The 113103-nt window shown below is 31.9% G+C and overlaps 7 protein-coding genes and 2 long non-coding RNA genes across 14 annotated transcripts; 4 read left to right on the top strand and 5 right to left on the bottom strand.

Annotated features, from left to right (window-relative positions):
• Positions 1-1077: 1077 nt before the first annotated feature.
• On the top strand, positions 1078-5963 carry Dis3 (exosome complex exonuclease RRP44-like protein Dis3). The gene is made up of 14 exons (XM_011065639.2): positions 1078-1321; positions 1482-1655; positions 1755-1912; positions 2109-2296; positions 2386-2612; positions 2957-3238; positions 3312-3596; positions 3703-3940; positions 4007-4265; positions 4378-4621; positions 4829-5049; positions 5122-5290; positions 5379-5657; positions 5742-5963. The coding sequence occupies exons 1-14, from the start codon at positions 1268-1270 to the stop codon at positions 5889-5891; spliced, it is 2928 nt and encodes a 975-aa protein (XP_011063941.1). The 5' UTR covers positions 1078-1267; the 3' UTR covers positions 5892-5963.
• wda (will decrease acetylation) lies at positions 5952-15952 on the bottom strand. Its single transcript, XM_011065640.2, has 10 exons — positions 15715-15952; positions 15466-15620; positions 11024-11363; positions 9532-9767; positions 9271-9453; positions 9019-9174; positions 7679-7826; positions 7431-7599; positions 7160-7343; positions 5952-7091 (listed from the first exon to the last, which is right to left on the bottom strand). The coding sequence occupies exons 1-10, from the start codon at positions 15787-15789 to the stop codon at positions 6968-6970; spliced, it is 1770 nt and encodes a 589-aa protein (XP_011063942.1). The 5' UTR covers positions 15790-15952; the 3' UTR covers positions 5952-6967.
• Positions 15953-17659: 1707 nt separating this feature from the next.
• LOC105151757 (traB domain-containing protein) lies at positions 17660-23742 on the top strand. Of its 4 annotated transcripts, none has more exons than XM_011065643.2 (9): positions 17660-17830; positions 17903-18001; positions 18213-18551; positions 19113-19297; positions 19428-19542; positions 19620-19756; positions 20210-20622; positions 20855-21008; positions 21110-21249. In XM_011065643.2, the coding sequence occupies exons 3-9, from the start codon at positions 18221-18223 to the stop codon at positions 21140-21142; spliced, it is 1368 nt and encodes a 455-aa protein (XP_011063945.1). In that variant the 5' UTR covers positions 17660-17830; positions 17903-18001; positions 18213-18220; the 3' UTR covers positions 21143-21249. The 4 variants fall into 4 exon arrangements, with proteins under 4 accessions (XP_011063945.1, XP_011063948.1, XP_011063946.1 ...); XM_011065646.2 differs by lacking the exon at positions 21110-21249 and adding an exon at positions 21986-23742 and having other exon boundaries at positions 17661-17830; XM_011065644.2 differs by having other exon boundaries at positions 17661-17830; positions 17903-17991.
• Positions 21161-23742, top strand: LOC105151756 (histone-lysine N-methyltransferase SETMAR). Its single transcript, XM_087407721.1, has one exon. It carries the CDS (start codon positions 21161-21163, stop codon positions 21923-21925), a length of 765 nt encoding a protein of 254 aa, XP_087263847.1. The 3' UTR covers positions 21926-23742.
• Positions 23743-24722: 980 nt separating this feature from the next.
• Positions 24723-27146, bottom strand: Cchl (Cytochrome c heme lyase). Its single transcript, XM_011065648.2, has 4 exons — positions 26985-27146; positions 26305-26534; positions 25549-25907; positions 24723-25193 (listed from the first exon to the last, which is right to left on the bottom strand). The coding sequence occupies exons 2-4, from the start codon at positions 26524-26526 to the stop codon at positions 24956-24958; spliced, it is 819 nt and encodes a 272-aa protein (XP_011063950.1). The 5' UTR covers positions 26527-26534; positions 26985-27146; the 3' UTR covers positions 24723-24955.
• An 11344-nt stretch (positions 27147-38490) lies between these two features.
• Positions 38491-40445, top strand: LOC147909147 (uncharacterized). Its single transcript, XR_015545681.1, has 3 exons — positions 38491-38612; positions 39249-39674; positions 40120-40445. It is a non-coding gene; the product is annotated as an uncharacterized LOC147909147 (long non-coding RNA).
• Positions 40446-46213: 5768 nt separating this feature from the next.
• LOC105154414 (uncharacterized) lies at positions 46214-51511 on the bottom strand. Its single transcript, XM_011069922.2, has 4 exons — positions 51334-51511; positions 50167-50353; positions 48534-49997; positions 46214-47919 (listed from the first exon to the last, which is right to left on the bottom strand). The coding sequence occupies exons 1-4, from the start codon at positions 51368-51370 to the stop codon at positions 47607-47609; spliced, it is 2001 nt and encodes a 666-aa protein (XP_011068224.1). The 5' UTR covers positions 51371-51511; the 3' UTR covers positions 46214-47606.
• Positions 51512-57618: 6107 nt separating this feature from the next.
• Positions 57619-58676, bottom strand: LOC147909148 (uncharacterized). The gene is made up of 2 exons (XR_015545713.1): positions 58035-58676; positions 57619-57945 (listed from the first exon to the last, which is right to left on the bottom strand). It is a non-coding gene; the product is annotated as an uncharacterized LOC147909148 (long non-coding RNA).
• A 7997-nt stretch (positions 58677-66673) lies between these two features.
• LOC105154416 (nuclear RNA export factor 1) lies at positions 66674-70445 on the bottom strand. 3 transcript variants are annotated; one of them, XR_015545663.1, is made up of 3 exons: positions 70346-70445; positions 67737-70244; positions 66674-66932 (listed from the first exon to the last, which is right to left on the bottom strand). XR_015545663.1 is itself a non-coding variant. In XM_011069924.2 (2 exons), the coding sequence occupies exon 2, from the start codon at positions 70057-70059 to the stop codon at positions 68473-68475; it is 1587 nt and encodes a 528-aa protein (XP_011068226.1). In that variant the 5' UTR covers positions 70060-70244; positions 70346-70445; the 3' UTR covers positions 66674-68472. The 3 variants fall into 3 exon arrangements, 1 of the variants encoding a protein (XP_011068226.1); XR_015545662.1 differs by having other exon boundaries at positions 66674-67086; XM_011069924.2 differs by having other exon boundaries at positions 66674-70244.
• Between the last annotated feature and the right edge of the window lie 42658 nt (positions 70446-113103).

The raw sequence follows: 113103 nt of genomic DNA on the forward strand, positions 1-113103 counted from the left end.
ATAATTATAAACAATTTTTTGTTTAAAAAATCTAAACTTCGAATAAAAATTCCGAAACAATTCTGTAAGCTTAATTGGACATCTCAAAATGGACATGTTTTGTCTCGGAGATACTGAAATAGGGATAAACCATTCGCCTAAAAGTATACACTAGTTCAATCATAGAAAATAGACCTATATTCGAAAACATAAAAATACAATTAGAACGAACTGCGGGCCTTCTCTGATGAAAATTTTTCTCATAATTTTTACGAATTAGAACATTTTTCAGAAATACTCATCAGAAATATTCGAAAAATTTACATCTCTCAGAATTTTTCATGCAAGTAAATTCTGAAATATTCTAAAATTTCTTTTCATACAATTTAAAAAAAATATTTTTAAATTTTTTAGATTTTATAATTATATTTTATTAGAAATTATATTTATAACTATAAAAAAATCTTAGAAATTTTACGATATTTCATAATTATGAAAAATTCTGAGAAAAGATGTAGATTTTCTGAGAAGTGTTCCAATTCGTAATAAAAAAATGTGAGAAAGTTATAAAATTATATATAATAGAAATTCTGAAAAGTTATATAGAAATTCTGAAAAATTATATAAAAAATTCTGAGAAAAATTATCACTAGGATTATTCTTAAAAAATATTGCATACGAAAATACTAAAAAAAATCAATCATATGTGTAACGTATATTATTAGGAATTGAGAAAGTTACTTATAATTTTTATTATAGAAATTTTGAGTACAATAAGTTTGGATATATTATTTTTTATACTGATATTTTATCATTTGGTCAAATTTTGTATTACTTTTTATATTTATTTTCTTTAATAAACACATACAAGGTAACTTAAAAAGTAATTTATGAATAACTTTCCAACTTTGCGTATACTACGGTATTTTTAAACGATTCTATATTTTTTTAAGAATACAATCTCTGGACTGCTGAACCATAGTGAATATCAGTCAATTCAGCATCAATTAATCATCTAGTGCCATCTAATTATTTAAATTCAAAGCACGCCAAACGCATTTATCGATGGAGTGACACCTTTCGGCCGTCAAAAGTACTTGATGATCTTCATCGTCACATGCTGATGCTTCCTAAATCCTAACCTGTTATCAGTTTATAACTTGAGTAATCAGCTTTTTTTGTAACTTGAATCTCATCTCAATAGTTTTGAGAAGAATTAATTATCAAGAAACTATTAAAGAGAGAAATTCGTACTGTGTTAACAGCGTTTAAATGAACGTGTGTAGATATGTTAACAACAAAGGTTTTTTTCAGAAAAACAAAGGGAGGAAATATATTTAAAGTATGTAGAGATGTTGATCCTTTTGAAAATGTTTTAAGAAATTTTCTGAGTATATTTTAATTCTAAATATAATTAAATTTGCTCAGAATTATAAACTCATATATATCATATTTTATTCGAAAACTTTATTAATAAATGGATAATTTTTCATTTGTATCAGACTGTCAGAGAACACTATCTCAGAGATGATATTTACTGTGGCTCTAAAACATGTATGAAGTGCAAAGCGAGGCCTCGGGATATGGTATTGGATATGGAAGACGCTGGTGCTAAGTCTTCCTTAATTCCAAGTCCATATTTTCTTGTACTTGATACAAATATAATTCTGGATCAAGTAAGTAGTTGTAGCAAATACATCATAATATGGCATCATGTTAGGCATCATTTTATATGAATTTTTTATCAGATTGTCTAATTTGATTTCTAATTATAGATAGACATATTGGAGGAAAATGTTATTACTAATGTGATCATCTTGCAAACAGTATTGGAAGAGATTCGGCATAAAAGTGCGACTGTATATAAAAAATTAAAGCATATTATAGGGAATGCAACAAGAAATTTTTTTTTATTCATCAATGAACATCATCGGTATATATATATGTACAATAATTTACACAGAGGAGGAAGATTATGTATTTGATTATATTTTGCTTTTAAAATTTTGTTTACAACATATTTTTAATATATTAAATTTGGATATATAAATCTAAATTTATTTTAGTAGATATGTTTAGATTTTATGCTGTATTATATAATAATTATTTTATAAAGTGTTACATTTCAGGGAAACTTATATTGAAAGAGAACCGGGTGAGAAGACAAACGATCGCAATGACAGAGCAATACGAGTTGCAGTTAAATGGTACAATACCCATTTGAATTCCGATGATAACAACATAAATGTTGTTTTGTTAACAGACGATATGGAAAATAAAACGCGTGCAGCTGAAGAGGGACTATTTGTTGTATCGAGTAAGATATATTTGATTTTATTCTATTAAATTATATTATTTTGATACAAATGTGATATTTAGAATTATGCACATACATCTTTTTCATAGTGGAAGATTATATCGCGTCGTTGGAAAATGCAAGTTTTCTGTTGGATAAATTATCTAAACGTTCTTACTCTTCGGATATTCATGGCCCAGAATTATTTCCTTGCCATCTGTCACCCACGGAAGTGCACAACGGTATATCGTCTGGAAAATTGTTGCAAGGAACATTTTTGGCATCAAGAGAAAATTTTCTCGAAGGAAATGTGAATGTTGAAGGCAGAGAAAAACATGTAAGATACATAATTGCGAATATTTAAAGCATCAATATTGTCGACCTTAAAAAGAAAATTATTGAATGTCTATTTAGAAAGTGATAATGAATAATCAAACCGCCCAAGACACACATCATAATTATTTTTAAATCTTTTAAAAGCACTATTTTGAGTTCACATAAATATAAAACTAAAACTTCAAAATTTTATTTTTGTTATATTAAGACTTTTGAAACTTTCTCATATATTAAGCATTATAATCAATTTTTCATTGATTATAATGCTGCTGAAATTTGACAATGTATATATAACAATTGTTTACAAGTATCATTCTTTCTATTGTTTTATTTTTATTGTCTTAGATATTTGTGCAAGGACGAGCTCATCTCAACAGAGCAGTCGATGGTGATATAGTTGCAGTTGAAATGCTGCCAGATGATAAGTGGTCATCACCTAGTGAAATTGTTTTGGAAGATGAAGAAAGTACAGATGCTGGCGACGACGCAGAAGATGAAGAGAAAGCACTCCGCAAGCAGAGTTCGTCAAAAATGCAAGAGAAAATACCAACGGGCAAAATTGTCGGTATTATCAGGAGAAAATGGAGACAATATTGTGGAATACTGCAGCCAAGTGCAATTAAAACGGTAAAAATCTTTTATGTTATGACATTATAATAATCTTTTTATCTGTTCTGTATTATTTTTATCTGTTGTATAGAATGTAAGGCACTTGTTTGTGCCGGCTGAGAGAAAAATTCCAAAAATAAGAATTGAGACTAGACAGGCCGAAATATTGAGTAAGCAGAGAATTATTGTCGCACTAGATTCATGGCCACGAAATTCGAGATATCCGCTTGGTCACTTTGTACGAGCACTTGGTAATATAGGGGATAAAGAGACGGAGAATGAAGTATTACTTTTGGAGCACGATGTTCCACACAGCCGTTTCTCTGATGCTGTTCTTAGCTTTCTTCCAAAGCTGCCATGGATCATTACGGAAACAGTAATTCGTTATTAATTAGTTATCTCGATTATTACATAAAAGATAATTCATAATACGAGTATAAATAATTAGATAAATGTAACTCAGTAATATATAATTTTTGTAGGATGTTGCGCAAAGGGAAGATCTTCGATATTTAGACATCTGTTCTGTGGATCCACCAGGCTGTACTGACATTGACGATGCGTTACATTGTAGAAGTTTATCAAACGGTAATTTCGATGTTGGTGTGCATATCGCAGATGTATCTCACTTTATAAGGCCTGGGACTGCACTGGACAAAGAAGCAGCATTACGTGCTACTACTGTATACCTTGTCGATAAACGAATCGACATGGTTCCAGGTGAGATAGCAGCACTTCATTTTAAATATAGGTAGTCATAACATAAATTATGTTTTTTTATTTTAGAATTACTTAGCTCGAATCTCTGTTCTTTGCGGGGTAAGGAAGAACGATTTGCATTTTCCTGTATATGGGAAATTGACTCTGACGCAAATATAATTAATATGAGATTTTGCAAATCTATAATTTGCTCGCGTCAAGCAATGACATATGAAGAAGCTCAATTGAAAATTGACGATGCTACTCAGCAAGATGCTATCGCGAAGTCATTGAGAGGATTAAATCAGTTGGCAAAGAAATTAAAAAAGAAACGTTTAGAAAATGGGTATGATTGTTCATAATTCAGATATATCTATTAAATTATTCCAAGTTATATCGGTTTATTTTTCACAATAAATTTTTTATGTTAAATTTAATGTAAAATAATTTATTTGCAGTGCTTTAACTTTAGCATCACCGGAGATACGTTTCCAAGTAGATAGCGAAACGCACGATCCCATTGATGTAGAAGCAAAAAAGTTGCGAGACACTAATTCTATGGTAGAGGAATTTATGCTGCTTGCAAACATTAGTGTTGCTGAAAAAATATTAGCAGAATTTCCAGAATGCGCTATGTTGAGAAGACACCCTGAACCACCACAAAGTAATTTTGAACCGTTGATTAAAGCTGCTAAAAATCAGGTATTACCATTTAGTATAGAACTTTATATAATTCCAAAGTTTAGTTAGATAGTTAATATCTAAAAATTTAAAAACTAGAAAGTAATGATTTCTTTCGATTTTTATTTTGAAGATTAAATCTAATATATTACCACACACAGTGTTATCAGTTATATTATAAATAGTGTTATAAAATATATATATATATTTTTTAAATTAATTTTAAAGGGTTTTATTATTAATACAAGTACCGGTAAGGAATTTGCCCGATCATTGGAAGAAACACACAAGGAATCAAATCCCTATTTCAACACAATGTTAAAAATATTAGCTACGCGATGTATGTTGCAAGCGGTATATTTTATCAGTGGAATGCATCAGCCGGAAGAATTTAAGCATTATGGATTGGCGTGTTCAATTTACACGCATTTTACATCTCCTATTCGAAGGCAAGTAATTTGAAAACCATTAAGGAACATAATTATTAAATTAATTCATGGTTTTTTAAATGTATCTTACAGATATGCAGATATAATTGTGCATCGACTGTTAGCTGTATGTATAGGTGCTGATGCAACTTATCCAGAGTTATTGGATAAGAAAAAAAATCACTCGTTATGCCATAATCTGAATTATCGGAATCGAATGGCACAATATGCTGGCCGAGCATCAGTTGCACTTCATACACATGTTAGTTCGATTTATTAGTTTCTTTAACAGTCTTTCTATCCTTAGATATGAAATGTTATTTTTAACAAAATTGTTTTCTGTTTCATAGATATTCTTCCGTAACAAGATTCAGGATGAGGAAGGATATATTCTTTTTGTACGCAAAAATGCTTTGCAAGTGCTTATACCGAAATATGGTTTGGAAGGCACTTTATATCTAAATAATTCTGCTTCACCGTCTGTCACGTTCGTATATAATTCAGAGGATCAATCCCAAACTTGCGGGGATGTTGTATTTCGAGCATTTGATCCTGTTGTTATACAAATGAGTTTGGACAGTTCTAATGTACAACATGAAAAATTATTTTTTAAACTCGTAAAACCAGAGGTAAGGAGAGAGAGGCATGTGTGCGAGAACAAACAGAACATTCATACATTTTTAACGGTCTAATAATTTTTTATGTGATTACAGATTCCAAATTTTAGCGTTCCTCCATTAAATACAATTGACACCGAAGAAAATTCTACTAAGAAACCGTTGAAACGGAATTTAGAAATTAAGGAAGAGTCATCTAATGTTCGTAATAAGAAAGTCGGAAAGAAAAAGAAGAAAAAGAATTAAAAAGAGTATATTTTTCAAATGTAAAATGTAATGCGAATTATATAATAATATACGCATTGATTTTTATAAAAATTTTGTATTCTTTTGCTACTTTTTAACATTATTCACAACTTATAAAAAGTCTTTATAACAAGACAAAAAATTCTCATAAGCCATTCTTAGACAATATTCCCACAGGAAACTTATATTACATAATTACACAGACATAAAAAAATGCCTGATAATTTCTCTCATTGAATTATTACTAATTTATATTTCCTTTTTTATTCAATTAAATATACTTAAAAGGATGATGTTAAAAGAGATTTTTGCCCACAAAGTAAAAGTAAGTAAAAAAAATTTAATTTTTAAAAAGCATTTTTTTTAAAGATTTCGACTTTCTGAATACGATATTAATAAAAAGTTCGAGATCGATAGGGAACATCCTGAAATTTGGGCATGAATTTTCAGGGTGAATTTCAGGGTGTTCCCCATCAATCCTGAACGTTTTATTAACGTTATCCTATTCAAGCCGAAATCTATAAAAAAAATTTTTATAAAAAAGCTATTTCTTTTACTTACATTTTTGTGGACAAAAATCGGCCTCTTTTTAACGTTTTCCTTTTTCATTACATTATGAAAAATTTAATGGTAAGCAGCAGATTTAATCTCGTGCAATATAAACAGCATTTGAAACGAAAAATGAATGATTAAAATAAAAATAATTAAAATAAAAAAAAATATCGTTCATTAGACTTAATTAACATAAATAAACTATTAACACGCCTTTAATAATAAAAACATTAAAAATGAAAAATAAAATATAATCAATGAGTATAGTAAGATTCAATTGTATGTGTACACATTGTATTGTATACACATTGAAAAGGTGATGCATTTCTTATAAATATTGTAAAAACTTATCACATGGATGATACCATCAAATCTTAGATCATATAATATATAAAATCAATTTAACTTTAATTGAAGGCAGCTTCAAGTTTGCTGAAAAAATATTACTGTATCAGGTAAAAAAAAGAATTTAATTTAAAAGTACGTTTTCAATTCGACTAGCACGATAATAAATACTAAAAAAATTACTTAGTACCGATACAAATTAACGAATTACTTTTTTTGTAATAATTCAATGAGAGAATGCTTGAGCAATACGTTGAATAAATTTGTGGCGTTTCTGATTGCAACATAGTACTTGACGATCCTCTGAAAAGAGTAAACAATATGTAATGTAAACAAATCTAAGTTTAAGAACAGAAGATTTAAGCATATACCCATTCAATGTTTTGATGAAATCTTGAGTGGGCCATAATCGTACGATTCCGTCTAAGCTTGCACTAGCGATATATTGGTTATCTAAACTCCAATCTACATTCATGATTGTATCTTTATGACCTTTCAGTTCAGTCAGTAAACCATTAGTTGCTAAATCCCATATATATATGGACTTATCGTCACCTGAATAACAGTTTTAAAGTTAAGCTTTAAAGAATAATTCATTAGATGTAATTTTGATAATTTATCTTATATCTTTTTCATAATTACCTGCAGCAGCCAGATATTTGCCATCTGGACTAAAAGCTAAAGTGTAAATAGTCGATTGCGCTCCAACATATACTCGCAATAGATTTCCATCATCTTTTGACCATAATCTTACAGTTTTATCAGCGGAACCAGTCGCTAAGTATCTTGCGTTTGGATGAAATTTTATACACTGAAATAGAAGATGAAATTAAATCATATCACCATACTATCCTAAAATAAACATAAATTGTAATGGTTAAAAGACATACATTGACATCTAAAAAATGACCTGCAAATATTCTCAAGGGAAATGTTCTATCCAATGACCATAATTTTGCAGTTCTGTCATGTGAGCCTGTACCGATATATAAATTGAACACACTGGTATCCATGCACCATATAGGATAATTATGACCACTACAATGAAAAAAAGCATTATTAGAATATATAGGGTGGTCCATTTAAATCGAACATCTTGAATACTTCGCTTATTTTTGATGATATAAAAAATATTTCAAATGAAAATAAAACGGTTTTGAGAGGGACATATTTTTCACGTTATTATTTTTTCTAGGGGTGGAGGCTCCAAAAAGAGATATGAAGAATCTCCATCTTTTTAAACGGAATTGTTTGATTTTTTTTACATAATATGATTCCTCTAATTATTCTGCATATAAAAGTATTAAGATAGAGATATCAAAAACTAATAGTTTACGTTTATTTCACACATTTTGACATAAAATATAAAATATCTCATTAATTATTAATTTTTTGACAACTGTACTCTAATACTTTTGCACAGAATAATAAGATGAATCAATTGGTGTGGAGAAAACACAATTGCTATTTAAAAAAATACGCATGCACATTGTAAATTGCATAATTTTTTTAACATCAACTGTGTATTTTCTGCACGTCAATTGATTCATCTTATTATTCTGTACATAAAAGTATTAGGGTATAATTGCCAAAAAATTTATAATTCACAAGATATTTTATATTCCATGTCAAAATGTATCAGAATAAAGTGTGAAATATCGAAACTAAATATCATAAACTATTGATTTTTTAAATATCTCTAGCTTAATATTTTTATATGCACAATAATTAGAAGAATATCATTATCTAAAAAAAAATCACATAATTCCATTTAAAAAAATAGAGATGGTCTTTATATCTTTTTGACACCTCTATCTAGAAAAAAAACAACGTGACCAAAACACATCTCCCTTCAAACCGTTCCACTTTCATTTAAAACATTTTTTTATATCATTAAAAATAAGTGAAATATTCAAGATGATTGATTTAAATGGACCATTCTATATACAATATTTTATTTGTACAATATTTTGTACAATTTCTTTCTTCTATTCAATCTTATTTTAGAAAAAGTTATGAATCTGCAGATAAAAATATTCAATAAAATCAACATAGGGATCTTAATTTAAAAAAGATTTACTTTAAAACATACACAAGTTTGTCTTTATTTGATTCTGTTAAAAATTTATTGTATGAAATAGACTGCGAATATTTTTAATACTTAATTTTTCATGAATCTTTAGTCTGCAGGGGAGAGAAAAGGATTTGCTGAAAAAATAGCATTGCTTACCTATATATTGCTGTACATGAGTAATTATTGAGTTTCCATGCTCTCATATCTTTGTCGCTCGATACAGAAAGAAGAATATCTACTTCTGGAATAAATCTTAAATCGTGTACTACATCCGTATGTCCTCTTAATATTATGGCCCCTGCTTCGCTTCTTCTGTTACGTTAATTTTACCGTTATGTTAATTTTATCGTAAAATTATGTAATTGTTTAATAAGATATTACTCAAATTAAGGGAAAAATGTAACTCACACTGTGCTTTCTTGCTCGTTGAATTTATAAAATGGTGATATATCACAGGTAGACGAAACACACGTTTGCTTATCATTTTTCTTAACCAAGACTGTATCGCCTATAGCCCACAAACGAATTTCAGCTGTACTAAAACCTACAGCTAACTTATCCATTTTAGGTGCAATAAGACCGCAACTTGCACTGCAATAATGTATGAAGATATAAAATATAAGTAATGGCAAAAGAATCATATAGAATAAATAATGATCTGTTACTTGCTTTTCTATAGCATTTTTCACTGTAAATAATCTTAATGCCTGATGAGAATTATGTTGTATCAATCGTATAGCTTCCTGTAATTCCCTCATTTCACGATCTACACCAGTACCAGATGGTTGTTCCACGTGACCATTAATACTAGTTTCATATCTTTGACTTTTCTCTTCAGGCACTTCTCCATCCATTTGATGAAGGCTGCTTGTTTTTCTAATTATTGTGATGTGTGTATTTATAATCTATACAATAATAAAAAATTAAAGTTTATCACTAAAAATAACTAGTTCTGAATTTAATAACAGAATGATTCAAATAACAAACAATAAAAGCAGTAGGATTGCGAGCCGAGCTAGATATTTAATAATAAATTAACACAAATAATAGATACAATTCAAACAGACGTTTTAATCTTTATCAGATCATTCTCAATGTTAAATAATTTACAAAATTTCAACGATGCCGATCATAAAATTAAACAATGTAGATAATAAAAAAAATATATTGTAATCAATCCATATTTATCATTTTTTGAAATAAATGGAGGTAGTTGTCTATCATGTAATTCGAGTTGCGCATCGTAAATGGTTAAAATTTAAAATATGGTAAACTCAAGTGAATGCTTGTAATAGATGTTACACAGATCACTAAACATGAAATAATTAGTGATAAAAATTAAAAAGATCAGAAAGAAAAGAAAACTCATTATCCAGTCTTTAAAAATACCAGAAAAATGTTTGTGATCCCTTTTACATAGTTAAGTCAAATTATTTTTTGAAAAATAGGAAATATTTTTTTATATCTAGTTCGGCTTATAACCCTATTGTTTTTATTGTTTAACTAATTTTATTTTTTATTAAACAAAATAAAAAAGCAGCTCTTTAACATTTTGAGTATCACATGAATTATCGTAATCAATCTCTTGACACACTATCATTTTGTGCTATTTATAATAAGTGTAAATAGGTATACGTCTTAGGAGTGAATGTTTTTCAAAATATTTGTGAAACTTGACCCGTGTACATATATATAGTAAGATATACGCGGCAGCATGAAGATAATAAAATATCATTCCTGCATCGCAAATATAAATGTAAACATATATTTATCGTCATCATAAATGTGTAAAAAATGTTTTTATAATATAATTTTAAATAAAGTTTTCACATTAAAATACATTTTCCAATAAATTATGTTTTCTTATAAATATAAATAAAAATCTTCGACTAATAGACTCTTTCCGGAATTCATAAACTATATAAAATTAATGAAAAATATTCTTGATTTATGTACAAATGGTAGGAAACGTGTACGTATTAAAATTGGTACACAGAGTCCTGGAGAGACCTACCGTATATCTAATTAAAATATGTAAGCAGTTAAAATTAATTAAAATTATCTTTTTTAATTGATATGATTAAGGTGAAAAGATTAATCTTCTGCAGAATGTAGTTGTTTAATAAATAAGGATATACTTAAAAACAATTAATTATATTACCTGCATTAATATTATGTGTCCATATTTGGTAAGATATTGTCTCAGGCAAATATGTGCCGACTCGGACAGATCTACTTTATATTTTCTAGTTCTAAACGCATTTACCAAAGGTCTCAGCTCAATGTCTTGCACCGAAAATACACTAGATAATTCCTCTAAGAAGTCTTTCTCTGTATCACTCATAAACTCATTCTGATGAGTTTTTAGGAATTGGATTGCAGCTTGGCGATTACCAGCATGTAACATCTCTAAATAAAGATGACAAAATATCGGATACAAAAGTCCTTGCAATTCTATTCGTAATTTTTCGTTGAGTACGACGCTCATCCATTTCTTCAATCTAAAAGCAGGATTAAAACTTTAAACATCTTCTTGCAATTCTCAAAATTAAATTGTTATATTATATACCAAAAAAATGCTATTCTCACATTAATCAACATTGGCCTATTAGAAATCTCAAATTTAAATTATATAGAACTCTATTTAAAATTCTATTTTAAAAACTAAAATTCAATTTTAAAAACTAAAGTTCAAACTAAAATTTTATAGCAAATTTAATTGGACACACTAACGTGCACACGCTTATGTGTATTAAAGTTATTATAGTGATTTAATTTAAATGTAAAAGTAAAATGGAAATATCTCACATGATAAAATGACCAATACATATTTTACTTAAAGAGCACAATAAAGTGTATTAACAATTACGTAATTTAATGAATGATTTATATTAAACATACATTTTTAAGTCGATTTGTATAACGACTCTAAATGGAACATAAGGATCCTAATAGAAGATTTTTCTACAACAATTTTCAAATAATATTATGTTATTTGAAAAAATTTTATATTTCACAATTTTATTTTTCACAGTTTATTCACGTAGACTAATTTTTAATCACGTAGACTCACAATTTTATTTTTCACAGTTTATTTACGTAGACTAATTATTAGTCTATGTTTATGCTAAGTTTATGCTAAATTCAAGTATTGCAATTTTTTATACAATTAAAAATTAAAAAATTTTTTACTAATAACAAAAAAACTTGAATGAGTTCCAAGAATTCATATGTTCCTTTAAGCACATTCTACAGTCAGAAGCTAGAAATTGACCAATCATAGTCAAATGCGAAAAGAATAATCGACTATGATTGGCAATTTCTAGCTTCCGATTTCTAATTTATCATTAATGACTTAAGCTGTGGTCAAAGTCTTGCAAATGATTTGAAGAGTTTGATGGACCAATTAGAAGAAAGAATTTTACAAATTGACTAATTAAAAATTGCTTCAAAGCGTTTGCAGCATCGCATTGATCGTACTCTTATTGTAAAATAATTAGTCCGGATATATAAAAATGTTTTAAACCTTAAGCCATAGGAAATTGATTAGTTACAATCAAATGGAAGGAGAATAATTGACTATGATTTGTCCATTTCTTATGGCTAAGCTAATACTGTGTTTACAATAAATTTTTCACGCCTATTAATTGGTTATAAAATAGATTCGAGAACCTCTATATCTGTGTGTGTGTGTGTGTATGTGGCCCACAGCCAATCAACAAGCTTGAAAGGCCTGTCATATGATACATGAAATATTAGTTTTAACGTCATAAAAAATATATTCCTGTTAGGAAACTGAGCTTCATAAATGAGCCTCATATAATCGTCGGTTAACTTAATTAATGGTTACATGGAGCTCATTTAGGCCCAGTTCCAGCCGAGATTGTTTCTTATTTCAATTTGTTTCTCATTTCTTTCCAATTCTAGAATTAGAAAGAGACAATGAATAAGTTGAACCTCGGTTAAGAGTTAACCATAAGTTGTGAAACTAAATAAGCCCCATGTTAACTTAATCGAGGTTGGTAAAAGAGACTCTTAAACCCAATTCATGGTTAACTCTTAACCGAGAGTCAATTTGTTTTCCATCTCTCCATTCTCCAATTCTAGAATTGAAAAGAGACATTTGATGAAAAGAGAGAATTGAATAAGTTGAACCTCGGTTAACCATGAGTAGTGAAACTGGGTCTTAAAGATTAATGTACAACCGATCACAGAAAAGTTGCAACTTTTTTTTGGTTGCAGAATGCAGCCTTACTCTCCGATTCATTCTTATTTATGAATCTAACCATTTACGCTCAACCGCTCTACTCTACGAGCAAGATTTAGTTTCTAAATTCATTGAAAAAAAATCTTTTTGTGACCGGCTGTACATATATTAGAGTGCAGTATGTCCAATTCAGTTCGCTATTAATTATTCTGATAACAGCCTTCCCTAACAAAAACAAGTCATTAAATAAATAAACAAATTATAAAAATAGAAGACTGTTATAACGAATTCAGTCACTTGCTCGATGTTCATTTTTAGTGTTAAAATAAGTCACGTAATCAAAATTGATAAATATCAAGCATCAGCATGCAAATGTATCTACTAATGTATTAAATTAATGCTTAATAAAAATTTACTAAAAGTGACTATACATGAAATCAACAAAATTAAATGTAGAAAATGTAAAAAACAAATGTGGTTATAAATTCAAAATTATGAAAAGAAGAGCAACCACAGCACAAGTTATAGTTTGTGATATTTAATTATTATTGCATCAAAAATTGATTATTACAATAAAAACATTAAACGTTTCGGCCACAATCTGGCCATCTTCAGTAAATTAATAATATTCTTAAGACGCAGAGTTACATCAAGTTGGAATAAAATTCAACAGTCGTGTGTTATAATTGTAAAAAACGTGTATACATCTATGCGACGCTGCTTCGTATAATAATGTTAGAACGTCAGAAATCATATCATGAAAAGTGTAGAACGATAATTTCCAGATTCTAATTTAAAATAATTTATTCTATCATTAATATTTTTTAAACGGAGTATAAAACAATAGAATCGTTATAAATAGCGGTAAAATATATGATATGACTAATAACAACACCTAATGTCACGACAAATTTATATAAATAGCGGTAAAAGATATGATATGACCAATAACAACACATAATGTCACGACAAATTTCTATCTGTGCAATTATACTTGAGATTCGTTATATTTTTTGCTGTAAAACAGATAACGATTCTATTGTTTTATACTCCGTTTAAAAGATATTAATGATAGAATAAATTATTTTAAATTAGAATCTGGAAATTATCGTTCTACACTTTTCATGATATGACTTCTGACGTTCCAACATTATTATACGAAGCAGCGTCGCATAGATGTATATACGTTTTTTTACAATTATAACACATTGACGATTGAATTTTATTCCAACTTGATGTAACTCTGCGTCTTAAGAATATTAATTTACTGAAGATGGCCAGATTGTGGCCGAAACGTTTAATGTTTTTATTGTAATAATCAATTTTTGATGCAATAATAATTAAATATCACAAACTATAACTTGTGCTGTGGTTCCTTATGCTCTTCTTTTCATAATTTTAAATGTAGAAACATAAGTATTTTTAAATGATTAATAATAACAATAATGTCATGTTCTGTAATAGAATATACATGCATTATTTCAAGTTAATTGTATTATGCCACTGCATTTAAGGAGGTTGTATGACAAATGCAATATGTTAAGAATTATTTGAAAAAATTACAAACTATTCTAAATTACATTTAATAATAATACAAAAAAATAGAGACAGTTGATCAATCTGGATCAAAAATTATTTAAATAAGTTATTTAAATAAGAAATATTTTTTTAAATTTGTACTCTAATATATGAAAATTTATTATAAAATAATGATAAAAATCTCAATTTTTTAAATATAAATGCTTTATGAATTCAACAATATTTATGTAAAGTTACCTTGAGATGCAGACATTAATTGTTCAGTAAATAAATAAAATTTATTATTTGTTGTAAATGGTGTCACTAATGGTGAATCTCAATGAAACTTTGCATAAGTCATGTTTAGTACTTAATATATTTATATAAAAAAATTTAGATTTTTCTTATTATTTTAACAATTTTTGTTTATAACAATAAAACTAATAACAAATAAAATAAATAATCTATAAAAATGTGTTGCTCAATAAAACCAGAATGTTTGAGTACACAACTTTCACATGTATGTAGTTTGTTTAAAGCGTAAATATTAATATATGTGTTTTATGCCTTTACAATCTCCTTAAATAAAGCAGTCTTTAATGTATACTAATCCAGTATAATTGACCGAATTCACCATTAAATAAACATAATGCATCTAATTTTTAGCTGTTTCCTGAGAATTCAGAGTCGCATGAAAGCTACATCAAACACACACTATATTCTGAATAAAAAATTCAATATAAAATATTAGAATCTAAAATTAGTAAGATTGAACGCATTGCGTGATCAGGCAACAAATGCCTTATCTCGCTAGAACAAACGGAATAGTAATCACATCGTATGGTTCGAACACGAATTCAAGTCCTATAAAACCGTACCGTTGATATGCCTGATCTGCCGCAGCGATGTCAATGGTGATGGCACTGAAAACGATCGAGTTGTCCTGCGAGGTGCCGCACTCCGCGGTCGCGTTCAACGTCGTCTGATCGCTATTCTGACAGAACAACTGATCACCCTTGCGATAATCGTGGGTCTGGAAAAACATGCAACAGCGGTGAAGGAGGTTATGGTGTACACATCGATGGCAAACCACGCGCGGCGTGAAACTCCGATGAGAGACACCGCACCTGATAATGACGCCGTTTTAGGTAAGACTCGATCGTCGCGCTGATCACCTCGCTCTTCATCCGCTTCATCTTCATCGAAGCCTGGCGGCGACGATGAATTTCACTGAATCTCGCGGCAGTATCCCGAACCGGGATCCGTGACAGTACGAATCACGGAGCACAAACAGGCACAAACACCCCGCTTGATCAGGCCTGGTGCTGGATCGCCTGAAAGGGGGAAGAAAGGAGAAGAATATAAAGCCTAATGCACAACTGAAAAGCGCAAGCAATAGGAACAGTCAATAATATATTTGAACAGATTTCAACTTATCAGAAATCATGTACACCAGAATACACGATTTCTGATAGGTTAAAATTTGTTATTCCCTGTTTCCGTTATTTGTGTTTCTCAATTATGTCTCAGGCTTCACGTATTTTATAGATTTTAGTACTTGCAAATACTTGTGAATACTAGAATACAACTTATTTCTATCAATGTAGATTAATTTTAACCCTCGTGTTGATTGTGTCAAAGAAAGCATGCTATATTTTATATTCAGTAAAAATTTCCTCAGAGAGGACGTTTTGGAATGCCATAAATATATTAGAAAAAAAATAAAGAGTAAATTAATTAAATCGAGATTAAAGCAATATTGACTACATTTACACGATATCCTTATAATGCAGGATCTACAATAGAAATCGTAGCGGTCGTAGAGTCTTAAGTTATAGAAAATTAACCAATCATAATCGAATATGAAAAGAATAATCGATTGTGATTGGTCAATTTTCTACGCTTAAGATCCTTTTGACCGCTATGACTTCTATTGTAAACCCCGCATTAGAGCCGATTTCACCGATTGAGCCTAATCGAGATTAACTGTCAATCGTAATTGATCAATTCTATTAAACAATGAATAAACAGTATTGAATAACAAATATAATTAATCAGTTAATGACCGATTTAATTAATGGCATTGGTGAAACCGATCCTTAATCGAGTTTAATAACATCTGTAATTATGAAACTGGCCAATCACAGTTGTTCCATTCTTCCGAGAAACAGTTATGGTATTCATAATTGATTCTTATTTCAAGACCGTCTTAAGTAATGTCTTAAGGCGCTAATGTAGTCCTCTAATTGGTTCATGACTTCTTAAGACCATACTTAAAACAGTCTTGAATATAAGATCTGATTACGAATACCGGCCTGATAATTGATCAATTTCATAACTATGAATATTATTAAACCTGATTAAGGTCCTGCGCACAAAAGGAATAAGGAATTAAGAATAAGGAATAAACGATTTCAATCTATCAGAAATGTATTCTGATGTATCCGATTTCTGTATATCAGTTCAGAAAATCCAGCAATAAAAAACAGACCTCATATCTGTCGTTCAATATAATTTATTAGAATTAATTTTCTAAAACATTTGAAAATTATATAAAAATTTTTGAAAAATTTAGAAATTAAAATTTATATACAATCTCTGAAACATTAAGACCTCTGAAGAATTTTAAGAAAAAATCTATTTACTTTGTAATACTCCTATATTGCTAACGCAGCCTCTTTTTGGGGGGTGAGAGGTGTGCGAAGACAGAAAGATAGAGAATAATCGGACTTCTCACTTCCATACATGCATTGGTTAGGAATGAGCGCATGCGTATTGAAGTTTCAAGTACATTATCTAAGCGAGAGGTAGATATCGTCTGCACACCGTGGTGTTTTCGCCAGAGCTCTTAAATGGCGTTAGCAATATAAGAGTATTACATATATTCGTACACACATTTTGCGTACTTGACAAATTTATCATGGCGTGAAAGTTACCGACAAAACTGCTACTAATCTGTAATACCTCTCAGCTGAGTTCAGCAGAAAAAGCAGTTTTGCAACTGTTGTAAAATTCTTGAATATGATTGGTTTATACATTTAGATCCAGTGAGGAAGGATAAGACCAATCATATTAAAGAATTTTACAACAGTGCAAAACTGCTTTTTCTACTGAACGCAACCACTGAATACTAGTATACCTATACAGGTGCTACTACTAGATGACTTGATCTATTTGGTCTGATTTGGTCTTGATGCTCATTTCTCCATACGTTATATTTTTCTCCAAATTCCCGTCCGCCGCGTAAGTTTACAAGATTAATAACGACGACGACTAACCTGATTGAAGATAAATTACACAATTCTTTTGTTATAGCGATGCGAGAATCTTTTTTTTGTAAAAACGTGTCAGTTCTCCACGAGGTTAAAAGCATGCAGCAATTCACATCTGCCGCCTAAGAAGACGTACGTAACGGTAACAAAATTCGATTCTGAAGGGAACTCGGGAATGTTCTTTATTTTAGAAGTATAAAAATCTATAACGTTAAATTAGTATTTTTCTTTTTATATGTTATTCGAGTGCAAGTTTGTTCCAATGGTCTATTAGCATATAATTGTAACAGATATATTTTAGAAAGTTTTTAAAAACAAAGATGATTATGTTATAAAAATATATGGATTTTCAGGAAAAGAAATGGCATCCATTTCTATTAAAGCTGATAAGCATGTCGGTGGTGATCAAAGGGAGAACGATTTATTAACGAATTTGTCCATAAAGGACAAGCACTACAACTTAATTGATGAAAGAGGGGATCATGATACATCGAAGCTAAATGCACAAAATGTTACAAAAGAATTGATTGCCAAAGAATCTGGACGCGGAATAACACAATCAGATTCTCAGTCAGCAACACAGTCTTCGTGTACATTATCGATAGTGAGCACAGATGACAATCGTGGTAATGATGATAACAAGATGAAAAGCACCGAATCTTCTGACAATGAAATGATTCTTATTGATGAAGGTAATTATCGAGTTATATGCACTTTAAACATTTACCATGAACATGTGAAAGAAATTAAAGATCTGTCTTTTAGCTGAATTAGCATACACTAACACTCTTTAAGTGTTACTCATGAAAGTGAAATAGATATATGTTTGAAGATTAACAAAAGCGAGAAAGAAAGTTTTAAGAAAGTACAATCCAATACAGCAATAAAAAACAAATTTTAAGATTTCTGCAGACACTTTTGTTATATTAGCTGTCGTTAGAAATTCACTTGACAAGTGTATCTTTAGTTATGAGGGACACTTTGATGCAGCTAATATTGTAAGGTTTCCCACTTATACAAAATCTTTTTAATCTAATAATAAAATCAGCCATTGTTGGTCATAACTTAAGCTATTGTGTGTAGAGCAGTGCTTTAAAAAAAATGTCAGTAACACAAAAACAATATAGAAGTAGAAGGAAAATTTTAAGGTCTCAAGGTACATTGCTGTAATTTTCGAGATTAATTTAACCTCAACTATTTAGGTATATATTGGCCATGTATTTATAATACAAAAAATATTGGGTCTAATGCAGATTCCAATATCCAGAATAAGGGAAGTAACATAGGCAATACGGTAAGCGAACTAAGGGAGTACGATCCTACGATTGATGAGAGATTGCCAGAAACTGTCACATTATTGACCACACCTGATGGAGGAAAGTTGTACTTAGTAGGAACGGCACATTTCAGTGTTGAAAGTCAAAATGATGTGTCAAAAGTAACTATATATGTACTTTCCTTTATTCTGTGAAAATAAAATATTGCTTTTTAATTTTAAGTATGAATTTATTGTAAAAATTTAATATATATAATATTGAAAATAACATTCTTTTTTTACTTTGTTAAAGATTATACAAGCTGTGCAGCCTCACATAGTTGCAGTTGAATTATGCAGAGCCAGAGTTGGTATACTACAACTTGATGAGGAAATTTTGTTTGGCTATGCTAAGAACATTGATTATAGTGAGACAGAGTTTCTGTATTTATATAATACATCAGCTATCTGTGTTGACATATTGTACTACTTAATTTATTTACAGAAACTATTATGGATACCATTAAGAGAGAAGGACTGTATGATGGCTTACTACACATTTTATTGCTAAGAATGGCAGCTCATGTCGCCAAGGAACTTGGTATGCCACCCGGAGGGGAATTCCGAAGGGCATTTGAGGAGGTCAGTATACACCAAATCAGAAACATTAGGCGTTTTTCAGCAAGAGACGCAATTGATACAATGTAACACAGTGAATTATAACATCTTTGTTGTTTGCCAATGTTAGAAGATGCATTCTATTTAATAAATATGTCGACACAAATGTCATTCTATCTTTCTTGACATTCCATGAGTAACAAAGACAGAATGATGCTTGTGTCGGCTTGTGTCACTAAAGCTGCGTTCCATTTAACGCTTGCAACGTTCACGAATATCATTTGTCTTTATTTGATAAACAACATTTGATAAACGACAAGGAAATGATTCCACGAATGTTGTGAGCGTTAAATGAGATGCAGCCTAAATGGAAAATATTCAATGAAACGATTTCCCTATGTCATCTGTATCTCTTGCTAGAAAACACTTATTATCTGTATTATAAAATTTATTTGAATTCATTATTATATAACTTAGGCAAAGAAAGTGCCAAACTGTATTATTCATTTGGCTGATCGACCAATTAACATAACAATGCAACGTGCGATACGATCATTGTCCTGGTGGCAAACTATAAAACTAGGATGGAAACTGGCAGTAATGAAAGATTCTATTACTCAAGAGGACGTCGAACTCTGTAAACAACGATCGATGTTGGACGAAATAATTGCCAACATGAAGGAGAAGTTTCCAGTGTTGGGAGAAGTGTTTGTGAAAGAGAGAGATATTTACTTAACTAATTCTCTACAGTTATCATGTCTGCCTCATTGTGTTTTTAATCATTCTTACGAACCAGCACGTGTCGTAGGAATCGTCGGTTTAGGACACACACCCGGCATCATTGAAAATTGGGGTAAAGTCAAGCCTTCCGATATACCGCCTATCATGAGGTAAGTAAAAAATATTGCATAATATAATTGCTGTTATATAAGATATTTCTAAAAATATCTATAGAACTACATTTTGCGTATTCTTTCTTGTTGTCATATTTTCTTGTTATATTTCTTGATTTATATGATTTGGCGATAAAATTTAAATTAAATAAAATTTACGAATCCTTTATATTATATTAAAGCATAATGTATTCCATTACATATTAATTTACTAGACAATCTTTTGCAGAATACCACCACCATCGTTGTCGGGTAAAATTTTGAAGCAGACTGTTAAGGCATCTGTACTTGGTGTTGTAATTTACATAGGTTACAGAGTTGTAGCGGTACCCGCTGCTATCACGTTCCAATCTCTTAAGTCATCGGTTCAGGGACTTCTACAGGTTGGTGTCGCACGATAGGGTTTTGTTTATTTAAGAAAAGTCCTTTTCTTAATTAAAAAAACAATTTTTCCTCTTTATCTCGTGCTGCCTTTATCCCAAAGAGTCTCTCGGACTTTTTTGGATATTTTTATTGATACATAATTACGGTAAGCATGGAAGCGAATGCTTCTGCCGACGAGTACGAACATATTGTAGCAAACGTTATGTACATAATAAATAATATACCAGGGCCTGGGATAGATACAGCAGACTTTGAAGCAGAATACGCTGTAGGCTGTTCGTGTGTAGCTGAATGTTTTAATTGCTCGTGTACACGCGGTTCTGCTAATTATTCTAATGCTCGAATTGTCGATGAGAAATTAATCGGTCCGGTATTTGAATGCCATGCTCGTTGTAAATGTAGACCAGATTGTGGAAATAGATTAGTACAGAATGGTCCATTAAATTGTTTAATTGTCAGAGAAGTTACCAATAAAGGTCTTGGTCTTTTCACGAATAAGTTAATAAAAAAGGGTCAATTTATTTGCGAATATGCTGGCGAAGTGATAAGTCTACAAGAAGCGCGATGCAGAATTGAGGCTAATAAGCAGGGTAACATGATGAATTATGTTCTTGTAGTATCAGAACATGCTGGAGATCGTGTTATTGTAACTTGTATAGATCCGAAATATTTTGGTAATATTGGACGCTATGCTAACCATAGCTGTGACCCGAACTCTATCCTTATCCCGATTAGAGTAGAGGGAATCGTGCCTCGATTATGTTTGTTTGCATCTAAAGATATAGAGAACGGAAAGGAAGTGACTTTTGACTATGCTGGTGGTGCAATGGTTAATTCCGTCCATTATCTCAGTGATACTTCTTGTCTTTGTGGTTCTGGTAATTGTCATCGTTATTTACCACATAATCAGATTTAACAATGAGATATTCTTGTGCGATATACTGTAATAATATAAAGGTTATAAATTTGATTACAGATTTGAAGTTAACAAGAATTTGGTATAAACTATAAATCGATCATAAGTCAGAAAAAAATTATATAATAAGATAAAACTATATGTTTTGAAATTAATATCACATACAATTAAAGAGAATGTCATAATCAAAATTATAAACAAGTTTTATGATACATACGTAGATATGTGACAGATACTGAATTTAAATTTTTAGAGAAATATGTTATATACATTTATATATATATGAATAAAGCACGCTTCAATTTTTATTAATTACCGTCAGTATATCTCAGTCGTTTCCCTTGCACATTAATCAATGCTTCTCTCTACAATTTTTATTTATTAGACGAAAGTGCTCAGGTAGAAGCAAGACATGCTGTATATGTTCATGTTATCCAATAATATTTGATGTTACTCTCTTTTATTTGATATTGTATATTATAAATGGAATATTTTATTATTACTGCTTCTATATTACATTGCTGCTTTTATTATTGTTGCTTATCATTTATATATACATATAAAAGAAACTAAATTTAACGATATTGCTTATCTTTTTATTGTTATAATTAATATTAGAATTAATTTCTCTGAAATAATTTAATGTGCCAACAGTATATATGACATTCTATTTAAACCATCAGAATTTAAAATTCAAGCTCTATTTAGATATAAAATTTAGTGTAATATCTAATATTAGACTATTATCTAATATTAGATTATTATCTAATCGTTGTATATTTAACAAACTCTAAATAAATATTATAATAAAATCAAAACAATGTTCAAAAAAGTAAATGTTATCAAAATTGTGAATGTCGGGATATTTCATATGTAGCAGCTGCCTTTTATTAAAATACTAAAATATTGAGAATCGAATTCATCAGTTATAAAATTACAATTGTGTTTAATGTTAGACATATTATGATAAAAATGTCTAGCTTAAACAGTATCATATCTTATAAAAATTTTAGATTATTGTAAATTCAATCGTATCATTATTATGCACATGTTAGTATGATGTATATATCAGTATTAATATATACATACAACTGCAGAAAAATAGAAAAACAACAACTTTGGCTTACAGATAATAATTGATTACAAATTTCTATAAGTATATCAAATATATATATTTTTTTTACTGTTGGATATTTTATTAGGAAAGATGTTTATCAATTAATTTACATCATGTCAATGAAAAATATAGCTCCCAATAACTGCCTTTAATATATATGAATGACACTTTATAAAAATAGATTATTTTTAATAAGCAACATTTACTATATTACATATATTCTTACTCAGAAAATGAAGTGCAATTCTTTGGTTCTGTACTGTCTAATATAGTCATATATATATTCTAAATTATATTTAAGGAATACCAATTACATATGTAAATAGTTGAGGAACTTCTAGATAAAAAATGAATATTGTTATTTAAAAAGTTTTACATATTGAAACTCATTGAAATGAATTAATTTGGATTATTTAAGTTTTACTAGAAGAAAATAGCATCATGTATTATTTTTGTATTTCAGGTTTATTTTTTTATCTTAATGCTAACTTTATAATCACTTGTTCAACAATATTTAAACTTTTGCAGCATAATTATTAATTTCCTAAAATAAACGGTTCTCAATCCATTAATGAAGTTATGTAAATTTTAGTCTATAAGATGTACGAAGTTATTACATATTCTGCTAATAACTATAAATATTGTGAAAACTACATGGAGCTATATGTATATTGACAATAAAAAATTATATAATGTACAATGTGAATATTTATTAAATTATTTACCTCCTAATTTAAAACATGCAGTTGAGTAATATGTATAGTTAAGATATGAATAGTTTAATACTTTCTCATAAAAAAAATTTATTGAAATATTGAGGTACTTCACACCCAGAAAAGTCAAAAGTCTCCGACCCTGGCTCCGGATCAAGTAGCGTTATATTGGTAAGCGAAATTTGCGTTAATTTAAAACGCATATTTCATAATATTTATTCTTATCGAAAGTATATTGCGCGAATAATTGGCAAAGTGATAATGATATTATGAGTGTTGCGGATATCTATACCTTGAAATGCGCAAGCCTGTTCTGAACAATTAAAAAATGTTTTGATACCGAAAAATGTCAATAAATTCGGGGAATATTTCAAAATTCTGATTAAAATTAGAAGTTTGATATTTTTCCTTTTCTACATGAAAAATTCTACTACACGAAAAGTATTCTACATGAATAATCAAAGAAAGGGATGTATGATTATGAAAATGTAAATATTTATGTACAATTTAAGTTTGCCTAACTGCCAGATCACAGTTTACGTGTTATTATTCGAATCGAATACTAAAACTTAAATTAAAACATATTCGCATATAAAAATTTGAAAAAGCAAAATTGTAAATGTATCAATTGTAAATATTATAAGATATATATATATATACACACACACACACACACACACACACACACACACACACAAAATACACACACGCACACAATTCTTTTACTTAATCTTTGAATACTTAGTATTAAGACCTAAGTAGAGAATATTCGATCTTAATATTTGGCAGTAAGTTCAAATTATTTGTAGCTTTATAAAATCATTTCCAGTGATTACTTAACACTGCAGATAAATTGTAATAAATTTATATATAATAAAAAAGGTATGTACTTTTTTCATTATACATAAATTTATAAATATATTTGTAAATATATTATATATAAAATTTATTATCAAGTATGAATATATACTTTTTAATTCGCTTTAATTTGATGTTACTTTGGAAACTAAATATACATAAGTATTGTAAATTTGTATTTATGATACTTATATATATATAACTAATATGTACATAAATTATATGTATCGTAATTTTTGTTTCACGCAATAAATAATGTGCTGCATAACTATCATAAGGCATTAATTATCAATTTAGTAAAAATTTTTCGAACTGTTTTTTTTATTAATACTAATTTTTAAATTAATGCACTGTGGCAGTAGACACTGATTCATCGTTGGATTGGTATTTCCAACGCCACCATGCTACTTTCATCCGATCCCAGATATTATCCCACGAATCCATTGCGGGTCTCACATCGAGTAACGCAAACGTATACTTCTCGTTAACTTTTCCACCATCGTAATAGTCGATAATGTATCTTACGTTTTTTCCACAACGATCTATGATCCAATCATGTCGATCAAATGGTAATTCATACCTGAAAGTATGATATATTTAATGTAGCATTGTAAAGACTATGTAACGACTCAACTTTGCTGGCTTCTTTGATCTATCTGACTCAAAATATAACTTTTTTTTTAACATTTTATTTAAAAAATTTCTCTAGTATTTGATGACTTCATTTATTAATATATCTTTTTTCTGAAATGAAAATTTTCTATTTTTTATAATTTTTTAATCATATCGACCAAAATGATATGATCACACACATATACAATATATATATATATATATATACATATATATATATATATACACATACATAAATATATATATTTGAATAGATCAGCAGGTTACAATTTTTAGAATCAAGATTATAAAGATCAACGTACCCCATCCAATAGCGAATACGCGCACGTGGAGAATATTTGGATGCTTTTCCTCCAAAACTACGCAGCTTGGGATTGCCACACTCTCGCGCGTGAAGGGCTTCCCATTTAAGAACCTCTTGCCATGCCTGTTCGTTATTGGCATTGTGAATTTTTATTATGTCGTCCATATCTTTCTGGGAAATATCATCATTTTTCCATCGCCATCCTTTTCTCAACATAGCATTCCAGAACATTTGTTGAGAAGGATATACCCAAAATTCTCCTTCCTCTCCAGTTGCTTTAGGTATCGACGAAACTTGTCTACTGGTTGGTAAAGGAAATGGTTGGTCTGGAGCAGGTTGTTGATTTGCTGGTGGCATCTGTAATTATATTTATTTACATATGAATAAAATAGCGAATTCAACGAATTTGCATTACATTAGTGCATATTAAAAGATCCTTATATGATCCTTATATAAATCAACAAAGTTAAATATAAAAGCATAAATATTTTATACAATCAAATACTCGATAATAATATTGCCACATAATTAAACTAAATATATATATATATATATACATAATTTTGTTGTTACAATTGTTATATTACTTGTAGTATTATATTATTAGTTGTTGCTATCGTATTAGATACTTTATATAAACTTTTATGTACTAATAATTCAATATAGTGCAAATGACTGACTCATCAAAAGAGTCAGTATGTAATTAGTTAAACGTTTCATTCATTGACTGCTAACAAAATTTTGCAATACATACCATATTTAATGGATTTATTTCACTTTCGTCCATTTTATCTATTGGGCATTCACTAGTGTAGTTTATAGTATTAAATTGATCAGATTTGTGCATGGGACATTCCAGTGGTGGTTTCATCTGTTTCTCTATCATCTCATGAGAATTTGGTTTTGTGATTTGTTGAGGTAGTGGTGCTATCACATCAGCCGCTGATACAGATGCTGCGGTAAGAGTGTTACCCATAATTTTTTCTTGAAATGAAAAAGAAGAGATACAGATATCTTCAAGGCGTATAGAAAAAAGAAAAACCATAAAGTGTAACGTAATAACTAATGACACAGAAGATAAATTAACCAAAACATTTTTTGTTGCTAATTGAACGAATTTCTGCGAAATAATCTTAAAACTAAAAAAGATTATGTAACAATCTAAAATTTCTGATATTAAACAGAACATCAAGGTATTTATGAAAAGAATACATCTACGAAGTATGACGAGGCATTCTTTGCAAATTCTGTTAGAATTAGTAGAAGTTTTCAGTGATCTTTCCTTCTTTCAGACTCGTTAAGTATAGCTCCTAACGTTTTGTTCATTCCTTATTTTGCACCTCGCAGTTTCATTTATATTATTATGCAATTCATGATGAAAAAAGAAATAAAAAAATTAACGCGTGAAAGATGGAAGTCGAAGAATTAAAATACCTAAATTTCTCGAGCTATTCCACCTAAAGAGTCCTAAAACAAATGCAAACGAACAACTTCAGTAATTAATGGTATATAGGTGATGGCAGGTTAAAAATAGCAGACCACTATGTCCGATGTCCATGACGGCAATCATGGTAGAAGAGGTGTGTTCAATTCATTTTCTACTGGGAAAACTGGTGCAACACTAGCGCCGTGTTAGGTTTAATACATTAAAACTTTACTGCACTAGTGTAGAGAACCTACAATCAGAGTGACTATACGGGTATCACTTGTGATTGGTCCGTCATATGTTTTAAATTTATTTTTTAATTTTATATCTCTCTTTTTTTCTTTAATTATTTTATTATATTTCGCTAAAATCATATTGCATTATGATTCGCGAAATACAATAAAATAATTAACAATTACATTGCATTGCATTTAATATTATCTTTTATTGTAATACTTTAATAACACAATAATTATTTACAATACAATGTAAAATAAAAAATGTTCGAAATGTGTAAGAATTATATTATAGGAGCACAATTAACAAAATTTAGTAATGAGGTATTATACGAAAATGTCGAAAATACATACGATAACACAAATTTTCTAAACCAATGTTTAATGAAGTATTGATTAATGTGGAATGAAAATACTAACAACAATTAGATCGTACTTACCATTAATTATTAACTTGCGATTATATTATAAAACTTATTAATATCGTGATAAAAAGTCATTAATATATTTACGACAAGACTTTCATCGCATTTAAGATAATTATCCCGATAATTTGATCACATCAAAGTCCCTCCACGTTGTGATAAGGTTAGTATCCGATACAAAGAAGAAAAAAATCTTCGTAGAAAAGCGAACTTGATGTATTCTGATTCCACGTCAAATTCATAAGATCCATTCGCAAAAAAAAGTTAAGCAATCCGTCAAACACCAGCGGTCTTATTACAGAAGGATGTGAATTCCAAATCTTTCAGACCACTTATGATAGAAATAATTTTGGTAGCATCTTAATTACATTTTTATTGCATTTTTAATATAATATCAAAATTTGCGAGGAAATTATATGTTCTACCACACATTACTATAAATCATCTCTTATTAAAAATAAAAAGATAAAATGATTTCCTTATGGAATGGTGATTACGAAGGAATATATTTAATAGTAATAAAATACATGCATTATTGTAATTTTTTATATGTATGAATACAAAAGTATCTCGGGTACCAACTGTTTGAGATAAATCGAACTTGATAATAACGAGATTTTAAAGAACTAAGTATGCTTTCTGAAAAATTTGTTATTATATAATATATAAAATTTAACAATCTTTTTTTTTCTGCATTTTCCCAAAATTTTAATTATTAATACCTCGCTAATATAAAGGTATCCATTCGACTTATCTCGAATTTGTTGTATCCACACATTTTTAATTAAATTCATGTAATCACGATATCATTAATAAAAGAACATAAGGTATTTTGATAAAAAAATTATCTAAATCGACAAAAATCAAAACTTGTTAAATATAATCTCGTAATATATCTGCATGTATTTTATCATAGAAAAGTTTATAATATACATATAAATTAATAATTAACAATATTCTGGAACGGTGGGATGTCTCCAATACCTAAAAATAATTTCAAAATAACATTTAAAAAATTAACTATATACATTCGTAATCATATTTTTTTGTTAGAGCAATCATCGAAAAATAAGCAAATTATTTGCATAAAGCTTAAATTTATTTACTTAACAATTTGGATTTAAAAAAATAATCATTATATGTATATCCATACATTAATTATATAATATTAAATTCGTATTGTTATTAAGATATGGTACTATTACTAACATTATTATTACTAGTGGGAGAACATTTAATAAAACAAAAAAAGCGACGAAAATTGTATGTTAAAGTATACTACTAAATTAATTTCGTAACTTGATTTTAAAATATATAGCATATAATTGTCTGACTCATTGACAAAATTATTACTTCCAGTGCAAGACGAGAAAACTTGGGATTAATTTCGATTCTGTACAAGAACTTCCAACAAGATACCAAACTAGACTTTGCGAATGGACTTTACAGAAAGCGACGAGGAATAAGTCTTCGTATGATATTGTAAAAATAATTTCGACTTTCTATCGGTACATATCACGCATTCACTGCATCAACATAGCATCCACTTGATGCGAGGGACAGCGATGAGATTTTCGTACATAATAAATTAATCATTAACATTTGTAATTTTTTAATGTTAAAAATATAAATGTAAAAAACAAACAAGAAGTTAATATTTAACCTATATTACTTCAGTCAAAGCTCGAATCTTTACTGACTTATTTAATAAATTAAATAGACGAAAAATTGACGATTATTTTAAACATCAAATTTTTAATTAAAAGTATTTTAATTAAAGTCACTTAAAATTATTAATGACTTTTTCATATTTACAATAAAATCCAAATTAAAAAAAATTTTAATTAAACATCTATCAAATTAATAAACAATTTTTGTTATCATATGGTTCGTCGATTTCGTGTAACTTACATCAATAAAGCAACAATAAATTTGATTTACTACGACAAGATAAATGTTATCTGTATGGAATAGATGTATTTAATATGAATATATAAACATTCCAATAAATGTATAATTTAAATTAGTAATTATTGCGGAAATTACAAAAATAAACATGATGACATTTACCTGGACATAGTTCACATAAATTTTATATTACGTATGTAATATTATTATACATACATTTATTTATGATAAAATTAATTACAATATTAATGCGTATACATACTTCGTATAAGTATAGAATTTTATAAGATATTAAGTTTAATTTCAGGGGAGTTGAAAATTCAATGAAATTTAAAATTATATATAATATATAATCATAAAATTAAAATTATATATAATATATAATCATATTTGATAATTGGATTGTTGACAATTAAATAAAATTTAAGATTAATTAAAAATTTTATTTAATTTTTAAATTATCAAGTACGTACACATGATGTCTATGTATCCTTATCTACATATTATATAATTTATTAGTTAGATTTATTATATAATATTTTTTTAGTTTAATTATATTTATTTTTTAAAATAAAATTTAATTATCCGCTCGCGAAATCTATTTAAGTGTCATTTTATTTATAATAATTTAATTTTTCAATTTATCTACATTCATTGTCTTTACCTATACAGTCCCTACCTATCCATATACTTGTCCTACCTATCCGTATTTTCATTTATTCGTGCCTATTCGCGTATCCTATCTCTGTTCATATATTTCTACTTCCTACATTACTTCATTAACGTGTAACACCGCGAATATAATACGTTAATGATTGTGTTCAGCAGAGAGCAGCTTTGCAAATGTTGTAAAATTCTTCAATACGATTGGTTCTTGCTTTAAGTTTTAATGAATTTAAATGAATTAATGATATTAAATCAAATTTTACAATAATTGCAAAACTGCTTTCTTTGCTAATATCTAACCATGTCCTATCGTGTACTGATAAATTCAGAGAGATTACCTAATTGCGATCGTATTAAATAAATGAGCAATAAATGATAATAATTAAAATAGACTTTTAATTTTTAAAGTACAAAAAATTAATAAATAACAAAGCTAATGAGAGCCATTGCGGATAATGAAGTGCAACTAGAATTTGTAGATTAAAAAACCTACAAAACTTGCGCTTCATTATCTGCACTAGCTCTCATTAGCCCTGTTATTTGTTAGTTATTGTATTTTAAATCAACAATATAAGAACTCGCAATTTGCGAGTAAGTTGCCCTCCCGAATATTCAGAATTTATTTTTATATATATATGTCTTTCAAAAAATTAGATTGGTGTTACACACCCACTTCGTTCAGATCTTCGTCTTTTTTCTGGCCAATATTCTGGCTTAATATGCCAGAGATCGACAGCAAGGAGAAATATTCCTTTTTGCTGCCGACTAAAAGCGACTAAATTTTACGCCTTTAACACGAACGCGTCGCGAAGGGGCCACCATATTAATCAAATTGATTAAATATTAATTATCAATAATAATAATTTTATTAATACATGTGTGTGAATAAATTTATTCTTTATTCGTGTCTAAACTAAAAATATAAATATTTGACTAAAAATAAATCTAAAAATAAATTTAAAAAAATCTCTATGAGGGATATTTTCAACATTTTGATTTTATAAATCTCAAATATTGTGAAAAATTAGATCAAATTTCTTAATATAAATTTTACACAATATAAACAACAAAACTTCAAATTAAATATAAATCGGAAATTACTAAATCGATTACTATCCCATAAAATTTAAGGCCCATGTACGTATTCTTAACGATTCGAACGATTCGTTGCTGAATCTCATCTCAAAACATGCAGAGAGATAAGAAATTCAGATAAATGATGTAAGATCCAAAAGGGAGATAATTTTCCCTTACATTGATAAATATCGTATATCGTTTATGTTTTAAATTAATTCTGCATAATTTATTATTTCAAAATTAAGTATTTCAAAAGATGCAAAATTCCGAACGCGATTTTTTAAAATAATTATAAGATAAAATTCTTTTATTTCTTGACACAATGAACCTATACTGGATCTTACATCATGTTACTATTTTGACTGGTATAAAATCCAGTTACTACATATGGATAAGTTATAAAAGTTTAGGCTAAAGTAAGTGCAATTTAGGTAAATTATAGTAACAATTAATAATCATAAAATATTTTTTATAATAAAAGCGAAGTTAATAAATTATACAACAAATGCGCTACATTAAAATATCTGTTATTTCACTAGTAACAAGTATACAAATAATAAATGTGAAGCAATACAAAGAATATCTTTGAAAACAGTATGTTATATACATATATGTGTATGTATATAATTTTTTTCTGCACCAACTTAAATAAAATTTAATCCTGAATGAATATTTGAAAATAGGATAGATAGAAAGAATAATAAAACTATACTTATTTATATTATAATATCTATAGACAAAAAAACAATTTCATTTCTCTAATTTCATTCTCTAATTACTTTTTATATACATATATTCTTTATATTTTTTAATTTAATGTATTTCATTTATTTAAAAAATACTTTATTAATTTTTGTTTTTACTTCCAAGTGACCATTAAGACGTAATAGACAAGGTGTTTGATAATTCTGTTGACAACGCTCGTAGGCACAGCAAACTAAACTGAGTCGAAAAGTCTTGTATCATTTTGCAATTTTTACAATAATTAACAAGATATTAATAATCGCTCAATATTGGTTTTCAATAAATTTTTACTCACAAGATATTAATTATTAAATAGGCGAACATAGATCTTCAATTTCGGCACTATTTAATAATTAATATCTTGTTACTATTGCGATGATCTATTGATCGCACTAACAATTTTACAGAAAAACAGCAAAAATTGTTTGTTTTCTTCTCATAGAGCTCTAAGATTTTTTTCAAAATTTTTTTTTCATTGGCAAGTATTTTTACCAACATGTGAGGAAATACGATATTAAAAAATTCTGAAAAAAAATTTTAGAACTTTATAAGTAGAAAATTAACAATTTTTGCCGAAATTGAAGATCAATATTCGCCACTATTTAATAATTAATATCTTGTTACTATTGCGAAAATTATAAAATGGTAGAGGACTTTTCGATTCAGTTTAGTCCACTCTACCTGCCCACGAGCGTTATCAGTACAATTATCAAACTGTATATATTTTAATGTAAAACATATTTAAAAAACCGATTACATAGAATCAACTTTTATGATATTTTTAAGATTGAATTATTTTGTATCAATTGAATTGAATTACATACAACTGAGATTAAATTACTTATATTATTATTTTATATTTATATATATATATTAGGTGTTGGAATTAATTCGTAGCGTTTTACAAGTGATGGGAAGTACTTTCATTAATGTATTTTTTAATGCTCATGTGAAATAAATAACATTCTTTCCAACACCTAATATATATATATATATACACACATATATAAAATATATTTGTGTTAACATATGAATTTAGAAACAAAATTTGAGCCTTTAACATTGTAATTTTCTTGAATGAAATAATAAGTTCTACTTTATTATTTTAGTTAAATTAATGAGAGATTGAATAAGAACAATGGCGAAAGATTATTAAAAATAACTTAAACTGAGTGTAATATGATATTATAAATTTTACAGTGCATGTACAATAAAATAAGAAGAAGCATCCAGGATTAAATTTATCCTAATCTGTTCTAATTTATCCACTTTAAGGTAACGGATGCATGGAATGCTACATATACATTTACAAAAAATATACAGGTATATTTTTATTAAATTGATGCATATATGCATCTGTAGATATATTAATAAAATCATCACGCATCCGTTACCTCAACAAAAACATCAATTCATCACTCACCAATTTGATGCGCAACAGCGGAGTTTCATCTGCATCGTCGCTACGATGATTCTGTAAAAAAAGAATATAAAATCTAAATTAAAACAAAGCAAAAAATCAAGTAATATTTAAAAAAATATTTAGTAAACGTAATTCTCTTGAAAATAATCACATAATTTTTAAAATATTTTTACAAGCATCGAATTTTTTAATTTACCATTCACTTACATATTTATAAAAATAATTATATACTCGAAAAAATATATTATATATATTAATAGACATTACATATATAATTATATATTATATATAAACATTTTTTATATATGAAACATTTTTTCCCGGGCATTTTCTAAAAAAAATCTTAAAAATACATAGATATTTATAAAATTTCAAAATAATTTTAAGATAATTCTTTTTTTTCTAATTATTACTTTTAAATCATTGTAAAATAAAGATTCTGATCATTGCGAATAAAAAAAAGATATTGATTTTACAATAGCAAAAAAGATATTTACCGCAAGGTTGCTCCGCCGGTGCCCGATGCCTCTCCCAGACCTCCTCCTAAAGTTGGGATTGACACATCCTCTCGCACTGGACACTCGCGAAAAACACTCGCGAATAATGGACTATAATCGCGCGCGGACTATAACTTGAGTCCGATTACTTGAACGACACTCCCGAACAAACGCGCGACGCGACGAACCGGCTGCGGTTCGTTCATTTTCAAATAAAGCGGCGACGAGGGTACGTTAGCTTCCCCGTTGGATTTTTATACGAAGAGAACGATTTTATTCAATATCTAAAAATTTATTTAGATATATCATTCAGATCCGAAAATTTTTAGATTTGAGAAAAACCGTTCTTTTCATATAAATATCCTCTGAGTACTGAGCCCTCCCACCACGTCAAGGTGTACCCGTGAGAGGGAAGATAATCTGAAAAATGTAATAGCTATTATCTATATTACTATGCAACCGGTTAACTTTTACAAACGAATATCAAACACACGTCTGCAATTCGTTATCGTTGCGAAATAAATTTAGAGCTAAAAGGATTGAATCTTTTATTTATAGATGATGTCTGTAAGATATGATTAAAGTCAATGAAATGGGCTGTTTGATAAAAAAGAGAAATGTTTCTTTTATTATATCGACAATAATAGTTTCAAAGAATTGCGTTTAATTTTTAAATGGTTCGTATAACGGAAGGTGCACAAAAACAAAAAAATAATTAAATTATTAAATTATATTAATTCTGAAAGCAGGAATTGCGTTATTTGCATGAGAGTATTATTCAATTATCATTAACGTTGCTTTTTTTATAACTCGTGCGATACCGTTCATACAGACAAATGCGGCCGTGTCGCGTGCCGCTCTTCTTCACATTTCTTTTTGAAACATATAATAATCGCAAAAAATGCTAGATATATAATAAGAAATGTTGTATTTTATGAATGTTCACGTAATACGATTACTAGAATGATTATTCATAAGGTACAACGTTTCGTATTATATTTAGCATTCTTCGCGATAAGATTTTAAAAAAATAATGTGAAATAACCGCACGCGACACGATTACCTATTTCTAAGAATCTCAGTAAGGGACCGCGCAGTAACTACGCGTAAACGTAAACATGACGCGCCGCTCCGTGCCACCCCGTACCATCCTCAACACAAGGTCGCGCCAACCGTCTAACTGCCGAAATAAAACGAATATTACGAATAAGTAAAATAATATATTCTTCCCATTTTTAATGTTCTTCGATTAATAAAACGATTATTTCTAGTTTTAACGGCGCGAATAAAATCATAATTATATTGCGATATCATAATTATATTGCGATATACCGAGGAACATATTTGACGATTATTTTCGACAATTTTTCGTATCAATTACAACGTAATGCTGACAAAAGGCAAGAAGTAAAAAGAGATTCTTATTAGCGTGGTCTTCCTTACATAATTGCTCACGTGAAATAATTTTAACATCCCAATATTATATCTCAATTTTAGAATAATAGCATGCATCTAACAATAAGAATCTCATTTTTATTGTGAAATATTTAAAATATTCATGAACTGCGTATGTGAGTAATGAATCTTGGAAATAAAGGGAAAAAGTGCATACAACCTATAATCCTTTTCAATCCTTAATATACTCCTTAGTTTTAGGCAACCTTATGTAATTCGCGTTCGTAGATATTGCTGTTAATTAATGCGACACGCGGAGCGACTCGAAAACACGTCCGTCTCCCACCGAGATCGCCTAGCGAATGCCGAAATGACGATCGACCACCGCACCTTGCCCCCCTACGCCTTCGCTCCGCGTCCCACCGCTTTTCGTCGCCAGTGAGCCCCTTCCCCTACCGAGCTTTTCGCCGATGTTTTTAGATTACACTCAACTATCGCGTATTCAAACGACGAAAAATATTCAACGATTTATTCAATTATATTTTTCATATTTTACATGATTTTGACAAACGGATATCGCCGTACATTTCGCGTTTTAATTGTGGCATCTCGGGCACAATCCTATATTATCTGCATGTTCTTTTAAAAACGTAATTAGTAATTATTCGCGTGAGGGTATTCCAACATTATGTCTGAATTTTCATTGTTCTTTTTAATAATTCATTCTTAAATAAAAATTGATAATCTATTCTATATACACATGTTCTTTATATATAAAGATAAACGCAAAAAATCTTAATAGCGTGAAACAATTTGTGCTAAATACAATTTGGTTAAAAGTATTAAATATCTTGTTAATCGTTATTTAATTTTTCAGTTAATAAATTAATTTAAAACGCTACTTTTACTGCAAATTATTCTGTGTTTCAGAAATTCTTTAAACGTGCGTATAATAAAATATAAAATAGGTTCCGGAAACTTATTTAAAATATTAAATAAAAAATAAGTCAGAAATGTAGTTATTTAAAATAATAAATACTAAATTTCTCTTTTAAGTTTTTAATTTAAAATATATACTTTAATTTTCATCGCTTTTACAAGTATGTAAAAATTATTGAACGATTTTTACGTATATTTTGGCAACTTTAAAAAGAATTTGTAAAGTTGTATATTTATAACAAATTCTACATTGTTGTAACTACAGTTAACAAAATGAGAAAAATGTACTTTTTCAGAAATATATAACTCTGAAACATAAATATTTAAACGAAAAATTTAAACGTTAATGTTTTGTTTAAACTTTAAATTAAGATAGAGTTAATGGCTTATAAATTTTTAATTTAGAAGAAGTTAATAAATTAAAGTTTAAAAGTAACTAAATGAAGTTAAAAATTAATGCGTTTAAAATTAATTAAATTAATATTTAAACGAAAAGTATGTTCAGGATTGTCAGGTAGTAATTAGTTAAAACGTTAAAAGTTAAAAGAAAGTTAAAAAGTTAATAACTTTTAATTTAGATAATTTTAAACGCATTAATTTTTAACTTCATTTAGTTACTTTTAAACTTTAATTTATTAACTTCTTTTAAATTAAAAATTTGTAAGCCATTAACTCTAACTTAATTTAGTTTAAAAAAAATATTAACGTTGTTTAAATATTTATGTTTCAGAGTTTATACATTTTTGAAAAAGTACATTTTTCTCATTTTGTTAACTATATTTAGTTACAACAATGCAGAAGTATTTGTTGTAAATATAACTTTACAAATTCTTTTTAAAGTTACCAAAATATACGTAAAAATCGTTTAATAATTTTTACATACTTGTAAAAGCGATGAAAGTTAAAGTATATATTTTAAATTAAAAACTTAAAAGAGAAATTTAGTATTTATTATTTTAAATAACTACATTTCTGACTCATTTAATATTTTAAATAAGTTTCCGGAATCTATTTTATATTTTATTATACGTTTAAAGAATTTCTGAAACACAGAATAATTTGCAGTAAAAGTAGTGTCTTAAATTAATTTATTAACTGAAAAATTAAATAACGATTAACAAGATATTTAGTACTTTTAACCAAACCTGTATTTAGCACAAATTGTTTCATTTTATTAAGATTTTTTGCGTTTATCTGTATATAAAGAACATGTATAGAATATTTTATCAATCTTTATTGAAGTATGGAAATTATCATTAAAAAGAATTATGAAAATTGAGAATTGAAAATATTAAAAATATCTCACGCGAATAATTACTAATTCGTTTAAGAGAACCATGCAAATAATATAGGATTGTGCCCGAGATGCCACAAATTAAAACGCGAAATGTACGGCGATATCCGTTTGTCAAAATCATGTAAAATATGAAAAATATAATTGAATAAATCGTTGAATATTTTTCGTCGTTTGAATACGCGATAGTTGAGTGTAATCTAAAAACATCGGCGAAAAGCTCGGTAGGGGAAGGGGGTCACTGGCGACGAAAAGCGGTGGGACGCGGAGCGAAGGCGTAGGGGGGCAAGGTGCGGTGGTCGATCGTCATTTCGGCATTCGCTAGGCGATCTCGGTGGGAGACGGACGTGTTTTCGAGTCGCTCCGCGTGTCGCATTAATTAACAGCAATATCTACGAACGCGAATTACATAAGGTTGCCTAAAACTAAGGAGTATATTAAGGATTGAAAAGGATTATAGGTTGTATGCACTTTTTCCCTTTATTTCCAAGATTCATTACTCACATACGCAGTTCATGAATATTTTAAATATTTCGTGCGTTCGCGGATGTATGATAACTAACAATAAAAATGAGATTCTTATTGTTAGATGCATGCTATTATTCTAAAATTGAGATATAATATTGGGATGTTAAAATTATTTCACGTGAGCAATTATGTAAGGAAGACCACGCTAATAAGAATCTCTTTTTACTTCTTGCCTTTTGTCAGCATTACGTTGTAATTGATACGAAAAATTGTCGAAAATAATCGTCAAATATGTTCCTCGGTATATCGCAATATAATTATGATATCGCAATATAATTATGATTTTATTCGCGCCGTTAAAACTAGAAATAATCGTTTTATTAATCGAAGAACATTAAAAATGAGAAGAATATATTATTTTACTTATTCGTCGTTTTATTTCGGCAGTTAGACGGTTGGCGCGACCTTGTGTTGAGGATGGTACGGGGTGGCACGGAGCGGCGCGTCATGTTTACGTTTACGCGTAGTTACTGCGCGGTCCCTTACTGAGATTCTTAGAAATAGGTAATCGTGTCGCGTGCGGTTATTTCACATTATTTTTTTAAAATCTTATCGCGAAGAATGCTAAATATAATACGAAACGTTGTACCTTATGAATAATCATTCTAGTAATCGTATTACGTGAACATTCATAAAATACAACATTTCTTATTATATATCTAGCATTTTTTGCGATTATTATATGTTTCAAAAAGAAATGTGAAGAAGAGCGGCACGCGACACGGCCGCATTTGTCTGTATGAACGGTATCGCACGAGTTATAAAAAAAGCAACGTTAATGATAATTGAATAATACTCTCATGCAAATAACGCAATTCCTGCTTTCAGAATTAATATAATTTAATAATTTAATTATTTTTTTGTTTTTGTGCGTTATACGAACCATTTAAAAATTAAACGCAATTCTTTGAAACTATTATTGTCGATATAATAAAAGAAACATTTCTCTTTTTTATCAAACAGCCCATTTCATTGACTTTAATCATATCTTACAGACATCATCTATAAATAAAAGATTCAATCCTTTTAGCTCTAAATTTATTTCGCAACGATAACGAATTGCAGACGTGTGTTTGATATTCGTTTGTAAAAGTTAACCGGTTGCATAGTAATATAGATAATAGCTATTACATTTTTCAGATTATCTTCCCTCTCACGGGTACACCTTGACGTGGTGGGAGGGCTCAGTACTCAGAGGATATTTATATGAAAAGAACGGTTTTTCTCAAATCTAAAAATTTTCGGATCTGAATGATATATCTAAATAAATTTTTAGATATTGAATAAAATCGTTCTCTTCGTATAAAAATCCAACGGGGAAGCTAACGTACCCTCGTCGCCGCTTTATTTGAAAATGAACGAACCGCAGCCGGTTCGTCGCGTCGCGCGTTTGTTCGGGAGTGTCGTTCAAGTAATCGGACTCAAGTTATAGTCCGCGCGCGATTATAGTCCATTATTCGCGAGTGTTTTTCGCGAGTGTCCAGTGCGAGAGGATGTGTCAATCCCAACTTTGAGAGGAGGAGGAGGTCTGGGAGAGGCATCGGGCACCGGCGGAGCAACCTTGCGGTAAATATCTTTTTTGCTATTGTAAAATCAATATCTTTTTTTTATTCGCAATGATCAGAATCTTTATTTTACAATGATTTAAAAGTAATAATTAGAAAAAAAAGAATTATCTTAAAATTATTTTGAAATTTTATAAATATCTATGTATTTTTAAGATTTTTTTAGAAAATGCCCGGGAAAAAATGTTTCATATATAAAAAATGTTTATATATAATATATAATTATATATGTAATGTCTATTAATATATATAATATATTTTTTCGAGTATATAATTATTTTTATAAATATGTAAGTGAATGGTAAATTAAAACATCCGATGCTTGTAAAAATATTTTAAAAATTATGTGATTATTTTCAAGAGAATTACGTTTACTAAATATTTTTTTAAATATTACTTGATTTTTTGCTTTGTTTTAATTTAGATTTTATATTCTTTTTTTACAGAATCATCGTAGCGACGATGCAGATGAAACTCCGCTGTTGCGCATCAAATTGGTGAGTGATGAATTGATGTTTTTGTTGAGGTAACGGATGCGTGATGATTTTATTAATATATCTACAGATGCATATATGCATCAATTTAATAAAAATATACCTGTATATTTTTTGTAAATGTATATGTAGCATTCCATGCATCCGTTACCTTAAAGTGGATAAATTAGAACAGATTAGGATAAATTTAATCCTGGATGCTTCTTCTTATTTTATTGTACATGCACTGTAAAATTTATAATATCATATTACACTCAGTTTAAGTTATTTTTAATAATCTTTCGCCATTGTTCTTATTCAATCTCTCATTAATTTAACTAAAATAGAACTTATTATTTCATTCAAGAAAATTACAATGTTAAAGGCTCAAATTTTGTTTCTAAATTCATATGTTAACACAAATATATTTTATATATGTGTGTATATATATATATATTAGGTGTTGGAATTAATTCGTAGCGTTTTTTAATGAAAGAATGTTATTTATTTCACATGAGCATTAAAAAATACATTAATGAAAGTACTTCCCATCACTTGTAAAACGCTACGAATTAATTCCAACACCTAATATATATATATAAATATAAAATAATAATATAAGTAATTTAATCTCAGTTGTATGTAATTCAATTCAATTGATACAAAATAATTCAATCTTAAAAATATCATAAAAGTTGATTCTATGTAATCAGTTTTTTAATATGTTTTACATTAAAATATATACAGTTTGATAATTGTACTGATAACGCTCGTGGGCAGGTAGAGTGGACTAAACTGAATCGAAAAGTCCTCTACCATTTTATAATTTTCGCAATAGTAACAAGATATTAATTATTAAATAGTGGCGAATATTGATCTTCAATTTCGGCAAAAATTGTTAATTTTCTACTTATAAAGTTCTAAAATTTTTTTTCAGAATTTTTTAATATCGTATTTCCTCACATGTTGGTAAAAATACTTGCCAATGAAAAAATGTAATACTAAAAAGTTGATAAAAATTTTGAAAAAAATCTTAGAGCTCTATGAGAAGAAAACAAACAATTTTTGCTGTTTTTCTGTAAAATTGTTAGTGCGATCAATAGATCATCGCAATAGTAACAAGATATTAATTATTAAATAGTGCCGAAATTGAAGATCTATGTTCGCCTATTTAATAATTAATATCTTGTGAGTAAAAATTTATTGAAAACCAATATTGAGCGATTATTAATATCTTGTTAATTATTGTAAAAATTGCAAAATGATACAAGACTTTTCGACTCAGTTTAGTTTGCTGTGCCTACGAGCGTTGATTACGTCTCAATGGTCACTTGGAAGTAAAAACAAAAATTAATAAAGTATTTTTTAAATAAATGAAATACATTAAATTAAAAAATATAAAGAATATATGTATATAAAAAGTAATTAGAGAATGAAATTAGAGAAATGAAATTGTTTTTTTGTCTATAGATATTATAATATAGAACAGTGTTTGTTACAGTATAATAAGTATAGTTTTATTATTCTTTCTATCTATCCTATTTTCAAATATTCATTCAGGATTAAATTTTATTTAAGTTGGTGCAGAAAAAAATTATATACATACACATATATGTATATAACATACTGTTTTCAAAGATATTCTTTGTATTGCTTCACATTTATTATTTGTATACTTGTTACTAGTGAAATAACAGATATTTTAATGTAGCGCATTTGTTGTATAATTTATTAACTTCGCTTTTATTATAAAAAATATTTTATGATTATTAATTGTTACTATAATTTACCTAAATTGCACTTACTTTTTATAACTTATCCATATGTAGTAACTGGATTTTATACCAGTCAAAATAGTAACATGATGTAAGATCCAGTATAGGTTCATTGTGTCAAGAAATAAAAGAATTTTATCTTATAATTATTTTAAAAAATCGCGTTCGGAATTTTGCATCTTTTGAAATACTTAATTTTGAAATAATAAATTATGCAGAAAATGATTGTATTAATTTAAAACATAAACGATATACGATATTTATCAATGTAAGGGAAAATTATCTCCCTTTTGGATCTTACATCATTTATCTGAATTTCTTATCTCTCTGCATGTTTTGAGATGAGATTCAGCAACGAATCGTTCGAATCGTTAAGAATACGTACATGGGCCTTAAATTTTATGGGATAGTAATCGATTTAGTAATTTCCGATTTATATTTAATTTGAAGTTTTGTTGTTTATATTGTGTAAAATTTATATTAAGAAATTTGATCTAATTTTTCACAATATTTGAGATTTATAAAATCAAAACATAGAGATTTTTTTAAATTTATTTTTAGATTTATTTTTAGTCAAATATTTATATTTTTAGTTTAGACACGAATAAAGAATAAATTTATTCACACACATGTATTAATAAAATTATTATTATTGATAATTAATATTTAATCAATTTGATTAATATGGTGGCCCCTTCGCGACGCGTTCGTGTTTCGCGCATCATACAAAGGCGTAAAATTTAGTCGCTTTTAGTCGGCAGCAAAAAGGAATATTTCTCCTTGCTGTCGATCTTTGGCATATTAAGCCAGAATATTGGCCAGAAAAAAGACGAAGATCTGAACGAAGTGGGTGTGTAACACCAATCTAATTTTTTGAAAGACATATATATATAAAAATAAATTCTGAATATTCGGGAGGGCAACTTACTCGCAAATTGCGAGTTCTTATATTGTTGATTTAAAATACAATAACTAACAAATAACAGGGCTAATGAGAGCTAGTGCAGATAATGAAGCGCAAGTTTTGTAGGTTATCTACAAATTCTAGTTGCACTTCATTATCCGCAATGGCTCTCATTAGCTTTGTTATTTATTAATTTTTTGTACTTTAAAAATTAAAAGTCTATTTTAATTATTATCATTTATTGCTCATTTATTTAATACGATCGCAATTAGGTAATCTCTCTGAATTTATCAGTACACGATAGGACATGGTTAGATATTAGCTGCTGCATTCAGCAAAGAAAGCAGTTTTGCAATTATTGTAAAATTTGATTTAATATCATTAATTCATTTAAATTCATTAAAACTTAAAGCAAGAACCAATCGTATTGAAGAATTTTACAACATTTGCAAAGCTGCTCTCTGCTGAACACAATCATTAACGTATTATATTCGCGGTGTTACACGTTAATGAAGTAATGTAGGAAGTAGAAATATATGAACAGAGATAGGATACGCGAATAGGCACGAATAAATGAAAATACGGATAGGTAGGACAAGTATATGGATAGGTAGGGACTGTATAGGTAATAAATTGAAAAATTAAATTATTATAAATAAAATGACACTTAAATAGATTTCGCGAGCGGATAATTAAATTTTATTTTAAAAAATAAATATAATTAAACTAAAAAAATATTATATAATAAATCTAACTAATAAATTATATAATATGTAGATAAGGATACATAAACATCATGTGTACGTACTTGATAATTGCAAAGAAAAGATTAAAAATTAAATAAAATTTTTAATTAATCTTAAATTTTATTTAATTGTCAACAATCCAATTATCAAATATGATTATATATTATATATAATTTTAATTTTATGATTATATATTATATATAATTTTAAATTTCATTGAATTTTCAACTCCCCTGAAATTAAACTTAATATCTTATAAAATTCTATACTTATACGAAGTATGTATACGCATTAATATTGTAATTAATTTTATCATAAATAAATGTATGTATAATAATATTACATACGTAATATAAAATTTATGTGAACTATGTCCAGGTAAATTTATTTTTGTAATTTCCGCAATAATTACTAATTTAAATTATACATTTATTGGAATGTTTATATATTCATATTAAATACATCTATTCCATACAGATAACATTTATCTTGTCGTAGTAAATCAAATTTATTGTTGCTTTATTGATGTAAGTTACACGAAATCGACGAACCATATGATAACAAAAATTGTTTATTAATTTAATGAATTTGATAGATGTTTAATTAAAATTTTTTTTAATTTGGATTTTATTGTAAATATGAAAAAGTCATTAATAATTTTAAGTGACTTTAATTAAAATACTTTTAATTAAAAATTTGATGTTTAAAATAATCGTCAATTTTTCGTCTATTTAATTTATTAAATAAGTCAGTAAAGATTCGAGCTTTGACTGAAGTAATATAGGTTAAATATTAACTTCTTGTTTGTTTTTTACATTTATATTTTTAACATTAAAAAATTACAAATGTTAATGATTAATTTATTATGTACGAAAATCTCATCGCTGTCCCTCGCATCAAGTGGATGCTATGTTGATGCAGTGAATGCGTGATATGTACCGATAGAAAGTCGAAATTATTTTTACAATATCATACGAAGACTTATTCCTCGTCGCTTTCTGTAAAGTCCATTCGCAAAGTCTAGTTTGGTATCTTGTTGGAAGTTCTTGTACAGAATCGAAATTAATCCCAAGTTTTCTCGTCTTGCACTGGAAGTAATAATTTTGTCAATGAGTCAGACAATTATATGCTATATATTTTAAAATCAAGTTACGAAATTAATTTAGTAGTATACTTTAACATACAATTTTCGTCGCTTTTTTTGTTTTATTAAATGTTCTCCCACTAGTAATAATAATGTTAGTAATAGTACCATATCTTAATAACAATACGAATTTAATATTATATAATTAATGTATGGATATACATATAATGATTATTTTTTTAAATCCAAATTGTTAAGTAAATAAATTTAAGCTTTATGCAAATAATTTGCTTATTTTTCGATGATTGCTCTAACAAAAAATATGATTACGAATGTATATAGTTAATTTTTTAAATGTTATTTTGAAATTATTTTTAGGTATTGGAGACATCCCACCGTTCCAGAATATTGTTAATTATTAATTTATATGTATATTATAAACTTTTCTATGATAAAATACATGCAGATATATTACGAGATTATATTTAACAAGTTTTGATTTTTGTCGATTTAGATAATTTTTTTATCAAAATACCTTATGTTCTTTTATTAATGATATCGTGATTACATGAATTTAATTAAAAATGTGTGGATACAACAAATTCGAGATAAGTCGAATGGATACCTTTATATTAGCGAGGTATTAATAATTAAAATTTTGGGAAAATGCAGAAAAAAAAAGATTGTTAAATTTTATATATTATATAATAACAAATTTTTCAGAAAGCATACTTAGTTCTTTAAAATCTCGTTATTATCAAGTTCGATTTATCTCAAACAGTTGGTACCCGAGATACTTTTGTATTCATACATATAAAAAATTACAATAATGCATGTATTTTATTACTATTAAATATATTCCTTCGTAATCACCATTCCATAAGGAAATCATTTTATCTTTTTATTTTTAATAAGAGATGATTTATAGTAATGTGTGGTAGAACATATAATTTCCTCGCAAATTTTGATATTATATTAAAAATGCAATAAAAATGTAATTAAGATGCTACCAAAATTATTTCTATCATAAGTGGTCTGAAAGATTTGGAATTCACATCCTTCTGTAATAAGACCGCTGGTGTTTGACGGATTGCTTAACTTTTTTTTGCGAATGGATCTTATGAATTTGACGTGGAATCAGAATACATCAAGTTCGCTTTTCTACGAAGATTTTTTTCTTCTTTGTATCGGATACTAACCTTATCACAACGTGGAGGGACTTTGATGTGATCAAATTATCGGGATAATTATCTTAAATGCGATGAAAGTCTTGTCGTAAATGTATTAATGACTTTTTATCACGATATTAATAAGTTTTATAATATAATCGCAAGTTAATAATTAATAGTAAGTACGATTTGTCCAAAAACATATGCACTACATTACTGAAAATTGTACTAGTAGATATAACTTCGGCATTGAAAATAATGCTTTATATTTCATAAACGAATTGTATTCCTATGTATATGTTGAAGAGTTTAATTTTGTACGCGTGTGTGAGATAAGAAATAAAACGTACGACTATCGTTAGGATAGGATAAAATAATTAACTATGCTATTTAATGCTTTTCTTAATTAAAATAGTTATAGTGTATATATACACACTCAGTACGTATACTTTAGGGGAGGCGCAAGTAATTAAACAATCTTTATTCCGAACACATTTTATGCAGGCTTTTGTCGATATGCATGCACAAAATATGAGAAATTTAACGTTTCGACAAACTTCGCACTGTACCAATACACAATAAATGTTATTAATGATCGGTTATCTCAACGGTTTTTTTACACAACAAAATAAAAAAGATTAATGTCGGCGAAACAATTCGAAACAATCTTTTGCGCAAGAATTTCTTAATGTTTGTAATATAGATACATCGACACTCAATGCTGCGGATTAAGCATCGTAAAATATATATAAACAATTAACCTAGAATACTGAACTACAAATGATATTGTTAATAACGGCCGACAAGCCGTCAAATCTCGATTGAACATATATGTATTTAAGTGAACAATATCGATCGATGTTTCTTTTTTTATCTCTCAAAATCGGTATTCAATACTTATATCGCTTTCCTTTTCGCATCTCTTTGCGCGAGTACGCTTAATCGAAGACCGATTTTGATGATGACTGGCCACTAATAAACAATAATACAAACAAGAAATTTCTCCTATCGATCAGTGATGTAAAAGGTACTTTTATTTTCGGTATCTAGCTATAGATACTTTAAAAGTACATTTAATTTCAGTTAATTAATAGCTTCAGCCTAATATAATTCTGTTTGGTTATATTGTATCATTGAATATTGTATCATTGAAGCTGATTTGAAATATAAAAAAAATGTATTTTTTAAAATTTAGAATTAAGTACTCAAAAATAATGAACTCCTTTTAGGAATATATTTGTTCCATTGCAAAAAATATATTCAGATATATAAGTATACAAGTATTTAAAAAATATACCTGTACCTGAAATTACAGAGGTAGGGAAATATTTACTCTGGCAAAATGTTAGCAATTTAGGCAGCAAACTCGATCAGATATTGACTACAAAACCATAGCCATCTGTGTCCGCATTTGGCTGTGTTTGGATTTGTCGACCAAGAGCTAAACTAGTAGATTGGTAGCAGAAATCGAGTAGAGTTTGCTCGAATTAGGTTCTGCTCTCAATCTGCTGTCAGGATATGCAGGACTTTGTTTAATTTCTGCTACTAATCTGCTAGCAAAGCATGTCTAGCAGGCTTTGTCATATTTCTGACAGTAATTTGCTGACAATGTTAGATAATACACATTCTGGGTACAATTTATTGCCTTTTTGCAATAAAAAATTGGTAGCAGGCCGTGCTTAAAATTTGTTTCCGCAGGCTTTGCTGGATATACACTCTTTAATTTTACATCACTGACATCGAGGTTCAAGACTTTGCGATACATAACGAGTCGAGATTGTTTTAATTTCTCGCGATTTTCGTGGATTCTTTGTTGCTTGTGACATGCTCGAGGTCGACTCCGTCATATTCCAGGCCGCCCGTGCTATCGTAATACGCATAATCATAATCGTTCTTTTTGCCCGATTTTGGTCGTGCTGTCGTACTGCTGGCGCTGTTGCTACTACTGCTATTAGGTAATCTAGTTGTCGACGTGAACGGTCTCGCGGATCCGCTAACGTAGGTAACTCCACGTGGAGTCGTTGTCGGCTGAACGGTCTTCTGAGCGTTAGAATTGAAGTTGTTTGGGTTATAAGTGGTAGCGCTAGAAGGCCGTCTGCAACAAGAAAAAGAACGCTGCAATTAATCTTCTTCTCCTACAATATGTTCTAGAAGTAGAATTATTTTACGAAAATGGAAAGAGATGATCAAGAATTTAGGAAATATTTGGATGAAAAATAAATCTTAAAATTCCTGTCTATATACTTCGTGTATTCTTGATTAAATTTTTTTTAAATAATATTCGATTTTAAATTAGTAACATTTTAATATATATATATTTGTACACAGAAAAATATTCTGATTAAATCAATAAAAGGGCTCACTAATGGCATTTTGATAAAATCGAATAGAATTTCTGGTTATATATCATAATCAGAAATTTATCCCCAAAATATAATATCATTTTTGTTAAGTTTTGTTGGTTTAATCAGAATATTTTTTTCATCGTATAAATACTAAAAGATTACTAATTCGGATTCAAAAAAACCTTAGGTTGTCTGATCTTATGAACGAAGTTTACAGTGTCATTCTTATTGATTCCTTTTATTAGTTTAATTAAACTTTTTTTTCACTATAAACTTCGTTTATAATTTTTACAATTGAATGCGAATTTAAGGATGTTACCTCCTTTGCGCAAAAAGTTTTGAGTAAATCTAACTTTGAGTTTACCTTGGTACCGGCGTGGTGCTTTTCGGCGACTCGGCGAGATGATTGATACTTGCGGGACTGAAACCAATTCCCGCGGAAGATCTCGCGAGGTTGAAGCTACCAGTGCTTGTTTCGATATAGTATGACTTGCCGCTGCTCGCGTTGTCATAATTATTATTATATTGAGTTGCCTTCTTAGGCGTTTTCGTGCTATCATAATATTGAGTGGAAGATCTCGCTTGGCTCGTTTTATCATAATATTGGCTGTTATCGTTGTTCCTCAAAGCGGTCTGTGCGACAGTATTGTCCACGTTTATATATTTTTTCGTTGCTGGGCTGTAAGTTGTGGGTGCATAACTGTTGCTTGCGAAATTGTTGGCGTAATATTTGGCAGTAGTTTGAGGAATGTCCTGACTAGTGGACGTGCCTGATCTGTACTGGACATTATTATTATTGTTGTTATTGTTGTAATTATGATTATAAGCGGTAGGTGCGGACGTGGTGGATTGGTACGCAACTGATGCGCTGCTTCCTCGTTGAATGTTGTTGTAGTTCCTTTGTTGGTAATTGGTGTAATCGCTTGTCTGATAATTTATAGTACTCGGTTGAACAGTGGTGGACTGTGCGAATTGATAAGTCTGATAGCTGGTTTTCGGATTGTAGCTGCTCGGTTTCAGAGTTGTAGCTTGAACGGAACTGCCAGTATTCTGTTGAATGGCACTACCAGTATTCTGTTGATAGTTTGAGTTGTAGACGTTTGAGTTATAGAAGTTTGTGTTGTAGGCGTTGTTCGAAGTTGTTCTGGCAGTCGTGCTGGGTGATTGATAGTTGTTATATGTATCCTGGTATGTCGTGCTAGGTCGATACGTGGACGACGGTACGCTATATCTTTGCGTGTTCTGATTTTTGTTGTAATTCTCTTGAGATCGGACGGTCGTTGACGGGGCGTATGTCGTAGATCGTTGATTATACGCATTGCTGTTGTAATAATTGCCGTTGTAGGTGTTCTGACTAGGCACGGCTGGTGCCGACGTGCTGGACGTTGGCGAATAGTTGCTACTACCATTGCCGGTATACGGTTGCTTCCTACTGGCCTTTCGAATGCCACCTTTCTTCTTGTTGTCTTGTTCCTCCTTATACAATTTATCTTCATATTCGTCTTCTTTGTTGTTTCTGTTATACAAATTGCCGCTACTACTACCTCGCAATACCTCGCGATTATTATAGTTGGACGAAGATACTCGATTCACAGCATTCGCGGAGGATCGAACTGCATCGCTGCTTTCGCTGCGTTGAAGATGATCTTGAGGCTCGGCGTCACTACGTATGTTGTCGTAATGTACGGATTCCAAACCGGAACCAATTCTATACAAGTCAAAGTTATCGCTGGCATAGTAGAGAGTCGCGGCCTCGCAATCCACGTCGTACCAATCGGCACAAGTTTGACTCTCTTGATCGAAGGCAGTATCGTTAGGACAAAGGAACCTAAGTAAAAAATAATTAAATAATTCAGCGATTGGCTCTAAACCTCGTAACTTTCAACGTTCCAAAATGTATTTTCCTTAGTGTATACTGTACATATTAACTTATTGCTGATGATAAAAAATTGAGAAGAATTTATTTTTACTTATCAAGATTGTAATGTAACACTCACTTGTAATCCTGAATAGTACCAGCCACAGAGACACAGACATGGAAGACTTGGCAGTCGGTCTCAGGGTCCGCGTAATAGCTACCGACAATCTTGTTGCGACAGGAGAACGAGGTTTCCGGCATGTATTGCTGAGAATATCTCGGTGGTGGTCGTTGGAGACCTAGTACGCAACTCCATAATATTCCCACTGAAATTCATAGCATATTTCTAAATTTTATGATACTAATATTCTCTATGGTACTAATATTCTCTATAATCAATAGTAAGATATATCTAAAATTATCAAATATTTATCAAATAAAAAAAATTGCATTGTAATTTATAAAAAAAAAGCAACAAGAACGGATTATAATTCGTTCGAATATCCATTTTTATTTATTATTATTTTATTACGTGTATTTTTTACTAATATAATCGAACGTATATATATATTGTGTATTATATACACAAATTAGAATGGACAAATACATTATCGGAATGTATTCTCGTATTGATATGCAATCTGCAGTCTGCAGTTTTTCTATTTTATTCTAAAAATAAATTTCTTATGAAATCTATATTATAAGAATATTTCTTTATTGTTATATAATTCTTCAAATTCTCGATCTCATCGATTCGTTGATTGGTATTCGTATTAAAGGTTGCAATTGTACGATTGTTTAAAGATTTGAACAGCAAAGCGCGTCTTTTTACAAGTGAAGATAAATAATGGATGTCGATACATCTTCCTACTTAAAAGTATCCACATAAAAGAGTGTGGATATTTATATACTCGTACTGCGTGAACGAAAATTGTTTCGATTGAAATTATTGATTTATGAAATTTCAAATAAAAAATTATTTAAATTATCATTGAATAAATCCTTCGAGGTATGCCAAATTTTTAAATAGTTGGTTTTAAAATTAATTACTTTAATTTCACATATTTCAATAGATTTTATTTAATAGTAATTTAAATAATTTTTTTCTGATTCAAATTTTGTTCATAGAAACCAGTAATAATTAAAAATCTTTAATGAATTTGCAATTTATCATATTTTGATATTTATTTAAATAGATAGATACCAGATGTAGTAAATCGCAAGTTCATCAGAGACCAATTCGACTATGACGATTCTTATAGTCCACTTTCAGCGATTAAATTCCACTCTGTTATATTACACGTACCCGAAATTAGAACGAGATATCGCCTCATGGACTCCATATTTTTCGTCGAGTCCTCTGGATACCCTCCTCTCCGGATTCACTCAGCTTTTCGGACTTGGTTCGCACTCCTACGCGTTACCTGCGCGATCAGACTCGCGGACGCGACTGCAGCAGCGGAGAACGTTTGTACCCGAGAAGAGAAGAGCGCGCTCGGAGAAGATGCCTTCTGGGAGGATGGGGCTCGGGTAAAGCTACGGGATGACGGGGAAGGGGTCCAGGCCCCATCGCGTACGCGAAGAAGAGAATGGTGAACAGAGTCCGCTGCGGAACGTAACGTCTTTCTCGTTACGTCACTTACGGCAACCGGGCTCGTTCGCCAAGCAGCCAGCGGCGACGATGGCACGTATTATACGTGGGTATGCAGTATGCACATACCGTGCGCGGACTCCCGTGTAACTTACACGTTTTTACTACCACGTAGGTAGGCGGCTGAATGCCGGAGAAACCGCTGCACGCCGCGCGGGAAAGCGGGAGACATTATCATCTCTTGAAGAGACTTCTCCCGCGCGCGATGCATAATAACGCGTAGGTGCCCGTTATTGTGTCGCCTGTTCACGCACGGAAGAAGTTTCCCGACGGAAAGCTTCTGTAGCTTGAGATTCTGTTCCCTTTTAGAAAATCAAGTCAAGGATAGGCATAGAAGGCGGATCGGCAAACATTGCGCGGTAGTCATTAAATTCAACGTTTCATGTCGATTCTTATTTGTGATTACTTGGAAATATCATTTGAAGATATACAGTAGCTTAGAGATAAGCGTTTTAATGACATCGAATCTTTAACTTATTCCACTGTTCTGTCGTAACTGTTTTCGTAGATGATGAGTTTCGTATCAGTCTATAGATGGAAGAAAGTTGCGTTTTGCATTGAATCGTGTGTGGAGGGTGTGGCGATAGACAACATCGCGTGTGCCTTCAATAGAGATAAAAGAAAGAAGCCGATGCCCGTCAGCGTCAATTATTCTAATAGAACTTCAAAGTAGTTATATTTTGTGTGAAAGGATATTCGCGATTGCGCCACTGTATAGATAGTTCCTATCTATCACACATTTATTCATACGATTTCTGTTTTTAGAACTTAAGTCTCGTTAAACGATCTATTCTATATTTCAACATATATTTAATACATGAGCGTATAATCTGATTTTTTAATTTTATTTGTTACTTTTTACATTACACTGTTAAATTTATAGTGTCAAATTTAACCTAATTTCGTCACTAATCCACAAATTAGTTAAATTTAATACTAACAAAGGGAACATCAGATGATGATGTCGGGGGCGTTTTTTACAGTTCTTGAACAAAAAACTCGCCATTTCAGCTATTGGTCCATAGTTTCGAAGAAATCAATTTTTTAAATAATTATTGTAATAATTTGAAAAACATACAACACTGTAAGGGAAACCGGGGATAAAAGTAACATTTAGACTTTGAAATGTTCCAACAGTTAAAATATAATATTTACATTAAAAAGATATGTATCTTTAGATGTAGAATTTATTTAGCTATGTAGAATTTATTTAGCTACAAAATTTTTTTCTTTAATTTTTTTATGTAACTAGAAAAAAAGTTATGTTTGTTTAAAGATTATTTTGTTATTTTGAGAAATTTAGTTACAACCATCCCAATCCCCAGGGACAATAGTAAGATTATAACAGTAGAAGGGAATAATTGTACCACATTTGCTAGAGGTGCATAACACAACTACATAAGTCACACTCTCTCTTGCAGCTGCACGAATGGATAACTGGTTCTTCATAACTTCTTTAAATGTCTATTTGTATAAAGATACTTTTTTATGTAGTTTTTCTTTTATCTTTTGAGTTTTCTTGTTAATGAGATTCTATGAAGAAAAATACAAATAACATTGTACAAAATAATACTAAAATAAAATCAAGTAAGTTTGGGGATAATTGTAATGTTACAACTGACTCCAGATATTGATATTATTATCCTCTAATAATATTTTGATTTATAATAAATTTTTAAAATAAAAACATAGATAAAAATCAACCCAAATGTGCAAACAACGCATAATCATTAAAACATATTATGATAATATAATACATTAGATCTTCATTATAAAGAAAAAAAAATTTTTAGATTTTGTGCACGCAATAAAACTTACTTGCATGAAAAAAATAATTTCTGCTCCTGCACTTGTGCACGTTCCGCGAGAACTAGCATGTAACGAATTCAATGCCGATCTGTCCACAAAATTTTACCATGCAGCCGCATACACATATTTATTATAGTTTAAGAATTATTAACGATGTTACTATTATCCCTTGTTCCACTTCCGTCCTCGGTCTCTCCTATAGAATAAAATATCAGTTTCTTCATAAATTTCATTTTAATTTAATGTTATTAATTTTAATTACTTTTTGATTGTAAAGAAATTTCATGAAATTACAAATTAATATTATAGATAATTAAACATTTATTTATGAATAAATATTTATTATTATCATCATTATCATCGTTGTTGTTATTCACATGAACGCATAAATAAGATGTAATAAAAACAGCTATAGTTTCTGATAAAATTAGAAATTGGAAATTGTGATTAGGAATAAGTAAGTCATATGTGTTTGTAATCTTCTTTTCATTAATATTAATCGATTTGTTAATAATAATAGAAAACTAATTGTGTTTTGTAAACATACGTATATAAATCATAAAAACAAGAAAAATATAAATATTTATTGCATTGTGAACACCTTTCGAATGAATTTTTGTTGCAGTTACAATAAATCTTAATAAAATTAATATTAATTCTCAATAAATAAAACTTTTTCTACTATCTGAAGGAAAGCAGATTTGATTAACATAGAAATACTTCTTTCAGGAATCAATTTTGATGAGAACCAAGCATATTTTATCATTGGTGCGAAAACTGGAGATGACAATTGATGATGAATTATCGAATGGTTTTTAATGGCATCGATAGTTGTCTCGCGTCGACAGTTCTTTGCACAAATGTTATTATAAAGATTTATAAAGATACTGTTATTTTCCTCTATACAGTACATTTGTCAAATTATTACAATAATTTTAAAAATCGATTTCTTCGAAACTATGTGCCAATGCGCAATGGCTGAAACGACCGAATATCATTTTTTTTTTCGCTCAAGAACAACTTATCAAAAACGTATCAAAATCCCCGATAACGTCACCTGGTTCTCGTTGTAAATGTAGATTTAACAATGTACGTGGCACAAAATTACGGCAAGAATTTTATTCTAAATTATAAATCGTATAAAAAGGCTTTCAAGAATCTTAAAGTTAACACTTTCCTATTTTCAGAAAAGTAAATTAAATTATCGTTAAGTTGCGCTTTTTAATTTTTTTAATATTGATCTGTGGAAAATTAGTTTTTAATTGTCATATTTTACACCATCCATGAAAAAATGTTTAATAAAACTAAATGATCATTCAGCAAAAATTAATGCTTAGTAAGCGCTTTACATCGATTGGATTATACTTGTACAATAGATCGAGAGGAATAGTCTTATCTCAGCGAAGAAAATTTTTAACAGTTATGAAAATAAACATTCTGCTAAACGCAACTATTGATTAATTTAATTTTATAATAGAAGATTTTTTTTAATTCTTCTTTTATTTTCTTACAGGTTTCATACATAAAAATATAAATATTTTGCTTCGGCATCGTTCGTGTTTCTTCTTTTCGTGCTTCTAAATTAATCTTCGATAGGAACGCTCTTTGAATGTCTCGTCTGTTAGCGTAAGTTCGGCGTGACCGGTCGTTAGGTGGCCTTTGCCAGCGCGAGATCGCGACTCATTGCATTCGAGGGTACATCGAAGGAGTGCTCGGTTGCATTCCAACAATAATCCGAGGAATTACGGTGGACGGAACAGCGAGCATCTTGTTTAGAACGTTTAAATCGCCATATCCATGAACGGCCTCGCAGATTGTTCTGCTGTTCGAGACTATGTACATTCTAGGAATGTTAGATATTTGAAATAGCTGAGCGAAATTTGCCGAATAATTGCGCGAAAATTGCACAGACTTAGAGAATTCTTCAGTGGCATTTAGATACTTTCGTCGAAACGTAGGACTTCTAGTATCTCGGAAAAAGTCTTCAAAGTTAAACTTTCTCATCACAGGTTTCTCTGATATTAGAGGCACATAATCCCAGACAGTTAGTAACTAATTAGAACGAATTGACTCAGGTATGGGTAGAAATCGTTTGCGATCAGAGAGAAGGTTTCGTTGCAAAGTGGAATTGTAGCACTCGATTCTTCGATGAGATAAGGTCACTTCCGTAGGTTGAAGCTAAGGTAGATACGCGGCGTAGAACATGCAAAGGAGTTATCTACGAGCAAAAGAATCACGTGGCCCAATTCACTTGCCGCCGTCGCACGAAGATCGAGGTCGTACCTCGACAATTGAAATTTCGCAATTTAGCCTGTCTTGCATCTCGCAGCGCACTGCCAGTGTAATACGTTGTGTGAGTACGTATATGTATGAGACGAAAAAAAATTCACGATAGCTTCAGAATTTAAATCTAAAGAACATCGTGCAAAATTACCTTCGATCTCGCTGCATTTGCATCTCGTGATGTCTATTTTTCGAACATTGATTTTAATATATCCAATTTGGCGATTTCTTTCGATAAACAAAATTTGTAACGATGATATTTCAATTTTTTTAGTCGTTGCCCTGCTAAGAAAATTTTTCTTAGAATTTTTTATATAATTTTTCAGAATTTCTGTATAACCTTTATAACCTTTTAGAAAATTTCTCAGATTTTTTATATGAATTAGAACATTTTTTAGAAGTATTGCATAAGAAAATCTAAATCTTTTAGAATTCTTCGTATACGTGAATTCTGAAATGTTTTAAGATTTCTCATTCTATAATTTCTGAAGAAAACTTATAAATTCTGAAAAAATTTAGGGTACTTTTTCAAAATTTTCATAAATTTAAAATATTCAAAAAGACAATAGGCTCATATAATTTATAAGATTAATAATAAAACAAGAGCTACCAAGTCAGATCTTAATGCAGGATTAACTACAAAAACATAAGTTTATTAAAATAAACGTTTTGACCCCTATTGGATCATTCTCACTCAATGTTGAAATTGATAGCACGGTTATCTTGATTTACATATTCAAAATTTATATAAAAAAACAGTAATCTTATTATTTTCAGTAATGTAGATGAGACTTTAAATGTCTCTTGACAAATGCTATATAAATATAGGACCAGCAAATTCGCTAGAATGTTTTGTGAACATGTAAAATCCATTATAGATTAAACTTATTTAGTTTTGTTTTTCGTTGATTTACGATATCTATTAGTCATTAAAGGCTTTCGACATCAACGCACGTACGTGCCTCGTAACAGGGCAATTAACGAATCGAACATTATATTTTTCAATGACCGTTCCTCCGTCCGTTTCTATTACGTGCACTACGATGAGCTCTACGCCGCGAAGAATCTTCTCAGCCTTGGAGGGCGAAAGTTGTCTTCGGTTCGCTCGTAGATGGTACGATATTTGCACCTACAGAGGCGATTCTCGTCGTCGTACGATGGTGGGCGTAAGAACTTCTTCGGTGATTCCTAGCCGCTTGTTCATGCGAGCAGTCGTGAGCGACAGATTTCACGTTCGATAAAAACGAATGATAGGGAAGGATTCTTTGGATGACGATATAAAATAATAATAACGGTGACGTCTGGATATCTCCAATTATAGTCTATCTCCTCACGAATCGTTTCCTATCTCATTTTACATTATACGTCGCATTAAGAAGCAAAACCTAAAACTGTAAAAACCTAAAACGACTTTCAAAAATTGACAATGCAGAATTTTAAAAATTAAGAAAGATGGTCGATAAACGCAATCTTTTTTATTCAACATTTAAAATATCAGAATATTACAATTAAGTTTACTTTAAAAAAAATCTTAATAGCTCAACAAAATATATAGTCTTATCCTAAGTAAATTAAGAATACACTGTAGACTGAGAACAAATGTATTAAATTTTAATAAATATTAATAAATAAATTTTAATAAATATTTGTTTGAATAATACTAACTGAATATTTAAATGTAAACATATTTATTTAATAAAAGAACCATTAATTTGATTTAATTAATCATCTTTTTACTTAGTAATATTTATTTACATTAAGTAAATGTTAAATTAGCACTATTCGAACAAATCAATATTTATTAAAATTTAGTACATTTTTTCTCAGTTTACACATTTCAGAAAAAAGTTTTTATATAATTCATTTTTAATCTTTATTGAACCTCTGCATAACATCTACTAATTCCTCGTTTAATGTAAATGCGTCGAATATTCCGCAGTGAGAGAAATCGTTGTAATTCCATCCAGAAATAATCACGCACATATCAGACATTAGATTTTTGATGAGATTCAATTATTAATTTCTGACTCGAAATTTGCATTAATTTATCCAAGAATCTCTATATGCTTCGTTCTCCCGGCAAATAGTAATCCACAAGGAGCTGCCCTGGGCAGCTCGTGACGTGATATTTACTTCCCAGAGTAATTTGACACGTAGAAGTCATTAGTCTCGCCACTAAGGAACGTAAATTCTTCCTCATTAAATGCACATAGAATAATTTCCCGAGTCTGCGGCAATTAAGAAAATGAACTGAACGAACGCACCCTTATCGTCTTCACTCGCGCGATCTTTTCGCGAGTTTCCGTTGATAATAATTAAACTTTGCCAGTCTCTCCGGTCTCTTGTTCTTTCTTTCTTTCCTAACTTCTAACTTTTAACTATCATTTAAAGGCCAGACCGATATTGAATCATTGGTGAATTTCTCAAAGAGCATGACAATTCCTGCGGCAGATCGCCGGCATGCTCACGGAGAAAGCGCGGAAGGTCAAAGGTTTCAGTGAACCATTTTTTCCGTAACATCGTTGGCCTGGAACTTTCGCGAAATACGGATGCGAAGCATCTTGATTATAATCGTGATCTCCTTGGAAAATCAATTATTTTAGCTCTTCCGTTTTCCTTAAGTTGTTTAAAACAAAATGAGCTCATATATGCATTTTTTGAACGACGTTATTTTGTTCAATCAATCTTTCCTCTTCCAAGAACGTTATCTCTTTAAGCTTCGTTGGTTCATTAGTTTATGCCGTTCATTGTCAAAAAATTCGACTCGAAATGAGTATTTTTCAGATTGTTGTGATTCTCGATACCTTTCTCCTCTAAAAATACATACGTTGCGCAAATAGACGCGTTTCCGTTCGCGCTCGACTCTATAACTCCCGTGTTTCAAGATTGTCGACCGACTCTTCGAACAAGGTACCACCGCAAGGTTTCTTAAGCGGATGCAAAAAGGTGCTAAGCGTATGCTAGTACATCTGACTTCCGTCAGGCGCACACATCCGTGCATGCGATCCGGCGTGTGGATCTTCCGCGCGGTTTAGCCTTGAGATACGCGGCCAATAACGAACCAAGTTCCCCGTTTTTCCAAACCGACCGTCCCGCCTGTCACGCACTCCGATTCCAGTTAGTGAAAGTGTGGAGATTTTTGTCAAGAACGTCCTCCACCTCTCATATGACACGCGTGCGTTTTGCGAACGCATTAGTTGAGGGTCTCCCCGCGAAGCTTGTAAACCTCCTTCAGCAAGAAAATGTTTAACAAGAAAATGAGCAGAAAAGTGTAACACAACAAAAGTGTAACGAGATCGATCAATCTAGAAGAATTTAACGGAAACGACAGTTAATTATATTTTGCAAGGATTGAAACCAGCAGTTATGCAATTACACTGAAAAAAATACTAAATTTTAATAAATATTTGTTTGAATAGATTTATGTAAATATTTACTAAATGTAAACATATATTTATTTGACACAAAAACTGTTCATTTGATTTAATTATTTTTTTTTTATTGAATAAATATTTATTTATCGTTAGTAAATATTTACGTAATATTATTCGAAGAAATTATTATAATATGTATTAAGATTTAATTAATTTTTTTCAATGCATTATTACATTTATAAATTTTTTCTTCAGTAATTATTATATTTAGAGATAAATAAATTAAAATGGAATAGAGTATTAAGGAACAGATAATTATAATCAATTTTTTACAATTATTTTAAATGCTGTATTTTCTGTGACTGTGCGACTTTTTCGAAAACACTCACAAAATACTAACAGTATGGAATTTTTAATACGTAAAATAAATTACCACACGCGGCACTATTATGCTAATAGTATGCGAAGTTACAGTCGAACAAATCGATCCTTTACGATCATCCCGACCTGTGACACCTGTTACGCAATACTTGTTTTTATGCGATATCTTGATTCGAGAGAAAGTGAATGGATTTTAATTTAATAATTGTCGATATTAATATTATAATATTATATGATATTATAATTATAAATAACATTACATTAATAATAATAATAATAATAATAATAACGGCATCTATATATTATACTTATATTAATTATGAATAAATTAATTTTCTTTATTCTACTTCTTTTTTAGAAAGATTTTACAATTTTTTCGAAATCATTTGTTCTAATTTACTATGACTTATTGCGTAACTTTGTCTTCACGATATCCTTTCGTGCGTGGCACTATTTTCTCGGTTCATGCATGATGTATAAGATTAATAAGTACGAATTTTCCAAATGTCATACTTCAGCATTTATTTTTGACGCCTTTGGCGTACAATGACCATCGGATTAGTCGGCTAGCAAATAATCTAGCCTCGCGGTGACGGTACGAAGAGAGAGAGGGTGTCTGCTCATCTCTACCACGTGAGAAAGTGAAAGCAAAGGCCGTATGCTTTGAAGACGAGATGAGGCACGGAGACCTGATCGTCCCGGCATTCGATCGTCCTGGAAATCACTCTTCTTCACAACGATTCTCTTCAGCGGCCTCCTTACGATCGTTCCTTCGCAACACTAATCAGTGCACGTATATTCTTCCGTCAAATCCAAATTTTACTTTATTAATGCGTTTCACAGTCTCACGCAAAACTAAAAATTTAAATTTTATAATAGAATTAAAGATTCTATGTACTTCTCATGTATTACAGTTTAGAGAATCTACTGAATTTGATGAAAATTAATAAAATAATATTCTATAGGTAAAATTAATAATATTAATTATTATTAATTAATATTTCTAAAGATTTAAATATACATATTTTCACACATATAATCAAATAGAACAAGTTATGATAATATTAGAATGAATCGAGTGATGATGACAAAAAATGACTTTCAACAATCATGTAGAAGCTGTTTTGATATTATTATAGATATTATTAGATTCCTGTTCTTACAAACACATAGATATTCTATGTTAGTCTTCTTTCTGACAGCAAAATATTATAAGATAACATATTATAAGATAATCCATAAATTCATTATGGAGATACTCTTCTCACTCATTATTAATGCGATTGTCATCATAACCGCTAACTCTCTCTTCGTCCCCTCGCCTTAAGGCATATTTGATCATATCATTAATAATAAAATAAAAGTTTAGAATTTACAGTTAATGACGGTTAGAGAAAATAAAATTATTTTCTACTTACAATTATTATCCATAACAGGATCGAAAATTATATTGTTTTTCTATTCTTTACGCAATTAAATATTAATTAACAGATCGCAAGATAAGATATTACTAATACTTATTTATGTTGTTTCCATGTTGATATGAAAAGTAGCAAACATATAGCGTTTCTCATTGATGATAATTGTGCGCATCAAGAACATAGCTCGACAATTGAACCGGAAAGAGGCAGCAATTAAAGCGATTAGTCTACGATTGATAGTTGAATCGGTTACAATTACTTTCTCGGTCTTAAATCATGGCTCTAATTTCAACCTAAATTCTTAGATACCTATATATCGCTCTCTTGCTTGTTATAGAAAAGTGATACCTCTTGAAATTAATAACTTTTTAGGAGGGCATTTTTTAAATTCGTAATTGGAACAACGTTTTAAGGAATCTTTTAAAGAACAATGACATAACTTCAAGTAAGACGTTTTTCTGTAACTATTTTAGCACTAATAATTCCTTAGACATTATTTAATTTGAAAACATGTCTTTTCTATAAACAATCATTTCTATAAACAAACTTGAACAGAGGACAAGCGATATTTCTGTTCTTCAGTGATTAATTGGAAGAATTAATGTATTATTTTTCCAACAAAAAACATACATCTTTAAAGTTGATTTCTTTTATTATCTCAAAACGTGCGAATTTTTTAGTTGTGTCATTTTTTTCAAGCAATATATTATATTGTAAAGTCAACTATAAACACAATACATGCGTTGCTTAAAAGATTAAAATATATGTCAGGCATTTCAAACATCACGTATCATTGTTTTAATGAATTGTTTTGCGCAAACGTCATTAAAATAATATATATGTGATTATGATACGGAGGATGATGACATTTTACATGAGACATTTCTTTTAATTTTCAATATTTAAGTTTTCAATATTTGTAGATAGATGCGCTCTTAAACGTGTGTATAAAATTAAAAAATATGCATGATCACGAATTGTTTTGTATTTTTCTGTCGCGATCGAGAAATATCTTCATATCACTAATTTTCATACTACTAATTAATTTAAATAATCTCTTTCTCCACAGAGAGAGAGCATAATGCACTGGTTGTTCCCGTCGACGTAATTAACGTATTTGTGGCGAATTAAGCAGGTACTCGAGATCTTAATTACACGGCGAAGGGGCTGCTCGTGGTTATTGTGACATACTGTGCATACTCCGGTGCAACTCCGTGCGAAAAAGAAAATTATCCACTCATCACCGCGATACGCGCCTCTCACTTATATAACGTAGAATCCCGTTTGATAGTTCTGAAGTGACGACCATATATCTCGTTTCCTACTTGTGTGCTCCTTTCCAACGTCTATATACATTCTTGGATACGTGCATATTTTCTTTACGTGATTTTTGCCGCCAGGCAAAGTTTTGTTATTAACAGTTTTATAATTAACGGTCATGTCGATAAATATTTTATATTATTATTGGAAAGGCCATCTGCACAATTTAAGTCTTAAAGAAGAAGAGACATTGCGAAATTATTTATTCTTCACGTTATAGAGATGCGCATTAATTCTGCATATACGTAACGTACAATATGTTATATCCGGAAAGGAAATTCTGTTTGAATATCATACCGTGAATCATCACTTTTCCTTTGTCAATACGCCTCTCTATGATAAAATTAACTCTCTCGCGCGCAATGCGGGCGCTCGTATCCTTTCACATAAATAATAATCCATTCGATTTACATAATTCCGATTTAGAACTCGCTTTTAGAACTCTTCTTGTAAAGAAGAAAAAATAATAGATGTCGAGTAAAATAATCGAGTAAAATAAAAATCGACGAGATCGTTAGCTAATTGTGAAATATCATTCATCTGCTTCAATATGATATCTCTCTTTTTTTTTTATAGTTGCGAAATCTTCGAAATCTGCTCTTGCGATTGTAGTAATTAAATGATCGTTAGATCCGATCCTTTAACCAGCAGAATTCGGTTTCCTTTTTAGAACAGGAAATGGTTTCAGCCGTCTAGGCCACAAACTCGAAGACGATTTATAATCGTAGGTCATGCTGATGCTACACATGAACCCTAGAGAAGCCGGCATAACTTTCACTCACGACACTGTCGCAGGCCTGATGCCCCGGGCACATTGCTACGAACACATCGACACAATGATTTCGTTGATATAGGCGCGCGCGCATACACACACACACACACACACACACACACACACACAAAATCGCGCCGGAATGTTGCATAAACGCACGCGCGTGAAGCCGCGCGGTTCTTACGTGCGTGATACGCGAACCCGCGCTCGTGAAACGTGGAAGTGCCGGCCGATTATACAAGCGATTCCCACATGCCAGCTATCTCTCCGAAAAGTTCAAGTCAAATGAGATCGAAATGACTAACTAATTCTCATTGAAAACTGAATCGAAAAGAAGAAAGGAAAAGGAGAGAAAAGGAGAGAAAGCGGGAATTAATATGTATAAAAAAACGTGAGAGAATATAAAATTATAAGAAAGTAAAAGGATTGAAATTAAAAATTACAATGCCGAGAAGTTTGGAATAAATACAATTTTTTTTTATTGTACTTGTGTAGTATATATATGTAGGATTGCAAGCTTTTTAATTAGATAAGTCAGGGATGAAAAGAGAAAGAAGAAATTCTCTCGTAACTGCAAGGAAATGCAGCTGCGAATACTCATTAACGGGAAAATGGCGCAAGCGTGCCCTTTTTAATTATTCACGTCTCACGTAAAATCCCATGCGCGTATTTGCGTGCACATATACAGATGCACACGCGTGATGCATCTCCGGTAAAATCGTATCGCTCTTCTCCGGCATGTACATTCGCATGAATGCGAACGAGTCTTGCGAAAATCCGTCTTGCACAATTGCTCCCAATCGGACTGTTTTATCTGTTTAGAGAATTGCTCGTCTTCGATTTCCCTTCGTAAAGACTAACGCAGCGTCATTTCGCTTAGGCATGAAGATCGATTTTATTTGCTTCTAATCGATTAAGCTTAAAGACCACAATAATCACGCGGATAACATTAAATTGTACAGCACTTATTATTGTGATTATAGGATCGTGTAACATAAATCGAAAGGAGATTTCTCGAATCTGCGTAAAGTTACTGCAAACTTGAAACATATTGAATATATGTATTTTCTAAATAATTGGAGAATTATTTTTATATATAAAATAATTATATATATTATATATTATATATTATGTAAAATAATTTAACAGTAACATTTTTTTTTCCGCAAGCTGAACAAAACGCTTATTCCCAAAAGCTACGCAAAAGAACAGATTTTTCCGCTTTCGTAAAAGCTATTATAACGTCATTCGTGGGAATCAGTCCAGTCTGTGAACGTTACTAAACCTTATGGTCGATTTCTTCACTTCGCGATAATTTCGTTCGCTTAGACTGGGAGAAGGTGACTTAGCTCGTTCCATTATTTGATACGAGCCGATTTCCCTATTGTAACCTTACGTCATTTTGTTTGCAAGAAAAAAAATTAAAAATTTTTACAACGCGTTCGACTCGTCTCAATAAGTTTTACTCGTTGTCCAGTTCAAAAATCGTAAAATATATACAAGTATTATATATCGCACTAATAATGTTAAATGCTTCTATCATCGTTGAAAAAATCGATCAAGTAGATAAACGATAAGACTCTTCACCACTCACTACGTATTTACAAATTAACGTCTCCGAAGCGAGAAAACAATAAAATTTCTTGCAAAATATATTAAAAAATAGAAATATTTTCCAATAAAACAGTATTTATATTGAATAGAATACACTTGTAAAATATATTGAAAACTCTCATTTTATTTTGTTACTTTGGAATCTAATAAAATCATATTTATCTCAATTCGATAGCTATCATACATGTATAACTTGTTTCATTTTCTGATTAACCATAATTACATATATTTCAAATATATATAATTATTTATTGATTGACCAGAACATAAAGGGAGTTTTAGATATCTTATTATAAATCTATTCAATTAATTGCAAATTATTTTATTAAAAAATACATATATTTTAATATAGTTTGTAAGAATTTTTTAAATGTATTTTTATAGTTTCTGACGTCATAATGGCTACAATGAGTAGGCAGGAGCTTTAAATAAACATTTTTTAAATTCATACTTTTATTATAGCAGTCGCCATTGTAATTTTAATCATAAAGAATCCTTTCAGGATGTCATAATAGCTAGATTCACGTTGAATGTGTCGTTGCTATATCTTAGTACAAGAATATCTTGGCCAGTGCATTAATCCTATCATTTTTTTTTTAAAGAGTAATATTTTTAATACACGATACATCTATAATTTAATTATAATAATAAACATGTGCATTTTATACTGTTTGATATGAGAATCTCAGAATGACATAAAAGTTTATATTTGAAGCTAATATAAACTTTCACAAAACATTTGCAGCAATTGTAGTAATCGTTAGATAATGCAATTAATTAATTAATTCAAGTTTACTTTTTTGTTAGTGTTAATTGATCTAGTGTAGTTAATTGATCTGAAATTTTTTTATAGTTCTCAGTTAAAATAAAATTTGTTCCACTCACACATTTTCGCTTTTAGATTAGAGCGTCTAGATTAGAGCTTGATTAGAAGTTACCGTTATGTATTCAATCTTTCCTTTAGATTACTATTGTACATGACATTGTAGGCATTTACACGCACGTTTTCCTCGCTTATTAACATCAACAAACGAGTAACGAAATAGCGAATCCCATTAGATATTATGTTACTTAACTTTTCACATTTCTCGTTTTACATAATGAATATCGCTGTATAACGCATTTGTATTACATTCCAAGTTTTGCTGATAATTTTCTCTTCTGGCTTACTTCCGTTACTCAATAAAAGTCATCTCTAATCGTAGATGAGAAGCGTATAGCATCTTTTCGTTTTCGCTAACGCCTTTTAGAGGGGCGACATGAAAAATTTACATAGGATCTGCATGATATGACTTTCTCTTGCGGGTTATCTGAGAGGAACATCTTCACGTTACATCGTGCGTACGTCTCTTATGAACGTCCTGACATGATCATGTCTCAATGGGCCATCTTTTTAATCATACTGTGTTCCTCCTTCACTATAATACTCTGACCCACAATTTAACACATTTAAAATGTTTGAAAGCATTTGCGATTTTCATAAATAAAAAATTCCTAATCTATTTCATTGGACTGTATTTAAAAAAATAATAAATAGAGGAATTATTGACATTTACATTAGAATTAATAATGATTTTCTCCTTTATTTCAATTTTTTATTTTATGTAAAGTCCCTTTGCCTATCAAAATATCGAAATTATTTTAGTCTTAAAATTACGCTCGAGATTACGTTTCAAGTGTCGATACTTTCGATTTCCAAGGTATTGATGCAGGAAGCACCGAACTATCGGGGGAAGAAAGTTTTAATTAATACAAGGGTTAATTAGTATTGGAAGAAGCAGTTCCCTATTTTTACGAAGGCGGATTTCTCAAAGGAGCCTCGTGGGAGACTGTACTGAGTCTCACAGTAGACAACAATCATTTTATTATGTCGTTATTCGTATACGTATACCCTCTCTCGGCTCCCAGTTAATTGTTAGCAACTCACTTCAGTTTAGTTTAACATTTCTCAATCTTTTTTGTTTCATTTCCGTGTTTCTATAAACACTGGTTGGAAGAAAGATGTGCGAGTGGTTCAAAAATTTATGCATCTAAAATATTCTGTATTTTAATTATATTTTTTATAAAGTATCATGATTCTTACAACGTTGATAATTATTAGTCTAATATATAAATATATAAATAATCTAATATGTATAAATGTGACCGCGGCGTAGCTGTGTCATTGTACAAACTATTTTCGTCTCCTTTTTCTATTCACACGTGAATGTTCTTGAGCCCCGACGATCCGGAAGTAACAAGATTGTGCAACAGCAGGAGCCGGAGAAGATAACGATCGGTCTGCTGTAAACGTGTTATGATTGTTTATTTGGATACCATGGTATTACTGCATTTTTTCTTGTAATGCAGTGATGCAATGTGACGCAATGCAAACACTTGTACTGTTACGTTCAAGCTGTATCTTATGTTGTCCTTCGAGGTTGATCTTTTTACGCTGTAATTACATATTTATGGCATACAATAATACGTAATCTTCAATGTTATGTGATTACAATTCTGTTTAATTCATGAAGTACATTGTCTAAAATTTGTGTAATGAAACGAGCTTTTTATTAGAGAAAAGAGCTATTATTTACACCAAACGTCACGATTACAACCAAGTCACGTCTTCATTGCAACCTATTAACTCATTCGATCGTATCATTTTCTCGGCGAAAATTTGCATGTATAGCGTAAAGTTCACTTGGGATAAAAATTTTAATTCCCCCGCAATCGCTCGGACCATGAATTATTTCCATAATTATTATTCTTATACGATGTTAGCGATAAAGTGTGCGCATCGTTATCGAGCCTTTGTAATTGAAACTTATAATTACGAACGAATAGTGCGTGTATAAAATCTATTATAAAGAATTCAATTAACAGATGACAATTTTATTCTCGGCTTTACATTGCATCTATTTTAGTAGTGACAATGATATTTCATAGTGTTATACTCTCAAGATTAAATCATTAATGAGCAATTACAGATCCGCATTCATAGTGATTTACTTAATCGAGAATAAATAAAGTCTCGAAGAGTTCCAACAGCTTTCGCATATTGCGACGATGATAAAACGATTAGAAAGGGTAAAAAAAACTCGCCTGCCTTCACGATTTTGTTTCATTCACGTCGTCCGGACGGTCCTTGAGTGCATAACCTTTGGATGAAGTCACTAAGCATCTCGTTTTCCATCCTGAGCAGACCATTTAAATGCCATGCGAGTAATCACATCGCCTGTAATATACTCATTGATACACGATACCATCATCTCGCGAAGTAAATGCCTATATATTATAGAAGGTACAATTAAATGCACAATTAACGGTTTTTATTAAAGAAAAAAAATCGTTTTTTGTAAGAAATCGCAAATGTGAGAAAGATAAATAAAAATTTGTAAAAACTTTTAACAACATGTATTTTCATATTACTATTATTTCTATTATTTACATAGCGTTTAGAAGACGCGCCGATAGTAAAAGTAATACCGGCACGTATATTAATATCTATATATTAATATAATATCTATATATAGATATAGATTAATATATAGATATAATATATTATATCTACACTGAGAGAAAAATATACTAAATTTTAATAAATATTTATTCAAATAGTGCCAATTAAATATTTACTAAATGTAAACGTATATTTATTTGATTACAAAAACTATTAATTTGATTACCTATTATTACATTTTATTTAACAAATATTTATTTTCCATAAATAAATGTTGTATTAGTACTATTCAAATAATTACTTGTTAAAATTTAGTACATTTTTTTCTCAGTGTATATATTAATAATTCTATATCTATACATAATATCGTTGCAAGCTTTATGAAACGAACGCATGGTCCGGTATCGACGAATTTTTGAAATCTTTCATGAAGTCAAAAATCGTCTTCCGCATATCCCATTGAGCTGCTGTCAGATAAGTCTCGGCCCATTCCTTGTTCATCGTAGTGACCTGTCGTATCCTGGTAATTAATACCGCTTTTTCACTCGGACTGAAGCAAACGGGCTCCATTTCATTTTCGAAAATATGTTTGACTACTATTTTATCAGGTGTTATATTTTTGGGTGCTGCCCATACGTGATACTGATCGTTTAAAATATGATATTCATTATCGGAGGAAGCTATTAAGATAAACGTTCTACAGAACGATAGTATGTTCGTACCGGAACTTAGTTTCTTGAACAATCCTGAGACACTGAGGGCTATGCATTTATCGTTATCGTACATGACGTCATAAGTGAAAGAACTCTTGTCATGATAGGACCGGGGCAATTTATTAAAAGCTGCTAGAATGTCTTCTTGGCCGAAGAAAATACATGTATTTTTTTTGGGGCCTTTTCTTAATAGATTTCTATTAAACGTGTACTGAGTAAGGCCTTTTTTTTGCGCAGTGTTGTGAGGTATGGCAAAGCTAAAGGAATAAACTGCGTCTTTGTGATAAAGTCCGCGTAAAACCGTTCTGTCGAGTTGATCGAATAAATAAAAAAAGTGAGAAACAAATGTATGCGCGAAATGCTGCGTCTTGTCGTCTGAAAAATAGTCTTTGTAGATCAACGGCATGTTTTCCACAATGCTTACACCGTCTAATTCTTTCAAATGCGGACAATATCTTTTTGCAGATTCTACGTACTGCTTTGCAGTCGAATAATTTTCACAAAGCGGATTTCCATCGAGCCAAAGCTTAATGATTTCTAAATTTTTAAGAGGGGCTAATGTGTTCATGTTTAACAAATTGTTGTGTCTAAGATCCAAATACTTGATAGATGTTAACTCTGAATTCTCTATCGCAGATATGTTAAACAATTCATTATGTTGTAAATTTAGGTGTTCGAAAGTGGCTATCGCAGTCTTGGCTAGCTTCAAAACATGATTGGAAGTTCTAAGTTGTGATAAAGGACAATAGATGGTTCTATCCACATCCGGTTCTGTATGGAAATTCTCCAGGTTTAATGACTTCTCATTCGGATTGTATCTTTTGGTCAATACAGTTAACAGGAGGGGCTGTATATGGATTTTCAGATCTTCGATTGTAGCAAATCCCAAGGTTATTACGAGAACGATAGCGACACCCTTAGCATTTTTGATGATCATGTTTGCTTTGCACAGCGTTTCCAGTGCAGGACCACAATTTCTCGCCACAAAATACGCATCTTCTCCACAAACTTGATACTTTACTGGTATCAAATCGTTTGGTTCTACTGCCTTCAAAATACCTTTCAAAACTGTATCCTTGTCAAACTGGCCACCTTTAAGAACTTTTATTTTGTGCCACAAATCCGGACGATTCATCATCGCCCTTTCGTGAGGCATTTTTGCACCCATAGCTATTCTTATAGCGATTGCGGTATCCATCAGAACAGGAATGACTGGTGTATTTAGCGTTACTATTTCTTGTTTCATCTGCATTGTGTATCTTAAGAATTTCTTCTTTAAAAAACTCCAAGTTATTTCTTTATTTATTAATTTTTTAATTATTTTTTATTTAAATACTTTCTCTCTGTTTTGTTGACTTTTGCAATGTTTACATATCTTTGAGGTTAAGAATGTTCTTATTCAGAAGAAATGTATTGTCTCGCGTACACACGTTTTCTCTAAAATAAAAAAATATTCAAATATTATAAGATCATAAATCATCATTATAAGATCATACATTATTAATACAGAAGATGCAAGAAATACTTAAAATACTCACTGTGACTTTTACCTCTCTCACCGATATTATCCTTTTTCTTACTTCAAAATAATGCGTGATATGTTTTCATTTGGTTACTATAGATGTCACGATTGTCTCAATACCGACATGTGAGACACTTGACGCGATTGACTATTTGTTGATATAATCGTCATCGTCATTATCTAACACCGAGATTATCGAATGAGTATTGTAAAAGTTGTACGTGATTTGTGAAAGATATCGCATCAATGATATTCTTGATAACATTGGTAACAATAAAAAAAATCCCGCAGAGATGGCTGATCTACGCACAATTGTATACATATGTAAACATATAACTATGTACTTGTGCATATGTATTTTAGTGATAATGTAATAACATTTAAACCAAAATAACATAGATGGATGGTAAAATTGAAAATCAATTTTTTCTTAAAAAAAAATGATTTGTAGAAATTATCTGATTTGCTTGTTACAAATTATATTTAGCTTTATCTCTCTATCAATTCAATTTCATTTATTCAAATAAGAATATTACAACGAATATATATTGAAATTATTATAATAATAATCTTATTAAATTAAGATAATTTTAATCTGTTATAAATTATATTAGCTTTAAAAAAATTGTATATTTAGCTTTCTATCAATTAAGTCGCAACATTTTTTTCATAAAAGTTTTAACCAAAATATTTAGATTTTTATCTGACTAATACATTTTTCTTTAACGCATCTTGCGTTAGAATAATTCGCGATAAATTTCTATATGTATTACTTTTATTGAGTCTATCCTGATTTAATTTTAAAATTTTACTTTAAACATTTTTTAATTTTTAAATTTTTTAATTTTGCAACAGTACTATCTTAACATTTACTAACAGTAAATAAATATTTATTCAATAATTATATCAAATTAATGATTCTTGTACTAAATAAATATATGTTTATATTTAGTTAGAGTGCTATTTAAACAAATAACACAATTTATTAAAAATTTACATAGTACTTTTTTCAGTGTATATAAATATTTCGTTTGTTTTACAATATACATGATTTATATTTTGTATGTATATTAGGTAAATATTTTATTCATTTATTTTACATCTAAAATATATAATTGTATACGTGTATAAAAAATATGTTTTAAGAAGTAAAAAGACTCTCACAAAAGCCGCAGTAATAACTGCTTAACAGCGGCCGATCTTTGATCCCGCAGCAAAAGTTTGTGCGATTCATAAACCCGGCGCGTTCTTTAGCGCACTTCCTCGTTCTCTCGTTAATTACAACCAGCTTACCGCACGTCCCTTACAGAATGAACTGTACGTAATATTACACCATTTCTTTCAACGAACAGCATCAGCGGCTGCGCGTGTTTTTGGAAGCTGTTACACATGTACATTGATGTAACATGTTGAATCAATAACATGCTCATATTCGCGCAGATTATCTGGTTAATATTAAAAATTCTGCATCCATCAATAAATCAATATGATTTATTATTCAATATGATTAAATTATTAGAATTAAATGCAATTTTCGAGATACTCTACCCTGTTTAATTAGTTCACCTCCGGTGTTGTTAATAAATCCTCGAACAATTTAGCCGCACGCGTTGCGAAGGATTGAGTTACTTCTTACTCGTAAAAAAGTTCGTACCAGGCGGTTTGCATCTTCTTCAGAGGCCGCGGCGCCTCATAATTCACTTAGGCTCAGCTCGCCTGTCTGCATGTTGGTCGAGACAGCGGCAATTACGCCCTGTCGGCAAAAAGTACGCGCACTCGAGCGTTTTTAACAAACGCCAACGTGTAGCGTGTCTCACCGTCGCCGTCCGCCGTCGTCACGTTGCAATTTCGCAATGGAGACGAGAAGTCCGCACCAGTCCTAAACGTAAGAGCTTCGGAATTTGAGAACAAGCGCAATCGTGATTCGAGCTTAATGAGCTCAAGAACAAAGCAAACTTAAAAGGGCCGCACATTCAAATTGCTCGCGCTCCATATTTGTTCGCGACGACAGCTCGGTCTCCATTGTTTCCTCTCCGGAACGCCGGAAATTAATGTACGGGGATGAGAAAAAGCGATCGCGGTACGATCGATCGGTACTCGACGAGGAATTCGCGCGGGCAGCCTTCGGCCTCCTCTTCGCGAAGCGTAAGCGGCGCGTTCGCGAACGCGAGCGCATCTCTCCGCCTCGTTTCCATCCTTTCTCTCTCTCTCTCTCTCTCTCTCTCATCTCATCCCGTAATTCATTTAGACGGTAGCCAGACAAGAGGACAGGCTCAATTACACCCGCGGCAAAAAGCCGCACGGGCCCGCCGCCGCTTCCTCGTACGACGTGCGTGGTCTGCGCTCGGTCGGCGTGGAGAGGCGAGCCGCGAGACGAGACGAGACGGGATGGGATGAAGCGCAAGTGTTATGTCGAGGACAACAGGGCGGATTTGTCGTCCGTGTCGTCCGTATCGGGACCCCGTCGGCTCGTGTCCTCCGTCAGTCGAGCGCGGCACCGCGATCATTAGAAGGAAAGCTTCCCTTTGTCGTCCGCAATGTGCAAGCAACGCGAGCGATGCTGTTTAACGACGACATCCGATGCATGCTCGGATCGCGATGCGCGGATGTCCGGACGACGCGGCCGGAATGCTCGCCGACATTAATCGTCTTCAGCGTCGGTGAAAAACCGTCGATCGGAATCAAGTATACGCGAACGTATAGGTATTGCAAATGCAAACACACACAAGAACGCTTCGGCGAACTTCAGTAATGAGTCTCGGTCTTTGGGGGTTCTCGAAAAAAAATTTTTTTTTTTTCTTTTCTTATGTAAAGCCGGAGACGTGATTGAAAAGCACAGGCGATAGAAACTGAGAATAACAGATTTCAACTTATCAGAAAGCGTATATATCAGAATACACCAGAATACAATTGAAATCTGTTATTCCTGTTCCTATTGCCTGTGCTTTTCAATTGTGTCTCTTTAGAGATGCAACACAATTATTGGCGCCGTGAACGTCATGCGTGAGATCCTTTCAGAAAATATAACGCTCATTTAATACGACATAACGCAAGAGCAAAATTTTCTAGAAAATAAATTTCAATATTTTGAATCAATACAATTTCGTAATATTAATTTGAAATTCAATTTTGGTGTAATAATTAATTGTAGAGGAATCAAAATATGTTTTTTAAAGGTATATTCTTTCTTTTTTCTTTATGTTTTCAGTTTTTTTTGCAAGCAATACAATTTTTTAGTTATGCCATTGTCGTAGCAAATAAGCGATATTTTGGTCAAAATGCGTTGAAAGCAAGATGGGATCTTAAGGCTGAGTAGTCGCCATATTGAATCATGTCAATTTTTAGTACGTGCCATTTATAAATAAAGACAATTTGAATAAAACAAAAACAAAATGAAATTTTATTACTTTTTATGATTATTTACTGACTGTCAGGGAGGATAAGCATAGTTTTCGTCCATTTTTAAAATAATCTCGTCATTTTATTTTATCCAAATCTTGTCTTTATTTAAATGACGTAATAAAAATTAACGTGTCACTTCTTGATTCTGACGTCATGACTTAATATGGCTGTAATAACTCCTCAGGAGTCTTAAGGAGCGAATTAATTGTTGAAGATACGACGAATGATATTGTATAGTAATTGAAATTGTAAGACCTATATGGAATCTTAGAAAAGACTGATGAAAAAGCGCGTTTGGCAAAATGTAATATAATAATTCAAAGCCGCAACGCTGAAGCGGCTCAAGTCACGACGCGTATTCTTCAATCGACGCACAATCTGCTCGCCGCGAAGCGAGTTCGCAAGAATTGCGCTTCTTGCGCGGCTTGTACAAAGAGGATGCAGTCAGCTGTTCCTGGAGGAGGTTTCTCGAGGTGGTTAATCGGCCGGTTAGAGGGGACGGGAAGGCTCGCTCGAAAACAATGGACCTCGTGTTGATGGCAATATTTTAATGAAGTTAGCGAGTTCCTGGTATACGGACGGCATCCCTTGCTTCTCGTCGATTCCAGGAGCGTATACACTCCGGAGGTAGTGGGATTCTTGCGCGCGCGCGCACGCACGAAAGAAAGAGGAAGAGATTGAGAGAGGGTGCGAGAGAGTAACAGCAAGTCGACAGGCGCCACTCGGCCACTGATTTCCACTTACCGATATCGTTCTACAAAGCTGCCTTCATCTGCCAGCCTACGCGGCCGTTCTTTCGTTAATCCAATGTCCCGGCTCTTGCGGACTTAAACTCGCGGAAAATGAGTTCAGTGTTATCAGGCATTACGAGCAAATCAAATGTTGTAAAATCCAACTCGATGTAGCTTACGATACATCACTCGAATAGTGATTTCATAATTTCACATTAGTCATGTGTATTTATAAAAATTAATGAAAAATAGCACGCGTGATAAAAATATTTCTTGCATTAATATACGAGTAATAATAATATCACATAATATATTTCAATATCAAAAAAGTAATTGATTACCTATCTTTTGAGGGAATAATATTATGTTATTGTTTACTGTGCGTGTAGAGCAATCCATTTCTATAATTAAATTATTTAGTTTCAAAGTAGACAACGTATCTATACTGTAAACATGAGCATTTAATCAAATTTAATACATTTCTTGAGTTAAATTATTTAATTCCATTGTTTTAGTTAAATTAATATGTTGAGTAGGAGCAGACGATCTAAAAATAACTCAAATTGAATAGAATTTGCATAACATTATAAATTTAACATCAAACCATCTTTTACCTGTTTGGTTCGATCCATCTTTTCGAAGATGTGTCACAAGTCCGCTTAAATTTATTATAATCTATATTTAAATATTCACAATGAAAGAGAAGCGGATGGTAATTACCGTCAGGCATGCATCACTTGCAAAAGTAGGATGAAATCACGTGTGTCAACAGATCGTTTTGCATGCATTGAGCAGAAGTATTAGGATAGGCAAGATTAATTTGATTGATGCTAGATTATCATGCTGCAAAAATAGAAGCGTTTTTTAAATGTTTGTGTGCTTTATAACGATTTCTACATTTTCTATAAGAATCATGAATAAATAAAGAAACGAAGGAAAACTAAATAATTCATATAATCCAATTTAGATGCAAATTTTTATTTAAAATGGGTATTAAAAATTATAAATCTAAATCTTTGTACATTTTTACAAATCACGAATACTTGCGTGAAACTTGGAGAAAATGGAGCCTCAAAATTTGCCGTTTTAAAATGGATCTATAAATTCAACAGATAACATTTTTTCCGAGGCCGCATATTGTCGCGCGTTATCGATCAAACGAGCATTATTGAAATTTTCCACTTTGTAGTCTGATCGAGCTAATTAATTTGCCTCCAATTAATTACCGACAATTGCTCTCTCGTTCTAATTACGCGCGCTCGATTAGAATCTGCGAAAGTTACGACCGAACAGAGCAATCTCTTAAGGTCCCAGCACTCGCATACGAGTTCTCAGTGAACAGAATTACTCGTGATAAGACTTGACCACAAAGTACTTTCGCCGTACTTTTATATGTGCAGAGATGCATCGAGACTCGCAGCAATTCGTGATTGTCTCGCATGTTCAAATATTTCATGGCTTGATCTTTCTTTTACATTCGCGCGACGATACAATAAATCTCGCCGCTTATAATCGGAGCCCTTATTTCCAACCGTCGTGTCTAAAGGGAAGAGTCTGAATAAATTATGCAAAGGAACTCGATACACTTATTGTTAGTTCGCTATTGCTCAGACATCGGTCTTCAGTCGAGATCAGACCTGATGCCTTTCGAGTCTGATTCATTCATCATGCGTGCTTGTTTAACGACTCCGGAATTACCAGACTAACGATATTCGAACTGATGCGAATCGTAAACTGCTGTAAGCGACAACAGAGTGATTATCAGGCTCTACAGTCTCCAAATTCGACGTTAATTTTCCTGAAATTTCCCTTCCTAAATTCCGCGGGAACTGATCGAATCCGATAGCACGGGATACACGTGTGTGAGTAAATAACCGTGAGTAATGTTACATATACATATACGAAGATGAACCGTCCAAACATGTATATATACGTCTATGTTAGTTAGGTGGACCGAATACAGATAGGACTATACGAAGGGAAGACAAGAGGGGAGAGGGATGGCAGGATCTCGTCTCCGAGGTCTCGGAGAGGGATATTAAGGCCAAAGCTATCTGATGGTTTCTCCTCTTCTCTCCTCGATCCCTCGTCCGTCTCCTTTGCTCTCCCGGCGATTCCTGGCTTCGAGAGGGCGGTTTCGCGAGAGACTACGGCGTGGAGGAGTACAGGGGGGGATGCAAGGGAGAAGACGGAGGAAGCCACGACCCGAAATTACTGCATCGATCCTCAGCAGACTCTCGTACTCCACCTTAAGCGACAGTAGATGAAACCAATTTCGGCCCTTAAGCTCGTCTTACGCGTCGCGATTCGGCTTTCTGTTGTCTCGGCTTTGCGACAAGGTGATCTCGTTGGTTTCGCAATTATAATATAATCTTACGATCTCATTACGAGTATGAATTTGCGAATACCGAGGAATGCAAGCTTCCTTTCTTTTCTTCCAATTTATACACACGCATAGATATTTTTTTATATTCTATATATTTTTTATGAGCTTACATTTATATAATAAAGTATATAATATACGCTTTTTAAGTTATAATATAAATAGAAGCGTATAAAATACATATAATATAAATGTATGAAAAATGTATGAGAAAATGATGAGAACAATACACGTGATGAGCGTATATAATGAACCTGATATAAAGTATACAAGAATATACACGGAATTAACTTTGTTGATAAGTAAATACATTCCAATTGTTTGCGAATTATATATCTTATCGCCGTATAAATATATTACTTACGCCGAGACTTACGTATCAACCTCGGAGGCTTATAAAGGTATTTAACTTGTACTTAATTTATTATACGCGCACATCACGTATATTCTTATTTTCTCGAAAGACAATTGAGATTCCAGAAAATTATTGTTTATTTCTCTATGTTGGAAAATCAACTAAGCTGTTTTTTTCGCGTTATTCTCTTTTCTCATCACTCGGTTTTTTTTTATGAGAATTATTTTTCGAAGAAGATATCATACACTTTACGATTAAGAAGTTTATAATTTTCTTCGACATTTTCGCCATATCTTTTTCATCTACATGTTCATTCTTTGCTTTGTTACGTTCTTTAAACTTTCCTTCGCGTTTTATGATCTCACCTTCTCTCTTGCACATTTTCAATCTTAAAGCTGACATTAATTATCTGACATTAACTTTTTTTCTAAAATCTTTTCTTAAAGTCATTTTAAATATAATTATACGTCGTTATCTTGCTATAAAATTTGTTATAGATGTAAAGTTTTAAGATTTTAAGATCAGAGCGTTATATGAACTTTTGACGTATAAGTATATATATATACTTATTTTAGAAAAAACGTACTATCAACTTTTTAGAAAATGAAAAATTACGATTTGAAAAATAAAAATGTTAGAGATGAAATAAAAATTTCTCGAGGACATGTATTGTATCACTATTTTATCCATTCTCTTTGATTATCTAATTATATCATTTTGTACAATAATAATACACGAGAAACGCGAAAACGAAAATTCGAGAGATTGTTCGCGTTCACCTTATCGTGCGATAATGATAGAAAAATTTCGTCGGGCAGTGTTATCATAAATTAAATATCCTTTCCGACTTCTCGTTCGCGCTCCTCCAAGTTAGCTACTTGGAAGTAGCAATCCGACTTTTGAATTAAAACGCCCATCGGGGGAGTATCTACCGTGTACGAGCGGACTTGCCCCCTTCCTATCGCTCAAACTCTCAGCAAAAGATATAAAAATTTAATTCCTCGCGGAGAATGACGTGCCGCTGGTGCCGCGAGCTTCTTTCAGAGATCCTCTCCTTTCTTCCGTCTTTGCTGTAGCCATACTTTTCTCCGTTCGTCCTCGTTTCCTCTTCTTCTCTCCCTCGTAAAGGATCTTGCTATCATTCTTAGTCCCCCGTGTCTATCTATTTTTTGCTCCCCCGCGTCGGAAAAGTTTTTCCATTCTTTCAGTCGTTAACGGGACCGTTTACGAAAATTTAACGTTTTGCTTGTGCTCTTTGCTAGAAAGAATTCGAGAAAAGGACATCATGTACTTGCCATGTCATGAAATTTTGAATATTAAAGCAAAGTATTATTGCATAAGTGCACTAAACAATATTTTTCTAATATTCTTCTAACTAGAAATTTTGTGTATTTCTATAAGCTAGGAATTTATAAGAGATATGTATTATTTACGAGAGGAGATTTGTTACATTAATTACTCACATACACTGAAAGAGCAATTTTGCTGAAGAATCTAAAAATTTGACTAGATACAGATCTGAAAATAATTTTATTGAATCATCAAAATAATTTTGCAGAAATTTTAAGCATAATGCTGCAAACGTATTTTGATATTTTAGCAACCAATTTTGTCCTATCTAATTATTTTTATGATCCAACGAAATTATTTTTCAGATCTGTATCTAGCTAAATTTTTAGATTCTTTAGCAAAATTGCTTTAGCAAAAGTGCGTATATGTATATTATAGGATAAAATATGTATAAAAAGGATTATTTTGCTAAAATATCTAAAAATTGAACTAGATACAAATCTAAAAATAATTTTATTGTATCATCAAAATAATTACGTAGAACTTAAGCATTCAATGTTATAAAAAGTTTTAACATTTTAACGACTTTGAATACCCTGTATAATTATTTTGATGATCTACAAAGTTATTTTCAGATTTATATCTAGCTAAATTTTTAAATACTTCAGTAAAATCGTTCTTTCTGTGTATACATATAAGTTAGCTGCTGTATTATGAAACACATAATGGTATGCACAACTTTTTGCACACTCCCGCATAGCTTCCGTGGTTTTAATTGATCCATCTATCGCGATATTCTTACTGCTTCCGTTCGCTCCGTTTTTGTACCCGCTAATTTAGCTTCTAGTCTTCATTTCTGCAACGTATGCTGTTGACTTTTGCGTGAATCGATAGTTTTGCGTTCTGCATGCAGATAAGCCGGCAAAGAAGCCTTATACGTCAGCGAAGACTTCAGTGGAGTCGTTTATCTCGTCTGGTAACGCCTCGTAAATGCAATTAATAGCGTTATCGATCAAGGATCAGCGATGACTCCGACGTTATGCAACGAGAATGTATTTCCTTTAGAAGTCTCGTATATATGATGAGAAGCATATAACAAGTTAAATTCTATAAACTATAAAACGTAAAGTAGAATTTTTTCGTTTTTAAGAAACACGACTGGAAAAGAGAAATAAAAACGTTAGAACGAAGAGTTCGTTCTAAGAGTGTTAGGATTTTATTTTTCGTCGATTTAAAAAGAAAAACATAAGAGACTTATTTGGAGCGGCTTCAGTCGATTTAATTCGACAAGATTCGATTTTTGCTAGAAACGAGCCAGGCTTTTCCAGAGCGCGGCCTCGAAGAGCGGTGAAAGATATCCCGGATGCGTTGCTCTCCGGTAGGGTTTTGTAAGGAACAGGCAATCTCTGTCTACGCTAGATAACGCTGCCGGGGGTTGCCCGGGGACGTAGCTTTTCATCTTACTAAATCACCCGCCGACTACCACCCGCGCTCTACACCGTTGGCATCCGGTCGACCTGGTGTATTACCAGACTCAGATCTAAACAAGAAGGAACGCCCCCGCAGTTTGTCGCAGATGCTTGGAAACATACGTTTCAAGTAGCGAAACGATCGAGCTACTTGATAGAAACGCGGAAATATTTATGAAATATTTGCATTTTTTTGAAATTTAATAAACGAATCAGACGAGAATATTGTATTACGTATACATAAATATCGAGTTACATAAAAGCTTAGAAGACAAATGAGTTTTTTAATTAATAAATAAAAAATATTAAGGCTCTCTTAATAATTATAAAAAGGAATGTTTGTAAGGATACCCTGTTATCAGATATCAAAGAAGCAATCTTTGAGTAAAAAAATAATATTTTATTATTTTTAATTTCCGTGTGTGTTAAAATGTAAATCAATCCATTCTTGTAATTAGTTTTAAAGTAAACAACGTTAATATAAACGTACGCACTTAATAAAGAATAAACTAAATTTGAGTCAAATTTAATATATTATAGGCTCGAGTTAAATTATTTAACTCCATTATTTTAGTTAAATTAACGATATATTGAATAAAAGCAGTGGCGACCTATAAATGATTAAAAATAATTCAAACTGAATGTAATGATGAAGTTAACATGCAAGCTTTTCTTAAATAAGTGTTTGCATACAATATATAAAAAGCTGTATTTAAAAAAATACAATATATTTCATTAACGTACTGTTTAAACTGACTTTATATTATGTGAATTAAATGTAGAACGGAATAAAATATCGAGCAGCAGGATTTTTCGGGCAAAAATTTCGCGCTTTCGACTTTCCTTTACCAGTAATCCTATCGATCCATGTAATCTGTTCCTCGTTGTGCGAGGGAAAAGGGGAGTTTGCCCGTCGACTAGTGACATCACTGGGCCATACATCAAATCGTTATCAGCCCCGGTCTCTCCCTCCTTCATTCGGAAGGGCGAAACGGAGAGAGACAGTTCGAAAAGAGATGGAAAAAGGGGGAAGGAGATTGTGAAAAGATAGAAAGGAAAGAGAGAAAGAGGGAGTGAGGGAGAATGATGGACGAGGGAAAAGAGGAACAAGGAAAAATATGAAGTATGAGAGGAAGAGACGATGGTAAGGGAAAAGAAAAGAGCGGAACAAATCAAGAGAGGTGTTTTTTCAGCATCTTGTGAACCTTCTTGTGAAAGAATCAGGGATCTTTTATCCTCGTAATGTGCGCATTAGGAGTTGATGATGAGCCGTAATGAATTTCAAGTTAGTATTAAATGAGAAACGTTTCAAGCGAAATGCAACATCCGAGTGATGAGTATCAATACTTTTGTCCACTTAAGTTTTTGGAACGTACACTAAATACAGTTGATAATCGGAAAACATTTCTTGACGATCGGGAAGCGACTTATAACTGTGGCGCGTTGTAAGATTTTCAAAGTACAGGCGCCACTCTAGTCGGTGGTATAATTTTATTGCGAGAGATCGAATCGGACGCCGGTCGTTGCATCCGCCCCTACGGGTGTCAATCCTCCCCGGGGCGAAAGTCGTGGCAGGACGAGGAAAACGTAACGGTATGGACGAAGAGGAGTAACGCGAAAGAGAGAAAGAGAGGGAGAGAAAGGGAGAGCGGATGGAACGGAAACTGAAAGCAGGGGCGGTCGGTATCTGACGAGATAAGGGCGCAATCTCTGGCCTCTTTCCCTTTCCCATGTCTCTCTCTCTCTCTCTCTCTCTCTCTCTCTCTCTCTCTCTCTCTCTATCCTTTTCTATCTCGCGTCCTTCATCATCCTCGCTCTCTACATCTCTCCGGAGTGAGAGGTGGAAGAGCTTCCCCGTAGAAGGGGTTGAGAGCGAGATGGCATGGAGCGAGGGAAACAGGGATGAGGACGACAGAAAGAGAGAGAGAGGGAGGAGAGAGAGAGAGAGAGAGAGAGAGAGAGAGAGAGAGAGAGAGAGAGAATGGTTGCCAGGCAACGATGAGAGGGGCGACCAGCAGTATAGATCGCTATCCGGCCACCTCCTCAGGGGCGGGTTGCATGGGTGGAGAAGGCAAAACCCCCCTTAGCAAGATGGCTTTATTACCCTCCGTCGAGGACTCGCCGATGTCGCTGTAGTAACTTGGTCCTCGCTCTAGGAAATGACGCCAGAGTTAGTACTTCTTGTATATAGAGACGTAAACATACATTCTATATACCTTACATGCTTGTTTCCGTCTTGAGATCTTTTGATTAATCTGCGTAAACATGCTTTACATTGCAATATTATGACGTTAAAAGAAAAAAGCAATCATCGTTAAATATCATTTCTAAATGGAAGAAAATAAAAACAGTATGTAACATTTTATTGAAAAAAGTTAGTTTTCACAAATATATATATATATATATTATTTACAATGTTTTAAAAATCTTAACAGAATGGCTGACTTATAATGTCACATCTCGTATACACCTTTAAGACTTCAGTCACAAGACAGTTATTGTGCATTACTAAAGACAATACTTAGATCATAAGACATTGTCAGTCTGTCTGTTGAGATCCTTATTAACATCAGTAATATTAAATTTCTTGTCAATTTAATTTGTGATAGTAAATACTCCAGTTTTAATCTAAGACTACGTTTCAAGACAAATGTGTGATCGGTGCACAGTTTGCTGAAAAAATTCGTACAAAATATTATTAGACATCAAAATCCGTCTTGATAAGTCTCTTCACTCATTAATTTTCTCACGTCACGTTTTCAATTCTACGTAATTCAAGATATACTTTCACTTTTAACAAATATTAATGTCCGAGAAGTTTCAAGTTTCGATGTAGACATCGCCGCGACATTCTCTATATCTTTCACAAATATCTCGTTGGGTCTAGTAAACAGACTTCCGCCTCTAATAGTAAATCGTGTTTGTGCGAGTCCACCGCATCTCTTCTCGCGAGAGACGTGAATTTCATCGCGAGTATCGTGAAATTTCGCTTGTCGCGGTACCGGCCTTGTCGTCATTATTACAAGTGGAAACAGTTTCGCGAGCTTCGTGCAGGAGGCGAACCGAGAGCAGACGAGAGTGGTTACAACTTTAATAAGTCTGCTCGACTTTGCAGCAGCGACGCGTCGAGTCAAAGTCGAGTTGAGTCGCATCGCATCGCGTCGCGTCGCGTCGCGTCGCGTCGCGTCGCTTCAGATTGCCGGGCACCGGGACGCATTCTCACGGCGGCGAATTCCGCCAAGTCTCTTGGCACCAACTCTCTCGGCAGCACAACACCGGAGATGGAACCCCAGACGTAATTTCCGGTTTCGACGCGGCAGTCGCGCGTTAGCCGAACCAAAAGACGATCGCTCAGCGAACGAGATAGTCCGAGATAACTCGCCCCCTTGTGGCTTTCTCTTCTCTTCTCTTCTCTTCTCTCTCTCTCTCCTCTCTCTTCCCTCTCCCCCCCCCCCTCTAAAGTGTTATTTCACTCCATCTTTCCCATATTTGTTTCTTTCCGGCACCTTTCTCTCTAAATTTTACAATTTGTTTTTTCTTCCATTCTCAATGTATATCTGCTAGTCTTTTTGACGATTGACGATAACATTGTACAAGATAGATTTCACTATTCTCTCTCAAGAATTGCCCATTGATACTCAAAATGGAGAAATCAAGATCAGAGAATCAAGATCAATATCTCAAGTTATTTTATAACTGGTAATATCTGAAGTAATATTTTAAAAGTATTTAACAATGATATTAATGATACTAATTATATCACAATGATATGCATATTTTCTCGATTTTATTAATACTAGTTAGCAAAAAGCAAATACGTCATACTGGCAAAAAATGTGGCTTTTATAAATTCGCGTGATATTCCATTGAAATGCTCCTAAGAAGTCATTTCGCTTCGAGAATTTCTGAATGAAGAGAGCACCGATATATCTCGGGAGATGGAATGGATCGCGAATCTAAATGGTCCAAGTCGTGAATACTGTTTTTATTGTTGAACATCCGTAGGCTTCGACGTATCGCCAGCGAACGACCAACCGCGGCCAACATCGCATCATGAATAATAAACGAAAATATCCGTCGTATATGATACATGACAACGACGCTGCGAGTAAGATCCCGTCGTGTAAATCCTTCGACCTTATACTCGGATACCATTTATTTCTGGCGGAGACCTAAACTGGATTACCGTAAAGATAGCGATTGAATTAATCATATATCTATCCCGAAGAAGATTTTATGTGAGTTACAGTAGATACGTTTTTCTTCATGACGTTTATGTATCTACACGTGTAAATGAAATTGTGTGAAGAATATTGTGTGAATGAAACTGCAAAACGCATATTTGTCAGCTGAATTTAATGGAATCAAATTTTATTATCAGTTTTTCTTCCTCAAAACAGCACACATTTTCCAAAACAATTAAAACATTTAACTTGTAACTAGAATATGAGATTCTATACGAGCTTAAAAATAATTTAAAAAATAGTGTTTTCTGAAAAAATTATCAACGCGTATTTATTTCAACAAGATTTAGAAACAATAAATTCTACCAATAATCAAATATAAGTGAAATCTCTATTTGAGTCCCCTAATTGTTGGTGCGTAAATAATATATTTATAAGGCGATAAAGTACAATTCGCAAACATTGGAATGTACTTACTAACAAAGTTAACTGTAAATGTTTTGATTCTAGATTTAAATCCTTTTCAGTCCAGAAGTCAAGTACAAATTATAAACTATATTTTAATTAAACTAAATTAAACTACGTTTAATTAAATTAAAAAAACTTAAATGCACTTTTTGTTTTATAAATATATTATTTACACAACTGTCGGAAGCTCATATAGGCATTTTACTTATATTTTATGCTTAGATCCGAAACTATAATTTTAATTCTCTCAATAAATATTTGTCAAACAATTTTATATCATCAATTTTATATAGTTAAGAATATACAGGGTGTTTCTTAAATAGCGGACATTAATATTCAATTTAATACAATTTTTTATTCAAATAATACAATTTTCGCGATAGTTAATGATTGGGCAGATACGTACTTATTTGGAAATATTTAGAAATTAATATTTCGTCATTATGAAAATTGCAAAGTGGTAGAGGACTTTTTTTCGACTCAATTTTTAATTAGGAATAACACTATATAATTGTGTCCGCTATTTAAGAAACACCCTGTATAATTGAATTTGAAAACTTTAAAAAAAAATACAACTAATAACAAAAAGCTTTAGAAAATTCCATATATTCCTCTAGCATAACATAAAGTATGTTTTCATATTCCTGTTACAGAATAGATAAAAAATTCTCACCTTTCAAACAATTTCAACATTTCAAATACTTATTCAAAAACAATTTGAGAATAAAAAATGTTACTACTTATGCACTTGACACCTTAGCGTATCGTAAAAAATGTTTTGTTGTCTACATATCCGCAACGAACTGCAGCATGAAATGAATCGGAGCGCAATAAAAAAAATTCTTCAAGGTTACTTTTGTGCAAGGCTTTATGAATTTATTCCCAGGCTCACGCGACATAACGTTCCACCGAAATCTCAGGTGAAATTTCCATTTTAGCGCATTTCCCTTGTCGATTCACGCTCACGCAACAAAAGTACGGCAAGATAGAGAGCTCGTAAAAACAGACGGCGCCTTCTCGGGAGTAGCTTCACCCGAGTTGGGCGTAGATGCGTTACGTCACGACCGTAGCCGAGTTCAAGCTCGTTCGTAAAGCGCAGTTAAAGTTTTAAAGGGCAGTTAAATTTAAAGCGAGTTAAGCCCGAGTATTATAACGGCGCGTGCCAAGTAGAAAGGAAGGGCCGCCAAGGGGTTGAAGCGGGAGATGATGGATGTTTAAATTTCGTAACGTAACCCCTTCGTTGAAAGAGGGAGGCTACGAGTGCGAGCTCGCACGAAAACGTTCGTCAATCGGTGGGCGGAGTGGGAAACTGCGATTTCATCGAATTTTTTTTTTTTTTACAATTTTTCCACCATGTGAGAAAGCTCAATTGACGACAAATGCCATTTCGCACAAGTATTTGTCTGGCTACAACAATTTCTCTCCTTCTTAATCTCTTTCTCTCTCATTTTATTGTCACGCGGAGTTTACGGCATTTTTTATGATTCGCTATAAACCCGTTACGATGCAGTTATAGGTATTTCGCTGTTTCTCGCGCCCTTACTTCTAGATATCGAGCATCTCGGAGAAAATTCTGACTCGTCTGTGATCGCTCGTCGTTGCAGTTCATTGTCTCGCATGCGCGAACGAACTCGGCCATTGACAGAATTCTCATGGGTATCGAGTACGTACACGATGCTACAGTTGTCATAGCCGATTGGAGCATTGAAATGGTAAAGAGGGGACTCCGCAAACAAGCATCCCACAGCTATGGACAAGCACGCCCGCCGACACGCGGAAGTAAACCCTCGCGTCTTGCATCACGTATCCTCTTTTTTTTTCTCCCATAACAACGCCGACGTCTCTTTGAATGTTCGCCTGTCGACACGCACAATGCGCACTACGCAGCAACTGCTTTTATATCTATATATAGTTGTATCGCGATTTACCGACGTAAAAAATTAATTTTATAGTTAATTTTTGAATTATTTTCACGATGGTCTTGTATGAAAAATATTTGTTAAATTATTATTCGTCGTACTTTTCCATAATTGCTTTCATTTTTTGGTTAGATTTATGTCTATGCCGTAAAAATATAATTAAAGATATGGAGTTATATGCTAAATTGATTTTTTAGAATGGGAGAAAAAATCGGGTGTGTATTGCGCTACGATTTTCAACGAACGTCATTGAATAGCCCTATCTTTCACCCTTTTTTCATATATAGCATATTGTTATCGTCATGAAATGACTCGTATACTTGGAATCTTTCACACGCGATACAATCCCCCGTTTGGTCATCGCACCCTTGTAAAATTTTTAAACTCCAAAAGGGCTACTGCCCATCTTGAGTTACTTATTTATTAACCCATCAATTTGTTAGAGCCATTGTATAACCGCCACGCTTCTCATCAATCTTTCTTGTTGCATCCACGTGTACGTGTGCATATGTATTCGAATTTTCCTACATATTAAACAAATTAATTTGGCAACCTGACAAATCTTCATTAAAATGTAAATAGTTTTTAACCAGATACAATAAATAATTATTCAATGGCTTTTATAAATAACTATTCATTTCATTGTGTGTATAAAATTAAGAAAAATAATTGGTAACATCTTTTCTAAAGATTCTATTTGTCAGATTTCGAGACATTTAAACATTTTCACGCAACAAATTTAATTTTTTAATTTAATAACGTCTATCGAGCTATTGATACTTTTATTTCAGTTTTCTTTGGTTAATATTTTCTTTCGATTATTACTTCTAATGTTTCTGCTGATAATAGCATTACGCGTGCACCTATGGCAAAACGATAAATAGACCTTCAGTTTAGTTCATTATCTACTTAATGGAGCGAGAATGAAGTTGAAGCGATGCTCACTTCCCATGTCGGCGGACAAAGAGGAACGTCACCATAGAGTACCGTGTCGCACTCGTAAACTACCATCATACAAATCGTCGAATAGAGCACATGCAAGTCCACGATGACGACTAGTGAATGACCGTCGTCGATTAATCGCGGTCGTGTCAACCGAACTGTAAGTAAAGTGCCAACAAACACATCATCGTGGTACTCGTAGCCATTATTGTGCAACCACGAGAGGGAAGGTAGAAACAGGCAGACGGTCTTCGTACGTTTTTTACGGAGATTCGAGATTTATGCAGTCGTAATGCCCGATTATGAGCGTGAATAAATTTCTTCTCGGCTTGTGTGTGAGCACGCATCTTAATTAAGACCGTGCGCACCGCAATGAAAAACAGACGTCCTTCTGCTTGTCCCTATAAAAATCGCTCTGAAATACACGCGTGAGATGAACGACGTAACAATATTCCAGCCTCGTAATTTAGCATGATTCAGCGGACAGAAAAAAAACTCATCGAGGATATGTGAATCTCGTAAAAGAATTCATAATTCGTCATTTAATAATTGAACATTTAATCCGACAAATATATCATTTTAAAAATGACACAACTAAATAAAACGTAATTTCTTAATTATTATTAATAAGAAATTATTATTAATAACTATTAATTATTATTAAGTAAAGTATTATTATGAATGAATTAAGTAAAACAAAGAATTATAATTTATTTAATTAGTATTTAATGTAACAATATACGTTTCGATCCTACTGCGAATTTTTCTCAATATCGCAATAACAATCAATACAATACAATTAAAAATTGATAAATCATACAATTAAAACCTAAACTTTAAAAATTGAATTGTGCGACGTGTAGCCGTGTCTTGTGATGTAGTCATAAGAAATTGTGATGTCCAAGCGTTCTCATTATAATTACCAAGTTAATTGTATTCAAATATTGGAATAAAATTAATAAGATATAAATGATAAATAATAAATAATGTTTAAAACTTACATGATAAACGCAAAGACAGATCGCTCAGAGAAAATTGTCAGTCTTATTATATGCTCTCATATCACCGACATAAAAATTACATAATATATGATTATTACAACAAAATTAAATAAACATTTGTAATAGTAACTAATAAATTAAACTTACATGATAATTCACATAAACAAGTCTCTCAGAGAAAGCGTCAGTTCTATTTTTCGTTCTCATATGACCGACTAAATAATCACAACTAAATTATATATAATACATAATATGTTGACAAAGCTGGTAAGGAGAAACAAGCATCAAGTCCTTGTAAATAAATTAGAATAAATCGCAAATGAATTAAATAAATGTTATTCCATTAATCATCTATAAAGATTTTAAAGTGAACTAACTTTTTTCATTAAAAAAAATCATCAAAATTGTCACGAATAAAAAAAATGATTTTAAAAGAAATTATCGAAAGAAATTATCATCGCTAAAAAAGATAACGTTTTAAAGGTTATGAAACGAAAATGACAAAAATAAGACATTATCATGTTATTTATAACTTTTTTATCATGTTAAGAATATATTCCTTCTGCCGATTATTTGATTAGTCAATAATTTTCAGTTAAATTAAAAAATAATTTCTTCTTTTTTCTGAAAAAACTTAATTTTTTTTACTTGTATCATTTTTGAAATAAAAGGAACAATATATATTCTCAAATTTATAACTCGTATTGTTGACACGTCCCTATTTCATCGCAATGACAGTTTTCCGCGTCAGCTATATTATACTAGTTATTAAAAAAACAGTCACGTTATCGTTGAGGTAAACTGGTTCGCGATCGTCGAATAAAGGGTATTCACGCGCACGTAAATAAGTTTAGGGGGATGCATTGAATTGTATTATACAAATTCCACGCGCAGAGGGATAACTTCCCTCGCGTGGGTCCTAAACTCCGGCGATGGGTGTGTTTGTTTTATGTCGGCAGATCAAATGGGATTTACGGAATTCGCTATTGCTCCCCCGTGCTATTAGCGTCAGCTCTAACATTCTGTTCTCAGGGTATTTACGCGACGTATCGCTAATGCGTCTAATGATGTTCTCTTACACGCGCGTATGTATTACGAATACATGGTCGATAATTTATGCCGAGGTCACGCGGCGCGAATAGTCATTTTTCTGTCTTTCGTTCGCACACATATACATGCAGGAAATTAATATTTTCTCCGACAATACATCGCGGCGTTAACGTCAAGATTGCATTCAGATCGCATCGCACGATGCACCTCGATATCCCGCTAATGCAATTTGCATCCCATTATGGGCGCGCTCTCGCGAAATCAAGACTGCCTCCTAATTATTCCTTGTTCCCTTCTTCTGGCGGAAGCACGTTTATCCATTACAATAATAACCGCGTGTGTTACGATCGTACAACCTGCTATTAACGAGGCGACGACGAGAGAGTACCGGCTCGAATCGGCGCGGCGGTCGGTTCGCCTGTTGTCTCGGCATTTTGGCGATCGATTCGACGGATGAACGGACGACCGACCGCGAATTTAATCGCCAAACAAATTAGGCCCGGCTGATCATCGGTCGATGTCGAGCGCGAGGTGCAGCAGGTGATGCGCAGCGTCTCTTGAATAACCAATAAACTGACTGCGTCTGGAAATTAATACATGCGACTATACGAGACTATACGAGACTATACGAGACTACAGGTGCATACGAAAAATCAGTCTAGTCTTTATTATAAGAAATCCGACGTCGCTCTCTTGTCTTGTTTCGTATATAAAAGTCTACATTGAGAAATCCTATTAGTTGGATCAATTAATTTTTTGTTCGAATATGGGTAAACAAAATCCTTGGTTGATGCAGTACAATAATTTATATTATAGTTAAAGCAAAAGCATTTGGTTATTGTAACATTTTACTTGTTTCTGATAAACATTGACATCTGATAAAATTTGTTAAAATGTTACAATAACTAAATGTTTTGCTTCAACTAAATTATTTTATTGCATTAAATCAGGGATTTTATTTTATTTTTATGTACAAATAACTGCTCGTTTTTTATAATATGAATTTATATGTCTTTATTTTGTTAATTTAATTTGATATTGATTATGCGTTTGAATAATCAAATGCTTGGACTATATCAAAGTAAAGAAAATAAAAAATGCCTAATTTATACAAATACAATTTTGAATAAGTTAAATTTCCAGAATGCCACACATACATGGAAAAAAAATGTTTGATTGAATTAACTGGAATTCTGGTGGAAAATGAACAATCCAGATTTCTGGTTAAATCTACTGAATGTTGGTTATTTATTTCAACTAGAATTTTAATAGATTTAATCAGAAATCTTATAAATTTGATTGGAATTTTGGATCGTTTATTTTTCACCAGGATTAAATCAGCCAAGTATTTTTTTCTGTGTACATGTAAAAATTTAAAAAGTAGAAAGATTCAGAAATAGTTTTTTTTTCTTGCTTTGTGTGTTTCAATAATCGAATGCATGAATAATAAGAGTAAAGAAAAGAAATCTACAAAAAATTTACAAATAGTATACTTTAAATCATATATTTCTAAAAGGAAGCAAATTTACACATGTGAAAAATTAAAAAAGAACAAAAGTTTAAGACTGATTTTTTTGGTGCATCTTAATCAAAATTTGATAGACGTATCGAGGAGAAGCTGTTTCGATTTTTTCGGGCGATCAACTCGTTGCAATATCTGAGCGCGTAAGCTTGTAATGGCCATGCGTCTTGTCCGCTCCTTTTTTCTTTTTATGCCGGAAACAGATGGGCGCGCGAACCCGAGATCATTAGGAAGAGATTAGAGGTCCGAAGCCAATTAAAATTTTCGTACCGGCCAACCGACTCTCAGTTCGGTATCGGTGTGTACACACGATGTCGTATCCGCGCGCGTATAAGTACGTTAACGTAATTACGGGATTGCCGTGAGGACGACACCGTCGATCACGTACGATAGCATCAATGTCGCTTGCCGAGGAATTACGATTTCTCGTTTACTTTCCCGTTTACTTCGAGGCGGGAACGTTCGATTTTCATGCTCTTCAGACGCTTTGTATCTTCTCGCTTCTTCGTATCTTACCGTTGACTTGCAGAAATTAATGCAAATGCACGATTACAAGGAAGATAAGGAAAGTAGTTTTACATTGTTGCATCTGTTTTTTCTAAGATGTTACTACAATCGATATTCACTTTTCCGATATACGCAGCTTATCTTATTTTAAAAAAATATTTTATGGTAAAAATTGGTTCTTGTGAATGCAAATGCACGATTACGAGGAAGATAAGGAGAGTTGTTACGTATTTTTTCATTTTGTTTTTTTTTTTCTAAAATGTTACTGCAATTGATATTCACTTTATCGATATACACCAGTTTATCTTGCTAAAAGAATCATATGGAAAAAATGAGTTTAAAAAATTTTTTTTAAATAAATCTTATTATCAGAAGTATATATATATATATATAAAACGTAACTGAAGCAATTCCTGTTATTTGAGGGCACGTCCGTGGCAGATCGCGAGGGCCACTTGTGAACTACGGCGGATGTTAAAAGGGCGCTTAACTCGGGGGTTGTTGGGATGCTGGTTATTTAATCTTTAATCCCAATACACTCGAGGGTAACTCCGTCACCGATACCCCAGATTTGCGTGGTATCACGATGTCCACCCCATGAAATCATTTTCTGGGGTTGCTGCTCGATCGATTCGTATAACTGTAATTTTATTTTGTCGCCGGAGAATGATCTCAATACCATCTCATTGCGTTGGGAAATATCTAAAGATAAATGTTAAAAGTATCTTACGGAGAAAATTTTTTATTTAACACAAATAAATGTTAATTTAGTCAAAGCGAGTCTTGGTGCCTAATGATATTTTTTTATGTAAATTTTATAATTTCCAATTCAAGCAAACTGCGCATCGATTATTTATTTGTCGGTTTTGAAATATAGTTCTAGACTGAAGCTGGAGTACGTAATATCATAAATTAAATTGACAAGCAATTTAATAATATTGATGCTAATGGGTTTTCTGTTTAAGTTTATGTGCAATAATATAAAATTTAATGTTCGAGTAATTATTACATCTGTTACATTATATGTCGATTGTAAATGCTTGCTTTATTGACTTCCACATAATTTAAATAATTTTGAATCAGAATTAATGTAGCAGATCAAAAAAAAGGATCTGATATCCGATCTTGGTGGAACGACCATTCGAGTGATTAATTTGATCCAGTTATATGTATTTTACTCGCCGATTTAAATGTGAGTAGCGAGTTTCATATCTCGTAACTTTTAATGTTTGCCACTTATGACTTAACGGATCTCTCGCGGCCAGCACATTCGTCTGTGAATCGTGATTAGTATTATAGGTATATGAAATAATTTGCATATCTCGATGAAAAAAGCCCGACTGGCCTTGGGGAGTTACAAAGCTATATAGAACCAAATAATAGCTTGCGCCAAACAGTTCTGTACAATATTATTAAAGCTGAATTGCGACTCGTAAATGACATAGAGATAATTGTAAGATTTACGAGTACGCGTTCTTCCTCTTCTCTCTATGATTAGTTCTTTCTTCCTGCGGAAGATTCATGTTCGCACTAGATTTACGTCCACGTATTAACTCGGATACATCTAACGTTGAATTCTTGCTGAGAGTACGGTCAACATGTATTTCGCGGTCAATCATCTCGAATTAAGTCGAATAAATAGCTCGTTAGCAATTCTGACGAGAGAAATCAAGCATTTGTGCGAATCTGTTAATTAAGGGCCGCTGTGTTACGCCTAACGACTGTGTGTTTATTTGAGGAAAGAGATAGTGATCGCGAATGCATAAGCTATGAAAAAAATGACGAAGGAAATATAGAAGAATCCTTTATGATTATTATAATTTCGAAAGCGCACTCTTCCCACGTCCAGAAACTTTTCGTCGACAGGCGGCAATCGTTTGTTTGTTAATTGAAGTGGCGTAACTCTGCGCAATACGACAACGTGAGAAATGAAAGTATTTTTTTTTTTTATAATCCATTATAAACTTATATTTTCTATTTTCTCGATTCTGCATGTTATGCCTGTACATTTAATTTCCTCTGAATTATAACCTTTATAATCGTTATAAAGACTTTCGTTCATAATCGACAGACTTAGGTCTGATTTTTTATTTTCTAATTAACTTATGATTAGATTTAACCTGATGATAATGTAAAAATTGTACTTTTCTAGCTATGAATTATTATTAATCTCTAAACTGATGGTAATAAATAATTTTTGCTATTGATACGTAAAATTTGTACAAGAAATCAGGCTATCCAAACTAATATAAAAAGACAAAATTTTGAAAAGTTTATTTCAGTTTTTAAAAGAACAGAACCTCCTAATGATCACTGAAGAAATAGCGCTGACTTGTACGTAAAAATTAAAATTTACGTGTCAATAGAATTTTAGGATTAAAGTGAGTAATTCGTAATTAAGCTAGAAAAACACAATTTTTACATTATGATCAAGTTACGTACGGTTAAATCTAAAGCATAATCAGAAAATGAAAAACCAGACCTAACAGTGCACTGGCAGTAAAACGAGACTCATACTATTTTGTGCATAATAATTTTGAGATTCCGTGAATCGGGATTGTCCTTCGCATCGGCGTGAGAGCCTCGCGACTCCGCAAACCGACCGGCGATCAATACAGGATAATACAGGATAATAAGTATAATCGGATGTCTGATGGCTCGCGTAACGAAAGACGGGTAACATATTGTCCTGTTAGGGATCCCGTGTCAGAGAGGAGGACTTCGTATACTGGGGTCGGTCGATCGGTCCCGTTTCTCCGTCGGCCGCAGGACCCCCCATGGGAACATTTCACACCGGTAACCACCGCGAACCCCCTCGCCCTCGACCCGGCGGCAGTCACCCTTCGTAGTTTTGGTTACGCAAAGTCGATTTAGTCGGGGATGGTTTGCTCGCTGATTTATAACGTATGGAGCCGTGCATGCACTAAGTCACGCCTGGAGAATCGCTCCTCTCGATCGTTTGCTATCGCTCTCGCGAAGAGGTCAGGACGGCTCTTCGATAGAGCAAGCGCATTTATCGCGATATATAACCGGGTATGGAAACAGCATCACCAGCAGGATTCTTTATTTTTCCCTTTTTTATATTTATTGTATATCTTTCGCATGAGAGAATATAATTTAAAATTACGAGATAAACTAATCGCGTAGGCAGACTTGGCGGCGTCGGCGAGAGGCATCGGGTCACGATATTATAATGTTGCAAGTACCTACGCTTGACACATACTCGGCTTATACAGCATTCGACGTATTAATAAACGTCAGCATTAATAATATACGAGAGAGGCAGATTTATTTGGTACCCGTGATTTTATTTCACCCCCGCTAGCGCATGTCCGATGAACTTTTGATAGCAGAGGCTTCGCACGTGTGAAACGCGAGTCACCTCGTCACATTAAAATCCTCCTCTGCGGAAATTAATCTTTTCTACCGATGGAGCAACGCCTATCAACACATACCCATATGTGTTCCCGGAGGCCGAACGGGTTTGTCGGCTTATTAATTAAAGATCGCACGGTACAACAACGCAAAAACAGAGAATTTCTGCCGTCTTCATCGTTTCATGACCCACAAAAAAAAACAGTCTGGTAATAACAATCAAGTCCGAATGATATATTGTACATATAGTTATTAAAACTTTAATGAAGTAATTTCAATCAAATATTAATTAATCAAAATATAATTTAAACTTTCTAAACTAATTTTAATTTTCTAAACATTATTTCTTTCTAATTATTACGTATTATCTTCTAAATATTATCTGTTTTCTATTTCTAATTAAATGGTTGGTTACTATTATATTTGGTAATATTTATTAAATATTGTACCAAACTGTTGAACAGAATACATTTGATTTTACTTTTTTGGAGTATAGAAGACGGTCACTTCCACTTCTTTTTCGCTGCCACGTTCTTCTCCTTCCAGTCCTTCCTTCACCTCCCTCTTCCAGACACGGCACGTCCTTCGGCCGAGATGAAGATACTAGAGGTGGGCGGACTTCTCCGTACATAAATCGTTGGTCTCCGTAAGCAGGCGACTGAGGTGCTAGGTTGAACGCACTAGATGAACGCACGCGCTCGTTTGCGTGTGTGTTGCAGCCGCATTGTTAAACATTGCACCTACGAGATGTATCTGCCCGACGGCGCCTTCCACCCTCACCTGATGCGACGCCTCGGTCTGCACTCGCACGACTACCTTCCTTCGCCGGTTACCGACCATCTGATTTTCTTCCGAGCGGAAAGAGGTGCTCCTCCATAAATTGTGTGCCAATGTTATAATTCAACTTCGTCAAAATAATTCGGGAAAGGAATGTTTAATAGATTGCTAGAAGAGTGATACTAAAGTTTCTAGTGCACTGAGAGAGATTAAGTGTCTGATATTTATAACTATATAATTGCATAATAAAATAATTATTAGAAACTTCATTTTTATACTTAATTGTTAGTACATTGAGGAAAAAATGTTGTTGATTCAATTAAAGTCTATGTTACGGGCTGTCACTAATATATAAGTCATTAATTCATGTATATTTTTATTGGCATAAAGGCATAAATTATTATTTCAATAATCAAGGCCTTTATGTCAATAAAAAATATACATGAATTAATTATTTATGTTAGTGACAGCCGTAATATAGATTTTAATTGAATCAATAGCATTTGTTTCTCAGTGTAATAATAATTATGTTTTATAATTCTATAAATAAAAAATATATAGGTGGCATCGAAAATGACTATAAATTATAAACATTTTTGATGTCGACTATATACTTTTTTCATATACAAAATTATAAATATAATAATTATTATTATTAATATTATAACTAACAACTTATGTTTTTATTATATTATAAAAAAAGGAAGCTCCTAACTATAATTAATTTACCATGTCACAATCATAAATATCATATATATCAAACACTTTTCATGCAGAGTATAAATTTTTTATCTAAAGTGTTAAATACTAGATAAACGATACATTATTTTATACGTATTATAAAATATGTATTATTTTATTTGTGCGATTTCGAAACTTCCTTAATCTCAAAGTAATAACAAAAGTTCTTCAAGTTCTACTATGTCGCTTTATGATAGATTTGATTTTAGCGCCGTTCTCCCCAAATTATCCCACAGAGATTGACACGTGCCGGTCGCACCCCTCTGACAGCGATGTGCATAAAAGTCAGGGTTTGTCACAATCCCCACCTACTTTCCTTTTTGTAACCGGCTCTGGACTCACCAGATGAATTGATGCCAAGTCACCGACGTCAACGTGCAATCGATTCATCCCGGACGGAATCAACATTCTCAAGTATTTACTTAGGATACAGCGTTTGTTTCTTTAGGATCAGTGGCGATTTGTTCCTGCTGCTTTTGCAGCTACCGAAAATCGCGTTTGTTTGAAAACCTTTCGCCACTAATGAATACATGCTCGGGCATTTATAATCATTGTACACACAAATCACATAAAATGATTTACTTAATAAATTAACACTGAAAAAGAAAAGAAAAAATAATTGGAATCCTTGAGCAGAATTTCTCAAAATTTTAATTTTTTCTATTAGATTTCTAATAACGTGATGGTTCTATTTATATATATTTTTTATTATTTTTTTCTCTTTTTCGTATATCTGAATATATTTGAATTTGTACCGCTACTTTTATTCTTAATTACTATATCTAATTTTATTACACAATGGAAAAACGTTATGCTGAAATACATAAAAATTTTGCTAGATATTTTCAAAATAGTTTGATACATCAAAAACTTAGGTAAACTTTTAGATACTTTTTCCAAAATCGTTCTTTTAATGTTTAATTTTAATGCACAATTTCTATGTATAATTTTACCTATTAAATTTCTCTCATGTGTATCTGCATGAGTTTTAATACATTCTGAGATATATTAGGAATATATGCGTATAGTTTTAAACTGTAGGCCTGCATAATGTATGCCAGCGTTCAAAGTTTCCCATGAATCTCTGTCGATGCTTTCTAGCGTAATTCCGCGATTTAAACGGCAAGTTCGCCCCCGCGTTTGGACGCGACGGCACACGGGTTCCCATATCAGGCATGCAAAGCTTGATGTATCGATGCTCTATGACGACGGCACGAGGACGCTGAATACAGACCGCCCACCCCTCGAAAGGCAAGCGTCATCTCTCGACGCTGCAAAGTTACCCCTAATAGGCGGATTAATCTCCGATAGTGGCGAATAGGCTAACTGAAGTCACGTTGCGCAAGAGGTGCATTCATGACAGATTTATTCTTCTCGCCTTCGTCTCGCCCTCCTACTGATGTGTATACATCGTTATTATTCATCTCCTGTCGCACTGTCTTTTGTATCAATACAATGCATTTGTTTTTACCGTTATGCATTTCTTCGTAGAAATTTTTTTTATATCTTATAGTCACAACGAGATCCTCGATTAATGACGAACGGATACTATTTTTAAACTTTTATCTAGGCAATCTAATATTTTTCTAGCAAACGCAAACTTCTCTTTAAAAAAACGTATAATATAATATTATTATCTGCAGCGTCTTATGAAAACTAATAATAATAACAACTAATAATAATAAACTAATAAATTGTATCTTTGAAATTATTTTGATAATTTAATCATAATCCTAAATTAGATATGATTTAAAATTATTTTAGTAGTTTAATAAAATTATTTGAATAAACACTTTAACAAAACCGTTTCTTTCGTGCATAACTCTCTGCACTACTAATTTTGTTTTATAATTAAAAATTATTCTATCAATTAAACGTATCTAAATCATTCTCAATTCTCCAAATTCTATTTTACGACTTCGATTCTCGATCCCGAGTTCCAGACGTTGACCGTGTCTCAAGTATCTAAATATCTCAATATCTTCGGGGAGCTCGAAAAAGAAACGGTGCGATAGAACACTGAGACCGGCTCTTCGAAATGTATCTCAAACAAGATCTTCTTGTTCGTTTAAGAAAGTCCAGCGTTCGTGAAGTTCTTAGAGGGCGGCCCAAAATGGAATCATCGATCGATAGCCGATCGGCTCGCGGGGCAAACCTTTCAATCATGCGACACCTATCAACCACGAGGCTCCCAGTGTTTAAATGAGACCCTATGCTCCGGAGCGGGCCACGAACGAAAAAGTGCTCGGCCCTACACGATGTTATCAGTGATTCATGAGAAACATTCGGATATATATTTGGATCGTCCCGGTAACGCGGCTCTCCCAGCTCGCGGTGAAACGACCGCGGTAATCTATGGCATCTCGCTTGGCCGGCTAGATAAACGGCGAATTGCAGCGAAATTCCGTGTCGAAAACCGAGGCTTATAATTGCGATGGTCGTGCGACGGATCGATCATGAAGATTGCCACGCGATTGTTTCAATTATATTTCTGTTTGACACCGTCATATTTGATGCGCGTTTTGCAATTTATACAAAGCTACATACCTAGACTAAAATTGTATATTCTCAGAAACTGCGATAAAGACATAAAAAAAAAAAATTTTTTTAAATAACGCACCGCTAAGTCTTGTCACACATTTTTCAACAAATATTATTAATATGTTTATATTATAATTTTAATTTCATTGGCGTGTATTTTTATAAATAAATCACATTTATTATGATTTACACACTTAAAAGTGACTAATAATGACAAAACATACATATTTTGTTTATGGATTCATTTGCGTCGTTTAATTAAGATGATTATCCTTTCAAAGGTATTCTATATTAATATTGTCGCGTATCTGAGTATTGTGAAAAATGTCGCATAAAAATGAACACATAATGACATAACAATTTTTTTTTAATTAAAATGCTATTGTCTAGAAAAACATAACAATATCAAGGAATATAATAACAGCAAATATATCTATTTTTATTAATTAAAAAAATGTATAGCATAACAAAATAAAAGAAAGCTCAGGTATGTCACTTAGGAGCGATACTAAAGGGTTAAGAACTTCCTGGAAATATAAATATGGAAATATAAATTTATTAAAATTCTAATTCAATATGTACACACACACATACACACACACAAATATATATATATATATATATATATATATATACATGAATATTTTAACCCTTAGTATGTACGATTGAGTTATTCGTGCTTTGGTTTCTTTCCTTGGAAATACTAATAGAAGTACCTAGCTAAATAATAATCTCCATTCTTTTCTTTTTTTAAATACACATAACTTTACAAATACTTCTAAAAAATACATTAAATTTAGAGACCCTATATCAGTCCGGCTATGAGTAATTTTGACAAAATAAGAGAAAATATAAGGTATATTTAATATATTATACTATCTTTTTTTTATATGTATATGCTATGTCATTCTAACTTTACTATCTTATTCATTCTAATTTACTGAAGTTGACAAAAACGACCGGCCAATCAAAAATTTGTCATCTCATAGCCAGACTTTAAAATATATAAGAATATATAAGAATCACTTAATAATTTTTTTAAACATATATACTTAACAGTGATGAAAATTAATTCAAGACACTAATAACCTACCGTATTGAAGAACTGGAAATTATTGTATGTATCAAGGGTTAATACATTTACAATGAATGTAAAAAGTATTCATAGAGAAAATATTTTTTAAAAAATTTTATTTTTAAAAAGTAAATATCCACCGAGAAATGAGTAATTGTTGTCGAATTGACATCAATACGATGATTTCAACATCAATTTGACGTTTATCGATTCGACGTTTAATTGACAATCATTTCTTGAGTAATTAACAATTTATTCATAAAGAATAAAATAGACTGTATGTTTCTTAAAATTATATATACCAAAAAGATATACATTAATTACAGAAAATATATCTAAAAAATAAGCGAAAAAATTAAAAATTGTATTGTTTGGATGCTCAAAAAATATTCATACAATCAAGAAATTAGTAATAAATTTAGTTTCTAAAATCAGAAATACGAAGCTCGTTTGCTTATGTTAGAACAAAACGTATTGTATAAAATTGTTAATTAATATTTATTTTCTACAAATAAAACTTTTATAAAAAATTTCCTTACGAATACCTTTTGCTCTCATTGTATATACAAATATTTTATAATACGTGTTAAAATATCTACACGTATCGTTCTTAATCTCGAACGAGATTAATTACCTTAAATGACTCAACGAGTCCACAACAAGGCGTAAAATAGATAATCCTTTAATTAAGATACTAGTTTAAAGTATAAAGGGATGATATTTTTTTAAATTTCCGTAAATTAAATGCTTCATCATGGCGCGGCGGATCGTTGGCGTGCGGAATGCGACGTTCGTTTTTACGCTGAGTATGACGTAGCTTGTTGTACCGTAAACAAGGTCACCCACGCGTTCAATTCTGCTATCATTTGCGTAGCGATGCTCGAGCGAGCAGGTAGTAGTGCGTATCGTTCCATGTGCGTTATCCCTTGCTATGCAAATTTTCTGAAAGACGAGATCGTTTCTTATGATTAATTATTGAAGATCTGTTACTAACGTAATCATCTAACTTTCTCACTTAAAGACTCGCGAGAATATCGAAGCTGTATTTAGAGAAACAGATATTCCGCACTTACAATTTCTTGCTTTTTTGGATATAATTTGTTCATCGTTTCTAAATTCAAGGACAGAAATGCCTAGTCATTTGAGCCGGAATATCGGGACATATTTAAGACGTGTGCTTCTCTTTGAATATTCATGCATCATGACTGAGAGAAAAATGTTGAAGTGTTGCAAAGTAAATGTTACTTACGATATTTATTAGTTGAAAAAATTTACTTGTAATGATGAAAAATATATTTCTCTGAAATATATTTCTCTATATTTTAATTGTAAAAAAAAATAAAATAAATGATGTATTTGCTAAGAATAAAATTTTATTTCGACTTAAGCAAATATTTATTTCAGGGAAATAAATATATTTCTTACAAATTTTTAAGTATTTTTTTCTCAGTGTGTTTATTCGAAAAATGGTTGTTTGATAATTACTCGAAAAATCAAAATGTCATTCTTAGGCTTTATTTTAATTTTATCATTTTTCTCACAATCAGTGCGATAATAGCAAAAGCAAACAGGACGTGGCGTCGCCGCGCGTTCGGTGGTAACGATTGTGATCAATTACATGGCGTAAATTCGTCAATCACGCAGCATAAATTCGGTGGATCGCTAAAACGCGTATTTCATGAGATTTGCCGCGGAATCAAAATCCATTGCGCGAGTAATCGACGAGATAATGGCGAGAAATTCATTTATTATTTATAATATCAATAATTAAATAATCTTTAATTTATTTATATAGTATAATAGTAGCAATCCTCACTTTAACAATTCTCTTTCTAACCGTTTTACGACATGAGAAACGATACCTTGATGAAAATAAAAAGCGTAAGTCGAATGAAGTGTAAATAAAAGAATGACCGTTTGTAAATAAAAAAATTGCCCGTTTTTGAGACTGAACTGTGTGCCAAATTTTACTTTATAATGAGATATTAATCACAGAGAATAATTGATTCAAGTTGAGATGACAATTGTTATCAGAATTGGAGAAGGGAGTGGAATCAAAGTCCATTATAGGTCTGCAAGATCCGGTATTTTAAAAAGGTTGATCCAGTCGAGTGTATATCAATTACCCACATTGCTAATTAGCTAATTTAAAATAATATCTCATCGATAAAGCAGTTAAAAATCATTAAGAACCGGTCGATATGAGTAATGTATGCAATTGAACTGTGCAAGTGCACCGCTCCCGATCCATCCAATAATTGCAAGATCCAGTCGATGCAGACAAGATCAATTCAACATCACTTATTCTGATAATTTTGTAAATCAATTTATTTTGAATGTAAAAAAAACGGATTTTTTCATAGACATAATACGTGACCTCCTCCCCTTCCCCTCTTCGGCTATGATAACAATTATTACCTTAACTTGAAACTTTTTTGTAACTAATATCTCATTGTAGAGTATTATTTGGCACACAGTTGAATCCAAAAATTGAAGACCCAAAAACAGGCAAAAAAACGTTTTTTTCGATCACTCTTTCTATGAGGTTAAAATTGAAACAACAAAATGTAAAAAAAAATGTTTACATTTTCTTATTTCAATTCGCTTTCTAGAAGCTTCTGTTTCTACATTTGATTACATTTGATTACATTTCAATTCTTATTTTCACTAGGATAATTGCTCTAATAATGATGCCACGTCCCTACCTACTTTTGCTATTATTGTACTGATTGTGAGAACAATATTTTGATTAAAGTAACAAAAAGATCCAGCAAGAATGGCATTTTAGTGAGACTAAATAAGATTTCTGATTACGACACAACCAGAAATTCTGTTTGATTTCACTAAAATACTATTCTTGTTAAACTTTTTTGTTGTTTTGATCAGAACACCTATTTTTTAAATCTTAAAAGCTTGAATTCGATGAGACACTACTGGCGTTACTTGTATCATTCTATCTTTATTATTTATTAGACATAAAACAAAGATAGAAATATACAAATAGCGCTAATAGTGTCTCACTGAACGCACCTTAAGGCATACAAAAACATGGACTTACATTATTTGTTCAAAGTTGCGCGGAGAAAAGTGCACGAAAGTGCAGATAGGAGCAACAGGTGCAGCGTCACGACGCGTGAAGTTAGCCAAATTTCGAATTTCCCCCGCTACATTCGCTCATCATCGGTCGCGTCAGTTCGCGATATGTCGTAAGAAAACTGTGCTCTTCATAGCACAGTTTGTACATCTTATTTTCATTTGTTGCTGCTCGTTGGCCGCAATGCAACGAGGTATACGTCGCGGTTAACCGCGTACGGGAGTGCCGAGCAAAGTATCGCGCGATCGTCATGTTTGGATTATCAGTGCGCGCGCGATCGTAATTTAACCGCGTTTTCGCGTGCGAGTGCCATAGACGAGGAGCAATGAGGGAACAAGGGAAGAGGAGGAGGAGGAGGAGATCTGGTAGGCGTCGGGCGACGGCGGAGCACCCACGAGGTAAATAATTTTCTTGTATGCTTATTTCTTAATGCTTAATTAAGAATTGTCCTTGGAATTAATTATTTAATCTTTAGTCTCGTGACGTTGAAAACTGCACGTTGCGTTTCGCCATCTTGCATTACTGCAGTGAAATTAAATGTATATAATATTTTCCACATATTTAAAATTCATTACCTTGAATTATTTATTATATGAAAAAATCAGAATCTTCATTTATAGAGTATTATTAAAGTCTCTCGAAAGAAACTTATTTCTTAGATGTATAAATATCTCTTTTGATAAAATTAATAAATTTTAATAACAAATCGTTTCAATTATATTCTTTTTATTGAGGGATGGAATAAAAGCCTATTAAAACTTGAGTTTTAATATAAATTAAAATAACTTGCTACTTTTTTATTATATACAAATAAGTACAGTATCAAATGAATTTATGTAATATCTTTAAAAAATTATATGTTACAATATTTCTCTATTACGATCAATATTATATAAAAAAACTAATCTCTGGAAAAAGGGCCTAAGAATTATACCTTTATTCTACCCATTCTCTCAATTATTAAATCAATAATTAATTAAATTAATATTATTAATTTTATAATTAAATAATTAAATTAAAATTATTAAATTATTATGATTAAAATAACTTTAAAACATTGTTATAATTCTCTACATGAATTTTATTTGACAGCAGCCGAAAAAATAAATAATGTATACTTAAAGATGCGTACTAATTATTACTTTTTAAAATATTATTTTAAAATATTATTTTTAAAAATATTAATCATCTAAAATTAATTATGAAGTGAAATGAGAGCAATTGAGAGCAAACGCAGTTAACTATAGCGTATATCTATTAACATATATTATTACATAAAACTAATTATTTTATACATAGTTTCTTGGTTAACAATTAGAATTATATTTAAGCCATCGTCAGCGCATACAATAGTAAATTGAAGTCATGATGAGAGTAAATTGAGATCATGGATTCTTGGTGATTCAGAGTTAATTGTACGATTTGAACATTGAGAAAAAACTTCTTAACCAGTTACGAAGCTGTTAAGGTCAAACTACACAAGTGAAGACTTGTCGCATACCAAAAAGATTAATAAATTATGATTAACATTCATATTTATTTATAAAATATGTTAGAAATGGTTCTAGTATAGTATCATAAATTTAAGTCGAGTGAATCTCATCTTTACCAATGATAAATAAATATGTTAAGGAATTTTTCTCAATGTTCTCAATGTTCAAATCAGAATTTATGTATAAAATAATTACTTTTATGTAATAATATGTGTTAATAGATATACGCTATAATTAACTGAGTTTGCTCTCAATTGTCCTCATTTCACTTCATAATTAATTTTAACGAATCTGAGAGCTAAAGATCAAATTAAATACTTGTATTAATTTTATATTATCTTTTGCGATATATAATTTGGATTTCATTTTTATTTTATAGGTCAAAGTAGTCAATACTTCGCCGTTGCGCATCGTATCGGTGAGTGTCAAGTTATCTTTTTTTATCTTTTTGCACAAAAATTTAATTCTCTAACTTATATATAACTATCTCATCGAATTATTCCACAAGAATTTGCATTCAAAAATTTATACGTAAAATATTGTACAAATAGAACTTGTTATCAACGCATTGGTTTGATCATTTACTAATTATTCTCTAAAATCTTTGGGGTGGATTCTAACTTGAAAAATGTAATTTTATTTTAAAAAAATTTACAATTGAGAGACATCTTTTGCAACACTTACTCAATTGTCACTCGCTTTTTGTTATTCTTTAGAATTAAATTCCATTCCAAAGATTTTAGAGAACATGTTTAGTATTCTATGCAACAGAGAGAAAGAAAGAGAGAGAGAGAGAGAGAGAGAGAGAGAGAGAGAGAGAGAGAGAGACTTGCTATACAAGTCTTCGTTATTAGGAATTCTGACATTAATTAATAAAATTAAGAATATGCTGTTACATTATACGATGATCGCGGGTATATATAGTATAGGAATGACGATGACGGCGACGATATATAATTCGTGGCCTCCCGAAGTTCCACTTCCACGGGTGGAGCGTGTTCCGGAGCGTGAAAAAGATCGCGCCGTGTCACGCGACGTGCTCGCCGCTCTCATTGGTTCGACTTTCCAACAAAGATCGTGAACGCCCCCGCGCACGCACACGGACCGGTGTTCTCGTGACTGGTGATAATATTCTCAGCTACCATTTTCATTCTATCCCCCTTTTTGCCTGTTTTATATCGCCATTTTGCCGATCAGTATCCGAAGAGGAGACATCTAATAAATTACGTACAAATATCGTTTACGAACGAGACGTTTATCGAGAGTTTAGGCTGCCTAGCACGTAGAGAACATTACAAATTTCCGGTATTCATAGTCCGTTCTTATTTCAAGAGCGTCTTAAACAATATTTTAAGGTACAATGCTCTAATAATGACATTTTAAGATTATACTTGAGACAATCTTAAATATAAGATCCGACTATGAATATAATAATAATGGCTTAAGTTTACTTTATAAAATGTTTTAATAGCTAACGAGATCAAAAATAAAAATAATAAGAAATTCAAAGGATAAAGTAGGAAAATAAATAAATCGATAAATAGAAAAAATTCGCGAGAGAGGATCTAATGTTAAATATTGTGTGTTTTCGTCACTCTAAATATACACGAAAAAAAAAATTTGTTAAAGTATTCAAAAATTCAGGTAGATACAGATCTAAAAATAATTATGTTGGAATACTATAATATGTTGACTTACTAGGACGTTCAAGCTGATTGTAGAATGTCAAAACTCTTTGCAACATTGCTCATCATGCTTGAGTTTCCTACATAAATATTTTGACGGTCTCATAAATTATTTTCAGAATTTTTGAGATTTAAAAGAATCATTTTTTCCGTATATAATTTGTTTCCATTTACGTAAAACGAAATCTGAAATTATTAAAATCGCGTATGACTTTCTGTCCCGAATTTAAAGTCGAAAGATTTTGCAAGCGATTTTCTCCAACAGTTTTTTACGTTAATATCTGGTTCGATCCGCAATTATCCGCGTTAGGGGGAGGGGCATTATAAATTTCGCTGGCAATCGCATTGCGCGATCTTACCGGGCTGCGCATACACGTGCGCCTACGAGGGGAGTATGCAAAACGTGAGCAGCAGATATCGGCTTAAGCATAAATTCCTCAAGCGTTGTGACACACGTACGCCGCGGCATAATCTCACTAACGGCGTGCGCTAGGGATGGGGCGGCGAGAGACGGGTCAAATCTGCGCAAACCGCGCAATATCGTCTCAGATTTATGGCCCGGTGAAGATAGGTCGACGCGATACTCGTCACACGATGAATCGGCAACGACGTTCATCGGCTACGCGCGCGCACGCATCCGGCCACATCTCGATCCGGATTCTTAATTGCCAAAATTGGCTCGTGCCTGCCAATACCCGCCGCGGTTATCGATTACATTGTCCGTATTGAGCAACGTTATAAATCGAATCTTTTAAAGTTGTTAAAGCCTTAATATTAAGTCTATTAACTCGAAGCAGCTTGCATCTTGCATCTTGCATCTTTTATCTTCACATTATATCTTCTCTATCTGAGTGAAAATGAAGTCTCAGTTTTCAATACTGTTAGAAAGAATCTCTTTCCTTTTTTTACTCTTTTTTTTATCGTTTAAAGAGAGAGGGCAGGAGTTTAGTTTTAAAATCTTACAACTTTTCGTTAAGTATTATACATTGTTAACATTTGTTAATTCCACTTTCAGCGCTACTATAGCGATTTTCCTGTAAAGATTAATCATTTGAATACAGTAACATAAATTTTTGTACTACGCTATAATTTAACATATCAGTATTGAATTTAATTTAATTTCATATATAAATATGTTTGTTTATCGAAGAAATTAAACATTAAGAAATTTCAACAAAGATGAAAATTATGCGTAAGCATTATAATTTATCGCAACACTATTAATGCTATATACATATATAACGAACATTGCAGAGTCTCCTGCAGCTCGCGAGTATAACGAAACGAAAGCTCCCGTGCAGCCGCTGTCTTCGGGGTGGCTTATTACGTCAGTTACTCGTTAACGCGCGGCTTACATTGTGCGGTGTGGTCCAGGCGTGGGGTCGATAATATAAAACCGAAGAATGCTCCGAGAGAACACTCGACGCGAAAGTGCGCATTGTCAGGCACGCGCTAGCACTACAGATGCCGCATGGCACTTCCCTCGAGTGCATCGCATATGCTGCGAATCTTATATATATTATAGTTGCAAAACTTACATATATCCGGCCAATTGTCCGACGATGTAATACGCTCGCGTGAAAATTCGAAACGATTTAAGCGGAACTTCCTCTCTCGAGAAGCGAAAGAATTTGTCTGTTGTTACATCTCGAGCGCGAGGCAGGGAAGATACGAAGATCTGTGAAAAAGCTGGAAACGTGAATGATTACGAAACGTATTGAGAATCGTGTGAAGAATCTAGGATTCCCATAATTATTAGAAGAATTCGCGAGGAATTGTATCTTTTGTATATCGCGTTTTTAAAAAGCGCGAAGTATCTTGCTTTGTTTTAAGTGATTTAAATAATTCAACTGACGCAAGCATTTGCAACGCATTATTGCATCTAACTGCGAGCGCGTTATCTTATCATCGCTCTTTTTCCCATGGAATTCGAAAAACTTCCGGACTTAGATATATGGCAGAATATATTATAAGGTTTATTATGTTTAAGTCCCTGATTTTTTAAATCCTATACATATTCTCTCGCGCGATTATAATATTTCCACGATATTCACGACACGATAGATGTTTCATTCCGGGCGTGGCTCGCTTAATTACGAACCGCGAATTCAAGCTGTTGTCTAGCTGCAAATCCGTTTCTACCACTATTGTAACATGACGATATACAATACGGACGTCCAATCCAGCGTTATTGGCCGATAGATGAACAAGAGGTTTAAGGGGATATAAAATATATCGAGAGCACCGTGGTGGTCCACGCCGTCCTTTTCTCCGCGGACCCCTTTCTTCCGTTTCTCTGGCGATCCTCCATACAGAGAGCCGCTGTGTAAATTGAAACAATAAGGCTCAACTACTAACGTGCAACTCTTCGACACTCGAGTCATCCCGAAGTACGCTTTGTGGGTACACGCGCCCCCGTCATACATAGACGATAGCTGCGGTAGGTAAGTTTGAGAACGAGAACGCTTGTTACTGTTACGGAAAATCAAAGCCGGCAATTTAAGCTCAATATATATGCTGCGGATATATTTCGATTTATATATCATGTACATTTTTGTGAATGAATATTTTAGGGGAAAAAAAATGATAATAAAATTTAATGATAATAAAAATAGGGATAAGAAATAACACAAGAAACAAAAGCAAATTATATACATCAAAGGATTGTTACATCAAAGGATATCAAAGGATCAATGATAACCCGATCCCTTGAGTTAAATAACATTTTGTTATTTTTAACTTTTATGTGTGTCAAAATGTAAATCATTTGATCCATTTTAAAATCCATATTAAAACGTGTTATACTTATGTTAGTAAATAATAAACTAAATTTAAGTCAAATTTAATATATTTTCTCAAATTAAAATCCATTGTTCAACTTCATTATTTTAATTAAATTAACATTGAGTAGAAGTTAACATTGAGTAACGACCTATAAAAATAATTAAAAATTACTTAAATTGGTTATAATTGATATTACGAATTTAATGGTGTACGTGCTCGATTTAAATAAAGCGAAATAACAAAAATGAAAACTCGTTTAAGACGATAAAAAAATATTTAATCTTGAATCGAATTCAAACATCTCTTCTCTACATTCATATATTGTTATACAATGACGTGGGTATAATGCTCGTTAATTCATCTGATCTTCATAAATATCTGGAATAATATTGTGCAAGATACTTTCACAGATTTCAACGAGCTTCCTCAATCAAGTTTCTAAATAACTTAAATTTTATTCTTATTCGTCAATTATATATGTATAAAGATTCCACTACAAGCTGATATTTTTTTATTCAGCGTTAATTAACTCGCTTCGTAATAAAAATATTATATTAAAGATATGGCTACATAATACTTTTTATCAATTATAAGAATATCGGAGTAAAATTCATGATTTAGTTATTGATCGAAATACAATCTCTGTTTCCTATTTTTCTGTAATCTTACATCTAAACTTCACTCTTCCGAAAATCGACTGGATATTCACCGCAATTTTCGTTGAACCGTTGTCTCTCGCGCCGTAACGACATTCACGTTGACAAAGGAAGCGGCGATCTGGCAAAAGGGAGGCGCGCGGAGGGTGTCAAAGTGGGTAGGGTCGAAAACCCCGAGTAATCTCGTTAATTTGCGTGCCGGCGAATTCGCTCGTCGCCAGCAGTGCGCGAGAGGCAGGAGAATCCTTGCCGGAGATCCTTGCGGGGATTCTGCCGGAGGGTCGGAAAAGCCGGGCGGGGATGCGGCTGTATAGAGGGACGATAACGGAGGACCTCGGTTGTCTGATGGCAAGATGGCGTCCCACGATAGTGACGTCACGGCTCGGTTGAGGCGGAGCGGCGATGAGGAGGGTGGCTGGAGAGAGACACGAATAGGGAAGGCGAAAAGGCGAACAGGGATGATGAGGTAGAGAGAGAGAGAGAGAGAGAGAGAGAGAGAGAGAGAGAGAGAGAGAAAGAGATGGCTAAACCATGATGTTGGTAAGAGAGGAAAAATCAGATGGAAACGTAAACGGAAAGAGGAGAGTGATAGGGATGGAAAACGGGAGCATCGACGGAGAGAGAAAGGTAATAGGGACGTATAAGGGAAGGGGAAAGGAAGAGGAAGAGTCTGCGATGGAAGTGAGAGTAGCTAGGGATGAAAGAGACGCGAAGTCCAAGAGAGAAAGGAGACGAAGAGAATCCACGAAGGGAGGAACAAGTGAAGGCGCGAGAAAGACAGGAGCAAACTAGGGAAGGGAGGGAAGAGTAGCGAGAGAGGGAAAGAGAGAAAGATCGAGGAGCGGAACAGTGGGCGCATGAAGGGTAGAAGAAGAGAGAGGGACAGAGGAAGAGTGAGAGAAGAGTATAATATTGATCGCATCTCCGTTGCCGCGGACAGCATCTACCCTCTGTTGACGGGGTTGTTACTTTCGAGGATTTAAGTTTGATTCGTCGTGGCGTCTCGCCGGGAAGATCATAGGCGTGACTACTTGCAAACCAATATGGCTTCGCCTTACGAAAACTATTTCAATCTTTAGCTCATCAATATACGGAAAGAATGGTTTTACTAAAGCATTTAATAATTTTAGCTAGATAAAGATCTGAAAATTATTTTGTTAAATCATCAAATAATTATGTAGGACGCTCAAATTATTAGAATGTTAAAATTTTTGCAGCATTGCTCATCATGCCTTCTGTTTGCTACATAATTATTTTGATTCGACAAAATTATTTTCAGATCAATTTTTACATTCTAGAAAATATGAGTGATGTAAACTTAACACTATGCGGTGTCTATATAATTCTCACTTAAACAAAATAAATTAACATGATGTAGATTTAACTTCGTGAATTTTAAATCTACACATTCATGGTGTTAAATCTACATCATGATGTTGATATAAATACCAGGAGTTTTAAATCCACCATGTTGGTGTTAAATTAACATAGTGAGAATTATATAGACACCGTATGGATATTAAATCCACACCAGAGATGTTAAATCCACATCGACATTTTTTATAGTGTAAATAATTCTTTCGCGCCGCATCTGATACGTGTGCTCGATAATTAGTTGATGTTAATGTGCTAACTACATTATTAATGACATTCAGAAAGGTGTTTCTGAGGACAATGAGAAAAAGAACGAAAAAATATACATGTATGTTTGAAATTAATCGTCTTATCCGATCAGGATAGATAGCCGCTACGTAGCGACAGCTGTTTTTTAGACACACCCGTTTAATTCAAGGTGATATCATATTTTCGATCCTGCCCCGTTCAAGCCACCAACTTACGGTAAATGTGTCGTCGCTAAAATGGCGGTCGGGGGAAATGTAATCGGGAAATATCATCTAGCGACGCGACGCGTAAGTCCTTCCTTAAACGCTCGCGTGACGCTACGTTTGCGTGTTCGCCGAGGAAAGTGTACAGAATAATATATCAGAATAATGAGACACAGCATACGCGTAAGAGTTTCATGCACACACGATATTTATATCGCGCGCGGCTTATGAAAATCAGCCTCGCCCAGGATATCAATATTCGTGAGAAAATCTAGTATCACGATGTAGAATTTTCGATAATATACGGTCACGTGCTTTATAATTGGCAGTTGGTAGATGTTGAAGAAGTTTGGACGAACCAGATAAGCAGCAGAATAGCAGTATGTAGTGAAACCGGCCTGGCTGGTTGCAAGAGTTGGTCGCTTTTTTTTTCTTGCAGCCGTCTGTCGATTGGTAGTCTCATTAACGATTCAACGGATTCAATGCCACCTGAGCGATATGACTAACCGGACGTATGCAAACCTCCATCCTGCCCATCCGGCAGGCCGTATCTTCATACCGCCACTTTGACGCGAACTGACATTCCTCGGCTACTCATCGTCTGCTACTGACTAAACGAGACATTAGTATCAGTAAAAGAGACGGGCTAGGATAAAGAAAACTTTCCAGTTGTATCTACATTGATTATCGATTCTTTATTTTTCCATTCTTCAATATAGAGAGTAGAACCGTTCACGAAAATTTCATTTTATCATTGTAGTTTATTGATGTTCAAAGAATACATGATGAATTTTATTCAACTATCTGGAATCTCTGGATGTTATATTATCTCGAGTGAAAAAAAAAGATATCAATAATTTAATTTAATGCAAAGGACTCCGTACTAATTATATGGAAAAGTGAGTCCTGAGGAAATGAATTAATTTCTATATATAATGTAATTTATGTAGTGATGTAAAAAAACGTAAATGCAAGTTCAATAATGGATAGTTTTTAGCAATAATGTATCGAAGATGCTTTATGAGCACAAATTTTATTTGATGCATCATTGCTCAAAAATTATTTATTATTAAACCTTGTGTTTATGACATCTTTTATTCATCATGTTATCCTTAGAAAAATTTAATAAAGGCCAATTTATTACAGAAAGTCAGTAATTAATTACTTATTTGAAGTACCAAAAGTACTAAACAGTGCTTTTGATACTTAAAACAAGTAATTAATTATACTGCTTTTCAGCATTGACCAGCATTAGATTTCTGTAAGAATATAAACTATATTACATTTATCTAAGAACTAACTCATTTCACCGAGACCCAATTTTTCATATAAATATACATAATTAATGCGGAATCCTTTCGCTTTTATAGAAATCTATAATTCAAAGAAATTCCAAATAAATCAGATGAAAGCATATTTTAATCTCGTTTTCGAAAAAAATTCCGTTTCCATATTAGAAAATGACATCGCATTAGTCGATACATCTGCGATTATACGGCGGAAG

This window comes from Acromyrmex echinatior, chromosome 7 (assembly GCF_024713525.1).
Source record: "Acromyrmex echinatior isolate Ae372 chromosome 7, ASM2471352v2, whole genome shotgun sequence".
Classification (NCBI taxonomy): domain Eukaryota; kingdom Metazoa; phylum Arthropoda; class Insecta; order Hymenoptera; family Formicidae; genus Acromyrmex; species Acromyrmex echinatior.

Bases quoted from the DNA above. Each gene is read 5' to 3' on its own strand.
- Dis3 (XM_011065639.2), top strand. From the start codon at position 1,268: ATGTTAACAACAAAGGTTTTTTTCAGAAAAACAAAGGGAGGAAATATA. The intron at 2,613-2,956 runs GTAAGATACATA...TTATTGTCTTAG, and splicing joins TTGAAGGCAGAGAAAAACAT to ATATTTGTGCAAGGACGAGC. The intron at 5,050-5,121 runs GCAAGTAATTTG...TGTATCTTACAG, and splicing joins TTTACATCTCCTATTCGAAG to ATATGCAGATATAATTGTGC.
- wda (XM_011065640.2), bottom strand. From the start codon at position 15,789: ATGAAGATGAAGCGGATGAAGAGCGAGGTGATCAGCGCGACGATCGAG. The intron at 9,768-11,023 runs GTAATATAATTA...ATTATTGTATAG, and splicing joins GACACATAATATTAATGCAG to ATTATAAATACACACATCAC. The intron at 7,092-7,159 runs GTATATGCTTAA...TACTCTTTTCAG, and splicing joins TTCATCAAAACATTGAATGG to AGGATCGTCAAGTACTATGT.
- LOC105151757 (XM_011065643.2), top strand. From the start codon at position 18,221: ATGGCATCCATTTCTATTAAAGCTGATAAGCATGTCGGTGGTGATCAA. The intron at 18,552-19,112 runs GTAATTATCGAG...GGTCTAATGCAG, and splicing joins AATGATTCTTATTGATGAAG to ATTCCAATATCCAGAATAAG. The intron at 19,298-19,427 runs GTAACTATATAT...ACTTTGTTAAAG, and splicing joins GTCAAAATGATGTGTCAAAA to ATTATACAAGCTGTGCAGCC.
- LOC105151756 (XM_087407721.1), top strand. From the start codon at position 21,161: ATGGAAGCGAATGCTTCTGCCGACGAGTACGAACATATTGTAGCAAAC.
- Cchl (XM_011065648.2), bottom strand. From the start codon at position 26,526: ATGGGTAACACTCTTACCGCAGCATCTGTATCAGCGGCTGATGTGATA. The intron at 25,908-26,304 runs GTATGTATTGCA...ATATAATTACAG, and splicing joins AAATAAATCCATTAAATATG to ATGCCACCAGCAAATCAACA. The intron at 25,194-25,548 runs GTACGTTGATCT...TCATACTTTCAG, and splicing joins CGTATTCGCTATTGGATGGG to GTATGAATTACCATTTGATC.
- LOC105154414 (XM_011069922.2), bottom strand. From the start codon at position 51,370: ATGGAGTCCATGAGGCGATATCTCGTTCTAATTTCGG. The intron at 50,354-51,333 runs GTACGTGTAATA...TATGAATTTCAG, and splicing joins ATATCTCGTTCTAATTTCGG to TGGGAATATTATGGAGTTGC. The intron at 47,920-48,533 runs GTAAACTCAAAG...TTCTTGTTGCAG, and splicing joins AGCACCACGCCGGTACCAAG to ACGGCCTTCTAGCGCTACCA.
- LOC105154416 (XM_011069924.2), bottom strand. From the start codon at position 70,059: ATGCAGATGAAACAAGAAATAGTAACGCTAAATACACCAGTCATTCCT.